At 44.5% G+C, this 106,001-nt stretch overlaps 1 protein-coding gene across 1 annotated transcript; it reads right to left on the reverse strand.

Moving 5' to 3' along the window:
* Positions 1 to 17,603: 17,603 nt before the first annotated feature.
* On the reverse strand, positions 17,604 to 91,120 carry ldlrad3 (low density lipoprotein receptor class A domain containing 3). Its single transcript, XM_041939350.1, has 6 exons — positions 90,668 to 91,120; positions 64,479 to 64,625; positions 54,716 to 54,841; positions 52,695 to 52,826; positions 20,267 to 20,663; positions 17,604 to 19,872 (listed from the first exon to the last, which is right to left on the reverse strand). The coding sequence occupies exons 1-6, from the start codon at positions 90,720 to 90,722 to the stop codon at positions 19,674 to 19,676; spliced, it is 1,056 nt and encodes a 351-aa protein (XP_041795284.1). The 5' UTR covers positions 90,723 to 91,120; the 3' UTR covers positions 17,604 to 19,673.
* Positions 91,121 to 106,001: the final 14,881 nt, after the last annotated feature.

Below are 106,001 nucleotides of genomic sequence, written 5' to 3' on the forward strand. Positions count from 1 at the left end.
TGTTTATTTTACTGTTCTCAGAGCGACACCTTACAGGTGCGACTGGAAGAGATTCTCACATAACTCAGTTCAGACAGCTTGAAGTATTGCAAAATGGCTGTGTTATTCCTTCACTTAGCGATTAGAGGAGGGCATGATACAGTTTATTTGACGGCGAAGAATTTGCTCCAAGCGTCTCTGCAACCTCATATTACAGATAAAGTCTGAAGTTCATAAATCAAAGTTAAACCACACCTCAACCCAGTGGCTTGTGTATTGAGCACTACAAAAACAGCGCACACCTTTGTGTGCATACATGTCTGAGACAAACACTAAGTATTTTCTCCCGTGCTGGAAATTGCTCTTCTCTGTTCGTGTTGTTTGCGTGATGGCTTGGCTCAGACTCCTCTGTCTTTCTGCAAGTCTGGTTCAGGTCTGGCAGGTTGTCATGGCTTAATGGCCAAAGTATCTGAGCTCTAAACCTAATCAGGAGGTAGCAGAGGTAGCGTCACACACACACATGGATAAGGAGGCGAACACGTATGTCTATAGGCTTCGTGCACACGTAAACACACGATGTAAGGGAACTGTTGGACAGGTGTAAAACGTGCCCGGGTCAGTTATGCGCATCAGCCAATCGGAGCAAGATAAATCATTTCTTGCCAATCAGATGCTGAGGAGGACTGGAATACACAGCGTTAGTTCCCCCTCACTGTGAGCGAGTGTGTGTTATCTTCCCTGGACTAACAGAGGCCCTCATTCATACTCAGGTCTTTATAACTGGCCAAAGAAAGACTAATTTGGTTGGAGGTTTTTTTGGTGGAGGGGGCAGCATGGGGGAGCTGTATTGTTTGCCTAATCCGCAGTGACTGGGAAGTTGTACGCTGTGCAAACAGCGCATATTTGAGCAGCTCTGCTCCAAAGTAAAGCCCCTTCTGCCCCAAACGTTGAGATAAGCATTGGGTTTGGTTTTATTCAGAGAGCGATGTCTTAACGGTCAATTTTTTTTGGCGCTCTCTCTCGTGCCATTTTGTTTTCCATCAGAGGTGCATAGCGCGTCAAATCACCCTGGATATACTGGCATCTGTAGGGATTTGAATGCTGTCGCGGAGACAACCGTGCAGTTCTTATCTTAGAGCAATTTAGCTTATCAGTGTCTGTATCTGCGTTTTTCTTTCATTGGATGGCAGACAGTGGAGAGTGACAGAAGAGGTACTGATGAGTGATGCAAAACAGTGGCTGCAGGAATATTCCAATCATCTCTTCCCCTCTCTCTTTGTGCTTTTTACCTTCCCTTTTCCCCTCATTCCCACTGCCTCAGCTTCATGTTTGAGAGACACTGAAAGCTCTGAAAAGCACTCCTCTGATTACTTTACTGTCCCCAAAATGTCCTGTATGTTTAGATGTGGGGAGCTTTGATTTATAACTAAAATCACAAATATGAAGACCTGTGAACACTGTAAGTCAGACAGCACATCATACGTCTTTGCATTAAAACCAACCGACAAGCAGGCGGGTTTCTCATCTTGCCTAAACACAACCCACTAACATGTCAGGCAATCGACCAACCAGTCAGGTAGGTAGGGCCGTGCTGCTCTAGTTAGTGGCGAGACATGACATACGTTCCAGGGTTGCGTTGGTGCACGTGTGCGTACGAGTGGGACAGTTGTGTGTTTGTGTGTGTGACAGTTAGTTGGCATGGCCAGGCCTCAGTGAAGTGTTTCACCTTGTCGGCGGTGGAGGAGCCAGAGTCGTACCACGGCCCCCAGGCTGCATGGGGAGTGTAAATCTAACTGTTCTGACGCACTGACTTCTCCGCTACTTCAAATTTCCTTTCACATGGCCCGAGGCTGACATTACTGTCTTGCCCACTATTTGACTTTCAGATCAGTCAATCTATTACATTACCATAGGATTGGTTTTCAAACACTGCAGACGTTCTGGCTTGGAGCACATAAGTCAAACAGAGTGCACTGAAAGGTTTGATAAGGAGTATGGGACCAGCAGCTAAATCCGCTGTTTATTCTATAGCGTTTTAAGGCTCAATAAATTCAGACAGCTGCAGCAGTTAGTGCCATTGTGTTACCTTTTGAATTATTGCGATAGATCTCTGTATCAGAACTTTAAAGGCCTTGTGTAGTCCAGGCCTTTTCTAATCTCCCGTCATCTGCATAGAACTGCATAAAACTGCCGCACACAATGGCAGCGCAGACCAACACCAACAAGGCTAACTTGTCCAACAAAGTGCTGCTTTATTTCAGCCACCCTTTAAAACACACAAGCTATAATCTATGGGGGAAGTGTTTGGATTTGAGGTCTGAATCTCTCAAAAGCAGTTCTCCCCTTTCTTCCCTTTTTGCTGTATTGAGGAATTCCCTTATCTTACCCCAGCAGTGGCGTAGCACAGAAAAGAGCAGGCCGCTCCATTGTCAGCCCCTTAGAGTTCCAGTCTTGTTTGATAGTGTTTTCTGCGGGTCACTTGACACCCCCTCCTTCTTTTTTCCAACACCCCCTCATGCCCCCTCATTGTTTGCCTCTTCTATTATTCTCCTAACCAGATTCAGGGTGGGGATGTTGGGGGGATATTGAGAGGTGGATGAAGGGAGGATAGGGAAGTTTGTCATCGGCTTGAAGCGGTGAAAGGCCTCAGTCTGCTAGCAACCAGCCAGGGTGAACCAAAAAGCCGTGGAACCATATGGAGCCTCCAGACAATCAAATTACTTTTTTCTCCTCTCTTCTCCCCCTCCCCTTCGTCCGTCTTTCTTTTATTTTCTTAAAGAAATTATCGCAGACCTTTGCATTCGCCACCCCAAAGCAGGGAGGGCATAAGTGGAAGATGTGGCCAAATTCCACCGCTCCTAATGAGTTAATAAAATAATGAGATCATCCCTTGTCCATCACGCCCTAAAGAATTCTGGGGGGAAATGCTTTGCTCCAAAGGTGAGGATACTCAGGGGCTCACATATTCCAAACCTCCAACGAAAACCTTGCCCTTCTCAGGAAATGTCTGTGCAGCACAACATAATAAGCCGATTCATGTCACATACATTTAAAATAACAAATAGATGAATATGAAGTCTGTTTAGCAACATACGGCTCTCCACTGCTTGTAGCACTAATATCCTGTTGTTCAGATTAACAGGAGCGCTTCTTATTGAAGAGTATAAACTACGTGGATACATTAAGTTAAGTCTGCGGCAGAATTATAGTCCATGTGAAGGATGACTGTTTTTTCACCTGTTACAAAATGATTTCACCATCTCCTCTTGGAGTTGCTTACATTTGCCATGGTAACAAGCTTCCCCCCAGTCATTTAAATGGCAAGGTGAGTGGAGAATAGCCAGGGGGTGTTTCATGGGACCGAGAGACATGCACGTGTTTTGGGGTAGAACTCACGCCAGAGTCAATGCCTGGGTGGCCAATTAGCAAAAAGGAAATAAAAGACCCTGTGCCATCAACCAATGACGGCTAGGGGAGCAGAGAAGGGGGAAGTTTTTTTTTGTCTGTTTTCCTCTCCCTTTCCTCCCTCCCTCTGTTCCTCTTTTACTCTCTAACTTTGTCTGTCAACTTGGTGTCCACAGCAAAACTCTATCAGAATAACAAATGAGGATTACTAGACTGGAAGCAGTGGGATTTCTACGGTTGTGTGTGTCTGCGTGCATTTATGCATGTATGCGCGGCCGTGTGTATGTGTGTCTCACTTGTTTGTGGAACAAAAATGTCCTAGTGTGTCGCTAGACAGACATTTGGCTGTGTCCCATTGGCCATAGAGGATTACAAACCCTCTCTTTGCCTCTTCACACTGGCCCACAGTGCTCCACTCCCCCTGGCTAATGACCCAGTGAGACACATTCATTCCTTCAAATAGACCTCAGATCTGGGCTCATCCCTGATATTTCCTCTACACATAACATTTGAACACCAGAGGCCACACGATCAGGCAAATTCAAAAATCACACCCTTGATTTTTTTGTGTTGCTAATTGCTACTTTCTGGGCTTTGAGGCGTTCATTTTGCAGAACGCAGTTGCAGAGGCGAGACTCTTTTTGTTACCTCTAAAGTTAATGGCTCGGAGGCTAATTTTGATGCTAAAGTCGTTGTGCGAGGCCCAGGCACAGACCACCGAGCTCCCATTGCTGTTTGCTCACGGCTGCTCTGATGCTTCACGAGATCAACAAGGTGGTGGTTTAAGCACTGTTAGCCGCGTCCCTCCCAGGCCTGCTTGTTAACGATTCGGGAGTAGATGGAGTGTAAGAGAGACCTGTGGGAGCCTGTCTTCCTCTTTCCTTTGCTACAGCCTTTTTCTTCGCGCTCTGCCCCTCCAGATATTCCACTGAGCTGATCCTCCCTGATGCCACGCCAAGCCCTGAGCATGTTACTCCCCTCCCAGCAATATGGGTTATTTATACACATCAGGGTTATAGAGTGGAACGCTGCCGATGGTGGGAGAAGCTAGGTGCTGCAAAAATTAATTTTGATCAAAGAAGGTGATTATAATGTGCAATGTTTGGATTTTTTATACTTTTCATACAGTCATTTGTTGCTACTGAAGGAACCTGCACATGTATGGCTCATATAGTGTTGTAGATACTGCTCAGAATGGTCTCCCATGATACCTTTTTTGTCTGCTGCTTGTTTTCACTCCGCTGCAGGGGAGTGTTGCTTTGTGGTACAAGGGAAGCAAATTAACCTTTCCTACAAAATGGTTGGAAATGCATGAAAATGTACTGCTGCTTGCTTTTGCTCATACGTGCAGCATGTGTGTATGTGTATGAGAATGAGTGTGTCTGTGCTTCTCACATGCAGCCCGTTTTAATGACTCCAGGCCTCGCTGTTGAAATCGAGAATAACTAATGAGTGTGTGCCGGTGGGTGTGCGCGCATTTCTGTGCAAGCATGCATTTTTGTGTGTATCTGTGTGTACGGGTGCGTGTTGAGGAGCGCAGGCCTGGAGTGGGGTGCTGCTGCTGCATTTGGGTCTTTTGTGGCTCTCTGTGAAGCAGGGTCGACCTTGTGGGGCTCTCCTCTGGGGCCCAGACAATGCCAGTGCAGGATTATCCACCCCGGGACAAAGTGTGTGATTACCATGAGAAAACAGCCAGCTCCAGCCTCATAGCCAAGGACTGCCAGGCCTGCTGGAGAGGTGGGCCGCCACTCATTAGCTGCAGGGAGATGCTGAATGCAGGCGCACACTCACTGCCTTACACGCACACACAAGGAAACACAATGACACACACGCACATAGTGACAGGCATGCTCATACTGATACACATGTGCACGTATTCACAATTTGTGGCTCATGTGCAGACATACACACACAAGCCAGGTTTACAAAAACTGCACAGTTATTAACTTTTCAGAATTTATGCAAATGCGAGCCTGTTCTCACAGGAAATTTGTACTTATTTGTTATTTATATGACAAATACAGAAGAGCCAGTTTGGACTCAACAAGGCCTTTTTATATGAAGCCAATCAGCAGACTTGACTCCAACCATAACCAAGGAAAGTAATTCTACCAAACATTCGACCAAACCATGACAATTTCCCTGTTAACGCCATGAATATACAGATTTCTAGTAATGTTATTCTTTGTTTACAAAAACTGACCAAAAAGAGTATATGTCATTTAGGGCTGGACAATGATTCAATATCATTGTACATCAACTGTTAGCATGACTGTATAATAAAGATATAATCATATTGCATTATTGTTTTACAACGTTGTGTCCAAATTAGTGATTTAAGTGTAATCAAAAATGAAAAAAATTACTTACTGAAGTTTTTTGTCTTACATATGTAAAGAGTTTTGTCAAATGCAATGTTCACAGTGCACTCCATTGTACATAAATTACATTTTCTTGCATGTAATTTTACATATAAGTTATTTTGTAAAGTGAATCAATATTGGAAAGATATTCTGAATAATATCATGATAGTGATTTCAGCTCTCTTGCCCACTCCAGAGATGCCATCCTGTACTTAGTGGCTGCGTGTGAATCTGTTGCAACATATAAGCAGCGCCGTTATGTTAACGTACGTATTTGCATAATGAACATTATCACTTTGAAACAAGTACGCTGTGCGGCTGCAATGAGAGTGTGTGCTCCACAATGCACAGACAGAGATTGGTGTCCCATCCTGCTGCGATGACCCCAAAGAGAGCCACAGGTCCATTGTAGAGTTTGCATCTTAAGCCCCTGATCAGTGGATTTCCCACCTCTTCACTGAAGAGTCTCTCTGTCTACCCTGGATTAAAGGGATGAGCTGATACTCTTCCATCTCCTCATCCGTCCCTCTGTCTCCTCCGAGGAGGATGAGAAGAAGATGTCTTTTGTTGGAGCGAGGCAACCCACTCGAGTTGAGCTGGAGAGGGTCTGCGACGGAGGAGGTTCTTTTGGGGGAGGAGAGGAGCAGACGGAGGGAGGATGGGAGACACAGTTATTGATGAAGAAGCCGTTTTTAAAAGACGCCTACCAGGAGGTATCTCAATCGACGGGAAGACAGGCGCACAAACACACACACACACACACACACACACACACACACACACACACACACACAGTGAGAGAGAGGGAGAGATTATGAATGTATTGTTTTAACTGGGTGACAGCTCTCGGTCACAGAGGAGGTCAAGAGTTCGGTCTTCTGCCACTTTGACCCCTCACAGTTACAGCATTTTTTTGTGCGAAGCCCCTCTTTTATATTTCTTTGTCTTTTACAACTTTGTGCTATTTTACGACCTCTTTGTTTCCTCATTGTTGGGAGGGGTAGAAGTAGCAGTGGGTAGGACGGATTGAGCTGGTGGGGAAATGTATTGCCACAGACATATGTGTTACTGAAACTGACTTCGCTTGCGTTTCTTTTGGTACTATTTTCTGATGATTTCAGCCGACTTGTCTTTTTCTCCTCTCCTCCACTTTCTTTTATTCCTATTTTGCCCTTCTCCTCACTCCTTCCCTCTTTCAATCCATCTCTTCTCCCTTCCTGTTCTTCTGTCTCTCTCCAGGGTGGGAGACAGGTCACAGCTGTAGGGGGACGGCGAGCCTGTCGCATGCTGCTTTGTCTCGGCCTTCACCAAAACATACCGCCACAAGTAACCCTGGCAACTGCTGATCCTTTTAACCACCCTACTGTAGTTTGGAGGAAATGGCAGCACACCTCCTCTGGCCAGTATTCTCCAGTGACTACCCAAAAGGTCACTTTGACTTTTAATTTCTCTCCGCTGGGTATGATTCATGATTTGCTCTCTTATACGGGCCCGTCGATGTTTATATTTGACTTCGAGAAGAGCTAAAATAAATTCACATCTGATTGGACACGCAGCTATTTATCTACCTGGAGACGGCTGCCAAAACCCTATTCGCTGAAACGGGAGTTAGTGAATGTCATGAGAGAGAAATGAATCCTGGTGTGTAGCTCTATAAATATTTGACTCTCCTTCATCGAGCCCTCACCGTGAGAAGAGGCTCTGCCTCTTCCTGCTCTCCTTACCGGAGGGAACAGGGTGGCAAGTCGTCTGATTAATTGACTTAAAGAGAACATAGATCATGTTTTTTGGGAGACCTAGAAAAAGTTTGGCCCTCTCCTCTGTATCCTACAGAACATCTTATTCAGCAGTAAATTTGAGCCTATTATTGGTGAAACATTACGCTGCTAAAGCATGCCCCGCTTCTTCCCACATTCCTTCGCAGTCTTTGAACTGAGCCATGTAGAAACCAGCGCTCTCTCAGCACCCAGTGCCCCCATCTCTGTGTCTCTTTCCTACAACCCCAATTCCAAAAAAGCTGGGACGCTGTAAAACGTAAATAAAAACAGAACAGAAGGATTTGCAGGTCCTTTTCGACCTGTATTCAACTGAATAAAAGACAGGATATTTAATGTTCAAACTGATGAAATCTGTTTTTTGTAAATATACACGTGTTCTGAATTGGATGCCTGCAACATGAGCTCAGGTCCAGAGGAGTCAGCAGTGTGTCTGGTTGTTGCTGATATATAACTTGCATTTGTAGATGCAGCAGTGACAAACCGTGTTTACAGACAACACTTTTCTTTTCTGAAGCGTTCCTGAGCACATGCAGTAACAACCTTTATACAGTTGTGTTGCTTTCTTTATACAGTGCTGCCTGAGGGATCGAAGGTCAAAGGCTTTCACAGTTGTTTTTTGATTCTCTCTTTCTCTTTCGATTCTCGATTTTCGAATCTGCAATATTATGGACTGTGGATGGTGAAATCCCTAAATTCCTTGCAATTGTGTATTGAAAAACATTCTCAAACTGTCTAACTGTCTGAGTATTTGCCCACGCAGTTTTTCACAAAGTGGTGAACCTCGCTCCATCCTTGCTTGTAAACGACTGAGTCTTTCCAGGATGCTCCTCTCATACCCAATCATGATACTATCACCTGTTACCAATCAACCTGTTTACCTGTGGAATGATCCAAACAGGTGTTTTTGGAGCGTTCCAAAACTTTCCCAGTCTTTTGATGCTCCTGTCCCACCATGTTAGAAACATGTTGCTGCATCAAATTCAGAAGCAGATATTTACAGAAATCAATAAAGTTGAAGAGGAAAAACATTGGAAATATTGCCTCTGTACTGTATTTATTTGAATATTTATTTATATTGAATATAGGCTTCGGTCCAATATATCTCAGTGGGTCAAGCTAACTTTACACTCACCACCTCTGTTAGTTTAGGTAAATGCAACTGGCTGGCTAGTTTGGTTAACCAGCAAGTTGTGCCAGAGGTAGATCCTTATGCTACAACAGCCCAACCAGGGGACTGTGTTCTGTGTTTACTTCTGCAGAGATTCAGAAATGTGACCCAGACAAAACATATGATTCAGGGAAAGCAAACCTCCCAAAGCTTTCTAAATACAATTTACATAAATCATTTCAAACTCTTTCCTCTTTAAACCAAATAAAACTTTTACTTCTGTAGTTTTGGTACTTCTGTCACAGAGGCTAGCTTTGACTTGAGTGCAAGTGTGTGTGTGTGTGTGTGTGTGTGTGTGTGTGTGTGTGTGTGTGTGTGTGTGTGTGTGTGTGTGTGTGTGTGTGTGTGTGTGTGTAAGCAGTGTCGAGTATGTTTTAAGCATGCACACTATGAGATCATCCGTGAGTATCACAGATGGCCTGGGGTCCCTTTGCTGACATGACTCTCATTTATAACCATCAGGGGTGGATGCTGCACCCTTGCCTCTCTACCCAGCTCATTCTCCTTCTCTCTCTCTGTGAGACACACACACACACACACACACACTATGGACTAGTGCACTCTACCTAGCAACGCTCGGCTCTGAATGGCATCACACTGCTCTGTGGTCCAACTCTATAGTCAGCGGAATCAATAGACGGCTGATGTTTGAGGATCTGGCTGCTGTCCACAAGGGGGACTGTTGGTCTTTGCCGATCTATCATCACAATCACCACAGCATTATGTCATCTTCCATTCATTCACATGTCTACATTTAGTTGAAAATGAAGATCTTGCCTAACTAATAATCTTTCAACTTTTTTTTTCAAGACCAAATGAGACATTCTTTTGGAAACTCATCCTTCTTCATGTTCAACAGTTACTATGAAATTATGAATTCCTCAAGTAAGGGAACTCAACAAGCTGTTACAACCCCACCACCCCCCGCCCTCGCCATCCTCTCCATCCACACAGCAACCGGTGCTCATTGAAGAAAAGGATCAGCTCCTTCTGGTGTGTTCCCTCAGCCCGTTTAGCATAGGTCCCCACCCTGGGGCCTTCAGGCATGGCTCTGTGCCCTGACACCGGAGTCTGCGGGAATGCACACCCTGCTGAATGCTTTCTAATGGCTCAGAATGGTCTTTAATGAGCTTGAAGATGCAGTGCTCCGTATGGCGTTGTTCACCTGGGAAAATCACAATCTGTGCACCCCGAGGACCGGACACAGGCCTACGTACATAGACACACACACACACACACATATACGTGGCCAGCACATACACACAGTCTCACACATGCATTCAACTGGCTTTTTGCTGCCTCAGCACACTATTGTCCTTTTGGTGAATAGGGTTGGAACGTGGTCAGTCACGGTTCCATTAGGATGCTGTGTGTTTGAAGACTGTGCTTATGTGTGTGTGCTTGTGTTTATTTTTAATTGCTTTTAATGCTTGCTATGTCTACATGTGTGCTTCTGATCTACAGTCTTACAGATATTATCTATTACACCCCTTCTGTCTAATGCCCTATCAAGGGCCATTTACATTTTTAGATCATCCTTTGGAGGCCACACTAAATTACTGAACACATATATCACACCAACCTCGAATGAGAGCTGAGATGCTGCTGGAGCTTGAGATTCAGCTCTGAGAGGTTAACGTCCACCATGAAGATCGAATCACACAGACACTCACTAACACTGAGTTTCCGCAACAGTTTTTCCTTTTTCTCTGCGAGTTATTCCAGATAAACGGGCACTTTGGAACAGTTTCACTTTGTCTGCTGCTAGCAGCTCCTAAAGAGCAACGAGGCTCTCCTTCATAAATTCTCCTTCCAAATGAGTTTTAAGCTTCTTAGCTTTTAGCTCGCTCAGCACAAAACTTACCTGCCAAAAACTTACTCCTCCCTTCTTTTCATTTGTTGACCGGTGCCACGATTCATCAGCGTGACGACAATGTAACCGCCATGTGCGTGTTGCATTCAAGGACAACTCAGACACATTTGTTAGTTAGTTATTTTGTTAGTTATTTGCTTTTATTGCAGATATAAGTCATTGCTGTCCAGAGATTTTTTTTTTTTTTTTTTTGCATTTCTTAGTTGCTTTTTTTGAATTTATGAATTGCATAATGGCCCAGAGGCCAAACCACCCCACACTGGCCTAACATCTGAAATAATAAATGTATTTATTTAATTACTAATATTGCCAATAGTACAATACAGAATATATAAAAGCAGTGGCCCCTACCACTCTTCATACTGATGGTAAGTGCCACATATAGCCCCATTCATTTCCTCTCCCCACCCCTCCAGCCCCCTCTTGTTCCACCAGTCTACTATCTGCCTCACAAGTCTCTGGGGTCTCATAAACTAGCACACTGAATTTGGACAATCCAACATGTGCTTTGTTTCCCCCGACCAGGACTTTTTCCTCATTTATAATTTCCCTGTCTTCTAACCTTTTCTGCATAAACCTTTTTCCCAACAGTTTTCCAGGTTTGCTTTATTTGTTCTTGATATTTGCCAACTTTTTTAAAAATGTCTTTTATTCCACTCCTTTCCTCCCTCCTCTGCATGAATATCACTCAGACATCAAAGATGTTTGGTGTGTTTTTTACCTGTCTTCTTTTGAATGATAATTTCTTGCCTCTTCTTAAATCCATCATTTGCACTTGCCTCTGTTTTTGTGTCTGTCCCATCTCTCTGTTTGTCTCTCTCCTGTCACCTCCATTTGTGCCTACACAGCTGCAGGACTTTCTAACATCCATGACCAGCAGTGAGAGGTGCTCTATCAGCAGAGGGTGTGAACGTGACCAAGCAGGGACATCCCTCTCTTCCTTGGGCCACAAAGGCAGGGTGGCCTGCAACAGAACATCAGCCTCAACAGAAAGGCACCCGCTTTTGTTTGCACTTAATGGATGCTGCCCATTCACTTATACACTCCCCTCCTCAATCTTAGCTCTTTTTATTTTTGCTTTCTGTCTTCTTTTCTTTTAGCACAGGCAGTGCTGCTGTAAAGGGGGTTTCTCTTCTTTCTTTCTTTCTTTGTTTCTTTCTTTCTTTCTTTGTTTCTTTCTTTCTTTCTTTCCTTTCCTTCCTTTCCTTTCCTTTCCTTTCCTTTCCTTTCCTTTCCTTTCCTTTCCTTTCCTTTCTTTCTTTCTGTGCTATCAGAAATAAATGCTGTGCTCCAGCAGCATTACACTTGAGTGCACATATCACACAAAAGTCAAAGGTGTCTTTGATGTCAACCTATGTAAATCTCCTACTTTATCCATCTTTTTTTAAACGTTCCTTGCAGATGTGCACTGAGCCCCCCTCCTCACCTGAGCTTTACTGTTCCATTTCACAGAGCATCAGTGGTCAAGTCAGCAGAGCACAGTCAGCCTTGGCTTGTGGGCCCCTGAGTCAAGAGTTCAGGGGCCCCTACTGCCCCCCAGAGGGAGTGCCCGTGGACGCAAGGGGAGGGCCAGGGCGGCCCTGTTTGACAGCTCGACACACAGGGTCTGCTGGTGACCAGGGGGCCATCGAGGGGGCCAAACTATACCGCTTTAGATAGCACCACACCCGGTTCCATCCCCCAAGCCTCCAGGCTGTTGTTCCCTCGGAGAAGAGGGTGTGTACGCAGGAGAGACCAGGCGAGGAGAGGCCGGGCCCGGGACAAAAGGCGGTACTCCGGCCAGCACTGTTCTGCATGGTAGCGGCTGTATTCTTCTCGCCTCTTTTTTGCCTTTTCTTTTCTTTGGGTTAGCTGCCTTTGTGGCGACGCGATGGAGGCCGGGGGGCAGATATGATGGATGGAACTGGGGGGCACGGACGAGTTGGGGGGGGGGGGGGGTGGAGGGGCCCAGTGTCGTGCTCCCCGTCTGAGTGGAACGTGCGAGGCATGGGGTGGCCCTGGGTGGTAGGCGGACTCGGGCCCGGGGGGTATGCTTTCTATGTTGTGTGTGCGTGTTTCATTTTGAGGGAGTTTTGATGGAAATTGGGGGGAGGGCACAAGCCGTGGTGAGAAGGAGTGTGTGAGGGTCCATGCAGGGTCTATGGATGAGAACATACGCGTGAAGAAGGATGTTGCTGCGGGTGGGGACTTGTTGGAAATCAGGGTACATGTTGAGGAAAAAGAATTGTTTTTAAGCATCGTGGGGGATCCACCTTCCCTGATGAATCTGCAAGAAAAGTCCACCACAAGCAGATCTGTTCTCAAGTTGGCAGATACTGGCCCCTGCTGCAAAAACTTGCACTATGTGATGCATTTACATGTCAAATACCTTCATGATGTTCAATTTGATATTAATACACATTTGCATTTGCACAGTCAATTTATGACATTTTTATTGCGAAACAGTAGTGACTGATGTGTTGCGCTGCCTCTTCCTGTATGTTTGTGTGTGTGCATGTGTGCTCATAGTGTGTGTGTGTGTGTGTGTGTGTGTGCATACATTCTTGGTGCTGCTGTATGTGGAGCTCAGTTCTCTGGGGGTGAAAAGAAAGATGAGGGTACAGAGTTGGAATGAGAGCACAATATTTCACCATAGACAGTATAAAACCAGGGCTGGATAAATTGTCTAATATAATCATCATATGGCTATCCTTTGGCCAACAACATGTGATACCACACACATGGTACATGATGTTGTCATCAATTTTGAAGCTTCACTGGCTCTCCAGTGTTCCTCTTCCTTCCTCTTTATGTCATCACATCATAAGGAATACTAGTATTCCCAAGGGATCACCCTCCTCCTAGGGCCTCCTGAGTGCACCTTGCACTGTGGAATGTCCTCTCAGCAAATCAATGACAGCCTGCATCTTGACTCGCTTCCCTCTCCCACTGTCCACCTTGCAATGTGGAATGTTCTGATGCATAGAGATACATGAACAAGTGCTTATAACCCCGGGAACACCTTTCATCAATTTGCATGAAAAAATCAACCCCCGATTCAGCTGCCTGATACCATTCAAATTCAGCATTTCTTCCCATTTGACAGGTAATTGCCAAAATGCGTTTAATGTCAAGTGACCTGTTTTGATCAGTGGCATAGAACCTGCCAAGGATACTGAATGGGTCTTTACGACGTTAAGTATGAGGATGTTGCTTTTTAAGACAAAAGTAGCAACCTCATTCCACTCCCACTGTAGTCTAGATTAGAGAGTCAGATTAACTGGCAGTCTTTGTTGATACAGACAGACCACCTGCTGCATGACAACTACGCCACACTTTCACTTTCCTCTCAACAAGAAAGATGGCAAACCTCCTCCTGGTGCATCACACACAGGAAAAAAACAAACATAAAGGAAACCAGGACAGACGCCAATCTTCCACCCATCAGATACCAATCAGGGCCTGGCAACCTGCTGGCATCCCTCTGGAGGACTGAGATCAGTATCTGGCAACATGCTGGTTGTCCAGTAGCCGGCAGCCTGGTGGCTGTCACCCAGTGCCCAGAGAGAGACATCCTCTTAGGGCTGGGACAAAGGTGGCTGGTCCTCAGGGATTACCCATTAGCATGCTAGTCTGTGTGTTTAACACTGGCCTGAATGGAAAGGACAAGAGCCAGCACCCTGGTCTATTCTTAAGCAGGGAAGTGTTACTGTTTCAGCTGCTAATGCCGCTCTGACTTATGCATATATGTACGCATACATGCATATATATGAGAGGAATTTTTGTTTCTATCGGCATGCTGACCGACGTAATGACAGCTTCACTGTTTGAGGTGAATTTTGATGCAGTAAAAAAGTTATCAGACTGTGACATCCACTTATTTGTGAGCAAAAATACATATAGTTTGCTGTAAGATGTGCAGTGTCAGGGTGATTGAAGCCTGCATGGCATGAAAGAATGCCATAAATCACGCAGAAAGGCAAAAGACGCATGTGTTATCTGTCCCATTCTGGGATTCATGCTAAAGTTTGAACATGAGCAATACAAGGATGTTGAAACCAGGTGGTTGTTGAAATTATTGCTGATTTATTCATTCAGTGAAACTAGCTGACTTGTCATTGGCGATTTAGCTCTCTGTGTGTTGGGGTAACCATAGCCTCTGCATGTGTGTGTTAGGCTAATGATCCGTAAAGACGCCTGTATGGAAATGTGTATTTGTGAATCTGTCTGATTGTCTTCAGTGATTGTGTTTTCGTGTGTGTGCGTGTCCGTGATTGTGTGAACTGCTCCTCTTTTCGTGCTGCTGTGTGTGTGATTATGTGCTCAGACTTGCTGGCTGGTGGCTGATAATAACACAAGAGGCCGTGTGTTTGTGGATCTCTTAGCTGAGGAGATTCCCACCGTGCTCAGCGTGTCTGGGCTCTGTGTGTTTTTGAGGTTGCACGCGTGACTCCGCCAGCTGTTCTATTCTCCTGTTGGCCCCCTCAACCCTACCCAGCCCTTGTCCCTCGCCGACCCCTCCTCCCCTCAGAGGCCTGCTCTTCATCTGATAAGGGCTGCGCTGGCCAAACCCTCAGCAGAGCTCCTCAGAGCCCCTCAGAGCCGCTCCATGCTAACAATACACCCTCCTCTCCCCTCCACGCTCACGCCATTTACATGTGAAAACGCAGGGTCTTATCTCCAGTTCACTGGAGCTATGGCACTGCAGCCAAGTGAGTGTGAGGTTTGTATATATATACATATGTGAGCAAAAGTGAGAGAGAGCTGCATGAGTGATAGCAAGTAAACTGTGAACACCTATGTGGCTAAATCTTTATTTATGTCCCAGTTGAGCTTTATGTTGCTTCCTTTCTCCAGTCGAGAAATATAATCAGAAACGACATGAGCAAATTAAATACACAGTAACCTCAATAGTCTCATTCACCACTAGTTGAAAGACTTAAGGTCTTTATTGTCAGTGGGATATTAGCCAGCTTTATCACACTTGCACTGTATCCAATAGCTAACGGCTACGGTAATGCCAAACCAAAGACCCCCAAGAGAGGAAAACAAGTCTCTCTGCTCCATCAACTTGGAACATTGCCATGGTGTCTGTTAGCAGTAACCCTCATCTACAGGAACATGAACGTCACCACTGTCCTCACTACTACCACAACACACTCAACTGCCACTATTACTCCTGTTCCTTATTGTCATTGTTTGCATCATGTTTGCTGTTCTCTGCATCATTGCCCAACTTCACTTCAGATTAATGGGGCTTGGTGCCATCTCCTGTGGGGCATAGCTGAAGGAACAGCATCCTCTGGTCCAGCAATTCTACTATTTTGCAGCATACGTGGAAATTCCCTCCTGCCAATTCACCAGCTGCCGGGCAGACAGAGGCAGGACAGACAGCAAAAGAGAAGCGTGCAGGCTTTTAATTAAAGTCTGTGTAGTTAAGGGCTCGGGCTAAGCAAACATGGGCCTCCGGCATCAGAGTTTAAGATGAGGTAAAGGAGTGCGGGGCGATGAGAAAAAAGCTCCCGACGTTGGTCGACGGAGGAGGGGCGAGGGGAGTGAAAATGAGAGATGTGTGAGTGAGGGAAGATAAAAGATGAGCAGAGAGGGACCATTAGGAAGCGAGGGGCATGTTGAGGGATGGGGAGGACAGGAGAGGGGACCCGCTGCCAGAGATGGTATCACACGTTATCTGATGTATCATAATGTGATGCGGATATTGAGGTGGGAGGGGCAAGATGAAATGCAGGGGGACATTACAATGAAAATAGGGGGCAACTGGTGAGATGATATTCATTTATGCATTCACTGAAGTAGGTGTCATATAAGATGTAGATAGTTGCCAAGTGAGTCTCGCTGACTGAATGCTGAACCTTTTAACATTGAGGTATCAAAACCTGCCTTTGACAGATTAGATTCTGACAGTGCAGCAGGGCAGAAATGTAGTGCTTCAGAGTTTCACACTGATTCTGCTCTGAGCTTTGTGTCCATTATGATGACATGGTGACATCTATTGGTGGAAATGTGGAACTGCAGGGCTATGTGCCGCTGCTATTATAATAAAACATTCATGCATGGAGGAAAAATATGGATGCTTGAGTAGACTCAAGAGCTTTCCAGCTAAGTAATAGTTACGTTGATTTCATTGGCTGTCTCTTGACTGGTACTTCACACCAGCAGAGGCTCTCTGAAAGTGATTAAAGGGTTCAGAGGGAAAAATTGTGCTTTTTACTGCACTAGTTTTATGTGACAGATAGAGTAACTAGTTACTTTGCAGATGAAGATTTTACATGAAAATATAAAATGAACTTATAACATATGATACATTATTAAAGTCATTAAGGTTAGACAAGTGGTTCCAAGACTTTTTGGCTTGTGACCCCTTACGAAAAGTATCTAGTCAAACCTCTTCTCACATAGAGAAGATCCAGAGAGTCAAAATTATCCAATCTTTTGTAGAAAAGCAAACATTGGAGAAAAGTCCAAAATATGACTTCCACAAAACTTTAATTTCTTTCCCCTCCAAACCCATTAATCATCCCACAACCCCACAGATTAATCTTTTGAGAGTAGGTCTGACCTTGAGGTTGGGCAACGCTGAACTAAACTAACTGTATATTAAGTAGCGAAAAGTAGTTCTACCATGGTAAAATGGGACTTGTGCACTGAAATACATCAGCATTCACAATCAAATGTAATAAATTATAATATATCTGTAAGAGGAGCCATTTTTTACTGCAGAACAAGAATTGCTTTTGATACTTTAAGTAAATTTAGCTGATAGCGCTTCTGTACTAATACATTGTGATTGGGTGTTCATGAAGGGATCTGAATACTGAACACTTCCACCACTGAAAGTGTCATTCTCTCCACCCACAGTGTAGAATCAGATGGTGTTCCTGCACCTAAGTCTTTATTATTTGCGGATCTGTGATCTAAGGTTTGTCTGTCTGGGGCACAGGCTGGCAGCACAGCTGCAGGCAGCAATAAGCAGATGCTGACAATATATTCAGTTGCTGAGAAAATGTAATATCAAATCTCCAGGAAGACACACACACACACTGAGTCAGAATTTTATATTACTTTCAATGTACAGAATACATGAGATAAAAAGATCATGAAGGGCGACTTCACAAATATGCAAATAACTAAACTCATGAGATCAAATCAGAAAAAAAGAAAATGGAATTTGATCTTAAACATTCCTTAAAATAGAACCAAGATATAAACAACAGAGCAGGCAGACTGGTATAAATTTAGTCCTGAGAAACTTCTTCCAGTTACAGCAAATAGCATGAATTCTGCTTTCCTCAATAAACCTTTGCACATTTGAATATAATAATGGTATAAACAGTTGTGACACATAATCATTCCTTTGGAGGGTAATAGCCTTGGGTTAAGATGAATAATGATTATCTTTGGTTTGATTGTATTTTATGTGCCTGCACCATCGCTGCTGGTTCTCGAGGAAAAGTACAATGCAAAGCACAACCACGTTAACACATTCATCTCTCGCTTTAAACTCTACTTTTAAATAGCTTTCCTTGCTTTTCCCTAGCTGCTATGTGCAGTGTCAAACAAACCAGGCTCAACTGAACAAAGACAGGTCAAAAGACATTGGTACATTTATAAACACACATCCTTCAGATACAGAATGGATTTCATCATCATTGTCTAATACAACTGAGCAGGATTTTCCAGAATGATTCATCCACAGTTACGTTAAAAAAATCTCAAGCAAAATTTGAATTGATTCCAGATGTTCTTACATGTACTGTATGTTGTCATGTGAGCTTACTGTAAAATATCAGAGTAGGCTGCTGTTTTTAAAAGTTTTAAAAAGGCTGTTTGTGCCCACAAACATGTCGCATACAAAGGCACTAACTGCCAAACTGGCACAGAATAAGGCCTCAACAAAATCATTTGTATTTCTTTTTTCTTTAAAAACACCATTGGTCTTCAAATGGAAATGTAGTAAAAAAGCTACTGTTACCAACAAAGCTGGATCTCTTCCTTAGAGGAATGATTTATGAAACTCACATGGCAAGGACACACTTCCATAAGGTCTGCTCAGCATTATTTTAAAAAATCTCAATGGTCCTCTTCACACTCGTAGCTTGATTTGACCAAACAGCAACAAGAAATAGTGTGAAAAATATTGTGAAGAAAGCACAGTGCTTTTTTTTTCAGAAGCATGTTTCTCCAGCAACACAGTGACAACAATTTGCTAATATGAGTCTGAAGTACCACTAAAAATGCTGCTTTTACGATAATCAGGTCACTGTTCACATAAATTTGAGTGCCTCTGACTGAGCTGCTCTTCTATGTCCCAACTGCATGTGCTTCTGTTTAACTATTTAAAATCATCACTACCGCATTGTCTAAAAGTGTATCAACTTCATTTAGAATAAGGCAACAACACACCACTGCTAAAATGATCTAAAAACAGTAAGTTGTCAAATGTAGCAGTAACTCTCAACAGTACAGGTTTGATCTAGCATTCAGGTATTTTACAATTTTAACACAATAAAAATTACATAGAATTCTAAACTCCACTATGGAAAGTATTCTGGTGTGAAATGTGAAGTACAGTGAGGAGAATCAGAATATGCCACAGCTGTCCTCATGCTGCCGAAGAGTGTTACACAAAGGAGAATAACATGTCTCTCATGATTACACCACAACATGATGGCCTTTTCAGGTGCTATCATCATATATGATTTGATCATGAATAAATCAATGATTGGCAGCTGAACTCGACCTCTCTGGAGGTGCACGTTGTGGTCACTGCTGGGTATCTTACACAGTATTCCTTCAAGGGGAGCATAATTCAAATGAACTGATGAAAAGTAAATGAACATCTATCTGATTAAGATGTAGTACAGCCATGAGCCCAGCAGGGGGGGCCGGCATACAGGATCGGTGTGAGCTTGTCTCAGTCCAGTGCTTCAGTAAGCTGATGTGTGGGCAGTAAGGGCACTGTTTAGTCTATAGTCTCTTAGTCCCTGTTGATTCTCCGCAGCAGGTCTCTGCTGTGGACCGCCCTGGCCTCATGTGGCCCTGCAGCCAGGTCCTTCAGTCCTGCACGCTCTGCAGTCCAACTACAGTCTCTAAGTTCTACAGGAGAGCTGCTACAGCTGGTTCGACTCCTCTCTGGAGCTCGGCTGTGTGGCCGAGGCCGCAGTTCTGGGTGTGGAGGGCGCAGTGGGATGTGCTGTGGGGTGGCTCAAAGGCTCTTGCGGGCCCTCGTACTGAGGCAGCTCGCCCTCTGATGGAAGCTCCGCATCTGAGAGGTACGGAGGAGGAGGGAGGTCAAACCAGGGAGGCCGACTAGGGGAAAAAACAGAAGAAACAGAGGAAGAATATGATGTCAGGGCCATGAGCTACTTTGCAAGGACTGCACAATGATTGTTTTTTGACTGGGACCAGCAGCTAGCAAAGATTCAGGATGTTCACCCCTCTCTGACTAAATAACATGATGATATAACCTTTATTTAAGGAAGCTTGCAAAATAAAAATTGATTATAAGAGAAAAATTAGCTAACAACTACATGAAATGTCAGGTAATGTTGTATTAAAATTACATGCATATCAAATTAGATTATACTTTGCCAGAGAGACAACGCCACTATTTCTGTTTGTTGGTTTAGTCATGGCTTACAGTGCAAAGCTAGCTTTATGGATCCATACTTCCACAAGCCATTAGAATCATTATTCCTTTCACCTGACATCCAGAACAGCTTGTGAGTACGACGGAGGTGAGTCCATGGAGAATCCGGAGGGATACAGGGTACCGGACAGCAGCTGCAGCGCCTGAGGAGTTGAGCGATACTGGCCTGCTACGGTGGGAGAGCCGGGGGAGAGACCTGGACCTCCGGAGTGGACGTGGCCCCGGTCCAAGATGACCAGACGGGACAGCAGCAGGGGCTGGTGGTGGTGATGCGAGCTCCCTCTCACGCCTCTGGGCAGCAGGACGCTCCGCTTCCTCTGGTGGTGGAGCACCAAGGCCAGCAACGCCACCACCAGGACGAAGATGACGGCGCTGCCGATGACGGCGTAGGTGATGCTGGGGTAGTAGCGCAGACGATAGTCCAGTGTCACAAAGTCCTGCCCCGGAGCTTCTGTGGGGGAGAGGAAGGAGATGAGTTGAGAATGGTGTAAGAGGATGGGGAAAAGGGAGGATGAGTTGTGGCGGGGAGGGAGACGAAGAGCGGTACGGAGAAAGGAAGGATGGAGACAAGGAGGAAGAGGAAAATTATTCAAGGGAATGGAGGGTTGAGGAAACGGGAGGATGAGTTGTGGGCTTGCAGAGCCAGGGGAATGGAGGAGGGAGCGAAGGAGAGAGGCATGAATATTAAGCATTAAATTGTTTCCAGGTTCATTCTGAGAATGTGTGTTGTGTGATTCGATGGGGGCGGCCTCTCCTGGAGATGAGAGCGCTAAATAATAAGCATAAGAGCAGTCAGACTCTCCCCAAGAGCTCCTGGAGACAATGAGAACAAACGGAGCATCGTGTACAGTGCAGAGGCTAGTTAAGAGCCTCCAGTTCAAACGGAGGGACCTCACTCTTTACTGCGAAGAAAGACAGAGCAAAGAGGCTAAATAATTCTTTGCAAGGACGAAACAGCTCACAGCATTTTTCAAATAAAACACGACTTGAGCTGCTCTGCACTGTAGATGATAGAAGGCAGACGAACACCGGGGGCTGTCACAGATGACCATGTTTGTCGCAGGGAGAGGGGGCGCCTGCAAACTACTCAGGAGTCCGGGGAACTTATGGCTCACGTGGTGAGCCGCGGCCAGCAGCGAGAGATGCAGAGCAGCCAACTCGTCGCCTGAAATGAGGAAAGGGACCTCTGTAATGCCAGAGAGCGGTGCAGCTTATTATTCCAGATGGGATGAGGGGAATAGCACTTTCCGCTGACTGATATTACAGTGTAAGAATTTCAATCAGGCACTCAGGGTGAGGCCCGTGTAAATGGAGTTTCTGCTGCTTACCAGCAGACAGTACTGTTGTATTAAGGAGAGAGGGGGAGTGAAAGGACTGCTGTTTATTACGGAGCTGCAGTGAGCCTGTGCTAATGAGGAACGAGCTAGATAAAAGTATTTTACAGTTGCTGTTTCAGTTCAAATTACACTAATGCCTCAGGGGGCTGTAACCATCAAACCTCTGTGTGCCTCCTAAAAGTTCAAAACACTCACTTGAAGTACTTTCAGTGGTCTGTGTTAGAGGTTTCTAGGTTTCTGCTTAAAAGACTGTGTGCATTACTGTCTAATATACGCTTAAAAGGTATCACATCTCTGTCCACTAGCCATCATGCAGACAGTCGAGGATATTGCCCAGAAAGCTTGCCAGGAAATGACCATTACAAGATATCTGGAGGTTGAATCAATAGTCAGAAAATGCTTCCATCTGTAAGGATTAAATCCCCTGAAACTGTAAAGCTGCCAAGCCTTATGGGAGCTTTTTGAAGCATTCTAGGCTTATGCAGACTTACAGGCTCTTGGGGGATATTGTGTTTAGCGCAGGGTACAGACCCCCGACCTCCATCCCCCAAACACACAAGCTAGAGCTACATGCGTTCAGAGAGATCGACCACGCAGAACCAGTGTGACCCTGAAATACTGTATTGAGTTATAGGTCAGATCCAAAAAGAAGTTGGAAAAAGTGACGTTTATATGAAGTGGAATTCAGATCATGCACTGATAGAAGCCTCGGTGCTTAAAGGAGTAGCTCCACGTTTTGGGAAATACGCTTATTTGCGTTCTTGCCAAGATTTAGGTCGGAAGATCGATGTCATGCTCATGTGCGCAAAGTAAATGCATGCAGGTCAGGGGGAAACAGCTATCCTGGCTCTATTTGTTTAATCTGTACAAGAAAAAAAAAAAAAAGAAAGACAAATAGAGGTCTCACCAGGGTTTTGTGCCAGACTACTTCTTGGCTTCTCGACTTCCTGGAGTCTAGGCCAGTCCAGGAAGTGACTGTGCCTTTCCAAGAAACAGTCTGGCACATCATCCCTGCAACACTGCAATGCGTCACCTTTTCTACAGATTAGACCAATGACATATGATGAGGTACGCAGTGAGCTTCAGAGGTTCTCATAAACAGATTCTGCTACCTTATGGAGGCTAGCCTTTCCCCTCTGTTTCCAGTCGTTATGCTAAGCTAAGCTCACCAGTTGCTGGCTTCATATGTAACTGACGGATATGAGAGCGGTGTTGATCTTCTAATCTTACTCTCAGCAAGAAAACAAGTCCCAAAATGACCAACTATTCCTTTAGCAGAGAAAAAGGTGTGGGGGGTTAGAGAGACTATTAGAGCTCAGTATTTGACAGAGCACCTGCATGGACAAAGCTGCAAGTTATTATTAGAGAAGGGGGTTTTTTTTTGAGCTTGTTTTCTCTTTCTTCCAGACACCATGCTGCATGTTTTCTCTGTCTACCTGACCTTGAAGGCCTGTGGGAGTCGTCAGCAGTGTGTCTGTGCGTGTGTGTGTGTGTGTGTGTGCGCACTTACTGTTGAATTCTCAACAACAACTAGCCTGGCATGCAGCCTATTAATGTACCACTGTGTAGTCAGGGGCCCCATGCCTTAATTAAATCTAATCTAATTCAGATGCCCCACCCGCTCGCTGCCCCAACCAGGCACCAGCCAATAAACAAGCCCCCCCGACCCCTCCCTTGTGATTTAAAATTGGCTAGTCCTTCACGCTACCAATTAACTATGAACTGGACTCTCAGCAGAGAAAGGCCAAAACAAAGAAGAATTATTATCATAATTACCGAGTAAAAAGCACAAATAAAGAGATCCCACCGCTGCCACCCTATCAGGTTTCAGTGCAGTCCTCGGAGAGCAGAGAGAAACATGCACAAAAGGAGCTCATAATGCTGTAACATTAACAATGGGGGCCTATTCGGTACATTAGCGATAGAGGCCTGAAAAGGCTGTTTCAAATCACACAGGAGATGAAAAGACACAGAGAAAAAGAGAGAGAGAGACTGAAGCAAGCTCTTTCTCTGCCCCCCACCCCCCCCCCCCCCCCCCCCCCCCCCGGCTGTGTGTGTGATTGAGATTGAGCTTCGCGTTACAGTTGGAGCTGTTAGTAGTAGTCACAGCACAAAGAAAGGTGTGATCGCCACACGCAATGCTACGTGAGGGGGGGGTCTCACAGTAACTTTGGTAATTCTGATTCAATTCTGATTCAAAACTCCTAATCATACCTTATTACCTCATACCTTATTGGCAGAAATACTACTCAGTATGTTACTATTGGTCTCTATCTACAAATCTTACCTTTACCTGTAAATTTACTCAGGATGAAGAATGGATTCACACATCAAAGGGTATATCAAAGGAAAAAAGGGAGAAGCCACACACTCACAACTCTGATGCAATCTTGTTATTTGACATTCTATGCATCAATATTCAGCACATGTTGCCTCCTGTAAAATAAAAGCTAATACCCATCTGACTGCCACATACATAAGACAGGTCATTCAAAGCAGTCGTCAAAGCATCATTATGTTTTACTGGCTTTCACCCAAACTTCTTGTGAATGGCGTGCTCACACTGCGCTTCCTCGCAGCGCCTGGTCCTGCCGGCCTCTCTGACAGTGTTACTGTATCAAATTCATTTGATGGAACTGTCAAGATCAAAGTTGGACATCAAAGCTCACTAGAGGCTTTCCTGTCTTGTCAAACTTGACACGAAAGGCTCAAGTAGGCTACAATCGTGCCGTCGACCAATGGCAAAGCTGTTGGATGCTGCTGACTTCAGAAAGTCCAAAGTGAAGGAAGCTTTCCTTTTAGCATGTCCAGTTTCATACAATTCTAGAGTGGCATATCAAAAAGTGAAATTCTTAAGACCTGCTGCAGGCTTACAGTCAGTCAAGATACAAGCTGTAGTAGATGGGTGTTTGTACTCGAAAGGGTACTTTCATTGGCAGAAAGTTCGAATAGTTAGCTGAAAGTAATAGATGAAGGTTGAAGTTGGCTAAAAGTAACAAATAATTAGCTAAAAATAATGGACAAATAGTTGATATACCGAAAGGTATAAATGGTTGAAATACTTCACTAAGGTAATGAATAAATAGTTAAAATAAATAGCTAAAAGTTAGATAAATAGTTTGCTCAAAATAATGGATAAATGGCACCTAGCTAAAAATAATGGACACATGGGTAATGAGGGTAGATCAATAATAAACTAAAAGTATAGACCATTGGATAAACAGAAAATGCTAAGCCAAAGTAATAGATAAATGGTTGAAATAGCTAGCTAAAAGTAATGGACACATGGTTAATAAAACAAAACTAATGATAATGGTTGAAAAAGCCAAAAGTAATAGATAGATACATTTGTAATTGTACAAATGCAAACTTGACCAAACTGACCTGGACACTGACTATTCAATTGTATGAACAAAATACTGCAACAATTTCCACGTTGGACCCAGTCTGCAGATGGTCTGCCTGAATAGAATTTGAAGGAATGGACCATTTTTGATGGCTAGACATAGCTTGACGTAAGTCTGCTTTGAAAGCAAACAGTACTTTGAGTGTTATTACATTTTCATTGTCGTGTAACTTTTCAAAATACCAGCAGTCTGTGAAACACAGCACTACTACCATTCTGCCAGGGGACCAGTGAGTGCTAAATTATCAGGATTTCATCTGGAGGGGGCAAACATCACCCCACCTTCGGAATATTAAGGTGCTGCACATAGACACACTTGTGTTCCACATCAATAACTTCACTCTGCGCCTCTCCCACTGATATTGGCACCTCTAACAGCGCTTCTATACTGTATTCATAAACTCATAAACCTTCCATATGTGGAGGCTTGGGGAGGGCTGGTGGGGTGGGGTGCAGCCTTTCAACTCAACCACTTTAATTACATCAGAGTGCCCTCTCCCCACATCTCTCCACTCCCATCCCCTGTCCTCCCCTCCCGCCTCCTCGCCACCACTCCTGAGCTTTTTGTTCTCCCCTCTTGTTTCTGCTCTAATGCCTCCCTCTTACTCCCCCTCTGCTTTGTGCTTTCCAAAGCTCCCCCCGTCTCCTCTCCACCCGCTATTCCACTCTGCTCCCCTCTTGCTGGTAATTTACTGTCATGGAGATGACATGTACCTTGTCTTTATGATATACAACAACTGCACTCACCCTGTATTATGCACTCAATAAAACGCTTATCAAAAGCAAAAACCTATTGAATCTCTCTTTCAATCTTTTCCTGCTTTCTTTCCCTTTCCACTCTCCCTCCTTGTTCCCTCTTTCACTCCTTTTTCTCCCTCCAATAGTCTACCACTCTTTTTGCATTTCATTATCTACCACCTGCATCAATCTTATTACCCCTGCATGAGAGGAGAGAATTATAGGGACATAGAGAGGTCACAGACGGCACAACAGTGGACGGAGGAGAGGAACTGAGAGTGGACAGAAGTAGACACAGAGGGAGGGGGAGGCAAGATAAGCATATAGTGTCTTTTTAAATAAGCCTATCATGTGCATACATCTCATCTCCTCTACCACAGACTAAGAAAATTGAACTCCACACACGCTGCTCCAAACTAGCCTTAAATCTATTAGAAGCGACACAGTCACACAGGCCCCCTGCTGCGTGCCTTCAGTGCCAGGAACGCACTCTTTTTGCCTGGATCCCTTTTTGTACTTTTGCTCTCGTTTGCTCTCGCTTCATGCCATCCTTTCCAAACCTGGCTAATGATCCTTATTTCCTGAGACAGTTTCCTTCTTTTCTTATACTTTTGTGTGAAATAAAAGGAACCAAATCATATAAATCATAGTATATAAGAGTATTTAATGGCTGTTAAGTAACAAGAAATGGCAAATATATGTTTATATATGCTTGTTCAGAAAAAATGCACGGGCACGCTTATTTTTCAGATGAAAATGCCCTGCTATGTACCCATCTTTGTCTTAAAGTCACAGTGAAATGGAAGTTAGAGTGTCTTTTGCCTTCAACACTGTGACATATTTTCCAGTGAAATGAAATGTGTACAGTGGCCAGAGGGATTTAGATCAAATCCTTCAGATTTTATTGGATGGCTCAAACGTGGGCGTGGCTGAGCAAATAGAGTGCAATATGGAGCTGTGGATGATTGTCTGCTTCCATCGACCTCCCTCCTGTTGCAAGAGGGAGGATGAGGGAGAATTTGACTAATTAAACCTCAACCGTGCAATCTTACAAATCTAAAAAAAGTTTTTACCGACCTAGATCCAAACGCCTCCCATATCACTCTGCTAGTTACTACAACCACTGAGCTCACGGTCAAGAGGGGTTTTGTATTATGAGTTAGCCTGTTGCCCAAAAGCACATCTGATTGAATAAATGTATGTACACTATCCCGAGTTCACAATGAGTCACCAAAAATATTTCAGCATATTTGACACATATTTAGGAAGCCAAGAAATAAATGCACATAGCTGCACAGGATTATAGCATGGAAAAAATGCATTTTTCATTTCAATTGTATATTTCAATAACCAAAGCTAAGGGATCCTTAGTCATCAAAAGTCTCGTCAAAATATTTCTTAGCTAAAAATGAAATTAAAATCTATTTAGATGTGCTACAGAACAAGATGAGACTGAGTATTGGTGCACACATAGCACATGGCCAGAGATAGAAAATTGTTTGCAGCTACTGAAGCAAAGTGAGTGCTGGCGTACAATAGGCTATTGAGCAGGCAGTGATTAAAACAAGCTCTGAAGCACTCCTTTGTCCATCTTTAATCAAACTATGCTGCAGATCAACAGCAGACATGCTGTTGGGTTGCTGAGATACAAGCATTTTTTTTTTCTGAGCACATTCCTTTATCCTTATTGGCTACCTTCCACTGAATATGCTAACTAACAACTGTCAGGATACGCTCATCGGAAGATGAATGAGTGAAATAAAATGAAAAGAAATCGGGCTAATAAAAGACTCTACATATCTTAATTGCCACACTTAAAACGCCTCTGAATAAAGGGAATGGAGATATTTTCCCCCTCTGGCTCATTCCTGAGGGAAACGACGGGGCCTGCACAGATGTGCTGTACTTCCCCTACACACTGAAGACTCATTTCACATTCACAAAGTGGCATCTTTAAAAGGAGTCCAAAGTGGGGAGAAAAAAGTAATCGTCCTCTGGTTTCAGCATTCCAGGGTTTGCTGCCGGGTGTCGCGTACGGCTGTCTTCTGCAGATAGAGGCCGGCCACAGCGGTGCGTTCCCTTGTTGCGGAGTCACTTTGGCTGACGCTAATTACAGGTGTGGGGCTGCTGGCTCATTTGGCAGCTCGGTTGCCACAGTTACACCCACAAAGACAGAGTGATAAAATGAGGCGCAGAACCAGTGACAGGCTCAGCTCATAGCTCAGCGCATTAAATCCTGCATGAGTGAAGGGACCATGAGAAGAGAATAAAACCACCAGGGGGCAGACGGTTCTCATGTTTACTTGGCAGCACACACACACACACACACACACGCACAGGCACAGTCACACTTTATCCATTGTATTGGGTGTGCATCCAGAGTAGAGGGAGTGCATGCACTAGGTTGAGGAGGCATGACATCTGCCTCCAAACATCTGCAAGCAGATGCAAGTAACCTACAGAGTGCACGCCAACCAGGCACATGCATTCATGTGCATTCATTGACCTATAGCTAACGAACTTACTGTACCATACTGTAAGTTCATCTGAAACAAAGTTCAAACACAACCACGCACCCACACAGTCACACACAGTCTTCTTTCAGATGCTCGTACGAGTAAAAACAGCAACACAAACAAAATCCCAGCAATCCTTTCATCCTGGTCCAGAGCGAGCTAACTAAACCCTTTCCACATGGTGGAGAAATCTGACAAAAATGGTGGTGGTGGGGGGGTGGGGTGGGGGGGGGGGGGGGGGGGGGGGGGACTACAAACAGCAACTTGAGGGTTGTTTGGTGCACTCGTGCCTTTATTCTCTCCAGACTCCACTACTAGCAGAGAGGAATCTAGTGGGTGAAAAACAAACTCTTAAAAGTGACTGGTGGTTATGGTCACCATAAACTTTGCTAAAAAGGATTATAAAAATGAAACTATCCTGCTTTTACCGTCTTTCTTGACCCAATTCACGCCTGCTGTAAAACTTCAGTCTGCATCTGGAATATAACACAATCTCTCCACGGCATTTATTCCCAGCGATTTTTCTTGCTTGTTGTTTGCATTCTTGCCTGCGTTGTGATTTTCGTACATTTTTTATGCCCATGTTGCAAAGGCAGAAGGTTCTATTCTCAACCAAAAAACATGTGGGGCGAGGTTACTGCACAGACTGTACCTTTTCTGTCTCTACAGGAAGCCCCCGAAAACAAGTTGGTTTTACAGCAATTGTATTTTGCAGCAACTGTGATTGTTCGAGTGTTTTCTTGTTGACTTTGAAGATGAGAACTGTCCTTTTTCGGTACATCATCTTGGCTCGCAGCAGAGCAGAATCTGTCTCGATTTTACTTCTAACTCATGAGCGGACACTGTCTGATGCATCCAATCACTCTGCAAGCTCCAGATCAACCCCAGGGGTATTCTGGCTGATGCAGTCACATGCTGATAGCGTTTATGTGCCTTAGCACCTTCCATTAACGTACAATCTTCATCATCTAGATAAGACACCCGGATACAGATCAAACTTTAATTCCCCCACATAAATGGGGCGCACGTCTCACCTCCATCCCCGCTCACATGTTTTCACTATTGCGCTCCAGATGTATGGTGTTTGTTTGTGCACTGCACCTCACCGATGAGACATTTCCACTCAGGCAACACTGATAAATGGCTTTCGATACAGGCGTCCTCGCTGAGAAACTATGATACACGAAGGTATATTTTATCTGGCAGAGACCTGCAAACACAGGTCCAATTTCCTCAATGAAAGCACATTGGATTTTTCATTAGGCTGCCGCTTGACACAATGTATTTGTGGCAAATTAAATACTTTATCGCTCTGACCTGCCCAAGCGATTTGAGCAACTGCTTAATAATTTCAGGCTGCGATTTAAGCCATCAACACATTTAACTCTTGCATTTTGGAAAATGGGACGCTGGTTGCAGAACTTTTTGAACTATTTAATCTTGTTTTAAACCCTTATTCCCCCGCGATCTTAGGGTTTTCATGCTCTCCCCATGTGTGATCACCCTCGTTGTCCTCTGTTATGTGATATTGTTTCCATAAAACCTCGCTGCCAACAAACTTTCCCCTGGTGGGACATGAAAGATTGATTGATTGAAAGCTGCTCTGCCAAGCCACGCTGGGAAGCAAAGCATGTTAACTGTTCTGTGACAGGACTGTTCCAGATCCCTTCGGCATCCTTGTATTAATATTCATGTCCCATGCTGTCACCCCGTTCCTGTTGCTGTGCCCTGTCATGTACTATATGTCTGTTCTCGTTAGCATGCAGAGAGAAGAAGGAATTAATGGGCAGGCTGTGTGTGTGTGTGTGTGTGTGTGTGTGTGTGTGTGTGTGTGTGTGCATGGTACTCTAAGCCTGCCTATCTCCCTTTTTCTCATTAAGAACTTCTGCATGTCTTCATGGTTTCATGGAAGAGAGCAGGGAAAGTGCACGTGTCATATGTGTTTGCCCTTGTTTTTATCCCTGTCTCTAATTCTGTCCGTCTGTCTGTCTGTGTGTCTCCCAGTGTGTGTGTGTGTGTGTGTGTGTGTATGTGTGTGTGTGTTTGAGTGGTGCTTTGGGGAAGGGAGGTTTTCATGCTTCATCGGGCCTCTATTTGCCTGTCCTGTAATAACTTGTCCGCTCCATTGCTTGCCACTATCAGACCCCCCCCCATAACACTCAGTCACAGCTTACTGTGAGTTGCTAGAAGATTGCAGGGGAGGTGGGTTAGAGTTAATGGATGACTTCAGCATCGAGAGAACATCCACAGAGGAGGAGGAGGAGGAGGAGGAGGAGGAGCAGGAGGACAAGAGTGGAGGGATAGCAGGGACATTGAAGGGCAGATGAAAAGAAAACTATTGACTAAAAGACTTAAGGTGCAGCTATTGACAAAGTGTTACATTAAAATAATAGAGAGCAATGAAGGGGTTAAAAAAGTGGCACCGCTGATAAATAAAGTGAGTACAACTACAACAAGCATTTAGATTAAAGATTATAATTATTAAATATATTATACTCAATTAATGACCAACAACAGTGCAGATTACAGCTACAGCTTTACTATAATGATGATATTGCCCATATAGTTACGGCCTAATCTACGGATGATGTATGTGTATGTTTACTGGTTCAAGTGTTTGTGAGCATATATGTGCATATACAGTGCAGTATGTATGTGTTTCTGTATTATCTACTTGGAAGTGACATAAATCATGATAATTATTGCTTGAGCAGTGCAGGTTTGCTCTCTTCCTGACACCGAGCTACACTAACCTGTCTGCAGCTTCACGTTAAGTGTATAAATATCAGAGCGATCTTCTCACCGTAGGAAGTGAGTAAACCTACTTCCTCTAATCACAACCAATTCCTGTTAATCACTTAATTTAATATGACTGGAAAAGAATTGTTGCAATCACGACTTTATTATATTGTTAGAAGTAGCAACAGTAATATCACAGCAATATGAACAAAAGTTATTAGCTAAAATAAAGGCAAAGCCTCTGCTGGTGGATCTACAGCACAAAGGACTTAATGCTGCTGCTGCTGAGGGAACATGGGAGAGCAGTGAGACAGATAGATAGACAGTGGGTAAAGACTCAAAGGTGTGTTCATGAATAACATGCGTCGGAACGCTGGTGAAAAGATGGGCTATGAATATCACTTTTGCTCGTGTATCACACAGAATCAGACTCGGCAGGAGCTGCACAAACACAGATGCGTCAGCCGAGGTTCTATTTGTAACATGTTGCGTGTTTCAACTGAGGAGCAGAAGTGGGAGTTTCAACTGTTTTTTCTTTTTTAGAAACCCTTTCAGTGGCTGTGAGGGATAGGCTATTTAGTTCCTGGAGGGAAAAGGAAGAATGGGGAGGGTGAGAGGTTGCTCAGGATCGTTGAGAGGCTGCGACTTCCCTCCAAACCTGATGGGCACGGTCGCCATGGCAACTGTTCTTTGGGGGGCCGAGAGGTGAGTTAGGAAGGGGCGGAGGCTAGCCTGGCAGCGGACATGGACAGGACTCGCACACGCCTGACAGATGTGCACAAAGAGACGACGCCCCAAGCCGAGATGTGATGGAGATGAGTGATAAGACTGTGGGGATTAGGAACACTATTCGGGCCTGTGTGCCTTTGCAGGCATGGGATCTGCAGGCTTCTACCAGGCTCCTCAGGAGGGACAGGAGACTATTATAAACTGTAGCCTGCAGCTAGACTGACAAAACAGCAGGCAGGATGACACGCGGGAGTCACAGAGGAGATGCAGACTCATCTGACAGCCTCGGTGACAGGGGGCTGATATGGGACGTCTGACTGTTGAGGGCAAATTGGTTTTAGTGACTCATAAAACTTCCATACAATACAGACTAGCACTATTTGGGGCTGAATGTTGAAGAAGAGCTCAGGCTGACATTCACAGAGAATTAGAATGTTCATTAAGCTCAAACAGAAAGTGAATATATAAAAGTGAATGGGTTTTGTCATCTTCTCTGAAATATATTTCTGCCAAGAGGATGATTTAACACAATAAAGCATGCCATTATATGCTAACATCGGTGAGAAGAGAATTATGTAAGCACAGTAGTGAATTTAAATACCCAGTCGCATTTATCTGCTGTGTGTCCTGAAGGAAGGAAGAGAGCTACAAAAATAGTATGCGAGGACTGCGGCTGAACATCCTCAGCCATAAAAACACCTGAAATGTATGCAAAACCCCACATTTTCTTTCCATTACAGCTGGCCTCTAACATAAGCTGGATTTATTAGAAGTCAGAGACAAGGTCATCCGAGAGCTACCAGAGGCAACCTCAAAAAAAGCCATGATGAAAGACCGTGTTTGATGCAGAGGAGGATAAGGCTGAGTTGATCAGCAAATGACGCTGTCACATGGTTATTTGGAGAAAAACGACTATTTTCGAGGCACACGGCAAAGGAGAAAAACGACTCAAAAAGAAGCTTTATTACAGAGAGTCTGGCAGCAGCAGGGTGTACCAGGGCTAGTCTTTTAATAACTGGGGTAGTATAGCAGTGAGGACTGTGCTGTAGTGCCAGCATCCCCGAGTGTTATCTTTAGATTCTTTGTTCAGCTCACCACTAATTTAAGTTTCACTGTCAACTAAAACCTTTGCTCCGCAGCTCTTCAAAGCACTCCGAGGTCTGCTTGTCATCACGAGCTTGGAAAAAAAAGCACTCCCGTCCTAAACCAACAACTAACTATGCACCTTTCCCCAGATTTTTCTCTTCCACAACATTCAAAGCTTTAGAATAGTTTCCTTTAGGAAGTTTAATGTCAATGCTGTATGAGAATCAACCTGTGGAGACAGGAGGCATCTTTGAAATTCCATGTCCTTGCTCTTTCCTTTTTTTTGGTCGGCGCTTGCTTCTTTTGCGTGGTAATTTAAATGTGCATAAGGAATGTTTCGAAACCACTTCTTTGGAGATGCATTCAGGGAAACTCCAACATTTGAGGCATCCAGGAGACCTTCTTTTTTTTCGGGAGACCAACCCTGGAGAAGCCTCCAGAGGTGGCATGAAATAATGTAAATATTGTACTTTCTTCCATTACAACAATTGCACTTCAGCAGCTTTCAAATCTCTAATGTCATAACAACAACACATCAATAAGGAAGTGTCTTGTTTTGCTGGGAAATCTAAATCTAATCTAAAACTGCTTACAAAAATGGTGTGTAGGAAAGGGCTATTAATTATAAAAACACAAGTATAGTCCTGTCATAAAAAAAACTTGCTGTGACTGTGTGTACAGTAGCTGTCACTGTTGTCACAATAACCTTGTGTAAATGCCTATTAGACTGCCAGTGCTTACCCAAACCTCTGAAGAGAGCTATCCTCACATCCACATACTGCAGCGATCAGATTAGTGCATGGTTATTGCTCCTTGTTTGAAGTGGAATGTGCGAGCTGCCCGTGTAGATGTCAGCTGTATTGATCGTATAAGTGGCAGTTAAGCCGTCAGTCATTCTCGGGCTGCGACTCGCACGTTTACCTGCTGAGTTTGTCCCAAAGCGCCCTGGTGACAGGCAGGTCTGCAGATGAGATTAAAGCTGGTTAAAAAGGTTGGTGTGGTGCAGCTTATTGTATCAGTGCTGACACTACCACTCACAAAGATCCACTGTCTCTTTTTTTTTGTTCTTATCTACACACTGTTGGATTCTGTGGAAAAACTAATCCAATTGAGCATTATGTGACATCCTCTTTTCTGTTTGTGCAGAAAGTTGTAATACTGCGGACTGGAAGTTAAAATCCAATCATTTTCACATTGTTCGGAGTTAATTAATCTAACCATATTTCAGCATGTGTCAAAAGCAGAGCTCTTAATGTTCACTTAATATCTCTGAGCCCTTTCCAAATACACAAGATAATGTGTAAATTATATCAGTTCAATTATACATAAGTCCAGATGAAAGAGCATTTCAAGAGCATCTAGCCCCCATATCACGAAACAGGATAAGCGGGCGTGACATAATGTTGGGAGGAATTGTGCATGTCATAACAAACATGGAGAATTACAGTGATTCAGAGCTGGATGGTAGCCTCAGTTCAATCGTTGGGGAGTACTCGCCTCCTTTAACACCTTCATCACCCCTGGTACTGGAGCAGCCAGACGTATAACGCACTATTTGGAGCTGCCACTTTCCTCAAAGTGAAGAAATTTTAGGCCCATAACCGCTGCATTTTGGGGAAACAGAACAGGGTTTGAGGTGGCGAACACCACAGCCCATTGCTGATGTACCATGTGATTGCTAACTAGCTAACTAATGAATCTTAGTAATCTGTGCCACTAATGAATCGGGATCAGACTACACGATTTGTCTGTCTTTGACGATGGTCACCGTGTCAGATCTAATGATCACGGTGTCATAAACTCCTGCCATGTCTTGGTTGGGTGACTGGCAAGACTACACATATGACCGTGACCAATCACAGCACGTCTTACTTCACGATGAAGCATGAGCGCAGACATCATCAGGGAGGCGGGTGAAGAAACTGTCAATCAAACTGACTGATAATAATACAAATAAATGGGTTTCTTGTATTTTTCTGTCATATATTGTTAAATAGGTGCAGAATATGGCCGAGGATGTGATCTTAAAGGGTTAAAAGGGCATTTTTCATTTCATCTTGACTTTAAATCTGAACGCAAAGAGCCGCAACATGGAGTACAAGACAAGACAAACTGTCAAACTAAATGTTTACGTTGGATTTTCATAGCAGGAGAAATTAAAGCTGCAGCACTCTCACATTAACTCTGATACAAACCGCGCACTCAGGAAAACCACATGCACACTTACAAATACACACAAGAACATGCATGAGCACACAAGCAGCACATTCCTCTTGCTAAATTTATCTACTGAGAAGTGGTGGCAACAGGAGACTGTGTTTCAGAGAGTGTTCTAGTTGAAAGCATTTGATTTAGTTCTCGGGGCAGAGATCATAATTACACAGACAGGATTAATTAAGGAGCATAGAGACCTTTTTCTTAATAACAATGTCGAAAATAGGACAGTTGAAGAATAATTCCAGGTATTTTCTTCCTGGGTATATTTTCCGACTCATCAGTAAAAACACTGAAGAGTTTACCATACGCCAGATTTTCAGATCGACTGGCATTACCATACTATATTGCTGCATATATCTGACCTGCTTAAGTACTCTAGGTCAGGAAAAAAAGACAAGCTGGAAATAAAAAGTATGCACACAAATCTCTACTTCAGCAAACTGTTCACGCAGTTTCTATGTTTGTTTCCGTGCTCATCCATTGCATCCAAGTATGCAAAAGGGCCAGCCACTGCTGCTCATGCAGCCAAAGGCCGGCATGGACAGCCTGTTCAAGGCTTATCTGTTAAAGGTACAGCGGCCCACTTTATCCTGGCAGGCCATGCCACGATAAGACTGAGCTCAGAGAGGAGAGGGGCGCAGGCAAGTCAGGCCAGGGTCTGGCTTCAGATCAAGTGGGATAAATCCTGCAAACACACACACACATACACATTCATACGGTACTTGCACACAGTAATGGATATGCACACAAGCAAACATGGACACACCAAAGAGCATTGAAGTCTTTTGCAGCCATGCAGACATACACACGCATAGAATATCAGTGGCCGCATACAATGCCAGTCCTCCCATGGCTTCAGCTCTGCCCTGTTCTTTTCCTGGTTAAGAAACAGAGCAAGACCCCTGATGCCCATTCCACAATCTAATCCCCTCTCCTTCAACAAAAGGCCTGGTCAGGCCGGTGGAAGCCTGAGGAGCCCCTGCGTCTTTTATCAAAGTCGAACAACAGAACAACACAGCCCATTGCTGAAGGTCTATGGCTCCTGCGTATATCTCTGCTTCAGCTAGAGTGGAATCAATGGTCTCTGTCTGAGTGATAAGAAGTGGAGCATGATGGTCAGTTGTGCAGCTTGTACATATTTGCTCCCAGTGTGACAGTCAGGATTTAGGAAGCGTGCAAAGATTGGGGATCAGTGCCTAAGAGGAGGCTGGCACCTGGAGGTCAGAGATAAGTCTGGTCCCGGAGCGAGATAATTGTTTGAAGTCATGACCTTTCACGTTTGAGAAGGCACGATGGAGCCAATCAGCGAAGAATGTCGGTCACGCATGCTGTGAGGTCTGAACACACAACAAGGAGCTGTTTGGATGAAAAAATGAAGAGGAGATGGAAAAAAAAAATCCCAGCAGGGATCTTGGTTTGCCTCACCAGAAGGCACGCTAAGTATGTCACCATCCCTGTGTCGTCCCTGGACATTATTGCATGCCAATCTTTCTCTTGTCTCTGATCCACTTTTTTTTTTCTCCCTGCACATCCATTTGCATCTTCCTGTGAACCAAGTGGAGCGCACATCTGGAAATAGCTGACTGAGGTCTTCTTGAAGACCAAAGAGACTGAACACCGACGTTCGATATCTCGCCAAGATATGACGAGCGGCAGTCCGTGGCACCTTCTTCCCCTGGCGATCTCAAACGCAACAGCTTCATTAACCAGAAGGAAATAAAAGAAACTCCTCTTGCCCTCTTAAGGGCAAGACTTCAACACAAGACAGCCAATTAGGATCAGTGCCTCTAAAATCAATTATGCATGTACTTTACCTTTAAATGTGCTATATGCTTTGGACCCCTGTGGCTTATTGGCTGAGTTGAAGCAGTGGGGCTTAGTGTGTGTTTAACCTTTATAAGTGGGAGAGGCAGATCTTTTTCCTGCTGTACCCTTGCTGTGCAGCTTACCTGCTCGGTATCTTTTGCTCATTCCTTCCCTCCCACTCTCAACCCCCCACTGCATTTAGTTTAGACTCTTTCCTTCGTTTGCTCACTAAAAGCTCAATGAATGTTTGTTTTGCGCTTCCCTCCCAGATGCCTTTGTTTCCCAGCTTGGATTAAACAAGTCAGTTCTTCACAATTCATTTCTTTATGCCTGTTGATCCTCTATATGCTCTATTCTCAGCAGGAGCCCATTTTAATGGTTTCCACAGCCATGTTACTGGATTGCTCCAAATCAATAACAGCCAGCCACCGTATACGATGACATTCTACTGCATCATTTCCAGCGTAACTGATGCCCGGCTATAAACTCGCACACGTATCCGTTTCATCTCTGTAATTAATGCCTTGAAAATATGCACATTTATTCATTATCCCATCCATCAGTGCCAGCTCAGGCAGGCACGCACATATTCTGTAACACAGAAACACAATCTCTCGCCCACGCAACCGCAGATGAGACAGACCACACGTCAAGCTGTGGCACACAGTGCAAGTGAGTCAACTTTATGCCCATCTAATTAATAATGCACCCCCCAGCTATGCATCATCTGCAGCCTCAGGGAGTCGTATGATACCGTGTTAGGGAGTGCGATCATGTAGCGGACTGTGGAGGGTTTGTATGATGAGGCACAGCCCTCACAGATGTAATTACAGGCACTGGGCTGTGTCTCAATTCCCCTCTACATGCTAAAACCATACCATATATTAATACTTGTTTTTGCAGTCAGTGTACTTTTAACTTGAGGTAGTTCTGTTTTTAACACACAGAAAAATTATGATATCAGATCTGTGCTGAAAGGCATCAAACAAGTCAGTGTTCCCAAATAGGGCCGAAATCTCACATTCCTATATAGATTATTTTATATTCAGATAATAATACATATTATGATATGGTACATTTTCTGTCAATTCAATACACAAATAGTTTATATAAAATCGCCAGATGGAAAGACCTATTTTTTAGTATATTTTGAATTATCTACTTGACAAATAAAAGCTGCTCATTTTGTCTTGGCTGGTCTAAGTCCGTCTAAGCCCGTTCCGTGTCACAGTCACTCTCCCCCTTGTTTGTTTGTGTTGCCTGACACTGCTCAATCTGTACCGGAACAAAAGTGTGGCCCTTGAACATAATGAAAGTAATGTAAATCAGGTTTGCGGTACGGATCAGTGAGTGACACTGCCTTCATGCAAATTTCCTGCCTGGATTCCTCGATGCTGTGCGGAGGAACGCAAAGCATCGTCCAAAGGCCCAAAAAACGTGCTGCAAAGAGTGCGATTTGCGATATGATCAAATCAACAAAACAACAGACATTTTTCTATCATCAGACAACATATTGACATAACTTGCAGCCCGATTCCTAAACATCTAATACTTGATCTATTGTTGTTCACAACCTTCATGGTCATCAACAGAATTCTGCTTTTTTTGTCAGTTTTGTTATTTAACAACAAACTAACATTTGTGCATGTACGATTTACTATATTGTGGGATAATAAGACACAACCTACTCAAAACTTGGTAAGAATTAGTATGCATGAAACTGAACAACAGTGGGCCATAAAAGTGAGGCTTTTACGGCCTGCAAACAAGGCTGTAATGTTCATCGATTTTTTTTTCTTCAGGAAAGAAAATTGTTGCATGGATAAGAATTAAGAGATATCAGCAGTCGAGAAATAGTTAGGCTCAGGTCTACACTGTTAGACTGGAGTCAACTTTGATCCGTTTAAGGTGATCCTCAATGGTCTGAGCTGACGAGCAGCTCATGTTGGCATGCTAACACGCACCATTAAGAGATTGTGACGTGTTTGTAATGCTAGATAAGATGTTAAGGTCAGATAGGTTTCATCCTCTGGAAAAATGAATGTCTGTGCCAAATTTAATGGCATCCATCTGCAATATTTGACTCGGGACCTCATTGTTGCACAGACCAACTGATCCCCAGACGGAGCCACAGGAAAAAAACAGCATGCTATCATTAGAAATGAACAAAGGGTTACATGAGTTTAAATAAAATGACTACCTTTTAAAAGGTGAACTGCCAGCATATGCATGCAAAACAAGATCCGTCTTTTAGAAGCTGTGAAATGTTTCAAGACATTCTTGGAGAGAAAATATAACTTAATAAAAGAGAGAGAGAGAAAAAAAAAGACAAGCCAAAGAAAACCACAGCTCTGTGGTCTTGATGACATTTGAATTCAAATGCTGCTAAAAGGTTTCCCAGTAGAGTCGTGGAGCTGGAAGATGTGGCTTTGAGAAACTAGGCTAGCAACTATAAAACATCACTCAAAGCCGTCCCAAAGGAAAACAGCCAGTTGGTCTACATCTACACCTATTGTGCATAGTCTACAAGGAAATCGCCTATAGTGCAGCACATACAACAGAAAAAGGCACATAAAGAAGTGTCTCACAATTACAAGAGTAAATAAATGCACATTACAGCCTGTGTGAGGTGCTTTAACAGGTAAAAAGAGTTCAACATTTGCACGATGGCAGACAACCCTGATGAAGGAACACTCTCTGAGGAACACTGTGTGTGTGTGTGTGTGTGTGTGTGTGTGTGTGTGTGTGTGTGTGGTTCTCTGTCTTATTTAAAAATCTGAAAGATAGTCATCTTTCCAAATGCAATAATCCTGCAGTCTGGAGAAGATGAGAACGACTGTCCGCTTTCAGTCTCAATATACTTCCATCTTGAGATTCTTGTTGGCTATGTGCAGGTTTAGGATCCCACACATTTGGATGACAGCTATGGAAGACTTTCTCATAGAGGGCAGAAATTTCACTCTGTCTTGGGATTCTTGAGCTGTAGCCACTTGCAAGTTCTTTTTTGTTCGGTTCAGTTCTGTGTGGAACTGTTACTCAGTGTACTGATGAATATGTCGATCATGTATTTAAAAATGGCCTGCAAATGTATTCATACGGCATACTCACCGGCGTCCACATTTAATGTACTGTTGTGTTTTTTCTGACATTTGCAGGCTTTTGTTTGCAGTCTTCTACGTTTGGAGTCTTTTCTAAGAGTCGAAAAAGCTTGCCTTGTATTTTTCAGATAATAAACTCAAGCAGTAAAGGGGATTATCAAACCAGCAGACCGAAGTATAACCGTCATGCCATCCTGATCGCTGATAAGTTATGGCTGTGAATCATTGCTTCAAATCGTACATATACATTCAGCTTTATGTTACAGACCACGTCTAATGAAAATCAAACTTTTAACCTTGCTAACACGTCCAGGTTGGGTTTTTTAATATGCCACAAGACAATTTATGAGCGAAAAAAGCAGTCTGCGCCATGTCTGAGCATTTCCACCTTCGTCTCACAAACACAGATTCAGTCAGCCAGCCGTTCTTCCAGAGCAGCCGACGCTGCTCCACCCGTTTATCCTGCGGACACAGCGAGTACGAGCCAACGTGTCGTCAGTCGGTAAGTTTACTTTTCTTGTGTTTTATCCGTTAACTGTGTCCAACAACTTGATAACTCGTGCTAGATAATGTTAGCCAACATTAGCCTGCCAAGATAAAGATTGATGTCAAATGCTGACAGGACGTTTTATATGGCTCAGGGATGTTGATGAAGAAAGTTACAGCAAACTTAACTCAGAAACAGTTTGTCAGATGGCGGAGCTGCTGATGACGTTTGCGTGTTTGATGCGCAGAGTTGAAGCTGTAATTGGAGAGGCAAAGGCTTAGAGTTCCATCTAAGACAATGTAAGGGTTAGGGTTAGGGCACGAAAAAAATTCTAAAATATTTAAATTTTATGAACAGAGATGAATTTAAGTGAACTTTAAAATCTGCCTATAGAGGATGAGTAATAGGTAACAACTATAATAAGGTCCATAACAGGCATGTATGATCTGGATTGCTCCAAATAGCCATTAGCAGAAAAATAAGTGAAAGTGGTAAAAGAAAATGCTTGTTTGGAACTTTCACATAACGTATACAGGTGAGAACTAATTTAGATGGGGACTAATGTGCATTGATGGACTACACTGACTGTCAATATAGTATTCACTTTCATCATAACTCATCAGCTCAGATTGCTTATTGTCTGAGTTTGCTGCCCAAGGCTAATGCTGCTTTTTGTGAATATGACAATAATTAAGGCATTTTCTTGGGTTTTCAGAGCAATGCATTTTTGCACAAATATATTGTTTTTTCTCTCTCCATCAATGTCACAATCGTACTGTAATCTGAACAGGCCAGCACCTCACAGATGTATAACACAGTTCTGCAGGCACACTCGTCCTTGTTTTTGCACACCGTCCATCAAACAAAGCTGCTTAAGAGAAGGACCAAAGGTTAAACACACCCCAAAAATCTCTTTCTATTGTTCACTGTATCTCGTGCTTTTCCCTGAGCCGTGGTTTTAACGTGCCTTTGGCATGCGGTTGTCCATATGACACTATCAAACAGCGAGAACTACATGAAGGGAGAGGCTGGGCGAGGCAGAGACAGAGAGGTAAAAAAAGGATGTAGAGGATGTTAGAGGGGATGATTAAAATACCAAAAAAAAAAAAAAAAAAAATCCACTACAGGAACAGAGTGGTCTTATCATCTTGAGCAGTGCGTTTAAGCATTGCCCATCCGAACAAAGTGGATTGCCAGAGGAAGCGGAGAGCAGAGGCGGGAGGAGAAAGCCCATGATGAGAGGAGACAAGACAGTGGGGAATGAGGAGGTGAAGTGGTAAAGAGAAGTGATAAGAAAAGGGTGGAGATGGGAGCCCAACGCCAAAACTGAGAAAAGTTGATGGGAGGTTAATGGTACATGAGCAGAGTGAGTCAGAGAGTCAGAGGAGGCAGAGAGAGCAATAAAAAAAAAAAGAGAAGACAGCGGTTGAGAAATATGGTGCAGAATCCAGTAATTACTATGAATAAGACCACTGTTGCATGCAGGGACTAATCCAGGCCCCCTATTCAATCTCTGAGCTTCAAGTATGACCCCCGACAGTAAAATCTCCCCCTGCAGTTTTTCACTCCTCCCTCCCTCTCCTGTCATCATTCACACTCCTGCTCTCCTTACTCTCTCTCTCCTTTGTTTTTGTCTGCCCTGCTTTGTTTCATTCCCACCTCGCCACTCTGGCTCTACTTCAATCCACTCATCCTGATCGCTCAGCTTGTTGTTTCCCGTCGTCTCCCCCACATCCACTCTCTGTTCAGCTCTTCCTTTTGTTTCCTGCACCTGTCTCTCAGGTTTCTGCCTGTTTATTCCCTCCTCAGAGGACGCTGTATTTCCTGCTTATTTCTCATCTTTTCCTGCGCCTCCTCTCTTTGCGGGCTTTCTCTCTCTACCGGCACCCATGACCCCTTCTCCGGTTACCGTTTCCACCTCCCTGTTTCCCTCGCTCCTTTGTCCTCCCCCTTGATTCCCTGTCTTTCCACACAATGAATCCAGAAGGTTTTATCTTTTTTTTCCTCAATGGCTTTGCCACTCTCCCTAATCCCTCATCTCCATCAGCTTCCCTCTCGCTTTCCTTCCCTCTTCCGCTCCATCGTCCTCACACTCACATTTTGCTCTTTTTTCACCCCATATTCTACCCCCACCGTCCTCTCACATATCTATCTCTCACACTCTCTGACACGCAATCCCTCTTTTTCTCTCTCCAGGGCACTCTTCTTTTTCCTTCGTTCCACTTAAGCCTTACTTCTTTTTACATTTCCCTGATGGATACACGCAACACATATACAGTATGTCGCTCAAACCTCCACAACACACACACACAGCGTTGCACCCTCACCTTCATCACCACCCAGACACGCACATCTACATTCTATCACACTTTTATAACTGCTCTGGCTCTTTGTCTGTCGAGCAACACCTTCAGCTCAACCACATCACGGGTGAATGCACACTTAAAGCACTGGCAGAAAACGCATTTGCAGAGAATAACCCGGCTCATGAAAGCTGACTGACACCTAATGCATCACTCAAGGGTGTCTGTCTGTTTACTCCTAATGGCTGCACACCATTTTGGTCCATTGCCACTTGAGTACATGTGGGGATAATGCTGCATTTTAGTAATAATTAACACTGGATTAGTTTCTGTAAGGTAACCAATCCGTCAGTGCACATCATGGAAAATCCTGAATGAGAAGGTGATGCCGTATTCAGCAGACTAGATGATGTGTTTAGTGATCCATAGCCTAAGCAACAACCAATTAGTGGGATTTTGTAGCCTAAAGGAGTGGCATTTATGAAGCCACTTCTTTTCACAAGATGCAATGGAGCACCCGTTGTTGATAGCTTCCATTTTTATTGATATTTCAGCCTCTGTTATTGGCTTTAATACACCAGTCTTTCAGCCCTGCAAAACGGCGACATCAAATTTGATGTCGCAGTTTTGTCACTTTGATTTATTCCAGCAGACTCGAGTTGTAATGCTGCTAAGTGATTCTGCTACTTATGGATGGATGCATTAGACATGCCTGAAGAAAAGATAATATTGTCAAAAAAAAAATGTGTCTCTGTGCGTGTATGTGTGTGTGTGTGGAGGAATTAAATTAAGTTCTGGGCACATAACCATCTCTTAAAAGTACTGTATCGAAATTTCTCCAACATTCATCAAAGCCATCCAAGAGAATGAAATCATATTCAGTGCGCTTCTCTGCTCTGGATTCATAATTTTTTTCTCCATTTTTAACTCAATTTAAAAATGCAAAAACAGCATTTTTCGTTCTCTTGGAAGACAAAGAGCCAACAGAGATTAAAAAAAAAAGTTGCTTGTACAAACTTATGGAAACATTTCTAAGAGGAACCAAAAATAAGGAGTGATTAAATTTCCTTTCAAGTTCTTTTTACTGCACACTGAACCCATTAAAGACTTCATTAATAATCTCTAAACTTTCCCAAAGAAGTGGTCAAAGTATCTGCTAGCACTTAACAGCTATTGAGGGCTTTGGCAGGGTGACTAACGAGCACTCAATATCTAGTAATGCCGCAGCCTCAGCACCTCTTGGTCTTTCTTTAATGTGAAATTGTTCAGGACAGATAAAGGCCCTGGAGTTTTCCTCTAAGCAGACTAGGCAGGCACAATTTTCTACAATAGCTAGTGTACGGTGAAAAGAGTGGAGGTACTGTAAATGACTGAAACGATTTGGATGCAGAGGTGGAAAGAAAACACTTAAGAGAGTGGGAACCCCATTCAAGCACACTTTACGTGGTGATCTCACCTCCTTTCTGCTGTCAGCCAACCAGTAAGTGTGTAGTGAGGGCCCAGAAAGGGGCACGTCTTTCAAGCCAAGTGTCGATGGAGCAGAGAAACGTTGCAGTTGAGGCCAGGCTTAACACACTCTAATGCAAATGTGATGCTCACAGAAGCACAAATCAGTGGGGCTAATGAGCTTGTTTTCTTCCCTTTTGGGGTTTTAAGTTTTATAGTGTTACTTAAGTGATCTAATGGTTCAAAATCAGATCATTCACCTTGGCCCAGTGTTTTTGGCTGCCGTGTGGCCGTCGTGGACCGAGCCAGCTCAACCAGAGATTGACACTTGAGCTATATTATCTCGAAATGGCAAACCTGAACTTTCCTCTGAGCCATCCATCCAGAAAGCTACTGAAGTGGAGGTGTAGTAAGAATGGCAACAAGGAGTGATGGAGAATAATCCTGAGAGCACCCACGCACACACGCACCCACATGCACGGACACACACAAACAAACAAAAAAGCACCAGCGCTCAAGTACAAGTGTACCAAATAGCAACAGTAGGGCTATTGTTCGGAGTTAAATTCCTCCACTAGCCTGTGGGTGCAGGTCGTCACTTGACCACCATCACCATGGCGACTGAATGAGGATAGGTTTCGGAGGGAAAAGGTTGTTAATTTACAGGAGCCCGAACAGCAACGGCTGACTGGAAGTGATTCAAGGACGGGGATGATTCATGCAGACTCTGGCCCCAGGAGTGACCCCCCTGTGTGGCCGCAGCCAACGGCAGCGAGGTCCTTAAACAACGGGAAAAAGAAAAGAAAAGACTGACACTTAGCCTTGGTGAGCGGGAGAGAGGGAGGGGAGGGGTGACGAAGCAATGAAAGATGAAACAAGTGTTGATGTATTCTCACACTTTACTGAGGCAGGCTACGCAAAATGGATAGGTGGATGAATGTGATTTGTGGTGTTCATTTCCACATAAGAACACACGGATGGCAACAGTAGATATGCTAAATACTACTGCCAGACCTCATTTAAAATGCACTCTTACTACGAGTACACTGGAAGACAATTTTATCCAAAATTTAAATAATTCAAATAGGAAGCTGCGCCCCCTCAGTTCAACTTTGCCACCAGCAGCTAAAAGCATCTTGGCAACTGCTCTGCCTTCGTCTCCTGCAGACCAACAGCCGAGAGCCCCTCAACACCGCTTTGTGAGCGTGCTTGAGGCTAACAAAAGCAAAAACCTGAAACTTTTCCAGAGTTCAAATCCATGTGCGACCTTCCCTTTTTGAGCCTATCAAGTGTGCGTTGGCTCTGATGAACTGGCATTATTACATTCCACTCCCACACCTCAGTCTACTGCCATTATATTCCCCTGCGCCATTTCATGCTCCTTCCCACACCTTTCTCTCCCTGCCTGCGCTCTGTGTGCTACTGACGAAGGGCATGAACAGACCAACATCTCAACGTCACGCACGTCTCCGCCACAAAAAGTGCGCACGGATTAACTTGTCATTTTAATCTATAGCAGCTATATTATTCGGGCCCAACGTCTGGCAGCAATCAATGGGGGAGGACGTGGCTGTGTGAGAAGCTATTAGCAAGCTAAAAGGATACCAATAGCAAATACAGACTGAGGGACTTTAATCACTCTGACATTCTTTGTTCTTTATATATCAGACTGACACTATATATTAATGTCTAGTTTACTGCCAACTCTAATGGAGAGGCAGGAGTTACTGCTAGACGTCAGCACGCAGTCACTGTATATACAGCCCCGTCTGAATTACTGGTGTTTATTGGCCCTGTAAATGGCAGGGCTGTGAAGGCAGGTTGTTGAATACATAGTGCTTATGCAAAACAGCAGATATAGTGCTAGTGGATCTATCGAGTAGTTCTTACACAGCCTTAGGAGGATATAACAAATAGAAAGCTGCAGATTACTCTCTGTGGGAGGGGAGCATCCCTGGAGTTTAAAATGAGGGATTTGACTTCTCAGAGAGCAGCGCTCCATACACAAACCAAAAGGTTCAAATTGCTTTTTGTACTGTCGGCGGGTTTGTGGATATGTGGCGATGGTGGCCGGAGCAAAGCTTATGATCATATTAATGTTTTAGCTGGACAGACATTCTGACTTGCCAAATGCCCTTGACAAGCACGGTGAAACGAGTGATTCTCGCAGAAAGGCTGATCAAAAGAAGCTGGCGAGTTTAATTATATGCGGTCACGTTCTCTTGCCACCACTTAATTTTGCAGATCTCTGACCATGTTTAGTCGGTGGCTTATTTTCATCAAACCGACCAGGGTCAAGAGTGAAGCTAGCTGCCGGGGTTTTGACAGCATACTCATGTAGCAGACTAATGTTAATTGTCAGCTGGCTGCCCAGCATCTCACTCTGACTGACAGTTCTCTGAGGACCTGTAGGCCCATGATGACTCTGATGAGATCACTGGCAAAGAACTAAAGTGCAACAAAATGTGTATATTAATTATACTTAATGGATCACGCACTTTAGTTTGCATGAGCTCTCTTCAGATTGCTGAGGAACTTACTGTCTGTTTCCATAGGAGTCTGAGCATTACGAAACATGCAGACTATATAGTATGAATCGAGGCAGTCCTACCCATGGGCGTGATTCCATTGTTGCAAGAGTGATACCCTAGAGCCGGAAGACTATAAATAATTTTGTTTACAATGCATTGTAATTTAAATCATATGTTAATGGATTTATCCAGCAAACAGTGTAAATGTATTCCAAGATGTGTCCTGAATGTCCACATTTCTGAGCCATTTTGGTCTGCAGCATTGATGTCACCGCTTTTGTTCAAAGAAGCCTAATTGATGTACTGATGCTGTCAAAGTGTTTGTGCGCCACAGCCGGCGTAGTCTTCATGTGTTTAAGGATGTATTTGCCTTTTATTTGTCCAGTTATTACACTGATATTAAAATAAATAGCCTATAGCGACGCAGCAGTGAAAGCATAAATCTTCCCCGAGCCACAGTACATCAAAATTACTGCACGATTGTACGGCTTTACACTCGCAGCTTCACATAGCGTTTCTGAGGTACATAACACAATCTGGACGCAAAAAGAACAAATGCACACGGAGACGCACGAGCACACACAACCAAAACAAACACCTTTGATGCTCGGGCCCACAAAAAGCATACGTTATCTTCAAAAACACACAAAGCCAGCGAGAGCTTTTGAAGCCCTCATTCCCCGGCCCCTCTGTTCCTACCTTCACTTCACTTACACTCGCCTTCGCTCTGCTGCTTTTTCTCTCTCAGAACAACTTCAGTTTAAAAAAAGGCCTAGATGAAGCTTCTTTGAGATAGAGGAGATGTGAGAATTAATCACTATCACACTCTCCCACAGTCACCAAGCCATCTGATACTCTTTTACTACTTGTGTTAATTAATGCATAATGAGAGACGCTGATGTGTGCATTTTAAATCAATTACTTTTCTTAAACGACTCTAAGGGGATTCGCAGACACTTGTTAAAAAAGCCTCAACTTCTGTGCTCATCACTTTTGTACTCAGTCCTTTAACTTGTAAGTGCCATGACCTTCAGAAAGTTTCTTCTGGAGGCTGCAGTTATTTTTTTTGCAATTAAATATGCAGAACAATCAGTGTGAGGTGCACTGTTACTCTCTCTGTGTGTGTGTGTGTGTGTGCATGTGTGTGTGAGAGAGACTGTGTTCCTGTACTTGCTACATAATGAGGAACATGTTTTTAACAAACAGACTGAAGACATTTTTGGAACGTGATGCCATTTTGGCCGGTTCACACGACTTCAAAGGGCTGTTTGAGGATTAAGACTTGGTTTTAAGGGTTAGATGGGAATTAGGTTCAGGTTAAGGTTAGGCTAAGGCTCTAGGGAATGCATTATGTTAAAGAGTGTCCTCACAAAGATAGAAGTACAGGTATATGCGTTAGTGTGTGTGTGTGTGTGTGTGTGTTACTCTCATTGTGGGGACATAAATCTGTTCACACAGTCACATTGCCGACTTGCTTTACTAATAGGGACAAGTACCCATAAGGTAAATCATTCAATTTTGGGGTGAATCTTAACGTTAGAGTCAGGATTTGGGTTAGGCAAGGCATGGTCATGGTTATGGTAATTCTCCAGGAAATGAATGCAAGTCTATGCAATGTTCCCAAAATTGAGGAAACGACTGTGTGTGTGTGTGTGATTGTGTGTGATTGTGCTCATGCACATGCTTCCTTGGATATGCAGAGTGGCTCTCTTGCAGCCAGCGAGGGCTCCCCCAGCATCTGGCCACATCCTGTGAGCCCTGCAGCGGTTTTTCAACAACAATTCGTTGCAGGGGCACACATGCGCTCCATCACTGCCACTCTCTTTGACCTGCTAGCAGCAGCCTGGAAGACCGGGGAGTGCAAAGAGAAGCTCTGCTGTGCCAGCTTTCATCCCGTTTCTGTTTCCAGAGTTACACTGCTCGGGCCTCGGGCCTCGACTTCAGATGGATGCTGCTCTCATCCTCCCCGGCTTATCACGACCCCCTCTCTCCGTTCTATCCAAATCCTTGCCTTCCTCCGTACCAAATCACCTGCCTCTCTTTGCTTACCTCCATCTTCCTGCCCATTGTTATTCATTGCTCCTCTCGCGACTCCCTTTCTGGTTCTCTATATTATGTTTATGTGGTGTGCTTTCCATTTCTTTATCTCTGTTATCCGTTACAGGCTCCCCTTTCCGACTCCCACTATCTCACCGTACGATGATTGCACCAATGCATTTATAGAAGATTGTGTATTGTTACACTGCACCGTTTGCCACTTTGCCGCCTCTCTGCTATTTCAAAAATCAATTACCCATCAAATAAAACGATAAACAGTAAAGCTTTGTGCGGCTCTGTTCACATCTAACTGTGCCAAATTGTTTAAAATCACTCTGATGGGAAATAAAAACACTGGAGGCATAAAGAGCTTGCAGGATGGTGTTGCTTCTGTGGATCTAATTATTGGACACCTCTAGGGCAGGATAAGCAAACGGCACTCTATAAATGCCACGCTGATGTGTCCGCTGACAGGCCGCGTGCCGATCTCTCACTAGACTATTCAAATCAAGGCACCAAATGTGGAGACACCGAGGCAAGTAATTATGGGCACGGAGGAAGAGGAGCTGAACTGAGGAAGGAGGTACAGGAGAGAAAGTGAGGAAGGAGATGCTGTGCTCAGGTGGCTTAGAGCGGATATTGTAGGCCTTATCTGTCACCTGCAGGTCTGTGCTTATTATAGAGAGGCAAAGTCAGAGCAGAATGTAAGGTGAGTATGTGTGTGTGAGTGTGCATACAGGAAAGAAAACCGCAGTGATGCCTTCACTCCGCAGAGGGTGATGATAAAAAATAAACAAGTTAAAAAACAAATGAAAAAAAAACTGAGCTGCTCTTCCTTCATTGGTTCCGAAGGTCATGACAACACGGAGCTCACGGCTTCTCAACACTTACTGTACTTTACGCAGCGCGACACAGGTTTTTAGCAGCAAAATAAACAGGGGAACATTTAGGAACATTTTTGCGCTCCATACATACAAATACTGCTCTAAAATCAGCGCTGACAGGGAGTCTTCTGTAACACTTCCAAACAGATCAGAAGCACGTGCGCTGGTCCATTCCTGTGCGAGCTGAATTGAAATCATGCAAACGACTCAGCTGGATAGTTGGAAATTCAGGCATTCTCATGAGGAGAAAAAGATGGAACTGGATACTCCATCATTAGACACCTGAAAACATTTTAGAGACGGAGGCAGTGCGAGAAGCCTCTCAGTCATCCAGAGCAGGCATTTTAATACAATCGCTGCAAGGCAGAACGCTTTCTCTTTGTGGGAAATGGAGTACATTAATTGTACTCAGGGCCGGCAGCGCTGTGTATCATAAAGCTCTGCTCAGCTCAGCCCACGAGCTGCAAAAACATTTTGGGATATGATGTATCTGAGTTGCACCAGTTTTCCACCAGGTAATTACCAGTGAATGCTAATTGCATTAAACATAAGCAACATTTTTCAAATCCACCTAGTGTTGGGTTTTCTGCAAACGGTGAGCTGCTCGCTCGTTTCGACATCTCGTGAGGACCGTGGTTTGAGATTTGCTGTAATGCCTGAGATGCCGTAACGAGACACAGCTACGTTCTGCCAGCCGGCGCCACAGTTGGTATTGTTCACTTGTCAACAAGAAATGGAGTGCAGTGGAAACGGCTATCAATCAATATTTCTGCATCACTACGCAGTTCCATCCAGCATTCTGTGGCTCTGCGTTGAGTTGTGGAGTCTGGAGAAGACGGCCTTGTGATGATGGATGTACCCTCGCAAACACACACACACACACTCACTCAAACACACACACACACAGGTAAGAAATATACAAAGTTGACTAAATCAGCTTCACTAATTAGGCTAAATAAAAAATGGACGGTGAGCATATTGAATTTAAATGCTAGGCTAACTCATAATAAGCAGAGTAATTATCTACTGCAACCATTATCCAATCTGTGTCAGATCAGAGGTGTTTTTCACAGCCGATGAGATACTGAACAGTTGAATTTCATTTTAGAGAATAAATGCTGTTGAGAAAGTTTCACCAGGATCTTCTGTGCTTCTATTCTGAAGTCTGACGCGTAACCGCTGCACAGCTCCTTCCCTGTTTCTCAGACATGCTTTGCCTCTTGAGTTTGAATCAGGTTTTTGCTGCCTCTCTCACTACCGGTGATATCATTACTGTCTTGTGACGCTGACAGGTTATCGTCGACATCTTTTTTTTGTACTCTGCACTTAGCCTGTTTTCCGTTTTGTCATTTTTGACAGAGATTTTTTTTTTCTCTTCACCGCAGAGTAAATCGATGTGACAGCGGCACCTAGACAGAAGAGTAGGGATACACAGCAGTTTCAGAAAAAAGAAAGATAGTTTAGTAAAGAAAACCAAAAAAACAGTGACACTGGTCCACATCTGATAGCCTGGGGTTATATACACACCAGGGCTGGACTGCTGGCAGAAATCATGCCAGTGGAAGCACACCCGAAGTGTTGACAGAAGCCGACTGTTGTGCCATAGTGGCAGCAGCTGCGCCTGAGAAGTGAAGCTGTCAGTGGAATAAGACATTCTATACCAGAAGACATCAGACTCACTGTCAGGGATGATACTGCTGCTATTTGTGCTACAATGCCAAGTCAGCACAGTGTCATCAGTATATTTCACGTAACACCGATGATGCCATGGTGTCGTTTTGTGTGCGGAACAGGAAAAGTGAGGAATGCTGGCGTTCGTCTGTGAGTGGCTTTGCTCCGTATCCTCATGAAGCACAGACTGCAGAACACATTTCCTGACTGATGCTTTCAGGAACATCAGAAGATGCGACATATTGAGCGCCACACTCCTGCAACTCCGGTTGCATAGAAAGGCTAAACACTGTGTCTACAAGCTTACGCCTGTTCTGAAATCTGCTGCAAAGTTCACTGCCAATAATTCCAACTATGATGGTGTGATTAGATTCAGCAAGTTTGTCACAACAAGCGGCCAAGTCCCAGTGTGTCATCGGACTGTGAATGGACTGATAAAGTGAGAGGAAAGAGAGATAACTGCATAAGGTCTTCCCCTTTTAACTGTGAGAGAAAACTCACACGTTCAGCATAATTGGTGTCTCTGCAATTATTTCTGACAGACTGAATCACACCATGTTGGAGCTTCTAGTGCCGTGTGCAGTGTTTTTCCCACTATCTCCAAAACCTGCTATCTCCACATCAAGTGATTGTTAGTATATGGGTACTTTTTTGAACATTAATTTTCTTAGTTTTTCCAAGACATTCTCATGGTCGATCCTTTCATTCTGAAAGTTCAGAACTATTCCTTAGTTTAAATCATGTATGTCTCATACAGTAAAACCGTTACTGGTACATACATATCTTAGACGCAATTTTCAAGTTAATACAATACCCTCCGGCAGAAAGTGTAGTTTATTTACAAGATAATGAACACAGACATCAATATGCATATTGCTGGTTGTTGTTGTACATATGGAGTTCCATCTGGAGTTTGCAATGAAGTAGACAGCCTCTGATTTGCATCGCTAAGTCTGCACATCCTTTTCACAAATTACCTGCTTCTGTAAAAGTGTCGTGTGTTTGTCGTGTTTATATCACATGCAAATGCCGTCACACTTTCTGACACTACGCGGCTCTTTGCAGACCATTGGTCAGGTAGAAACATAATACACAATCTCATATATGTATGCATGTAATTCGCTACTTGTTGCATGCATGTATTGTTATTTTTGCATCACTTTTGGCATTCTCATGCTGTCAACATTTGGATTTTTTCATATTCTGCTGCAGCTTTTGCCATATTGATCACAAAAGTCCTACTTTACAAGTTCTGGTTGTAGCTTTGTGATTGATTTTGCTGTATCATCTTTCTGTGCGTTGAATTTTGATGAAATGTGTCAGTGTGAGGGATCAGGAATCCTTTCTCATTAATCATCCTCAACCACGTCTGGCCCAGTGTCTGATTGCCAGTGCTTTCTTTTCCCTCTCTGCATTCATGACCGTCTCGTACATTTGACTGCATGACTTACCTGCTGTAGTGAGGCAGAGCTCCTCGTCGCTGTTGTCCTGGCAGTTGTCCTGGCCGTTACACAAGAAGCTGCGGTCTACACAGTGGCCATTTCGACACTTGAAGCGAGCCTCCGAGCACACCAGCGGGTTGCCTGTTGTGGTTGAGTGAGGGCAGAGGTCAAGTGTCAAGTGTTAGTTGAGTAAGTGTTGTTACAGCGAGAGGTTTCCCTTCAATGCAACCTGACAAGCAGGAGCAACTGTGTCAGTGACTGAAAAACAAGCTACACAGAAAAGAATTTAAAAGGAAAAAAACTCTTTGATATGAGCCACCACTGGCTAAAAGAAAAACATGCCTGTTTCGTCTACATTTGGGTTTTCAGAGAATGAATGAAACACTAAGACAGCGCGAGTTTGCAAAGCATTTGATCATGCGGTGTCTGATAAAAAAATAAAACTGAATTTAAAAAAAAATCTCCCAGTACTTCTACTTGCTTTACCACACGTTCTGATTTTGTCTTTTGTTCTAGGTTCTGCAGAATGAGGCAGAATTATCTTGTGAGAAGATCCAGACAATTACACAGTTATGATGCAGCGAGCGCTGGGAGCGTGCGGCAAATCTCCATTTAAATGGCTAGATTAGATTTGTGAGCGCGGGGCCCTGCAGGCTAGGAGCACTGCCTCTGACAATGGTGAGTGACTGGCTTGATGCACGTTCCCTGCTGGGAAAGCAGCGATGGGGTCATGTGAGGACAAACTACATGATAATATAGACTACACCTGGATGTTCCCCCTGTCCTTCAATACAGTACAACATGGGTGTTAACCTGTCTACAAGGCAACGCTGGACCCAAGGGTGCAGAGTCAGGAGTTACAAGCAATTCAAACAAATAAAGACGACTCAGTCGTTTTTGAAAAGGTAAGAGAATTTGAGATAGATACCTTGCCACCGCTATTATCATCTGCTCTAAATGCAGGATTTCATAGTGAATGAAGGGGGCAGCAGCAGTACAGAAATTGCATTCTTTATACTGTGATGCTCTTCCTCTGAGAGGAGGGACATAACTGCTTCATGCTTCAGAAAGTACAAGCAATACTCCATTACAGAAGCTAAAGCAGAGCAAAAGTAAGGTTGAAAAATAAATTCTCATGAGTATCTCTAACAACACCTGCCCCCACTGTCCATAAACAAATTAAAAAAAAAGGCATCACTTCCACGATGATCGTGTGCTGCTGTGCCTCTGGAAAAACACTGAGATCTTTGCTTCAAAAATCAATCGTCCAACCTCCAGACATGGAGGCTGAGATGTGAGTCCAGCAAGATATTCACTTTTTTTTTGTTCACAATGGAGCGCAATATAAAACTGAGATAGGAGAGGGAGGGAAGAAGAGAGGAAGAGGAAAAAGTGCGAAAAATGCTCAAAGGTGTGGTGTTATCTTAATTGGATATCTTTATGTGCTAACAATGTTTTCTGTTCCTTAATTAAAGGAATTAAAACATTTTTGATCACTGTTGTTTTTTCCATGATTTTTGCTCTGGCCCATTCACACTATATGCAAAGTATTTCTTTTCTTATGGTTTGTTGATGAAGCATATTTCTATCTTAAAGGGTGGCCTCCAGCAGGATGCATACTTTTATTTCTTTGCATGGGTCAAACTCTGAAAACACTTTATCCTACAATTCCTATAATGCAACCAATAGCATCTTTTTGCTGGATCTGTCCCTGTCTCATTAATGCGTACAACTCCACACCCCCAGTTTACTAATTCAGGCTTTCTGTTACAAATTTATAGACTCCAACTCCAACAATTTACAGGCTGAACAGTTCATTATTAGTAATCTGACTTTTAACCATGAAATGTCTGGACTTCCTTCTTAATAATATGCTTAGATTTTACAGGAATAATGGGAGCGGAGTTGAGTACACGTTCAGCAGGCATCCACCTCTGGCTATGTGACCAGTAAAATGGCATAAACTGTTATGACTGAAGGGCAGTACATCATTGAACACCATGACTTCTGGTGGCCAGTGTGAGACTCACTGCAGTTCTCCTCGTCACTCCCGTCAGGACAGTCGCTGAAGCCGTTGCAGCGGAAGCGTCCGATGATGCAGTGGACGCCATTAGCGCAGGCGAAGAACGTAGGGGCGCACTTCGACTTGACCTTAGCTAAGGACGCATGGGAGGTTGGGGGAAGTGGTGGAAAGAGAGACAAGTGATTAGTCTATGGGTGATGTGGAGATGATTTCAATGCATTACACCAGGTTCTATGACAGGATTCGCCTTTGCTGCGATGCAAAAGTTTTCTTAAAGTTATTATCGCAATAACATAAAAGACACAACTTTATGTTCTAAAGTCAAAACAGCAAACCATTCAACAATTGAGCATCATACAAGGTTCAAAGAGTCAAAAAGCTGCTTTGTTATTGAGAGCTCACTTTCTTCTTAAATGCTTATATTCTTGTTCTCTGTATGACAAGTAAAGGGTAAGATCACAAGCACAAAGTACTGATAGGAGAGGAAAACAACTTAATGACAAAGACAAAGAGAGCAAAGCTTGTGGGAGAGTGTTGTATGGATTCAGCCATTGATCCTGAGCAGGCCACGGGACTTATCTCTCAGGACAGGCCTGAGACTGAGTGACGAGCCTGCAGAACATCAATGCCTGGCATCCTCCGTTTAGCTGTAACCCCAAGTTTTTAACTGAAACACATTGATCTTCACTGGCACGAGGAGAAAAACAAGATAGCAGGTAGATGCAAGCAAAGACATCAGAAAATAAAGGACCTCTTTTACCCTCCATCACTGTAAAGTGAGAATTTCAAACCCTGATGGCAACAGAAAAGACCTGCGTAAGATATTGTAGTACAGCCAAAGCTATTTACTGTTTGCATTATCCTCTCTCAGACCACTGTTTCTCCACTCTGTCTGTAGTTTAACTACTCATGGATTATTCCCTTCCGGTAATTTGCATTGCAATACAAATGCTTAAAGTTGTAAATTTGGCTTTGTGTGAGAGCAACCACTGTTGCTATCGTACTTACTAGAGACTGAGAAAGGCAAAGCTACCAATTACATCTGAGACATTGTTATGATACGAGTTAAATAAGACTAGAAGTTAACGCCAATGAGGGAGCGGCATTATAAACATACAAAAGGATGGAACAACCCACACACTCAAAGGCACAGGGAGGGGGAGAGTGAGTGGGCATACTAGACATCTCAAAGCAAGCCACCAAACAGGCTTTCTGTTTTTTTCCTCGCGCTACCGAATACAAAGGGTGGAATTGGCCCGCTCATAGGTTGGCATTGTGCCGTCTCAAATGCCAGGGGCGCACATTTTTCCCTCTACGATATATTGTGCTCGGCTGATTTATGAGCTCTTTCAAGCTGCGGCGATTATGTGTAGCGAGGGGGGAGGGCTAGGCATAACAACCACCGAGGGTTTGGAGCGCCCGTCTCCAGGATGAAATGTAATCCGCTGAACGCTGGAGGAAGCTGGTATAGCGCCCAATCTCTGTGTCTATAGTCTGGGAAGCCTTTGTTTACCTGGACAGCAGAGGCCCTAACCACTCAAAGCTCATTTTACATGGTATATCACATTCATTAGAGGCCAGGCAGAAAAACAGACATGGCTTCGAGCTGTAGCAACACATAAAAGCAAAGATACACAAACATGCTGCGGTGGAGGGGAAGCTGAAATTCATCTGGCCACAAACAAAGGCAATGTCATCCTTTAGTCTCTATTTTTATTTATTTTACATGTCCAGGATTTCGCTTCTATTTCTAGATTCTTTTGTTTTGTGCCCAACTCTCTTCAGTGCTGGGCAGGCTCGGTTAGAGGGACAGCTCTAAGACTCCTCATTCACTTCCTCCCTCACCCGAATCCTCATTACCACTTCTACTGCTGGCAGGATTCATCTGACCCAGTGTTTGTGTTCCAAATTAGCTCAAAAGTCACATGAAGGGCAAGCTCGTGAAGGGAAATTCATGGGTGGGAGAGACAGCGCTGGTTGGAAGGATAGAGCTAATGTGCTTAGCTGTATTTTGGGGGATGCGTGGCCCGTTATAGCCTGAGCTGAGCAGTTTTCAGAGCAAGAAGATGAAAAATTAATTAGAGGGAGCAAATTGAGGGCGAAAGAGATGTTAAAAACACAAACTTATTAAGCTTCCTTTGATAATCCTGTGACGGTGCCCTGTTCAATTCCACGTCTGGGACTTTGACCGTTCAAATTCAAACGCTGCCCTTGATCCAGGTAATGCTGAGTCATTTCAGTCTCACGCTGCAAACTACAACCATTCATTTCCTCCAGTCTTCATCCCTTCTGTCATCGCCCTGTTTCTTGGTTCGAACTGCTTCAGTTCCGTGCCAAATTTCCTTTCTCTTCCCAAAGCGTTTGTAGAAGTTGTTTTGGAAAAGCAGGCGGGCGGCTGGATGGCGTCCAAACCTGGTCCCAGCGCAAATGAAAACGAATGAGGTTAGCAGTGGGGCTGATTCCTTGAGGTAAGACCATCACTAGCAGAAAAACGTGGCTGGATCACACCGAAAACACATGGTTGGATGGCACAAGGCACAAAAACACACGCATAAACCCATCTCTCTGTTTTACCGTCTGGCATACAATTACAGGCACACACCACACTGAGCTGCCTATCTTCACATCTGCCTCAGATTTCTTCCACAATTTTTAATTGAGAATATTGTACCGTGCTTTCTCCAAACAGCCATTCCTCATTTGTTTTGTTTTCATGGATTTCACAACAAAACAATCCCAAACATTTCAAGTTCAAATCTAGGCCAGGGAGTGCAGCACCGCGGTAGATTCTCGAGTTTAAGAGTAAATCATTTTTATAATCTAACATGAAGTTGAAACTGAATACTGCTGTTCGTCTCTTCTTTCCAGACTTATCTCCCCCGTGGCTTCAGCATTCATGCCAGGCTGACTCCGACAGCAGAACTCCTGTTGCAGCAGCAGCACGCTTTGCTCTTCCCCAACATGCACCTCTGCGCCCCTCAATACACTTCTCCCCTTTTCTCCCTCTCCTCGCCTCCCAAGAGAGCAGAATAACTTGTTTGGCACAGGTAGGATTGGTCGTGATGGGCATGCATGATTGACAGAGAGAGGAGAAGCGCCGGTGGAAGAGACTAATAAGAAAGAAAACAGCTGAGAGGGAGCGGGACGGAATAGAGGCCGAGAGAGCGTGGAGACAGCTGAGGACTTCAAAGGTTTCTCTGACCGTGCGGAGCATTTCTGAGGGGAGGAAATCAATAGGTAATGGAGTCAGGGTGTAAGCAAGAAGGGCAGGGGTAGTTTCAGTCTAGAGGGCTTGGGGATCAAAATAATCATTCCGTACATTTCACTGTCTAAGGCCGGCACGCTTGTTGTACAATACAATAACCTTCTGCGTGCAGGAAGAGGCATTGCAACATTATACAGCTGCCTTCATCTCGAGGGCCAAGCGTTTGCGGGCCACTGGCGCTCTGCGAAGCCATCAAACTTAATGCTAGATGAGGAAGCAAGTGCGGCTCGTTCGCCATACAGCAAGCGCGCGTGCAAAATATCAGCAATACTTCAACAACTCCCCATAAAAGGAGAGGGAGGCAAGGGCGTGTGGTGAAAAAGCAGCGAGTGATCTGTCGGATAATAACCCTGCTGCAATATTCATCACAGAAGGCAGCGCGCTGCTAAAATTGCCTTGTCTGAGCTGGTGGCGCCCAGCGTTGTATTGTAAAATGACAAGACAGTATTTCTTATTCCTTTGAAGCAATCATTTTACCTAATTTGTGACTATTGATCGGGCAAGGATAGCATTCAATCTAAAAGGGAAAACTGGAAGAGAAAAAAAAGACTGCATGTAAGACCCTAATCAATATTTCATCCCTGTTCCTTGGTATTAATTACACCAGCTCATAGATCAGTCGCACATGAGAAGCACCAGAATTAGTCCCATTTACTTTTCCTGCTATTAATGCTCCACGTTCTCTTCGTTTTTTCTTTCCACTTTCTTTTCGCTCTCTTGAAAGTTTTTTTTTTCCTGAGCTGGGCGAAAACAACCCACACGAACCGAGACATGCTCCAGCCTCCAGTGCCCCAAAATCCTCCAATCCCGTGTTTTGTTTTTTTGTTTTTTTTCCATGATGTCCTCCTATCTGAACACAGGAACACAAAAAAAAAAAACACTCTCAGAGCAAAGGACACCTTTGCACAATGAAGCGGCGCCCGAACAGGAGACAACAGAAGAGTAAAAACAGATCTGTCAGCAGAATGTGGCTCTTTGTGTTCGAGTCAGAGCATTGGTCATTGTTCTTATCACTATAAACACACGCTCCTAATCTCAGCAACCCCTTCCCTACCCACTGTGGGGTTTGGTAAAGAATTGGCAGTGTGTATAGCCTTGATATCTAAATCATAACCGATACGTCTCAGGAGCCTTTTTAGCTGTTTCCACCCCTGCTGTCGAGGAGAACTTTGTTGTTGATAAGCATTTAGCGGTTCTTTTGAACTCGGTATCTCGTGGGCATTTTATGGAGGTCAGTGCACAACAAAAAAACAAATAGCACCCTTGATGTTGCTCCAGGCTTTGGCTGCGTTGCCTCTGCAGTAAGCGATAATGTGATAATATTCCAGTAATCCAATGAACAGAATTTATTTTGCTCCTAATTGTTGTGAGGAGCTAACCGGATCAATAAGCAGTGCATCAGGTAATGAAAACTCCAAACAGTTATATCCTGCGTTGTTATGAAGTATTAATAGACTTAAACTAAGTGGCAAAACATCAGCCCTTGTGCGAGCCTGCGATTCTCTGCCCTTCCTCTGTGTGATTGAAAGTGGGCCAGGAGTTAGAGCCACCACTGGCATGTGCAGTGTGTAGTTCACACAACGTACACATTCGTCAGATTTTGCTTCAAATCTTATGGAATAAAGACAGTTTGCTTCATGGCACAGATCACATGGTTCAACATGTGGACGACTGATGAGCGGTTCAAGTGATTTTCCCTGCATGAACTCGGAAATGTTAGCCACGCAGCAGTATTCATCTAAAGTTAGCTAAACCCCCCAGAGTGTATGAATTGAGCAATGGTTCATTTTATTGCTTCTGATTTCAACATTTCAATTGAAGAAGTGTTACTTCTTCTTGCAAACATGGCCTGAAAGGCTCAAATGATTCGGTATTTCACAGAGAAAGGAACTGGACAGAAGTCAAAAAAGAAGACATTTTGGATTGAAGGAAGATGTTTTTGGGTGTCAACCATCTGATTTGTCATTGTTTGACCCCTCATATTTAACCTGCGACCCCTTTGAGGTGTTTCTTGATCTCCACCGCTCTACAGAAAAGGAGGGCTCAACCAGGAACATCCCGCGTGTGACTGGAAACTAACACATTCTGCAGAAAAACTGGTCCTCTGCAATGTCTTTTTGATGTTGAACAAGTGAAAAGACGAGCACATTAGCCTTGATTCGACACGTGCTGACATGCTAACTTCATTTTGAGCCGAATATGGATGAGCAGCCCCTTCGTACGGCTGCTCCTGAGGAGCCACTGGCCCTGCTGATGGCCCCTCTGGATAAAAGTTGAACTCGCGCATAAGTTTTTAAGTGCAGAATTGTGAATACATGGATTCTTCCACACAGAGACGCCGCACAGCCTCAGCCTGCAGGACCGCTTGTTCAGAGCAGCCATTTCTTTTGAAATGTACTTCTGTCTCGTCTCTTCCTCCCAACTGCATTCCTGCTCCCTCGTCTTTGATTCCCCACTTCTTGCTTTATACATCATGTCCACTCACCTTTTCGGCCCCACCATGTATCTCTCCTCTCTCGCCTGCTCATGCTCTGCCCAGACAAGGGCAAAGAGGCTAATCCTGGCTCTGAGGCCCAGTAAGCTCAGTCAGCTCTCCTCCTTCTCTCCTCTGTCAGTATCCATTTCGTCTAACACCCTCCCAGGCTGTCGTTATGGACACCAGAGAGCGGGCTGGTACTTTTGACCTCTTTGTGTGAAGAATTAGTCAGCAGCCTGTCTCTGAATCATTGCCTGAAGACCCCTCAAACGTGCCAACACATATGCATACATGAATGTCCGCGTGGAGAAGATGTTGGAGATGCGATAAAAACTACTGATACGTTTTCATGTGAAATTCAGTTAAATTCATGAGGAGCAAAGCAGAGGTTACGCTCCGTGAAAAACTGGACTTGATAAAAATGGTCTGTGGGGGGGTCCTGGCCTCGCGCAGCAGGACGGTAATACAATAAGATGCGTCTTTAATGCAATAAGACTCAGGTTGGAGATCTTGCCTCTCTCCTCTCAGCCCAGACTGTTATTTAGTGTAAGAGCCAGCAAAAAGTATTTACATGACTCAAGTTCACCCTTGTGCTAGAGGGGACCGGAAGAACAAACAAACAAGAGAGGAGCAGTGGGGCTTGGGAGGAAGGGAGAAGCCTGTCCTCTCGAAGAGAATAAACATTCCCTGACCATTCGAGAGACAATTCCTGGCCAATGAGGCATGGCAGGCTGGGACACATCTACAATAAGCAAATAAATAAAAGACAGAGGCAAGCAGACCAGGTTTGCATAATTCTCTTCTAAGCTTCCTCGCCCAGTGGTTACTGTGCCGGAAGAAAATATAGTCAGGTCAACCAGAAAAAATGGCAGAAAGAAGTTTATTTTCCAGGCAAAACAACTGCTGGTAAGAAATACAAATCTGCCATCATAAGTTCATGCGTGGGTGGTTCTGTCTTGCAAAACACTTTTGCACTGAGTGGATCAATGCACCCCGGTATGTGAAAGTGAGCCTGCTTGTTTGTGCTGTTGCGAAATCTGTCTTTTACACATTTCGTACAGATCCAAAGGAAAATTGATCTGTTACATGTTCGGCCGAGTAATTTGCAAGTCCAAATTGATTTGTTCTCCTTCGCATCTTCCCCGTTAGCGACGCGGTTTCCAAAAACAAAATTCTCATTAATGAGACACTGGGGAGATGTCGCCACATGTGACCTTTACCTCGGGCTCTGCAGAGCTATTCCTTGGATTGGGAGACACATCAGCACTTACAGGATATACACGCTGCAACCACAGCTGTCTGCTGGTGAAAGTGTGTGTGGTAAAAATCAAAATACTACATGTTCACACATACATGTTAGAAATAAGTTATTGTGTATCTACAAGATGCATGTATGCAAGGCACACTGTCCACACTGAACAGAGGAAGCAAAACATTATACATTAAAGGTCAGTGTGGAGGATTTAGTGGCATCTAAGTAAGTTTGCAGAGTGCAACCAACTTAACACATCTCGCCTGACCTTCCCTTTCCAAGGGTGTAGGAGAACCTGAAGATGTAAAACTCAAAACTGTAAAACTCATGAAAAATTCAAAAGGCGCTCTCTAGGGGCAGTGTTTGGATTGTCCATTCTGGGCTACTGTAGAAACATGGCTGCTCCCTCTGCAGATATCAAGAGCTCATTCTTAAGTAACGAAAACACGCTGATTCTTATTTTCAGGTGTCTCTACACTAATGAAAACATACTTCTACTACTTCTACAAATATTCTACTCAATTTCTGCATATTCTGCCAGTAGATCCCCCTCAGTTTTACACACTGGACCTTTAATGATCCAGGCCACTTAAAACTGACTATAAAAATGGAAAGGAAATAAAGTGGTCATAACAGTTTTAAATGGACAATTAAACCCCTTGTTGTTCGAAACCTCATGTCAGAAGACATCTGATCGGGTTACAGATGCGAGGAAATCTAATATCCTGTGGTGGTCAACACTGGTCTGCCTCTGATGTGACTGTGATTGGAGGCATCGGCAGATACCCTGTGTGATAAAGAGTCTCATAGCAATACAGAGATTTTTATTATTTTTCTTTAGAGTCTGCACTGAATTAAATTCATGCAGCTGAATGACAGAAGGAGAAGAAGCAAAGTCAACAAACTGTCTTTCAAGTTAGCAAATCTAACTTATATATACTGTATGCCGTGTGGATGTGTGGGAATGTGTGTGTCTGAGTGTGTGTGTGTGTGCTCTTAGAGGGGGGTGTCTAATTATCATTCTACTTGCAGAAAATCCAGTGCTGCAAGTCTAAAAGTTTCCAGGCATTGTGTTCTCCTCAGATAATAGACAGAACTCCTGCTGTAGCCACCATAATGAGGCCTCCTCTCTACCTCCATTCCTTCCCTAACTCCCTTGGTTCCCCCTCCCTCCCTCCCTCCCTCTGTCTGTCTGTCTGTCCCAGCAGAGCCCACTAATGGAGCCAGAGGCTTGTCTGGGGATTTTTGCGAAGCAGTCGCCGGAGATATCGACTGACAACTAGCCATCTATTTGAGGATAATAAGGCCCACTTATGCCAGTGCAGATAATGTAGACGTCGACAACAAACACAAATAGACCTCTGACAACCGGAGAGGCAAGCTGAGTGTGATGCTTTTTGATAACTTTTTCCAGCTTTTATCTTCAGCAGTGTACCATGTAGTGTCAGTAATAGACAATGAACCCCCAAAACCTTGCTTATCTGCAGGTTCAAGGTGAATGCACTTGAATGTTCGAGTGCTTGCACTTCAATTTGATTGTGGATGTAACAGACTGACACATGAACTGCGTGATTAGTTGAAAGAGGAAGGCTCGATGCATCTCACTCTGATGCAATTAGTCCAACAGCATCGGAATATTATTTTTGCAGGTCTGAAAGCCGTGACAGTTTAAGGCCATTGAGTGATGAGAATCTGGGACACAGAACTCATCCGTTTGAGCAGTTTATTAATGCAACAGACTTTTTTTTTAAGTGAAGGGGATGTCAGTAGTAAAAGTGTACTTAAGAATACAGTCTAGGACACATGTATATATAACTTAGAATGACAGAGACATTACAAACGAAGAGGCCCAGTGACTGCAAAGCTTGTTGGCTCTGTATGTGTGCGCCGGCATGCCGTGGGACACAACTTTGTCAAGAGTAGTTTGCCTTTTCCCTGAGCTGCCAGCGAGAGAGAACAGTGAGCGAAGCGACTGCTGGAGGAGGAGAAAAGAAGAAAATGAGAGAGGTGACAGAACGGAGGATAAACCATATGTGATTTTGTTTTTGGCAGGGAATTAGCTGGGTTAAAAAAAAAACCAAAAAAACAAAAAAAAGAAAAGGAATCTCTGCAAGAAGAGGGTTATGCTTTTTCTAATTGAAAACAAGCCCCTGTGAAGCAAATAGCAAGCCAAAAGCCGGGGATAATCAGACGAGATACAGAGGGAGGGCCCGGAGAGGAGTGGAAACGGGAGACAGTTAAAGAGATGAATATATCTGGAGATGGGGGTTTCCATTCAGCGTGGCAGGGCCTCAAAGTCAATCTTCATCAGCAATCCCATCTTTGCGTGGAGCTCTGGCTGAGGCGGGAGGGGGAAGAGGAGGAGCGGCAGACCAGAAAGATCAAAGCCCACTAAAAGTGAGGATCAAAACTGAACCATTACTGTGGCCTTACAGTAGAATTATGCATGCGCTGCTATTCCTGCGAGCAGTAGTAATCGGCCTTTGCTTTGATGGTATTAAGTTCTGCCCCGGTGCTAAACTGGGGCCGAGGGTCTAGGGGGGGAGGAGGGGCACGCGCTGCGGGGGGAGAGAGGCGAGGATTGAGGAGGGAAGTTGGTCTAAGTTGGCAGAGAATTAGGTTTAAATGGCCCTTATGGTTCTATGAATAGGAACAGGAGCTGAAGTACAACTGAGATATGAGACAGCGAGAGGAGTTCAGGAGTTGAGGAGACATGATGAGACTCTAAAAAGGCTAAAAAAAAAAGGATTTGATAATGGAGTTTTAACCGGACTTACGACAGCCTTTCTCGTCGCTCTTGTCAAAGCAGTCGGGCAGTCCGTCACACTGCCACCCACCCGGGACGCACTTCCCATCTCCGCACATGAAGTTCCCGGGGATGTTGCACTCGGTGGTGAAGTTATTCCCCGGGAGCAGCTGGCTCTCTGATTGGAAAACAGATAGAATGACACGGGAGAGGAGGAAGAGAAAGACAGCAGACTGTTAGAACCTCACTCCATGAAGAAAGTAAACAGGTACAGGGATATTCATCGCCGCAGTCAAAATGAGAGAATGCTGTTATCTCCAACCCCTGGAGATATTAAAGGCTCTCTTTGGAAAGCAGAGGAGGTCACTCAGTGTTAACAGCATTAAGAGCGCAAGTGTCCGTTTAGAGCAGGGCAGTATCACAATTGGACAGATAAGGACACAAACACCAAGCCTTGAACACACGCAGACCACAAATAAATGCACCCGGAAGAAGGAGGGTGCCCTGGACGAGTTCGGCCCATTTCAAGTTGACGCAGTGCAGCTGCGGCATAATGGGCTGGAATGTGAAACATGGCCTTTTGGCTGAGGTTTGACACTATGCAGTGAGTGGTTTAGCTCGTAAACAAAACTACAGGGCAGTAATGAGGAGTTCCGGACAGACGGGGGGCGCTTTGATCTGCATCGCTGGAGCTGTTTGGAGCTGGGTTCGGCCGATGGGCCTCCTCGTCACGCGGGATGCAGGAGGTGTGGACCTCTACGCCTCCCGTGACAGCGTGGATGAAGGTGGAGTCATTCTGGAGAAAAGACTGTCGATCTCCTTTTTCGCAATCACCCCTCTCGCACCCCCACATCTCCCGGCCCCGTCCTCTCGCCTCGTGCGCGGGCACAAACGCCACCTGTCGCTGATTGGCTGGGAGAGTGCCGTATGGCTTTGTTTGTTTCCCATTTACAGAGCCAGGGTCGTGGCGCACACACAGAACAGACAGCTAGCGGACCGTGAGGTGATGTTCACTGAATTTCAAATTCAGAGAATATCAACAGTCATTCTCCAGAGTGACTCACCCCAACAGTAAAGCCACCAGTAAAGTGACTGATTGGGTCACATTGTACTTCCACAACCCATATTATCTTCACTACAGCAGGTGAACGGCTATACTTTGGCCTCTATCTTACACTGGCAGGGATATCTAATGACTCAACTGACTCAAATATGAGACTTTCTATAAACCTCATCTAAAAATATCATTCAGCACTCACCTGTTGTCACCTCTCAATCAGTTAGCACGTTTCCTGCAATGCCTGGTGGCTTATTAAATGTAAAACTCACTGTTAGAGGCCGGTTGTGACACATGCTAATGTCCGTGTTGACTTATTTAGATCAATGTTAACATTCTCCAAATGGCACATATAATATGACCATTTCAACATATTCTATGGGGATGCAAAGGGATTAAACATCCTACAACAGTGCAGCTTCGTCCAGTATTTCACAATACATCAGACAAATGAATTCACTTTGTGCAGAAGAAACAGGGTTTGTTTCCTCCGCTTAATCATTACAGGCACGCGTTCTCAGCGAGCCAGTATTCATTACTGAGGGATCCGTTGTACTCCAACACAAACCGAAAGGTTTGACCTCTGAATGCTTGTGAATTCATAACCAGAGCTCGCAGGTTCAACGCCGTTCGTTGATATTCATTTAAAAGATGAAGCTGGTTCCCAGAGTACAGCTGAGTAACTGACACGTAGAAATCATCTGCGCTTACATCATCCTTCTCCCGCCGCCCTGACTGCAGCAGGTTGTGGAGAGCATGTATGGATCCTCTCTCAAATGAGACAGCACGACCCTTCTTTTCCTCTGTGGGGATGATGCAAACCCCTCTTTTGTCTCTTGCAATATAGAAAAGCGGAAGTGAGGGATGAAGAGAAAAGCCTCTTGCAATTTATGAGGACGGGAAGCATTTCAACCATCATTTCTCTCAGTGGTGGGAAGCAACTGCTGATGAAGACATGCAATGAAAATCGCTCGACATATTAGTGACGACTACCTTTGCAAAACACATGGACTTTTCGTGTCTGCCTCTTAGTTTAAGTTTCACCTGGGTGGTGTAACATTTCATGAAACAGAACGACACCAATCCTGATGGTGCTGCAGAGGCCGTTTCTTGTCGACAGCACCGGTGATTTGGTACCACGGCGAGCCTCTAGGATATATAAACAGCTGTCAAATGTCAACTTTTCTTTGCTATCTGTCTGAGAAAACACCAGCATCTTCACACGGCCTCCCCTGGCTCTTCCCCTCTCCTCCTTGTTTGTTCTGCTCGTTCAGAGCAGACACAGAGCTTCATCAGAAGGTGTAAATGAAGAGTGTGGAGTTTTTCTGTCAGACTACTAATTTAGCTATTTTTCACCAATGACAATACTGTTACAAAGCTCACATTTGTTCTCATCTTTTTGATATACTTAGTTACCAGAACAAGTTTGTGTCCCATATAAAAGGTAAACATGCACAAATCCTGAGCTACGCCTGTTGACCAGCTCTATCTGACTTCCTGCTGCAGCCGTACTGTGTGCACTTCTTGATTAGGTGCACTCAAAATGCCACGTTAATGTCCGTTCAGGCCCACGCAAAACAAGCGTAGGCCGCTGATGTCAAATGACTTCCAAGAGCTGGCAGTGTGGGAAGCGCAGGTTAATTGGAGATTTGCTTTGAGAGCACAAGAGAGAGAGAGAGAGAGAGAGGAGAGAGCGTGTGTTAACGGGCAAAACGAATGAAGAAAGGAGGTTGACGGACAGCTCATCTTTTCCCATGAGCCCCTGACACAGCCAGTGGCAAACCCTTTGCATCGCTTCTTGCATCCAGGTTGCGAGCTCCTCTCCTGGCAGGCTCAGCGCATCTCATTGCTACACCCTTGTCATTCTGTCGATGCGGTAATAAGCCTGAATACTTTACAGCGGTTTACCGTCGAGGTAACGAACGGGCCCACCTCATTGCCGCAGTAAGTGTGGCTACACAGCTCATTACAGCCTGCTCTGTGAGCTTGTTAACAGAATAATACGTCGCCACAGCTCTCTGTGGGCACTGCCACACTCCAACAAGGTGACCCGGAGAATTTTAATGGACATGACAGTGTGTACTCACTCGCTCATCCCATCCGCTTTTAACTATTATGATTGGACAGCCACGGGGCATTGTGCACAGCTGCACAGCACTGCTGTGCACGACTGTGGTCACACAGTGGGTGTGCGAGGGAGAACTGGAGGGGATGAGGCAGGGATGACGCTGGACGCCTGTGTATCTTGCTGGGGGAAGCGTAGACCAATTACTCAGGGTAAATATTGACTATACTATCCTTGCCTCTGCACACCCATCTTCCACCCTTTGCAACCCTCCATCATGTCTGCGGCCCCTAAGGCCCTATTTAGACTGCTAAATCATAGAGGGCTAGAATCTTTCCTCCTTCCTTTTGCTGGTTCACTCTGGGTGAAATTCTTCCCCTCGATCCCCATTTTAGCTCAGCCGCTGAACTGGTACTGTAGAGTGCACCTCTATTTCCCCAATTAGAATATGAAATAAAAAAGAACTCCCAGCATAAACACAAGTCTAATTTCCCTATGGTCCCGAATAATACTGAAATTACATTTGGAATATTTTCTGACGGAAAAATCGTTCCTCATGCAATCTTTCCTTATTGAGTCATAAGTGGCATGCAATATGTGCACAGCTGCCACGTGAACATTGTGTGCAGTAGAGTTAAACAGATATAAGTTTTAAAATCCTCTTCAATCATGTTTCAAGACACATAAAAACTCACATCTACCATCTCTCTTTCATTAAAAATCCACATCTACGATATGCAAATATGTCTCACCTCTCCCACTTCACTGTAGGAGGTTTCCATGGTGCACGTCACACTTCCTTAAGTTGCATATTGGACCACATTTGGCCTCCAGACGGCTGTTATGATGTCGAACGTCCTGCTTGTACGTGTGTGTGTGTTAATCTTAGCGCTGAGAAACGTTGCCCCTCCAGCAGCTTAATGTGAAAGCAGCCTGCGAGTATTAAACTCTGCACATAAATCATTCTGCACGGTGAAGGTCAAACATCCAAGAGAAGCAACAATAAAGGAAACACACTTTTTAAAGTATCCCATGTAGTTTTTGACCACTTGTACTGCTACGGTGCCATGTTCCTACAAGCAGGTTTCGTTTGCACAAGTTAGCATGGCAGTGGTGGTAACGCACAGTGAAATGTAGTATTGTGCCTGCTCAGGCGAAGGAAGACGACAACAGCAAGCTAGCAAACAAAGTTGTAGATGTAAACGAAGCAGGATGTAAAACATGGACAAGAATGGCTGTGCACATGTTTCTGACGATTGAAATGCATCCAATATGTTTGTCGGGTGAGTAACACTGAATGTTTAGAATAATTTTATTCTACAAGAAAACTCCTTGAGGCACCTTTAATCAAAACAGGCATTTCTGGGTTAAAGCAAGAAAAAAACATCAAACTCATTCCGAATTCAAATAAAATCACGGCATTAAAATGTTGCGGATGGGCCTGGTTCTCCGGAGTATAGGATCTTTACATTATTCTAAAAGGTGATTACTTTTTGCATAATTGGAATTGAAAAGGGGAACAAGTCCCCATAATCTTTTAAAAGGGTTGTCAATTATTCAATATCTTTGACCACAGTTGCCCGTTTGAACGAGCAAGAATCCAGAGAACGCATAAATGGCAAGCTTCCAACTGTCATTCCAGGATTTTCCATGGCTACACTTCATACATAATGATTGTGAAAATGGCAGCCTGGAGACTTCGGTGCGGCCTAAGCCGTACTCGTATGCAAAGACAGGCCGCGCAAACCAGCTTACAGTCCAGCCACCCACATCTGCAGCTGTCTCCCTGCAGGTCTTATGAATATTTTTATACCAAATGTCAGCATGCCGCCCCAACGCTGGACAGCTAATTTGGTAATAAAATCTATAATACTCTCGACAGAGCCAATTGAAAATTTAATAAACCTTAAAGTGCATAGATGGCGTCCCCTATAAGACCCCTCTGGGTGCGTCTGGACTTTGGGTTATGCTATTGGAGGCACCACAGTAAGTGCTGCTACAACACTCAGCAGGGAGATAGAGAAAAGTACTGCGTGGTGGGCGAGAGAAACCAAAAAAAGATGCTATGAGGAGGCAAGACAAGAGTACACAGGGAAAGCAGGTAAAGACAGTCGACTCACTGAGGAAAAGGAGAGACAAAGACGAAGAGATGAAGGGGAACAAATGGGAGGGGAAGGGATATTAGGATGCAGCTGAAGCAGGTTTAAGGGAAAATGGTAGAGGGGTAATAAAAAAAGAGAAACAGAGAGGTGGACAGTAACATCATTTTCTGCCCTCACAGTCCGAGAAATAGTCACCCTAAGCAACTTCTATTCCCTGTGCTCTGCGCATGAAAGGTCAGTGATATAAATCTATATCTGAAATGACTATTGGCTTGGCTGTTACTGCTTTAACCCCATCTTCCTCAGCGAGCTTAGGTATCTGACCTGCATTGATTAGCCCCGGGTGAGAGGTGCAGCTCTGGATTGAAACAGCACCTGGAAATTGATCGGGCTGTCTTTGTGTACTACGTAAGCTCCTGTAGGAGTAAGGCCTCCGAGGCTTATGGGAGAAGTATGACAATTGAATGTTTAGAGAGGGGAGCTGTTGAGCTCCCCAGAGGAAAACAAAATCAACCATCCCTTAACGTAGCCTTTTTGTCCTCAATAATGCGCCACACTCTGCAAAACAGGCTCCAGTGAGATATGTTAAATCCTCCTGGAAGCTGTGAAAGAGCAAGCGAAGCTACGCTACAGCCTGATAATGTCAACACAAACGTTGACGGCAAGGTCTGCTCGTGTTGGAGGAGAAGGGAGGAGGGGATTGATACGGCCTCGCTCCGAGTAAAAAACGTCTCCTCAGGCTCAAGGTTAGAAACGTTCTTTTCAATTACACACAAATTGTAATGGGCTGGCTGAACAAACTGAGGGGTGGAGGTGATTTGGCCGTCTCCTTAATTGTCTCTGAGTGTCGACGTGTATTCCTAATGTTGTGAGGACATAAATCTGTTTACTTGTTTTTTGTAGGGACAACACAAGTCATTAAATTATCAAATTTATCATTAATGGTTATGGCAAGTCTATGCAGCCTAAAAGTAGTGGAAAGTGTGTATGTGTGTGTGGTGCAGAAAGAAAAAGCTTCCCAGAGACAGGAAGACTCTCCACCCTGTTCCCTCTGCTCACTGAAGCGTCCAATATGAATAAGCACAAGTGCAAAGAACCTGGTCTGCACCAATTAAAAACCCCCTTACAAACAGACAGACAGACAGACAGACAGACAGACAGACACACACACACACACACACACACACACACACACACACACACACACACACACAAATGAGCACAGAGCAACAGAGCTAGCAAGGCCTTAATGGGGATGGATAGAGAAAAGAGCAGCCATGCATGGAAAAAGACAGTAAAGCCCGAATAATGTGATATTAGGACTGCCTCTATCAGCCGTTGTTCAGCCGTTTTTTTAGCCATGGAAACTGTGAACGTGTGTGTTCGAGGGGGAGGGGGCACGAGCTTCAGCACCTGCTATGTCGGTACTTTGTCTGTGGCGTCGACCGCGCCGTCATGTCCACAACAGCAATGCTAAATGAGGACCCGAGCCAAAGAGAAAGCAGCCTCCATCACAAACGATTCTAAAATGAGAAGAAAGCAGCTCTGAGAAGGGACGTGAAGTTCGATCATCATTAATACAAAACATTTCACATCAACAAATGCAAGCTGTGCTCACTCATACGAATCAATTACCAAATCCCCATAAAATCCACAACAGAGGGTAAGTACCTGATGAATAATAGACAAAACAAAAGCAGATTATGAATACAATTAGGCTTTAGAAAAATGCAAAAGGAAAAGTTGTTGACAAGAAGCCAAATAAGACTAAACATAAACAAACTCACACAAAAGAACCAAAGGCCTTTTGTTGGTGTAGGTCTGCTGTTCTATAACATGTCATTACATCTATTTTATATGTATTTTCAGATCTATAAGATTTGGAAGTGAAACCCCCAGCCCTTGTGTGTCACAGGAGGAATCTGATTGTGGTCCTTTGAGTGATTAATTGTATCGGCCATTACAGTAATCTTTGTGACTCATTATCCTGGCAAGAAAAAAAAATTAAAGAAACTTCCATGGAATGAGGGGCGTTTGAAAGAAAGTGAGTATAGACGGATAGAGGAAATGGTAATGAGCGGAATAAAAGCGCGGCACGAGGGGGAGGTAAATCAAAAGTTCTCATACTGTTTTTTTTTAATGAAGAAAGTGGATACATGCTTTAGAAATAAACCACAGGGAACAAGGTGGACCGAACGCCTCTGCAGGGATTTTTACAGTTCGCATTCTGAATAATCATTAAGTCCAGAAACACAGTGGTACAAAATAACTGGCGCTGAGTCACTGGGAGTGGATGTGGCATTCAGTGTACAACTGTAAGAACAATATGCACTGTATGTGATGGAGGCTTCTCTGTTGGCAGGGCTGACCTCAACATCCAATAGCTGCACACAATCCTTCCCTCAACCTTCAATATTTCTCCAAAGTACACTAGTGATCCAGCAGTAGCCAAATATCAGGCTATATTATGGGGGAAGGAACTTGAAACTAAATTTGTGTGTGATTAATGGTGGCGCACAATGGATTTCTCCAATTGTCTTGCTACACTGTAAATCAAAATAATTACCCACTGCAATGCAATAAGCCATCAAGCTGCAACAATTACGTGCAATGCTGCGTTCCCTTATCCCCGCTCTTTTAATGGCACTCAATGGCGCACTCGATATGCAGGACATGTCTTTCATTGTAGCTTTTAATGTGGAGTGCACTCCAGAATTCGCACAAGGGGTAAATAGCCAAGGCGTTGATGTGAGTCAGTCTTCCTGCCAGAGCCTCTGCTGGAACGTGGATATTAGAGTTCTGTGTTCTTCTGCTGCACGCCTGACGCCGACGTGACAACGCAAACACCAAGCGTGACTTAATCCTTAAAAATGAGCATTTTTGTACATCTGCATTCCGCTTTTAGCCTTTTGAATTCATCGACACAGCTCGGGACACAGCAGCACCAGTAGCTGCAGCTTTACAACAGAGGCCGGCGTGGCAACCGACACGAGTAATCCCACGACCAGACAGGTTTTAAACAAATCCCAGATTTACCCAGTTGTATGAAAGCGCGTATGTGGAGGTGAAAACAAAAGCGCATTCAGCTGAAGCGTCCGATAAAATCGTGCACAATCGTTCTGAAACTGTGGCAGGCGCAGTGGGTCAAAGTTAAACCTGTGAGCAGCTCCCCAAAACCAAGAGCTTGTTTAAATCTCGCTGTTTGGATGATAACACTCACCTCAATCTTCGCTTCCAAATTAAGTGCTTTATATAAGATTGCTGAACAGCTGACTGTCACCACATCACAAGATCTCAGTATTAAAACTAGCTGGTCACCCTACCACACGAACAGCAGTGCGACCAAATCATCTTTGCCTCGGGGCCACTTCATAGCTTTATTCGCAGTGACAGCTGTGGGCATACAGTTTGTTATGTAATCCCGATTTTCATTAACCCAAAAGTGAGAAAATGAGAATGTGATGCGGTTCCAGCGCAGCATGGTTTGACAGTTTTAATCGCATCTGAAGCTGCGGGCGTTTTTTTTAGGGGATTGGAGCTGTAATGGAGACATGTTGATCTGGTCCGCATCACTTGTTGTGTTCACTGAGGAGGTCAAGAGGAGCAGCTGAAGCTGTGTTGATTTTTCAGTGCACTTCTCTGCTGCTGGTTGTGTTTATGATTTGTGTGGTGCTGTTTAATGCACAGGCCACACAGTGAGGACAAACACCGACATCAGGCATCTATAAATTCTTGCCTTGGCTTGGCTTCAGAGCTTGTCAGTTTGCTAAACTCTCTTATCTATGCTATATAATCAGTTTGATACACTGCGCGCAGCTACATTTAGTGAGTATCCAGGGACACGACTTTTGACAGGCTTATATAATAAAACATTCTTATTGTAGGGTGTGCTGATGCAATAAGGGTGTAATAGTGCTGATAAAGAAAACGAATGTTTAAAACTTATGTTATGTTTTAGGAACTTTACCATTTGGAATACCCTGTCCCACATGCACCGTAGCCACTGTCTTTGTCTTCACTGACTTTTTGGCACACTGTAGGCCTGAACTAGTCTAGATAGGTCATGGTTAGATGCCCACACTTTTTTTTCTTCATTTATCTGTTTTCCTCTACTTTTTGGGTGGGCCTGTCCTCCTGAAAATGTATTTTGGCTTGTACAGGGTTTGTGTATTTGAACATGGATCGCTTTAAAGTTGGAGGACCCCATGGGGCAAGTACATACTGTATTGCAGACTTGGACTATATGTATATACCAATAAAGTGAATTTTCCTTTTATGTAACATCAAAAGGATTATAGATATGTATGGTTTGACAGTTGAGTGAATGGGCAGTTGTATGTGATCACGCCTTCAGCACAGCTGTGGACTGTCATGCAGTTATGTGTTGTATTTAAGCACTGTGCCACTTTATAATTGATATGTCTTGAAAATCTTTTTTTTTTAAATAAATCAGTGCAGAGGTGACACATGCGTGCGGGAATTGACTTTTTCCTTTGAAACTGGTTTATTGGTACAGCACCATTACATACCAGTTTGAATATTTCCTCTTCTGTGTTTGACACAGAAGTAGAGCATTCCTGTGAAATGGAAATATCTAATGCATTCATACATGTTGTTTCTCTGTGTGCTGTGCATATGCACAGCACACAGAGGGAGATATCGACAGAGTGGGGGAGGCATACTGAGAAAGAAAGTAAAACAAAAGAAGCATGGTAGCTGCTGCAGAGAGCAAAATGATGTTTAAGAATCCTCCTCCGTCACTAAAGTCTGTGAGGTAGCAATATTGCCCTTTCCCACATTTCACATGACACTTGAAATACTCGTATCACACATTTGTCTGCGCAAACGACATGAAGATTTCTGCACACATGCACCATCATGAGGAAACTGATGTTAATGAAAGAGTGAATTTCTCAACCCACACATGAATCTGAATCAACCACAGACCACATACGCTTAACTAGATCTTTGAAAATGATACGTGTGGTCTGAGCAGCTGTGTCAGCTAGTTGCTGTGTTCAGAGCAGAGTATCATCAGACCGGCGACGCGACACATGTAGGGTGTGACGCGGCATGCCGCTGCGCCTGAAGATGCCTCCACATTTGCATTTTGAAAGATTTTGGGGGCTTAGCTAAGTATAAATCAGTCTCTTCTTCATTTTCAGTCCAAGCTCAAAACTATAAAAAGAGAAAAATGAGAAAAAAGAAACCCCAACTTGTAAAACGGCAACAGCAGAAAAGGGTTAACGCTTATGCGTGGCCAAAATGAAAACCTCCTGTCGTGACCACATCAAGACAACCAGGCTGATTGCTGCCAGCTGACTTCACCGCCGTGGCGAAAGGAATCCAAGGGCATCCCAAAACCCACTGCTGTCTATCGCTCACGAGGAGAGAGCGGTTCCTTCTCAGCAGGATCAGCCACAGCGCTGGTTAACACTCACAGGTGGGGGCATCGGCCCAATCCCCCTGCATGCATCTGGAGAGGAACAAACAATGGACCACAAGCTTGTCCTCTCTACAGCCTAAAGCAGGATTAGTCGTCATCCATCGTGCAGCAGATAACGAGGCAATTGTTTGGCTTCAGGACTTAGCATTTGCTGTTTAATGGAATAGGAACAGAAAGTCAGAGGAAATTCCTCAAGGAAGGAAGACAGAATATAAGCCAAGTCTTCTGATGTGCAAAACATGCTCTTCTATAGCGTCTCGCTATAGCTCGCAGTTTGTGCTGTGATCAAAATTGTATTTAGAAGAAGGCAGGAGACGATACAGGAAGTGAACTTAAAAAATGGAGAAGCCTCAAGTAATATAATTCTTCCTTTGTATGCAACATAAATGGCACGCATTGACAGTACGTTAACTATAAAGTGCAGCATGAGAACTGTAAAGGCTTGGCAACAGTCATACTGCGTTAATGGCCTTAAAAAAAAAAATTAAAATCCATCACTGGCATTTCATCCTTCTTTGTGTAATGCCCGTCTGAAAACGAGGATAATATGGCATCAGCCCAGCGCAGTCATTATCTCGGAGTGTTCATTATACACAAGTTATTTTTGTTTTTCTCCATCGGATCTGCTCTCTTGGACTCCCATCAAACACAGCACTGCTTTAAGCGAGTGAAGGGGAGGTTTGAACCTCTTTAAGCTCATGACATCATCACAGACACTGAGGGATCGCCGTGATTTTCAGAAAACAGCCTCCATTTCCTCAAGACCCCCTTGCAACTAATACAAACGCACACACGCTCGTGCATCACATGGGTTTAGCCTGAGAAGATGCATGAAGCTGTCGGGGGTTTGCAGAGCCTGCCAAGCCTTCTGTTGTCTGTCCAGAAATGCAAACAATATATGCTCAAGAACAACATGAGCTTCACAGCAATACAGCGGCTGTGTTTTCTTCTTGCTTTAACTCTCATCTCATTTTAGCTATGCAGTCAGTGCTCAGTTCCTTCCTTCCCAGATGAGACAGCGACCTCGTGCCCTACCAGCATTAAGTGCTTTCTGCCATTTGCGAAGTTCAGAAGGAAGAGCCTTTATAACGATATGAATAAAGTATAAAATGCCTGTGAACAGGGAGTTTATTTTTGGCTTCATTAAAAAAAAACCGAACCTTTATTCCAGCAGCGTGTGGCCACCCAGCGACTAGCAGGCATGGAGAAGGGAGGGGCACAGACAGACCCTCTTAAAAGCCTCGGCCTTGTTAAAGAGGCTGCATTATTGATAGTGCATCTGTGGGCTGAAATAGTACGAGGAGTGTGTAGAGCGAGAGAGAGAAACAGAGAGAGAGAGTACCAGCTTGAAGACAATGTTGGAGAGAGAAACTGTGATTTTTATATTTTTATAGGTGTGCATATTTCACAGACAGAACACACTATGCAATAAAGCTAAGAAAATGAATAATTTCTATCAATATTATATTACTAAGGGAGTGTATGGAAGTATAATTTAGAATGCGCAATATCTGCATACAGTCTCCATCTGCATGTTTGGATTGAAAACTTCCCTTGATCCGCCGCTTGGTTTTACAAAATAAAGCACGCACACATACGCTCTTGGCTTGACAAATGTGAAAAAGTTTCTCTGAATGGAGCTGAAAGCAGCGGCTGCGCGGTGGATGTGTTTGTAATACTTAACTAACAGCTGTCTGCTGGAGTAATCACTCCCCTGCAGCTACAGTGTTTCTGCGTTCGAACGTATGGACACGTAAAGGTTAATGGAAACATAAAGATGCACACTTCGCAAGCAGGCGAGCACACGCGCGGCTCTGCGGCGACATGAGCACAACGCTGATTGTTTCATTAGCCTCTGCCTTGTTATTATGTATTCGCTTAGCAGCCTCTCCTTTATCAAATAAGCCTCGCAATGACTGCCTTCTTACTGCCTTTGGATCTTTGGAACGGTGACTGGCCAAATGAGGCCGGCTCAGCGAAACAAGGCCCTATTAATCACGCACTGGTCTCTCAATGATCTGGGATCACAGATCACACTGAGCCCATAATCCCACAGCGTCAGTTTATTTTGGCTGTTTGTGAGCTCATCCGCGGTCAAATTAAAATGGAGATCAGAACATCGATGCATTACGATGCATGCTCAATATTGAGGATATAAAATTCAGCGAAAAAACAAAAGCTTGCTCGGGCGGTGGCGGAATGAGGCACTTTCAGAAAAGTTATTTTTGTTGCACTTTTCTCTTAACCACTTGGCTTGAGCTTCAGTCAAGTAATTGTCCATCTAATCCTCTAAGAGATGACAGTAGCATTTTCAACAGCATCCCAGCCTATTAACATCACCTTGGGATTACCTTCACAGAGAGGAGGAGCTGATGGAGATGGGGAGGGGGGGGGGGGACTGAAATGAGATTTAGATGTTTGCACAGTGGGCAAGCTGCTCACCGCTCAAACACAACAAAAAAGCTGTCTTGTTCGGCTAAAAAAGACATTAAAAAAAAGAACGTACGAACAGAGAGATGCACGCACACGTACGCACGAAGCCAGCCAGACAAATATCTTCTCCTGGACTTGAATTCCCCATCACTCCCGAGGAGGAAGCTCCTCCCGTCAAACAAACACATCTATCCCATTAATTCTGATTCCACACATTGGCCCGTCACCGGCACAAAACTAAATGTCAACACTCCCCTGCGTCTCTTTCATCATGCAGTCGACTGTCGCAGAGCACACCGGTAAACAGCGCACACCCTTCATCCGCTGCTACGCCGCCAGACCCCTTGCTGAGCAATTTGGCATTTCCGCAGAGCCAGCCAGATAGTGAGAAACGATGCAGACAGTGGCACAGAGGGAGGCTGCCTGGGCTGACCTTATGTTACACCTGTGAGACTTGTGGTTTCCTGTGTCCTTCCAGCGCACCGAGCTCTGGACGTGACAGGAGGAGGATATCCATCTTTTTTTTCTTTTTGTAAAAACAGACGTTGCTTACGTAAGGTCAACTAAATTTATAGAGGAGTTAAGCTCATCAGATGTTAAATGAGCCGGAAAACGGCGTGCAAAAACTCAAATGTCATAGGTGTGAGAGCTGAGAGTACATTTAATTTCATAAAAACAAATGTTTAAGGGATGGAAATTGAACTATTAATTCTGCTTAGCACACGCGGGCTCATTATGCACCGTGCAGAAGATGTGCTGGTGCAGAGGGTGTGATGGGAGGAGTGGGGAAGAGGAGGAAGAGAAATAGCACCCTTTTACTCAGAAAGCGCCCGGGGAGAGACAGAGATAAAATGATGGAAGGAGAGGGAGCGCTCGACGAAAAAAAAAAAGGCTGCCTTTGTCTGTCTTCTTCTAGTCTGTGTATTAGCAAGTAATGAGCTCCTAATTGTGTAGCCAGGCCATGGAGTCACTGCAGGGGTTGAAAAGCAGAGGGAATGAACTGTATCTGCCAAAAACACCGGGGCAAAGAGAGCGATAGAGGAACAGAAAGGGAGAGCACAAGGTGAGAGGGAGAAGACATAAAGGCAGGGAGAGAGAGAGACGCTACATTAAGGAGAAAGGGCAAAGGGGGGATGGCGGGGGCATTACAACGGGAGTGTTTATTACGACAGAATGCAGATGAGGTAAAAGAGTGCCAGTGGCCCTCGCCTGCGCTCTCTCCGTCTCCACGTCTGTCTCCTCTTTCTCTTTTTCTCCGCATAATATAATATCTACTCAACCGAATGGTAATGAGTCAAAATGGTAATAAGTCAAACAGACCTCGGCATAAAAGGTAGAGGGTGTACGAATAGTTCCCGCCGTGGCAGCTGATGTTGTAACTAAAGGTCATTCCAATAAGACTTCAGCCTCATGCGCTATCAGTAAAAGGCCAACTTAGACATAGAAGCAACGTGACAGGGGAAGACATGAGCGGTGACGAGGAAGGTCACGAGAGTGCTAGGTGACCAATTTCTTCCCAGCTGGTAATTACGGTCGGGGTGACGAGTTCACAGCAGGGGCACATCTCACTCTTTCATAATCTCTGTCCAGCTCTTCTCTTGCGGACGGCGTGGGAGATGGTCATTTGGGTGTTGTACTGTGCGTTTCATGTGCTTGGCTGCTGCTGTTCGTCTAACTCTATGCTCGACACGGCCGCAGTGCCGACGGCCCCCCATTGCGCCTCCTGGTTGCCGCTTAATATGTCTTTGCCGGTGAGCCCGCTGCATCCCGCTTCACCTCCCCTCTGCCGCACTAGTCTGTGATTCTCTTGCACAAGCTCACACACTGAGGCCTGGACCTCCATGTTGTCATGGTAATGGCTGAAAAGAAAATACGTCCATGTTGCGATGGACAGCCATGTCCTTCTCACTGCGTAACATATCACACATACACTCATGTCACACTGTAGCTTCTTGTCACCTCTATAGCTTCCACCTGTGTCAATAGCGCCACCTACTCCTGACATCATTCCGCCCCCTTTTGTTTCTAACGGCCTTTGCTCTGCTTCAAATGCAATCAGCAGCGCTTCTGCTGACCAGGTGACTGGACGTGCATCAGTCTGCACCAGCGGTTAGCGCCATCAGCCTCATTTCTCTTCGCCACAGCTGCAACAGCACCATCGGTGGTAATGGAAGCGGGGGTGGTGGTGGGAGGGGGCAGAGGTGGAGGTGGCTGGTCTGACAGAGACACACTGCTCAAAGTGCTCTGCACGGCACCGGTAAAGACACCAAACCAAATGAAAACAAATGGCCTCCTCTGAAAGCAGCTCCCACTCTTTTTTTTCTTTTCTTTTTTCTTTTCCGGTGGTTTTATTTGCTTTCATGTGAGTTTGCGGTCAGTTAATTGGGTTTGGTTCAAGAGTGTCAGCGGTACTGATCTGAGCTAACCTGCAAGAGGGTCGGTTACAAGCAGCGCTGCACGGCACTGCACGGTCTTAGGATGCATTGTGTGGTTAATCATGCATGCATGCATGTCTGGCCTTGGGTGAGTGTGCCTTCCCATTGCAACGTGGACATGCAAGTGTCTGCGCAAGCGTGGACACTCCTGCAGCATGTATGCGTCTGTGTTTACACTTTCTGTGGCCGTAGATTTATGAGTGTCTACGTGTGAGTGTGCGTGCAAGTGCAGTGAAGAATGTGTGACTGGCTGCAGAGGTCAGTCAAGGAGGAATCTATCATAATCCATCATAATCAGCCGCTGTGCTGTTCCTTCAGGACAGATGAGCTCCTGACCCATGGCGGACACGGTGGAGATGAGAATCACACGAGGGTGAAATGTGATGTTTACCAGCTTGACTACTTTCTGTATAAGACATTTTCAACTGCAGCAGGTCAAGGCATCTACGAAAGCGTGTGGTTATTGAGGGAACCCGGCAATTTTTTCGTGCACATTTTTTTTTTCCAAGTGAACGCACATTTAGCATTTTGGAAATGTCACTTGGGAAATTTAACTGCATCATAAAGATCACCAGTCTGATGTCAGGCGAATGGAGTGATGGACATGCCATTTTCTGAGCATTAAGCTAAGCAAATATGCATGGGCATTAAGGCTGAACGATTACGGTATTATCAAAAATGTGATATGATCAAGCTCAATATCCAAATTGCAGGAGATGTAATTTTTGGATAAAGGTAAAATGTATTACAACCTACTATTAAAAATGAGACACTGTGATGATACAGAGATGCCATCATCATTTTTGTACGTTTTTCTGTTAAAATGAAATGCAAAAATTATCGCAATATCTGTCAAAAAAATCACAATATGACTTCTTTTTTTTTGCATATATGTGCATTTAGCCAACTTTCCATTGGTATACCTCAAATTAATCAACACACATTGGAGTGAAGATAAATAACTTTACTCAATATTACCATCACTTGCATCAAATAAGTGATAATTATCTTTACAATGACTGTCTTGATTCATGAACATCCAAGACTGGCTGTTAACATCTTTGCAAATTGGCCGACTAGTTAGTATGGCATCTTCTCCTCATTTGATAAGAAACATATGTGACATGGTAACTCTCCGCCATGGAAGAACAACTGATCAGGAATCAATAGAAAATGTACGTATTTGTCAAAAATACACACGCAAATACAGATACATATAATTGCTATTACACGTTACTGCTTTTGATCAGTAGCACACCGTCAGGACATCAGAAGCCTTGGAGTGTCATTACACGAGTCTCCAGAGGGCACTAACTTCTGAAGTACACGAATATAAAGCTCCATCCAAGTCTCTGGAAACCCCACCAATCCTTCATTAAGTATCTGGAGTCATTAGGCACGGGATGGCCAGGCTGACATATCGTCCTGGGCATAAAAGAAATTAGTCAAATCTTAGGCCTGCAGCCTCTCATTACAGCAGGCTGCACAGAGACAGACTCAATTACCATCTCTGACACACTGGACCTGGGCAAAACTAATGGTTCTGGCGCAATAATGACCTGAACTCCCTGCCCTCTCCCCCGCTCCACAATGAACCCGCCCCCACTTTCATTTACCCTCCCATATCTCTCCTCTGCTCTCCTCAGATCAAAATATCACAGGGTAAAAATGGGTTTCTGCTTTTCAATCCTGAAGAGCAAGAACCCCCACACCCCCTCGCAGCTTTCGTCTTTGGTATTCATTGAACAAGTGAAAAGAATTCATTTTGTGGCCTAGCGCTGGGGGCTGCTGCCAAGCCATGGTTGACAGGGAAGCAGCATTAAGGCAATTAACATGGGCTTTGCATTTGATTTTGGCTGGCGAGACTGCCTCTGTAAACAGCAGGCGGGATCAGGTGATTAGTTCCTGTGAAGATGAATGCCTCGCCTCCCCTGGTCCCTGTCCAAGAGAGGATTACCCTTTATACATACTGCGCATACACATGCACCTTATACATACACAAACATTCCCACATATACACTGGCTCAAACGCATGAGCCTTGCTAGAGAGGAAGGAGAGCGAGCGCTGGGAATCGAAGCGTGCGCGCACTCTGCGCGAGGGGCCAACAGCTCAAGGGGTTAAGCCACGTTTGTGACACGACACAGGTGGAGTCGTGTCTCCTCTGCACATTAACTTCCAGCGTCGGCAGCGCTTCACCTCTCCCCACTCAAACAGACAGAGAAATGATCCCCGCCCGCCCTGACCCTTTTCATCATCCATTTAACGCACAGACTAATTCTTCGGATTCGGCTCCATTTAATGAGCAGCTTTTCAGGTATGTAATAATGGGAAATTCAATATCAATATCAAGGGGTCTTGAGTCAAAGCTCTGAAATTAATTGTGACAAATAGGCAATTATTTCAAGTCAGCCGAATGGAGATTGATCTTATTTGTTCATTTATGCGCTTGCCTGGAGGAGCAGCCTCAAGTACATAATGACTTTTAAGTCCCTAGACTGGCATTTCACCTGAGAGGTTGCTAAATCAAACGTGTGTCTGTGTGAGCGCGCAATAATTGGTGAAAGACTTCCGCCGGCAACTAAATGTCAATCTGGTGCAAAGAGAAGGGCGGGTCACGTCTCTCCGTCGCACTTTTCTCCATGGATACAGGGCGGGTGTCAGAGTAAGTAAGGTTTTAGCTGTTATCTGCTCTCGCTCCATCGCGCCTGGTCAAATACTTGTGCTGTCGGAATAAGGTAGCTGATATAAGATGCAAAAAGCCTGCAAAAGAATCATATTGTTGTCAGTAATAAACTCAGCCATGCTACGTTCATATGGGGAGAGAAAATTCAATGCGGTCTGCAAATCATTGAAATTTCACAGCGTGTGACACCTCAGTTATAACTGTGAGTTCCGCCTCAGCAAACGGCTTGTTTCATGAGCCAGCGTTTCTCGCGTGTGAGTCTTGGCCTGGCGAGTTTACCCCTGACCTATTAAGCAATCCTGAATGGCTGTGTTGTGCGATAGAGGGAGAAAAAAAAGAGCTCCACCAAAGGTCTCCGTAATTCTAAAGACGAATCTGATCCTGCAGAAAAATACATTAGCGGTAACACTGTGCTCCTAAAACCGAGACAATTTGCACAGTTATCGCGCAGGGCATAAAACGCTTACATGATCACACTTGGCACGCCAAAGGGAGAATCGAGAGAAACAAATGTCTGTGTGATTGCAATCAAAAAACCGTGTCTAGTCAAAATAACCATTTTACTTATGATTAGATGTTTGGAAAATTGCATCTAATTACAGCATCCAAAAGCTGGCGGATGGAGTTGGACCACTCGCCGGAATGATGAAACTGCCAAACTGTATCACAATTAAAGCAATTATGCATGAGGCCAAAGGTACAGTATGTCCACACACAGGTTTAGTGCAGCAGAACCACAGGTACATGGCTGCTATAAGGGTAAAGCATTGGGCAGATACTGAAAAGTACACATCAATGTTCTGTAAATATACAAAATAGTACTGGCACTTTTTTTAGCACCATCTCCTTTCAAACATCATTCTATTGTCTGTTTCACTTAAAGCTACACTTTATCCATCAGAAAACAGTCGACCAACGAGAGGTCATTTATTTTGATTGAATTTTCCTCATCACCGCATGACAAAGTGAGCGATCTTGTGTTTTTTGGGCGATTCTCCAAGGCCGCAGTCATCTCAGCATCTTAAGGGACAAATCAAAGTCACATGAAAATCCAGACGCATAAACCGCAGTCGCGCCACGTGTTTCCACACAGGTCGACAAACAAACAGAGGAGCAGCTGCCCTGATGTTATCTCTGTTTGTCTCGGGGGTTTTTGTTGACCTTTAAGGTAGTGTTTGTTTGGTTTGACAGAGGGATGCTGGAATTTCAGTCCAAAATAGCCTGTCAGTGTCCACACTGGCTGCCACGGTGGCAGTGAGACACCGTACAGCAAACGACTGCTGATCACGGGGGACAGCCGGGGAGCCAGCTGTCAGCCTGCCAGGGTCCGCTCCCCGCCTGACAGCAGGCGAAGCAACACAGGGGACACATGCAGCGGGTCGCTCTCCTCTCAGAGGGGGCGCCGTGGATGAAGACAAAAGCGGGGGAAACCAAGGTGACTGGCCAGGGTGAAAACGAGCCAAGCTCTCAAACAAAATAATCCAGAACTCTGTAGCTGTGTCCATATGCAAAGTTCACATCCTGCAAAGTCTGCAGACTGAATACATCGCGACAGATCAACGACTCCAAGGTCAAACATTTCTAAAGGCTCAAAACTTTGGACAAGGCTCAACAACAGACTGACAGAGATTCAGCCCGCTGCTGACAGCTCGGCCCCAGTGAGATGAAACAGCTGTGGACTCCGCTTTAATTTCAAATATTTAACATCGTTCCAACATCATCAGCTAGCAAGACAGTGTGATTACAGTCCGCTGTGGGAGTCTTGAGCTAGGACCTGCATTACAACCTTGGACAGGACTGCTCAGACTATTAAACACAACAATATAATGAGCAATTAAGTGTTAAATTACCTTGATACTTTATAGGTAGGATATATTAAGCATATATCGAGAGTATATCCAGAAGTCTAACTGCTCTGCTCTCATGATGCACAAAGCTTCTGTCCACAGTGAACCGGTGTGGCAATTAACAATCATGTTCATTATGTTCATTGATTGAGTTAGGTTACATTTTATATGCCTGTTCAGTATTTAAAGCATCTGAAAGTATATGAAGTTTATTGGTATTTCATTCGTACCGAAACAAGGTGTCGGAGTTGCACATATCATAGCGAGGACGATCCAACAAACGTTGCCAAACTCTGTCAGGCCGCTGATACATCTTTTTGACATGTATTCAAGTGAAAACAGCACAAAGACACTATATCTAATGTTTGACCTCATCAGCCTCATTGATTTTTGTAAATATTCCCTTATTCTGAATATGATGCAGCAACAAGTCGGGACAGGAGCAACAAAAGACTGGGAAAGTTGTGGAATGATCCAAAAACACCTGTTTGGATCATTCCACAGGTAAACAGGTTGATTGGTAACAGGTGATAGTATCATGATTGGATATGAAAGGAGCATCCTGGAAAGGCTCAGTCGATCACCACTTCATGAACACATGAGTGCATGAAGGATGCTACTACATGGGCTCAGGGACACTTTGTAAAGCTGTTGTCAGTAAACACAGTTCACATCATTACATTCTGTTTTTATTTACATTTTACACAACGTCCCATCTTTTTTGCAGTCGGGGTTCTACTCAGCTTGCATTAAAAACACAATAAATGTCAGATGTGATTGATTACCACATTGCAATTCTCCACCTCTCCAATGTCACAGTTCACTGGAATGAACTTTTCCTCCCTGCTCCGCCTGATCTTTTCCTTGTGGTTCCTCGTGAGTGCTTTGCTGCTGTGCAAAGGCAGTGGATGGGATGCTGCAGCTCCACCTACCTCTGCATGTACAGGGTGTCTACACCCTAAAGGATCACTCTGAAGTGTAAAACAATAGGATATGAGTTAAGGAGAGAGAGGGCTGTTTGAATTGATTAGAGAATTCACCATTTTCCTACCTTCCAACAGTCCACTGTAAAACCTGTGATAGGTAAATTGGCTGTCCTCTCCTTGAAATAGTATGTGTGAAATGTGTGCATGTGCACCTCTGCATGTGTTGCAGACTACTGCAGTCTTAAGAATGGTCCAAAAACATTCACTATCAAGGCTTCACTTTGAAACAAACTCAAGGTACCCTTTGGGTCCAGCACAGTAGACTGTTAAAATCAATGTCTAGCACAAACTGCCGTCATGGTCAACTCCACAGGGGCATAACAAAAGATAGTACACATAGCACTGGGTAAAAGTTCAGAGTTAACTCTATATTTGGTGAAAAGCATGCTATATATCAATAAGTTGACAAAATGAAAAAGCTGGTGTTCTCAAAACAACTCACTTCAGTGAATATACAGATTCACCCAAGACTGAGGTGATCTTGACACTCAAGGACGTGCTGGATCAATATAAGGCAACCACCAGGGATTAACAAAGCTTCTGCATCACTGCATGGCAAATTAGTTCAGATCAATCCAAAATCAATATGTAATGAGCTGTCCTCTAACTTTTTCCAGTACATTTTACTCCTCTCTGTTTCTCTCTGTCTCCTTGGATCCATATATCCCTGCGTTCATGAAACATTCAGCATCATGACTTATATATCAGAGATGCTCAAAGAGAATGGACGCCGCGCCTACATCCCTGGCAGAGGAAAATACAACGTGATTTACACCTGATGGTCAAAGATACGACAATGTGCTCCACTGATCACAAAGCATGAAACGTGCATAATGTGTAGCTGCATTTGACTGACAAATCAAACAGAATCCGCATGAGAAGCGCTCACAGTAGTTAAAGCTAAGTTGTTCCCAAAGTCTGAAACGTGACTCCAGTCATGTGGCTTTGTTTAACAACTCTGGGAACTAAAGCCACACTGGCTGTCCTTACTCCACGGCCTCCGCTCTGAGACCATGACTGGAAGCATATCAACCGTGTCGGCCACTCTTTCTCCTTCTCCCTCTCTTTCCTGTTCCAAAGACACGCAAAGATAAGCACGGACACATAGCGGTTTGTTGGGCCAACAGGCATGTCTCTGGGAAGCCACAGTGCAGAAACACAAAGCACAGTAAGCAGGAGACAATGTGAATCTGTCTCCCTGTTCAGTGGGAGAAATGACCCAAATAGTCTGCCTTTGGTTGCGGTTGAAAATATCCAACCACCTGGCCTGTGTGTGTGCGGCAAAACTGATCCATTTAAGAGACAAGAGTGTGCGTGAGTGCGTGGAATGGTCGGTGTGTTTTTGCAGATTGTACTGTACAGTTGTGTAGCATGAGCGGGTTAAACTAACCTCTGAACTGTTCCACTCTGTGAGCAACAGCAACGTGCAAAGCATCAAGGTTTCTTACAAAATTCCTCACTGAAGCAAGACTTAGAAGCCTCCTTATTCAAGATGGATGGTAGACCATCCACAAGCCGTAGTGCTCAAAGCAGATTTATTGCTCTGATCTGATTTTTTTTTTTTTTTTGGCTGTTCACATTAATCTTTTAAATGTGGTCATCGTCCTGAACTGACCCGCGTGCACAAAAGACACTCTGACTGTAGTCGTGAGAGGATGCTAATACAAGCATGCAATAAATTTTAAGGCTTGAACAGATGCTCAAACTTTCTTGCGTTTTACTGGTGCGTCAGTCCGATCATCACTCTGAGTACGCTATTCACACAAGCACAAAGTGACAGACGGGAACACACTTTCTGAAGTTTGTGTAATATCTCAAATCAGCGTCTATAAATCGGGATCGCTAAATCAAAACAAAATCATGTCTACACAGTGTTTGATCACCACACAGCCAAATTACAGGATATCTGATCCAGGCAGCTCTAGGTGCTCGAGCAATGTAATCCAACGTTTATAAAATTGCCATGTATATCACAAAGCTGATCCTTAACAGGCAATAATCATCCTCGGGTGCAGGGGGAAATAACTGATGCAGAGCTAATTTGTCTTTCCGATGTCGTACCTCAATTTATTTATATCAATATTCCCCCCGTGCATGGCCGAGCAGACCAGCTGAACAGCTTCAATACACTTTCAGGCTCAACACAACACTATAAACTTGCCTTGATTGTAGCTGCAGTGCAACATTCCATTGTCTGGGGATCGTGTGGCTAAATCTCATATTACATAATAGCACTGATTTATCTCATCTAGCTTTCAGGGCGAGTGCAAGGCTACACGGCTGCAAGGGTAGGAGTCCAGTCCAGTGCAATGTCTGCGAAGTCTGTTAGCATCCTCTGAAAGGGGGTGCAAGGTTACTAGATTTGATATGTCATTATTACTATGGGATGGATGCTGTAAAAAAAAGAACCATGGCTGCAAATAATGAACCAAGATAACAGAGATTGAAACTTTTGATTTTTGTGGCAAATCCTCAGAATTTAGTATAGATGCATGTTGTCTTAGCCTTGAATTTGACTTGGCCAGCTGATACGTGATCATTTACAACTCGCAAAGTATGTAAAAAGTGAGCTAGAAAATATCTATATAGCATCACAGCTAGACTCTGGTGTAAAGACTTAAGTTGGTTGATCTGTAAGGCTCACATTATCTTCCATTAAAAGGATTTATGATCCAAATTGTGAACTGCAGTAACTTTGGACTGTTCTGGAACTGTATTAAAATGAATGAATCTGCTGTTCAGTGTTTACATGACAGCATGAAATACAGTGTTTACTGTGCTGTGACTTGTCTATTTCACATGACACTTTTGTAGCATTTCTGTCGCATTTCAAACCATGCATGCACACTCGAAGCATGCAACCATTCAGAGTTTCTGAATGGTTTGCAGTGTGTGCAGGAAAGTGAACTGCACTCACACATCATCTGCCTGTTTGCAGGTCTGCAACTTCCACAGCTGCAATGATGTGCAGTGAGTACAAATATTTAGATTCTGTCAGTGGACATTAGGAAAAAACCCTGAAGCTCACGCACAGAACACCTACCATGGAAATTCTTGCTCCATTCATATTTTATCTGCCTTATTATTTTTAGGACAGACACTTCCAATGCAATTTTCCATTGCCATATCTTCAAATGTCAATATTGTGATTATCATTTTAATAGGTACTGGCCAGCAAAGACCAAAATAGATGTTGAAATGTATTAGACCTTTTTATTAATGTCTGGGATAAATGTCAAATTAAATGCAAACATTGTGACAGAACACCCAATTTAGACCTAATATTATTGGTTCATTTGTAAGATAGAGTTTGAACCAATAGAAATGTCCTGTCAGAGCACAATACTGGCTGGGATATCTATGCTCTATTCTTCTATTCTTACTTATATGTTGGCCCAGGCACCTACGCAACACACACAGGTATAAACACACTAAGTAGCTGACATTATTATGACCCTGGTCAGGCTATGAGCTAATGAAAGGCTGAAACACAATTTGTTTATTCAAAGCTGACAACACATAAGCAACACTGAAGAAAACAAACTGCTGTAATATTCTGCCAGAACATTTCTGACATCAATCATGTGTACGTGCTCCTTTGCTCCAACAGAGCAAACTAGGGTGGCTTTTGGCAGCCCACGCTGAATCTCTGTTCCACACCTAATATAATGTTATTCACACTTCAGCCTCGCTGTCATCGACAAAAAAACATTTTTTCACATGCACATGCAAATGCACGCTAGTAGGTGTGAATTTCCTGCGTGTTAAATTCAAAGGTTGACAGAAATGTTGTCTTGTATTTGTTTACACAGAGTACAAATGTCTTTTGAGGTATATCCTAAAAGTGGTGCAATTAAATCCTGCAACATATTGACTTATCACAGTAGGGAGAGCACAGGTGTGACTAATAGCATTAAGAAGGGGTCTGTCTAGTTAGCATGTACAATACCAGGACCCTAAAACCAAAGCATTTCAAGAGAATTCAGCCATCATTAATTGAGTATTTACACCCGTGCTTGTCTACTGTGGTGTGAAAATGTCGTCTACAAACGAGACCTGCAGTACCAGGAGCATCTTCCACATTTTTGTTCTATTTGTTTTTTTAACTAGGCCCATTTGAAGCACCTGCACTACCAGTTAAGCTCATTCAGATGGACTCATGCTGCTGATGTGACTGGTCTAGCTCAAGCCATGTTGGCAGAAATGCCTTGTTTACACTGCATAAAAGCACCTCTTACATGTTAGCTTAAGGGCTTGTTATCTCATTGATAAACAATCTGTTTGCATGCTGATGGATGACATATATTAACTGCACTGCATGCATGTGTACACTGGGCACACGTACAGTAAACGGGCATCATCAGGTGGGATTCCAGCTGGGCTAAACTCGATGAGCTGGGTTCACACAAGCTGGGCCTGACACTCTGTTTATTAAAGGGGGAGAATACACGCAAGTGGCTTTTCTCTGTTACTTCAATAGAAATAGTCGTGATCACACATGTGTTTCACATCTACTCACTGCAAACTATCACTGACACGGACAGTTAGTTCTGCAGCGCACTGTAATAACCAGTGGATAGTTGTCACTGATCGGAATACCAGCTCCACACTGCAGCTTCATGGGAAGCGCCAACTGGCTGTCCTATGTATAAACCCCCCGCACAAGCGTCCTCCACCGGGCCACAGCTGCCATGGCGGGGCTGCAGAACAGATTGACTTGTCAACAGTGTCCTGTCAACAACCTCCCGGCCATAACTTAACCCGGAGGAGCCTCGATCCCCCTCATCTCAGTGAAACACGGGCACGGAGTGTGTCTGTCTCTCTCTGAGGTGGGGGGGACGCGATGCATTCGACATGCATGAAAAACTGGAGGAGCTGCCGCCCCGGCTGCAGCAGCGGCAGCTTCCTATTTCCTGACCAAAAACAACAAATTCATGGAAATGAAAAGTCTGAAAGCTTTTCTATGGGTCGCTCTCATAAGTTTCAAGTCATCGAAGGGAGAGGAAAACACATCCGAGCAGAGAGCTGTGGCTGTCCCGAGCACTTCAAAAGGTTTTACATGCCCCCCTCCTCCTCCTCCTCCTCCTCCTCGAACCCACCCGTGCTCTGGAGCGTGTCGGCGGCCTCACAACAACATTAGTTTCCGTGTGCTTTCAAAAACTCACCAACAGTTCTTGAGCCTGACCCCGAACCAAGCAGAAGGTACCAGATCCACATCATACGGTCCCCGTTTCCCCTCCCCGGCCTGCCCTTGCTGTCCTGCCCCGCCGCGGGGCCACAAACTCGGGGTAGAGACGACAAACTTCTCCGATGCGGCTCCTCCTGCTTCTCGCGCTCTCCAAGTCGGACTTTTTGGTTTTCTTCCGGCTCAACTTGGGGGTCCGTCTGGCGTCGGAGCGGCGGGTTCGCGCTGGGAGTCCGGTTCGGGGAGAGCGGGCTGGAGCTGGAGGGGGCTTCGGGGTGGCGGCAGGCAGGCTGGGGGAGTCGGTCGCTCGTGTGCTGGCGCAGAGAGAGAGGCGGAGTCGGAGGCAGAGAGCCGGAGAGCAGAGGTCGGCCGGTGCGGGACAGCGGTTCCCAAAGTGCGGGCTCGGGACCGCTAACGGTCCCCGCTACCTGCACCGTTACTCCGCTCACAGAGGAGCCAGCTCGCGGCGGTGCTCTCGCCTCATTACACGAAGGCCTGTTCATTCAGCGGAGACGACACAGCAGCGAAATGAAATTAGGGACAGTCATCCGAGACAGAAACTGCAAACCAGGGCTCAGAGCTGCCTGCTCTTCTCCGTATGGAAAAGACATGGCAGCTGGGCCAGGAGCATTTCCACACTCCCAGAATTAACTCATGAAACTTTGCAGGGGACTATTGTTTCAACAGCTAAAGCACTCTAATGCGAAAAAAGAAAGACCTAAAGAGGCAGGAGATAACAGCATTAACCAAATCCATAATATGGGATTATTAATCTCAGATTAAGCACTGTAAATCCCATGTAGGCCTGTTATAAAACATACCAGTCATAAAGCAGGCCTTTAAGGTCACTCTGAAGTAAACTTTCCTTAAGACCTGACCTGCAATTTCCCAGCTTGGGATAAATAAAGTATATCTATCTATCTATCTACACTGTACACTATATCTGATTATAAGACACTATATGGTCTTACATTTTCCACACACTGCACTTCATTTGAGGCAATGTCAATATGAAATGAAAGTATCTGCTTCTGTCGTGGCTTTGTGCTGGCAGCCTCGTGCACACGCCGCGTCAGAGCCGTCCTTATGACTGGAGGAGAGGCGGATGCCAGCAAAGATGGAGGTGCTCCATGGTGGAGCAGTGAGGCGGTAGACACGAACTGATGCAGAAGCCCAAAGGACCAGCCACAGCCGGGCAGGGGGGGGACTTTGTTTCCCTCAGCTCAGCCTCCCAGGATGTTCATGTGGATCCTCATCAGTCGCCGGCTTCAATCGGGAGTTTTTGGATCAGCAAAGTGACTCCACTGAAGCAGTTATACAAAAAACCCACACTCACATTTTTAGACTATTTACCTTTGCAGTTTAGCCTTTTTAGAGACAACAGTTATGTCTGTTGGAGGACCCCTAAACACTAGTTTTTGCCCCTGTTTCAGACCAGTCGCTTCATTTTATCATCATTACATATTAATTACATTTCTCATGTTGTGTTTTAGCCATATGATAAGCCATAATGCCGGCTTGCCATCTGTGTTTCAAAGTTTACCCGCAGACAGTTTGGCCAGACCCAATATTGCTGCTTTGCTGAGGTGTTTTCAAAAGGAATGTAAATATTTTGAAACTGTAAGGGGAAAAAAATGATATGGAGGCAACAGATGGCGCAGGGGAAAACTATTTGGAGCGATCTTTTAACAGATGGTTGCCTTGATGAAAGTTAAAAGAGGCAAATACTTGTAGAAAATCAAAGCTTGGAAGAGTTTTTGGTGCCGGAACAGAAAGTGAGAAAGAGATGCGCAGAAAGAGATTTCTTCCTTTCAGTTGTATTTCTGGTGTTCTGATACAAACTCAGCTCTAGCAGCTTCCACACGGCGAGCACTTTAATACTGAACAACCCACACAGCTCACCGTCCAGGCGACACATGCATACCAAGATACAAGGCGGGAGAAGCATCCTCACGTTTCATATTTGTGCTTTCGTGCCAGGTGAAGTTGAATGGAAGTAAAGAGAGACAGCGCGAGGGATGGAGGGACGGGATGCTTCACCTATCAAACCTCTCTCCTCTTTATCATGGAGCTGCAGCTGTGTGCAGACAGACAACCCTCGCTTCAAACAAACCCCTCCTTTTGATAGCATGCTAACCTGGAGGCATATGATTGGGATGAGTCCCAATATCAGACTCCTCCAGCTCACTTTGTATTCATCCACACACTGCCTTATCAAGCCAGAGCCTCGCGCACGCTCAAACTCCAGGGGAGGGTCCTGGCATGTCGGTCGGATCTGTTAAAAATTCGTCAAAGATTCTGGCTTGATAGCTTCTGCAGGGGCCTGCTGTCCTTACATCCCCCCCATTGTTGCCTGCAGGGCCGTATGCATTTCAGTCTGTTGTGATGAGTCCTGATGTCAGACGGCTGTGTGTGTGTGTGTGTGTGTGTGTGTGCACTGCATAACCACTCTCGAAAAGTCCACAGTTGGCAGATATGAATATTTTAATGATCGCCACAGCTAACAAAAGCAGACACAAGTCTCCTCAACAGCCATCCTGAGTACAATCAACACTAATAAAAATAAAGGCTTGTTGAGGAGGAAGAAGATTTGTCAGTCAATGTTTAATGGATTTTATTCTGCTCCCTTGGAGTTATCATTAACGTTAATGCTGAGCTGTTTCACAAATTATACAGCCTGATCCATGAACCAGAACGGTATAATCTGTTTTGGGGGGGCTCTGCACTAGAGGGCTGCAAGCTAAAAGCAGAGATGGTCTCGACTACATTACTGATCGACGCACAGTGTTTCAGTCATGCCCATCAATTAGTTTAGGCTATCTATAAACAGCTCAGACCTAATTAGCCGCTGGCCAACAAATGGACTCATTAGGGGACATTAAACTCTAATATGAAGGTTGTTATTGACTTAATCGCAGGAGAAACCCAATTAGTGGCCAGATTTGGAAAATGACTCTGAGGTAGTGAGACGATCTGATTGGCGGAGAAAGGGGAGCTTGGCAACCTGGGATGACTTTGCCTGTGGGTGAATGGCGCCATTGAAAGAGACAGAGAGAGAGGGAGAGATTGAGCCAGAGATGTAGCGAGAGGTAAAGGAATGTATAACGGGAGCGACACAAAGGGAGTCTATGTGAGTGTGTGTGTGGGCGTGGAGGGAGAGAGGGAACAACACTTACAGAGCAGCAGGGAGGGAGAATGAGTTCGGAAGCCGGCGGCGAGAAAAGTATCAGGAGGTGGATGAGGAAAGCGGGAGTCGAAGATGGGTGAAAGAGGTGGTGTGAGAATAAAGAGGAGAGAAGAAATCGGGGAGATAATGTGGTAGAAAGAGATGGCAAATGAGAGGAAGAATGTACTTCAACCAAATCTTCCTCAATACTTAAGGTATTACCGTATTATTACAGAGTATTACACGGAAGCTTTAAGGTATTACAAAATGTACCGTAAATTGCCAACAAGCCCACAGTCAGTGAGAGCTATGCTAATATATCACTTTATCTAACGAGAGTGTGAAATGAGGGCCAGGGAGCGATAATACAGCCCATGAGAGCTTCACGATGACATGTCCTCGTCATGTCAGACCGCCTTAAAGGTGGGTGTGAAATGCCAAGGCCACTAAAAGGCCGGCGACGGCGGTTTCACTCTGTGGTGTGACTCTCTCGACGCTCGTCTTATATTTAATAACCAGCGCAGCGATGTGAAGGACATCTCTGTTTGTCAGTGAGCGTGTGAGTCAGAAGGCGATGGAGAGAGAGGGAAAACAGGAGAGAGGACACATCAGGGGACAGTGCGCTAATGATTTCTGCAAACGTTTCTGCTAGCCCATTAAGAAGCTGACTTTAGTGGCGAATATTCAGAGCGACACACACACACCTCTCCCTAAACAACACAGGGCACTCACGCGACCAATCATAGCATTCTTGCGTACTTGCAGAATTTTACCCGCCCTCATGTTCACCCAGAGTCTCCTTCATGCTCCTTCAAGTGCATTAATTGAACAATCATTCAATTATGTGATCAATGTCTTGTACCACCGACATTAGTTAGCAAAGCTGACGTCTGGCCTGGTGAGGCTGCGGGGACATCAGATAGGCATCAACAATTGAATCAGGACGAGATAGAAAGGGTAGTGTGTGTGTGTGTGTGTGTGTGTGTGTGTGTGTGTGTGTGTGTGTGACTGTCAATCTATAAAGCCCAGGCTGAGAATCAAATGAGGAACAGATATTGATTTGGGATTTTAGAGGCAGGGGCCAATAACAATTTGAGTGCGAAACACCTGAAGCATCAACAATTACTTTCTTAATTAAGTTAGACAAACTGATGTACAGATTGGAGTGCACAGACAATCACACAGCAAAATTGCAAAAAACAAGGATGATAACAAATATGACGAATATAGCATTAGCATAACATTGTTGTCATGGAAAAATTCAGGGATGTGGCAAAAAAAAAAAAAAAAAAAAAATCAATCCCAGGGCTATTTGAGTGCATGTAAATGGTAAACATGGTGGCTTATGCTGCTGTGCATGTTAATGGAAAATATTGAGTAAAACCCATGCAGTAAAAGTAATAACGGCAGCAATAATAACAGTTCAGTTAAATGTAAGGAATAAGACTTCTCCAACAGTAAAATATACACACAGAAAACAGGAATACACACAATCATTTAACTGGAAACCAGTCATTTCTGATGATAAAGAGCTCCAACATAAAACTGGAAGAGGCTGGATTTACTCTTTGTGGTGAACCGGCTCTCAAGGCCGCAGTAGTTTATCATCACATCTGGTCACAGGCAGTGGCAATTCTAAATAACAGCCTCAAACAAGGTCAAGTCCAGCTGAGGAACGGGCAATCTTCTCTCATTTCTGCATGATTAGTAGACATTGGTTAACTGTGAGCACTCATCAAGGCTTTATCCCCCTCTTTAGGTAAAATATGAACTAAACTCATGCTTGTACAATCTTAGATGTCACTCTAAATGATGAAATTATTGTCAATTGAGTTTAAATGATGGCTGATTAGAGGGAGCAGACACACCAGGGGCGGTGTGTCAGGCTGGGACTGTCCTCTGTGAGGGTCCGTGTAGGCACAGCGGCGCTTTGAGCTAAATGCAGCAGAGCGCAGCCGGGGCTGATGGGAATGTCATTAGTTTTGTAGGAATCAGGCCATAAACCATAGTATTGGACAAATTGAAATTCTGAGCCAATGAAAACTCAGGGGATGACCAAAGCTATTACACAGCATCATGTGGGCAGCGTAAATGTTTGGACCAAACATCAGGGCAACCCGACTATTGAGACATTTCACTCTGAACTAAAACTGTCAACCTGCTGGTGAGGCTCGATGAAAAGTCAGGGGACCACCAAAGAGTCTGAGCGCACATCCATGTCAGATGGGAAGATATTTCAGTGGATAAGTGAAACCTGCAGGTGGCGCCGGACGAAAACTCACAGGATTCATCCTCTGAGGAACCTGAATATGTGTAGCCTTTCAATATTTCATTCAACAGACTTTGAATGTCACTATGAAATTTCACATGGATTCATCCATTATTTGTCAAGATAGTTCAGTCAGAAGCAAAGCAGTGACCCAGCTGTTCAACAGCTAGCACGGCATTATTGGTTTGTTCAAATATATATATATATATATATATATATATATATATATATTACACGTGGCCTCTTGTGATCACGCAGATAATGACTGTTCTCTCTCAGATGCAAAGGGGGAAGCAGCACGACGTCCTAACGTCGGCAAAGTAGTTTCAGTTCCCTAAACTTAGCCAAATTTGAACCATAAATCAGAAAGTGCTCATTTGCAGTGGTCACATCGTTCTGGAGGGCACAAACAAAGTTTCTCTGCCAGCTTTGTTGTCTGATCTGTGTTGTTTTGGAATGAAAAATGAACTTATTTGTAGTTTCTGTGAGGACTTTTTGGTCAGAACACCTTCTGGTCAGCAGCTCGCAAACACCAGAGTTAAATTCCTAAGCATTAAAAATTGAAGTATATTGCTACGGTCTTGCTTCTGTGCTGCATAATGTCTGCCTCTTGAATTCCATCTGTCTCTCTTAGTCTTCTTGCCTTGTGTTGCTAGTATCATCTATCAAAAAGGGCCTTCACATTAAAGTCAATAACTCTGGTTATCAAAGGCAACATTAAAATGGGCTTGGGGATTAAACAGAATTAAAGAATTGAGCCTAGTCAATTGTGCATAAGTCTGGGCACATGTGACCGACTGCACAGACAAAATCTAATAAAATATTGAAGAATAGGAGGAGCAGGAATATCACAGAGAGAGGGGAAGAAAAACAGAAGAACCAATGAGAGCATCAGGGCCAGAAGGTCATGTGATGGAGTGAGGCCAGGATGAAAAGAGGCACCAGCGATCCCAGCAGGCTTGGCCTGTTTTATAGCAATCATTTTGGCTTGGCCCAGCATTCGCACCCGCAGGCTGCCGTCGTTTAGACGACCACAAACTGTCGCAGGTGTTTTTATCATGGGCCAAGGTGGGACGCTCATCGCCTGCCTTGTTGCCATGTCCTGGCCCTATTCTGCATTTTTCATCAGCCTGCCTGGAGCTCAAGGCTATATTTGTGTTAGATAAAAAGACCCAGATTTGAAGGAGGGTAACATTTAGAGTAACCTTGAGAATATTACCGCGGCGTTGCATGTATACGAAATGCCGGAATGAACAAATATGCATGGCGCCAGAGAGTGAGTGACATGTTTGAGCTATTGAAGTGTGAATTAGAACAGAAGGAGCAGCGGACAGCCATTGAGAACAAAAGAACGTTGGAGCAAGCAGGGAAGAAAGAATTGGTTCATACATAAGATTCAGCAGTCAAGTGCATGAATATAGATGGGTGTGTGAAAAGTGGGTTAGAGGAGGAAAGGGAGCATGAAATATCTTAACTAAACTGAAAGTTACGGGTGTTAAGAGAGGTTTCGTCAAGGGCGTGATAGAGTGGATCATGTGTGGAGTTCAAAACCGTTCAAGAGACTAAACGCAGGAGGATGGCAAGAGGTAGCAGCGCTGCAGCCGCCCAACGGTTTCTGCACAGGCCAGGACTGAGAGAAACTGTTTAAGTCTGAGTGCAGCTAGAGCATGGAGACTGACCATGAGAGGAGGAAGTTGGGTTTCAAGGGGCAAGAGTCAGCACAGTGAGGGGCTGCCGGTCGGGCGGGACCAGAAAGATCTGCAAGACTCAGGGATAATAAGCAACTGTACCATGGGGGTCTTAGCTCACGCCTGGCTGCTCTGGGCTATGATTGGAGCAGCGAGGAGAGGGGAGGGAAGGGAAAATAAGGGGGAACGGCGAGAGGGTGGTGGGGGAGCTTGCTGAGAACCGGGCCTTTGATCACAGGGTGAAGAATTACCAGCTCAATGCCCACTGCTGCTGGCCCCCAGCCCCTAAGCACCATGGGAAATGTTCATATTCAAATTTCAAGCCCTTTCTCGCTACACATCTCTTCATTTATTGACACGCGCACACACACACACACACACACACACACACACACACACACACACATATATAGCCTACACATTGACAGACATGCAAAAAAATAAATGGCTCAGTTCTGGTGTTTGGCTTTGGATTAACTCTCATTAGGGTCACTGCTGACAAGCAATTGGGCTGTGACACACAGTGACATAAGGTGATGCAAGTCTGCACACACACACACTATCTATATGTTAGCCATTGCACACACACACAGAATGAAAAAGAGAGCAGCCACCAGAAGCATCCAAACAATTGCAGCGGGAAAGTGGAACGTAGCTGAAATATAGGACACCTTTTGAAGTGTGAAGACGACATGGCGACAACATGAGGCCTAAACATGTCTGGATGACACGGAGGCAGCCATTCGAATTCAGAACAGGGAGGAAATGTTGTGAAGCGGCGTGATTCACCTACAAATGAGTCACACACGGCCGCAGAACACACCGAGACGTCATGGGAATTTATGCGCAGCAACAGAAAGTTTCTAAGCAGCGTTTGGGTGTGTATCTCCCTGGCCTCTCGAGCATGCCTGAAGCCACCCTGCCGGTGGATGCAGAGACGTGTCTGTGTGTGTGTGTGGGCCGATGGGGGTTTCCCGCCTGCTGGTAGGAGGGTGGAAACGTGAGCGTGGAATGAGCAACGGCTTTGATCGTTTGTAATCCTCAGAGGAGGGGGGGGGGCACCTCAGCACGTCGGCAGGGGAAAGGCCAAAAGCAGCATGTATGGAGAAGGCGGTGTCGCTGCGTGTTTGTGTGCCGCACGGCGCTGATGCAACAGCTTAACTAGACACACTTGAAATAACTATTTATGCGCTCGATGCGTTTGTGATTTTTTTTTTTTCCATCTTAAATAACATCTGATGGGGCGACAAACCGCCTTCCATTGCTAAAGCGCCTTTAAGACCCAGCATGTCCTCTAAATGTCAGCTGGGAGCAGAAAGCGCCGGCCTCCGTCTTTGTTTCCCTGTGGATAATTTAATTGAGAAAGTCTCATTAAATACCAATGCTGGCGGCGCCTGGGCTCAGACGCACGCTGCGCCTGACCTTTCATCATAGGAACCGTTAACATGACTGGATGCTTCTTTAATCAGAGGGCCGTTTTATCGTCATTATCTTAATGGCGACTCATATATCACGGCTGAAGCCAAACCCTGCTGACCAGGTTGTGGCCTCCAGGTTTAAATGAGCGTTCTGATTGGCTACAGCAGGGACAGGTTTAAAACTTCACCTCAAAGCGACCACAGAAGACAGAAAGTAGAGGTTAAATATGAGGGAGGGAGGGAGGTTTTATTGTATCCACTCATTACTCCACTCACTCATACACAAAGCTTTCATGAGGAAACGATTCTGTATACTATGACTCAAGCACAGTGTGAATAAACACATACTGGTGATGAGAAACAAAGCTGGGTGTTTCTTGTCCTCTTAGCTATCAGGTAAGGTAGGGTCCTCAGTGGGTGTGTTTGCCATCTTTGTGCCCACACTCTGCCACGCAGGCCCACGGCAATGGAGATCGAGTGGCCGCGTTTGAGGTGTTTACATACGTTTCTAGGGAGTGTTCTCGAGGGATAAAGTATGTGTGCACACAAGAGAGGAAGTGCAAAACGGACAGAAACTGGTTGACAGCTGTCTTCGCCGCTGTTCATTTCAGACTGTACTAGCGCATTCATAGATATCTGCGCTGCATTTGGTATTCCGCCCACAGGTAGAGATCGCAAGGCCACTCTGAAACAGCCCGAGCTACCTTGGGAGAGCTCCAGCTCTCACTTCACAGTCCTCCTGTATACATGCAGGGCACTCAGAGGGGTGCTTAAAATTGGAACACATTCATCTCAATCCCCTGCCTGCCAACACTAATGGATGTTCGCCTGTTTTTAGAGAGACAATGAAATCGAAGAAAGGCAGCATCTCAGGCTCCTGTGGCGCATGTGGACATGAGCGAAAAATACAAACACGGCTAATCCCTTTCTGCTACCTTGTGCATTATGAACGATTTGCATTCAACAGCAGCCCTCTTCTTAGCCTTGAAAGCAAAGCTCACTTCCCTCCATTGTTTCGCGGCAGCCCTGATGTGTCAAGTTTACTGCAATCAGTTTGGAGAATAGAATTACTTTTCATTCCGCTGCATTTTCACATTGTCTGCCCTTTGTTATACGTCCCATGTCCCATTTCCTCCACAACAAATAAAAGATGATTGAATACCGACTCCTGGGCTGCCGACAGAAACGTAGCTGCCTAGCAGGGAAGGTGCGTAGAAAAAGAACGATTCTAAAGTGCCTTGAATGCAATAACACCTGCATGTATGCTTTGAGCTCTATCTGCACACCATAAAACATTGTTATCTGTAGCAGAATTCTGATCCAGGCGCAGAATCTGCCTCATGCCTTGTTTACAGTTTTTATTTCTCTGCTTTTCATGCCTTTCAAACTGCACCTCAGTCCACACACTATTTATTATGTTTCTCTTCGCCTAGTAATGTAGTTCTGTCTTTTCCTGCAGAAATATATCAGCCCTCGAGACCACACCTTTATTCTCGGCCTTAAAAAGGAGAAGCAAAAATCACAGCCACGACAGCCTGAAATATCTATTCTCCCAATTTGCCGCTCCAGTTTGGAGGAAATCCATCAAAAATGGCAAGACTCCCTCGGTCAAGTTTCTCTTTCATTTCTTTTGACTTCGCTTTTTATGCTTTTTAAAATTCAGTCAACCGACATCTGTCAGGAGTTTGTGGGTTGCAGTTCTTGCCATCCAGAAATATATTGTAGTGTCTCGACTGTGGCCTCCGAGCAGCAGCACCATGAGCAATGTCTGGATTTCTATGCAGAGGAAGTGTTGGTGATGCTGCAGAGATCCAAAGTTCAGACTTTAACCTTGCTGAACAAAGGTTATTAGCGCAGCTGCCATACCTGCAAATGTTGGTTCTATACGTGCGAGCGCCCTGGAGTACAAGAGGTGAGAGAGACATCAACAGAAAACAAGAAAGTGAGAGGAGCAGGATACACAGTTTCAGATAATTCAACTTCCAGTTGAGAGGAGGGTTGGGTTCAGGGATTTTGAAAATACATAAGAGTGTTTAGTTAATGTCTTGTTATCACTGCATCCAATTAGGATCTGATTTTTAAGCTGCTTGTCATCTTGATTAAACAGTCACCACGGGGAGTCTGCTGAAGAAACATTCTGTGTGGGCGGGATGTACAAGGACAGACAGTAGTACAACACGAGTAAAGAACTAAACGGATAAAAATCATGGCGACTGTACAAACTCTCACTGATATTGACATTCCAGTGTCTATATTTTCTATCCCTCTGCCTAAGCTTGCTGCTGATTCAGAATCTCACTGCTCCTCACAAAGAAATCTTATGAAAAACAGCAGCGTGCAACACAGTGCATTAAAATGTACTTTTTTTTATCAGTTATCAAACAATAAATGTGTTTGTGGTAATTGTCACAATGATAAATGTGCTGTACACCTATGCATAAAATATTACAGACTTTTAGAGCGCGTTGTTAAAATGCATTACAGGGAGCAAAATCTAATTTCACAACAAAAGCTTTATCATAGCTCTAAGATCACAATCACATTTGCTTGGAAATCATTCACACCAGCCTCAAAGAGCAAAGAAGCTGATTTGTGCAGAGGTAACTTGTTCCTGACACTGTAGGCTGCCATTACTTGCAAAATAGGCTCTACAGGTGTTACTACAGCCAGTTTCCTGTTTGTTTTATGTGTACCGCAGCAGTATTATTAAGAGCATTGTATACAGAGAGAATGGTAATAAATTCTACCTTGAACCTTGAACTTTAAAGTGGCAGCATGACTACCAGCGAGAGTACTCGTTTTAATAGAACTAGGGTTACAATTTGTAATCAAGGTCCTTTTCCACTTGTGTGTCGCTCTCTAAGCGGAACTACACACTAAAGGGGACGATGCCTGCCCCCCTCCCAGGACGCCACCATGACACATGGCCATGAATCTTAGTAAAGCAAACACATACCATGTTTCTGACTGTTTGTCCTCACGCAAAATCCCTACGAAAACCGTGGCAGAACGGCTCTGTAAACAGGAGCAGGCGGCACATGAGAAATGAACAAGCTCCCGTCTTGCATACTGAGGAACAGATTGGCGGATTTGTCCTGATTGGCTGAACGAGTCCATGTAAATTTCAACGTGCTGCTCTAAAATTGTACAGCACATTGCGGAATGGAAGAGGCAGCTTCTCTCACCTGAGAATGGTTCGGATCGGGAACTGATGCTCTTGGTTAAAACAAGCTGACAGATAACACAATAGCTTCCTGTATTGCTTTCCAAAATGTATTTCTATGAGATCCTTTGAACTCACTTCTAAAACTGACAAAAAACCCTACACTTGGCAGCAACTTCAAAGCTGAAAACTTAAGCAACAACTGTCATGTTATACTTCATTAATCACTGTGAGGAAATGTGTCCTCTGTATTTGACCCATTTAGCAGTGGGCAGCTGTGTTGCAGCCCCAAGGAGGCAAATCAAGGTCGAAGGCTGGCCCGTTATTCAAGTGGAATGGTTGGTGCATTCACAACACCTTAACTGTGAGGAAAACTCCATACAAAGCCCCCACAGGTGGGGTTTGAGCCCCTGCCCTACTTGTTATGAGGTGACTGTGCTAACCAGCGTTCCTTTCAGGGAATCAAAGTGCCTTATATACAAACCCTTTCACTGGGCTCCCTCCAAAGGCTGCCTTTGACTTATTTAGGATAACTTCCATGGCACAATCTCCAGTCTCTTCCAGAACAGCTTGATGAATGGAGGCCACTGACACTAAGCTACTAACTCAGAGAAAGCCATTTGTACAACAGCAGGCATTTAGGTCTGCCACTCTCATGCATGCGGGTCTACAAATTATGCTAAGTGATGGCATTTGAGCTGCCTGCATCAGAGTGAAGAGAAACAAATAAAGTGAATGGCCAACACGGTGCCCCTGCTGTAATCTAAAGGTCATCACAGTATATAGTATATTTATACAGTATCTGCAGAATAGTCTGGCAAACCCAGTGAGGACAGCAGTGCAAGCTAGCCCTGATAAAACTGCTAATGCTATCCATCTCATCAAACATGGAAGCATGTATCTAATCTTGTAGCCTTGGGGCAGACCTGGAGGCCAGACGGCTACACCCTTCCTCTCCTCGGGCCAGGCTAGAGCAATTACTGCTGCTGCTTCACACACGGACCTGTGTCACCAACGCAATTAACAAGCTCCGGAGGAGCCTGGGCAACCAGAAAGGGACAGACTGTGGACACAGCATGAATGATGAGAGGCATGAGGGATGAGGAGTGAGGAAAAGATCGGGGGCGCACACGAGTGGATCAAGACAAGTTGCCTGGTTTATTTGTGGGCAGCGTGAGTGTAGACAGATGTCGAACTCGGTGGAAAGAAACATCTCGAGGATTTTTGATACAACATATCATTTTTTGGATGCATGCAGACATGTGCGCCTCAACCAAGAAGAGGAAATTTGATATTCCAGTTTGATATTACAAGGTTGACATATATTGTTTCCACTTCCACGTACCTTTGGGCCGAGATTTTGGAGAGCGAGCCTGCAAATGCTACGCTTTGCCTCCCACTTCTCTACATTCTACATTCATCCTTGTTGTGAGGATGATTCATCACAGCTGTGACAGAGAGAGTATAATGTGTTACAGCTCCCAGAAGGAACAGCAGTAGGTGTTATCTTGGCGGGATGCTCATTTTATTCAGAGGCACGTTCCATTATCAGCTGGAGGAAACCAAGCGTCCCGGCTCCTCTCCACTGCATCCACACCAACATGATCACCATCTCTATTACCTTGCATGTGACCAGTTTTATGTCTCCCCATTGCAAGCTTAATTCTAAACTCTAATCCTCATTCTAAACCCTGGTGTGAAGCTGCTATTGATGGCAATATCCCCCAAGTCTCCTTTCCCTTACTACACTACAATTCCTCTACTTGTCCAAGTCGTCTGCTCGGACAGGAAACGATTGCACAGGGGTTAGAGATGGAGGCCCGAAGGTGTCTTTGCTGACTCTGGGATGTGAGAGTGATGGAAGCTGTCGACTGCAGAGATGGATTCCCCTGGCCGTCTTGTCTCCACCCATTCATTGTTCATGAGCTTGGGCTGCCAGACAGCTGTCTGTACCTGCCACCTCTGACAGATGCCTGCTGTCAGTCAGGCTGGGAGGGTCCACAATCTGCATCACCTTCTTGCCGGCTGGATCTCATATGAGCCGAAAATCAACGACTGGGAAGAGATTGATTTATTCTCTGTTAGCATTTCTCAGAAGTCCTTTAGCCCTTTGCGCAACGCAGGAAGTGGAATGGAGATGAGCTGGAGTTCATAGTGTGGGCTGTGACTACAAATACAACAAAAAAGAAAACATTGAGCACTTTGGTTGCTTATGTGCATCTTACGTTTATCATTTTCTCAGCCAAAGTGCTATTTTTGTCTGCTCTCCGCCTCCCATTATGCATCCAAAAAGCATAGCAAACACAGCTCACCACAAGGAATGAAAATGTTAAACTCAACCGACACTATCCTTGAGTCTTCTAATAGCCATCTCTGGTTTCAGTGAGTGGAGGACAGTGGAGGATGTAAAAATCCAGGTTGGCATCCCTTGGCTGATGCCTATTTTCTTGTTTTTGTGTGTCTGTGTGTGTGTAAAAAGGCCAAGGGGAAAGATGAATAACATGGTGCATTTACTGTGAGACAAGCAATACCTTCTTGTGAGCGGTACAAGAGGTGTGGGCCTCTGCAAATAAACTGTCATTTTTCACAGGCTAATGCACATCCTCACAAATACCTAAACACACACACTTGTGCAGACACACACATGCAGTGCGTGCACACAGACACACACACAGATACATCTCAGGGCAATTTTTGGTCTGTTATTAGAGAAATTTCCTATTTCTTTCCCCACTCTTGCATGCTAATAAAAAGAATCATTAAGTCATAGTGGGTGGGTGGGTGGGTGGGTGGGTGGTGGAGCTGTTTCACACAGACTCCAACTGTCTTGTAAATGATTGCAGAGAGAAATAGGCTCCATTAAAGGCGGCAATCAAAGCCGCATCGCCACTAGCAAGCATGTCACGTAGCTAATTCAATCTCACAACCCATGAAGCAATTAATTCATGTCAATACAAATACATAAATAGTCTCTTTTTTGCCCATCAGGAAAGCGGAGGTCTTGCGGCTGTGCCTGTGTTTATTCTCGCATCTCTGTGTCTCTGCGTGACAATGCCCGGTGAAGTGAACCTGGAAGAGCAGGTGTAATTGGGTGTGGAAAAAAAGAAAAGGGAACCTTGTGGTCTCCCTGGCTGAATTAGATCAGACAATCTTCTCCTCTCCATTTTCTCCACAGACAACAGGCACATTGTCGCCCCTCGGGCTTGTTATTTCTTTGATCAGGATGGACTCCACGAGAGAGGCGACGCACATGGCGGGATAATGATTATTCACAGAAACCAGCCTCCATTTGATGCATCTGGCAATGCCTCCTGCAGGCTAACCTGAATCAGTTTAGCCAAAGCCATTCTAAAACACACGCAAGAAGAACAAAAATCTCTAAAAGGGTTTGAGTGCTGCGGTGCTTGGTCAGTCTGCAGTGGCTTAGTGAATGCAGAGGATCAATGCCTCATGCGGTAAATCATTAAGCCCCATTATTTCTGTAAAGGGAAACCCACAAGAGAATGCAAACCCAAATGTGTTACCACCCAGACAGCAACGGCTACGGCTAAGTGAGTTTGTCTGAGTCAATATTTCAATGCGGGGAGATCGGACATGCTGAGAAAGCATT

The sequence above is a fragment of the Chelmon rostratus genome, chromosome 6 (genome assembly GCF_017976325.1).
Source record: "Chelmon rostratus isolate fCheRos1 chromosome 6, fCheRos1.pri, whole genome shotgun sequence".
Taxonomy (NCBI): Eukaryota; Metazoa; Chordata; class Actinopteri; order Chaetodontiformes; family Chaetodontidae; genus Chelmon; species Chelmon rostratus.

What these genes read in the sequence shown, in the direction of transcription:
- ldlrad3 (XM_041939350.1), bottom strand. Translation starts at nt 90,722, where the DNA reads ATGATGTGGATCTGGTACCTTCTGCTTGGTTCGGGGTCAGGCTCAAGA. An exon ending in GAGCGACGAGAAAGGCTGTC is followed by an intron (nt 54,842 to 64,478) that starts GTAAGTCCGGTT and finishes ATGCGTCCTTAG; the next exon opens with CTAAGGTCAAGTCGAAGTGC. An exon ending in GCTCTGCCTCACTACAGCAG is followed by an intron (nt 20,664 to 52,694) that starts GTAAGTCATGCA and finishes TCTCCCCCACAG; the next exon opens with AAGCTCCGGGGCAGGACTTT.